Source organism: Astyanax mexicanus, chromosome 16, assembly GCF_023375975.1.
Source record: "Astyanax mexicanus isolate ESR-SI-001 chromosome 16, AstMex3_surface, whole genome shotgun sequence".
Classification (NCBI taxonomy): domain Eukaryota; kingdom Metazoa; phylum Chordata; class Actinopteri; order Characiformes; family Acestrorhamphidae; genus Astyanax; species Astyanax mexicanus.
Genome location: NC_064423.1, coordinates 25,611,145 through 25,752,955, shown reverse-complemented (window position 1 = coordinate 25,752,955; position 141,811 = coordinate 25,611,145). Strand labels below are relative to the sequence as shown.

The following is a 141,811-nucleotide window of genomic DNA, read 5'->3' as shown; positions in this document are numbered from 1 at the left end:
GATTCAGTATCAAATCCTTTAGAAAATTTCCAGCAACAAAACAGGATTTATTCTGATATGAAAATACACTTTTAGAGGATTAAAATCTTGCAATTGTACAAGGAACACTCAACCTGTGTTTTTAAAAAATATACTATTATTATTATTAAAAAAGTCAAACATTAAATAAACTCCAGCATGTTTTGAAACGGCTGGCCAGTGAATGTAAGTGTAATGGATGTATGTAATGGAACAGAAACTTTGGGAAAATGCTAATGCTAATTTGTTAGCTAAATGTGAGTGAGATATACTGTACATTTACTAAAAACAATACTGACCTTTATGAAAACTTTGGGGAAATGCTAATGCTAATTTGTTAGCTAAATGTGAGTGAGATATACTGTACATTTACTAAAAACAATACTGACCTTTATGAAAACTTTGGGAAAATGCTAATGCTAATTTGTTAGCAAAACACGAGTGAGATATCCTGTACATTTACTAAAAACAAGACAGACCTTGTTTAACTACTCTAGCAGGCTCTAGTAACACTGAGTGAGAGAAAAATAAAACTAGTCACTGATATTAGCTTCTGTATACCTGTGGCATGCTTTGAAACTGCTGGTGGAACCTTTTATGAAAACTTTAAGAAAATGCTAATGCTAACTTGTTAGCTAAACGCGAGTGAGATATATGTTTACTAAAAATGATGCCGATCTTGTTTAACTACTCTAGCAGGCTCTAGTAACACTGAGTGAGAAAAAAAAATAATAAAAAAAAATAGTTGCACGACATCTAGCGAGATTAAAACGTGTCGATATTTCTCGTCAAGCTTAAACCTGTCGAGCGGGGAAAAAAAACAGTTTAGTGTGGACTTTTAAAAAGGGGTCTGGCAACCCAGTAGCAATAGCAGCGAGTGTGGTGGCTGAGCAGTGAGAGCAGCTCTCAGCTGAAGAGGAAAATCTGGGTATGTCTGGCTGCATTTTGGCTCCAGTGGAAACAATAAATGGTAACAGAGTGACCAACAAGACACAAAACATATATAAATACTGTAAGTAAATCCTACACGTGACTGTTTCATAGGAAGTTGTACTAATCCCTTAGCTCTGTACTGTATTTAAAAACATGTTCTGTCTCTGTTTACACTTCAAGCAAAGGCTTAATATGACTGGTTATGGTTATGCATAGTTAAATTACAAGAGATTTAGGAGAAAAAAACACAAACCATATGCTTAATATGACTGATTGTGGTTTGCACTTATTGTTTGCACTATATAAGACCTAGATTATTCTTATTCTTATTTCTATTTCTTATAAAATCAATGTGTGAAAGAAACTAGTCTGTTAAGTTTGCGTTATGCGTATATGATTTTGTCAAATAAAACTCTCGTTCTCGTGAACCCAGTGTCGTGTCTCATCTCGTGATCTCGTGATATTAGTGTCTCGTCACACCCACACTAGTCACTGATGTTAGCTTCTGCATACCTGTGGCATGCTTCAAACTCGTAGTAGTGGTGGAATGGAGGATTTTACTGTAAACTTTGGTAAAATGCTAATGCTAACTTGGTTCCTAAACACGAGTGAGATTTCGAAACAGATCTTATTTAACTGGTCTGAGAAAAAAACAAACAGTGTTGCTAACATTAGCATCTCTGCTGCTGGTTGCAGCTGGCTCTCTGACTCTGCAGCTGGACGATGTTGACACACAGGAAAAATAGGCAAATTTTATGGATCAGTGTCCGGTTTATATTATTCAATATTGTGCCTTATTTAAATGAAGAGTGATTTGAATTATAATGATTTTATTTTTATTATTGGCCCTGCTACAGGCCCTTCATGGTTTAAATGACTGACAACACTTCTCCATACACTTTGTTTTTATTTTAGCCTAATCTTGTAATCTAACCTACATTAATATTTGCAAATATTCTGAAATATTTAATTTGCAGTTGGTGGATGTGTGTGAAAAACCTGATCCATACAAAACAACACTACTCCATTTGTTAAATGTATCTTTCCGAAAAGAGGATGTGCAAAAAAGTCTCTGTTATTTAAATATTCACTCTCTAGCCCATAGTATAAAGAGTATAAAGACTGTTTGGAGCTGCAGTGTCACAGAAATCAACACATTTATATACAGTGTGTAAGACCGGTGGAGGAGAACGTGCCGAGATGCATGAAAACTGTGATTAAAAAAAACAGGGTTATTCCACCAAATATTAATTTCTGTTTTCTCTAAAAACTTTATGAATATGAACTTGTTTTTTTCATTGCATTATTTGAGGTCTGACAGCTCTCCATCTTTTTTTGTTATTTTATCCCTTTCTCATTTTCTGCAAATAAATGCTCTAAATGACTGAACTGGTCTCTTATTTTTTTCCCAGAGCTGTATGTGAGTATGATTTAACATACACAGAAACTTTGCCCGTGTTAAATCAACACTGTTCTCTCAGTATTAATTTAACACTAACAGTGTTGATTTACCACTGATGAATTTACTTTGTAGTCTTTCAGTTTTTAAACAAAATTAAATCAAATATATTTATATAGCACCTTTCAAAAATGATGTTTAGTATGAATACAATTAATTAAATAAAACACAACATTTAGAACCCCCAGTGAAGAACAGGAAAAAAAATTCCCTCAGTGCTGTATTTGAATATTAGGAAATGATGTTGGTTTGGCTGATGTCACACCCCCGAGTCACATTTGTCTTCCTGAGAAGAGAAGCTGTTTATTTATTTTATAATGCTTTGAATGTTCAACAGCTACGTGACCCCGTGCACTAGTGCACATCATAATACGATACGGTATACACTTTATTATACCGTATCGGTACTGCACTGTCCTGTCTTTAAATTGTCTCGTCTTTTGTATTTATTGTATTTATTGTTATTTAGTGTTATAATTTTATAATTTTATGTTGCACTGTCGTCACTCCTGCACTTTATGTTGTCTATTGCTTGTTGTTCTATGTTGCACCATGGTTCCGGAGGAACGTAATTTCATCACACTGTGTACCTGTACTCAGATGTAATGACAATAAAAGCCTCTTGACTCTTGACTTGACTCTTGAACAGTATTTTAGCCAGTCATACTTCAATAACTGTGACTTCATACACACAGTGTGGACTAAATTAGGTAAAGAGATAAGTATATAATTCCCAAACTAATTATAATAAAAGATTATTAACATTTTTGCTGTCTTTAAAAAGTGTACAGTCACTTTTTTATGCTATTCTGTTATCATTACATCAGTGGCATTTAATAGTCTTAAAATTACAAAAATATTGTGTATCGCAATAATTTCTGGGACAATATATCGTCTACAAAAAAAATATTATCGTGACAGGCCTAATTGCAAGAAGATTTTGTGTTCCAGCGCATATATCTGTGCAGTGTTAAGCTGCTTTAACACAGAACGCTGGAAAATTGCTACTGCGCTTTTGGGATGTGCAGCGCGGCTGCGAGTAGTAAACGCAGCACAGACTGTGCGTGTAAACAGCATGGAGCTGCAGAGACAACGTTTGTTCATAGCAGTATATTATCTGGCTAATATATTGAATTAAACTGCATCTTAATTGTGATTGCTGATTGCAAATGAATTGTGTGCATTAATGCTTTTACATTTACAGCCCTATTTTTTACCAATTACACGTTCTTGGTGAGGTTTGGTGGCTCCTGATTGGCTATGGCACTTCATTGCAAGAAGTCACAGAGAGCATAAATGGCACAGTTCGGCACGCAATGAAACAAAACAAAATGAAACTGGGCTTGATGTGTTTATTTCAGCACAGTTAGTTAAGATTAATTAACCGCACTCTTAAGCGCTGACACTATGAGCGGGAGGTTGCGGGTTCGAACCCCCGCTCATGAAGCTTTGCCATCAAGCTGTCGGCGCTCAGAGGGAGCACATTTGGCCCTGCTCCCTCTGGGTGGGTAGATGGTGCTCTCTCCCCACATCACTCCTAGGGTGATGTCTGCGGTAGCAGGGCGTCTGTGAGCTGATGTATCGGAACCGAGTCGCTGCGCTTTTCTCCGAGCACGCTGGCTGCTCGGCAGCAGCTCGAAAAGCTCGAAGCAGGGGCTGACTTCACATGTACCCCAGAAAGCATGTGCTAGTCTTCACCCTCCTGGAGTGTTGGGGCATTACTAGTGATATGGGGAGTCCTAATGAGTGGGAGAGTGCGTTCAGTGGGAGGGTTTAAAGATTAAAAGATGTGCCTATTGGCTGGCCAGACCAGTGCCATTGGATGAGCACAGTCCTCAGCACGCTAACAGCGCATTAGTGACATTGGACGCACCTGATCGCCAGCATGCTAATGCTGCATTAGCATTGTTGGAGAAGCACAGATGCCACCATGCTGACGGCACATTAGCAATGTTGGGAGAGGCCAAAAGTAATGTGAGACAAAGCTGGTAGCTGGCTTTGCATTTAGTTTACATGTAGTTAGGTATTATATTCTCTGTTTTGCAGGTTAACATACTAAACATGTAAATGGTAATAGGAACTGTAACCGTGCTGACAGGGCCACACTGGTGAGAGTCTATGTGGGCATCTGTAACAGAATTAGCACATTAGCAGATACCAGTCTCTTCCAAGTAAATTCAGCTGTGTAATGATACTATGATACAATGGAAGTTTGAAATTTGAGCATGTTAGCCTTCACTTTCCCAGCAGATGAAGCCCAGTAGAATTCTATTGCTTAAATGTTGATCTTTGATCAATATTGAATTGATTTTTATTTGTGATCGTATTTCTAATGTTTCATTTAGAGATCAACTTTGTCATCCATTTGTCTCCTAAAATTGCCTAAAGTTGCCAAGAAATAGCATTAGACAAAAACAAGACATGAAATCCTTTTCTTTTCTTGATTTAATCTCTTGCGAGTCTCCATATTTATCTTAAAAACAGAATTTAGAAATAAAGGACTAAACACTGATTACAGTCACTGAATTCAGTTCTGTTAATATAAAGAATCATCCAATCCAGATGACCTAATATCACAGCAACCTTCATTTATTTCTTCAACAGAAAAAATGATTGCCTATTAAAACATGTTGTTAGATAAACAGTGTTTCTTTAGAACCGTCTGTCTTCTATTGTACCTTCAGGTTTATTAATAGCTGATTCATAACACATCTTTCTTATTTCCTTCTTCCTGTTGCTGTTCATCCCTCTCATGTGTTGTGTCCAAAATAAGAAGGCTTTAGTTTTGGTTTCCAGTGAGAGGTGATGATTGATTTAATAAAAGGTCAGGAATATGGAAATAACACTTGTTTATTAAAAATAAAATGTGATTTGTTGTGAGAAGCACATGGAATAAAAATTTACAGCAACAGAATGATCAAAATCTTCATTTGGGGTTAGTTAAAGAGGATTAATGTTGACTTTGTTGTTATATGCAATCCCTGGTGAAAAAAAAGTACGGTACTGAACTTAAAACATATTGAGAAATGTGTATATATGCTGTAAATAAACTAACTAATTTATGTACTTACTTAAAATATATTAAAAGTTGATTAATATTATGCTTTCACCAAATGTTTGAATAGCGTATTTAAAAAAAACTACACAACTATGAAGTACACTTTTAGTTTAATGTAATTCAAAATACTTCTAAAATACTTATTTCCAAATATACTTTTGTACATTTTTAGCAAAGTGTGTTAAAAACAACTGTTACAGTAGTTCACTTAAAGTACAATATATCATGTAGCTTTTTAGAAATTAATTTAAATGACTACATTTATAAATTTTAAAGTAAATTTGTAATACGCTAAAAATTGTAGTACAGTATATTAAAATATATTTTTATTCCCAATGAAGTATACTAGAAGTGAGCTACTTACAAAAGACAGGAACAAGAAGCATATTTGAACTCTAATGTAAATAGATCACATATATTTAACATCAATTCCTAGTATATTTCTAATATACGCTGTGTAAAATATTGATACAGTTGTAAAATACTCATTAAATGTATTATAATTTTACTGTAAGCATATTTAAAGTATGGGTTTACATACATGAAGTAGTATGCTTAAATGTTACTTAAGTATATTTAAAATAGTTCCATTTTAGTAGAGTTAAGAACACTTAGCACAATTTAAATAAAACGTTTGTACTATTTTTATACAACTAAAGTATAATAATTAGTAAAAATGGTTGTTCCATTTTAGCACTCCTTAAATATATACTGATTAATAATAACTGATTAAAAATGCGCTACAAGAACACTTTAGTGAACTATAGCATAATAATGCTTAGTATACTTTACTTTAATCACCATTTTTTTGTTCACTTTTTTTTCAGGGATATACTGTAACTGCAATGCTAGCTGATGTCCAGCAGCACAATGCTAACTCCAGGCGTTTTAAAGGGTTTAAAGCTAATTCAGCTCAGATCAAGGTGTTGAATGATGAGTGTAAACACAGGGACTGTGCTGACTAAGCTGGAGCAGGAAGTCTCGTAAGCTTCAGAACAGTCTGGAAAAGAAAAGCGCTGAAAAACAGGAATTATTCAATCTTTAGACTTCATCCCGTCTTCCTTTCCTTCTCCGTCCATTTCCTGACGCACTCTAGCCATCCTCCTCCGGCCATGTGCATCCTGCTTTATGGGGCAACGTTCCCCTTCCCCCGACATCAGTGCATGTTTTTAGCCTCAGCGTGGACCAGATTTCCCCAAAACACACACACGCACACACACACATTCAAAAACAGGACCTGTCTCCAAAAGAATACTTCCCCCACTTCATCCAAAACATGTTTGTGTCTGAAACTGGCTTCTTTAGTTCGACACTGACAGTAAGAGGCTATTGTAGCGATAGCTAACAAGGAAGCTTGAAAGCTTTTATCCCACCCAAACTATTTGAAAACTATTTGTTGCCATTGACCGCTTTTTTTCTATTGGCTTTTGGCCCAACCTATTTGAGTAGATTATATGTAATGTGATTATTTTTTTGGTCTCCTTGTTGTATCCAGCTAGCTAGTTGGATGGATGGATAGATAGCTAGATAGATAGATAAAACTAAAACACCTGGTTTTATACCAGTTCTAGTGGAAACAGGAGAGTTGAGGTGCACATTGAATTCTGCCGTGATTTGGGCAGCCGTGGTTTTATGTTTTTTGTATACAATCCGGGTTAGCACCCGAACATCCCTTTCAGACAGCTTCTTCTTACAGCGTCCACAGTTAATCCTTTTGGATGTGGTTCTTCCTTCTTGGTGGTATGCTGACTACCCCCTGGATACCGTGGCTCTTGATGCATCACAAAGACTTGCCGCCTTGGTCACAGATGCGCCAGCAAGACGTGCACCAACATTTTGTCCTCTTTTGAACTCTGGTATGTCACCCATAATGTTGTGTGCATTGCAAGAGCAGACCTTCATAGATCCCGATTCTGTGGAACCGCTAGTAGAACAGTGTTCTGCCCGACCCACCCCACTGCCATCTATATAAACTCTACACCCTGCACTTTATTTTATACTGCAGCAATCAGACTTTCCCATATTATCCTATATACAGTATTCTGCACCCTGTACTTCCCACACAACTCATTCTGTACCTGCACTTTAATCACAGCTATTCTGTCACCTATTGGACTATTTCCTCATTTCCACACACACACACACACACACACACACACACACACACACACACACACACACACACTCTAGATACCTGCACATCTGTATCTTACTTAGCATATTTCTGTGCAATACCATTGTCAGTATGTATAAAGTGTAAGTTATTGTGTGTACTGTTATTGTGTGTATTGTGTATATTGTTTATACTGTAAAGATATCTGTATATTCTATTTTATTTCACTATTCTACGTGTTGTAAATACTTTTCTTTGCACAACCGTAGGAACCTGCACCCAAGTTTTTCACTCATGTACACCTTAAACATGAAATTTTTAAATAAATAAAAAAATAATATTTTGAAATAAAACAGGCTCTGCCCGCTCACACCTGATTTTCATACTGATTAAAACACACCTGACCCTAATTTCATCTTCAAACTAACTAGGATCACATACTTTTTTGCAACTCACGAACACTCACGTAATATTGTTGGATCATTAACCGTATTATATTTTTGTCTCATTTGTTTAACTGGGTTCCCTTTATCTACTTTTAGGACCTGTGTGAAAATCTGATGATGTTTTAGGTCATATTTATGCATATTTATGCTTTCAAGCACCACTGTATGTGTTATGTATGGAAGAATGGAACCAGATTACACCTGAAACACTTCATTGCTTGGTATTATAAAGTAAACAGAAAACAGATTTTATATAAAGGAGGAAATTCGTTAAGGTTGGGCTCTGTAATTGCCAAGAACTTGCCAAAAAGAAATTTAGCACACCTGTGGTCACTAAATGTCGTACATAAAGAGAAAGTGGCAAAAACAACCGTGGTTAATAATAAATGAAGCTGGATTTGTTTTTTGTTTTTCTTAAGATGTTTAAGGTATTTACAGTTAGCAGACTGATAAATCCAGACTGTTTTCAGTTCAGTTAAAGTATCTGGTTTTGGCACATGATGCTGTTTTCAGAGGAATCATGAGTTGTGCTGCTGCATTGTTTAAATATCTTAAACTTGAGAATGCTCAGAAAAGGAATTTCCCGCTAAGCATACAGTATATGCTTGATATAATATTGTAAGGTTTGTAAGGTAAGGTGGTTGCTATGGTGTTGTTAAGTAGGGTTGTGTGTTGTTAATCTTAGGTAAGTGGTGTAGGAGTTTTTAAGGTTTTTCTAGTAATGTGGTGGTTAGGAAGATGCTATCTTGGGTGATTAATGTGGTGTTGTTACTGTATATCAGGGATCGGCTATATAGGCGGTTTGAGGGCCAGATGTGGCCCACAAAACATAAAACATCTGGCCCATGAGGTTGTTTGAACTATAATAAACGATAATGGGAAAAAAAAAAAAGCTTCTCTTGTGAGCTTTTGTTTACATCCCTTCCCTGTCTCTCTGTTGCACTTTACCGCCCGTTCCTGGGCTCCCTATCTCCTTATAAGAGCATTTTTTTTCTGGCCGTGTCCCAATTCACAAGCCGGGGCAGCGGTACTATATCGGTCTGCGACCCTGACGACACGGGTTCGATCCTGCGTGAGAAGCGGTGTGTTTATTTACGTATTTTTTTTTCCTTTCTTCTTGGGATTTACCTGCTTTGAATTCAACTTTTCTGCAATTGGGTTCAACAACCCTCTGGGCTGGAGAGCTACTAGTCTGTAGCATCCTATTACATTCATCACTTCATTTTCCAAAACACGTAATGGCTTGAAAAATATTTGGCCCGTGGCCAAACTTAATTGCCGACCCCTGGTGTATATGATTTCTGTGGTATTGGAGGGCAATGCTAGGTTATCAATGAATTTGGCTATGAGCTAGGGAGTTTCTAGTGTGTATTGGCTTGACGGTGCCCCCTGTTATGGAAACCCCCCAGGTGGTTTCTATGGTATTAAATGGTATTGGTGGTCATTTCTAGGTTGTCATTGATGCAGTCACCTAGCTAGGGGGTGTGTTGTGAGTCAGTAGATAGGATATTTTAAGTGGTTAGTACTGGTTTTTGCTAGGAAATCGAAGTTGGTACCTATGGTGTTGACCAAAAAAGGGGTGTTCCCCTTTTTTTTGCCAATTGTTTACCATTAGAAATGCTCTGATAATGCAGAATAAACTCTACTTTTACATTAATTTCCATTTAAATGAAATTAAATTTTTATTATTTTATTTTATTTTATTTTATGCACAATACATCAAAAACCTAATAAAGACAAAAAGTAGTAATAATAATAATAACAGTGGAGGGGAAAGTACAAAAAAGCCAGCAGTGCTTGTAATAGGTACTTTCCCATTGTACTTAAATTAATTATGTTTAAAGTTAATACACAAACATTTAAAGTAAAGGAAATGAAGAAGTAAAAGGGGAAAAATGTAGTGCAAGTTTAGCATTTTTCATTAGATTAGGGATGATTCACTGTTTATAATTTTTTAATTACTCAATTTAAATCCTTTTATAATTTTAAATCTACCACATATACACCTATATAAGGTCAAAGTCATGTTTCCCATTAGTGAATTAGCTTGTACTCCACATAACAGGAAACTGAATCATAACTATTTAACACATTTCATATTTACCCTGAATTTATGAGACTTTTTGCGATTGTCGGAAACAGCAATCAGCCTCAAAATCAGCCTGATTATTCATATTAAAAATTAAAATTAAATACCATCGCGGACCCTATTGTACACCATGCGCAAGGGGCATCACAATGCTCATTGCTATCCTTCACCCCGCCAACAGTCTATTATATACACATTGCTCCTGCACCGTTAAAATCAGAGCATCAGAGTTTAGGAATAAATCTACACTAAAATTTGAGGTGTGTTCAGGTAAATATCTGGCGTGTTCAGAAATCTTGATGGCTGGAAATACAGGTGTGCCACTGACTGATTAAAACCCTGACAACAGTCAACAGTCAGCCACCCAATCCTATCTTAGCCATGCGCGTAGGGCCCCACGACTTCGATATCACCTGCGATCAGATTGATGCTGAATCAGGAGATCTCTGCGTGTGTGTGTGTGTGTGTGTATGTGTGTTTATCTGTAATCCAGCTGAGATTTTAAGTGTGTGCGCTTAATGGACTGACGCACATCTGACAGCTGTGTATAAACACCTTCACCATCCAGTGAGCCTGGTGTGCTTTAAATAAAAACACACACACACCGGACAGCTGAGTCCCTGATTAACCTTCTGCACTGGACAATAACACACACTACATAGTGTTACATCACATTAATCTCACATTCAAAATATACAGCTCTGAAAAAATTAAGAGACCCCTTCAGTTTCTGAATCAGTTTCTCTGATTTTGCTATTGTTAGGTATATGTTTGAGTAAAATAAATATTATTATTTTATTCTATAAACTACAGACAACATTTCTCCTAAATTCGAAATTAAAATATTGTCATTTTGAGCATGTATTTGCAGAAAATGAGAAATGGCTGAAATAACAAAAAAAAGATGCAGAGCTTTCAGACCTCAAATAATGCAAAGAAAACAAGTTCATATTCATAAAGTTTTAAAAGTTCAGAAATTAATATTTGGTGGAATAACCCTGGTTTTTATTCACAGTTTTCATGCATGTTGGCATGTTCTCCTCCACCAGTCTTACACACTGCTTTTGGATAACTTTATGCCAAGCAGTTCAGCTTGGTTTCATGGCTTGTGATCATCCATCTTTCTCTTTATTATATTCTAGAGGTTTTCAATTAGGTAAAATAAAAGAAACTCATCATTTTTAAGTGAACTCTTATTTTTTTTCCCAGAGCTGTATCAGTAATATTTTCACTTTGAGTCATTTATATGATTTTATCCATTACAGTCTGTCTATATATATTACATTACATTACATTATATTACATTTTGCAGACGCTTTTGTCCAAAGCGACTTACAATAGTCAAGTACAATGTAAAATAAGTTTAAAGGTAAAACATCTTTGGATAGGGATAAAAGGAGGTCAAAGGGGAATAATAGGATAGAGGAGTGAAGGAGGGGAAGAAGGAAATGAGGTTAGAAGTAGTTAGTTTGTTAGAGGTGTTAAGAGAGTAAGTGCTCTTTGAACAGCTCTGTCTTCAGGAGTTTCTTAAAGATAGTGAGAGATTCTCCTGATCTGGTAGTGGAAGGTAGTTTGTTCCACCATTGGGGAACTCTGTATGAGAACAGTCTGGATTGCTTTGTGTGAGTGTTTGGCAAAGCGAGGCGACGTTCATTGGAGGAGCGCAGCGGCCGGGAGGTAGCGTAAGCCTTCAGGAGCGAGTGCAGGTAGGAAGGAGCCTGTTCTGTCATCACCTTGTAGGCGATAGTAAGAGCTTTGAATTTGATGCGAGCATCAACTGGTAGCCAGTGGAGCTCAATGAGCAGCGGGGTGACATGTGCCCGTTTTGGCTGGTTGAAGACCAGACGTGCTGCTGCGTTCTGGATCATCTGGAGTGGTTTTACTACACAGGCCGGGAGGCCATTTAGCAGGGCATTGCAGTAGTCGAGGCGTGAGATGACGACCGCTTGCACCAGGAGTTGGGTGGCCTGTTGCGTCAAGAACGGTCTAATTTTTCGGATGTTATAGAGCGCAAAGCGGCAGGACCGAGCAACTGAGGCGACATGGTGCGTGAGGCCACATATGTGTGTGTGTGTTTTACCTATGCTTGCGTCAGCCTGAGACCGCTCAGGAAGCATCACAGGAAGATGCCCCACGCTGCACACTTTTGAATTTATCCAAAGGTCAAACCCTCTCTTTATCTTCTTCCTGTATGAAGCGCAGGCCAGACGCAGGCCCAGTGTGATAAACGCTGCCAGGCAAGTGCTATGAGCACCAGCCACACAAAAAAAATCATAAATTCATACTACAGGATACAGAAGTTAAACAAACCAGAATATGTTTCATATTTTAGCACCGCTTGCATAGATCACATCTTTATGAGCTTTCTGAGTCACCTGGAATGTTAAGCTTTCAGTTAACATCTGTGCTGAACATATCAGGAGTTAATTACTTGAATTTCTTGTCATTTTAATGTTTTTGAGAGTATCAGATGTAAAGTTGTGAAGAGGTAGAGTTGGTATACAGTGAATAACTCTATTTGAGTAATAATCTAATCCATACTATGGCAAGAACTACCTAACTAAATACATAAAAAATTGAAGACAGTCAATCTGAACAATTTTTAGAACTTTAAAAGTATCCTCAAGTGCAGTCGCGAAGACCATCAGAAACTTTTTGATGAAACTGGCACCACCCTAGGAAAGGAAGAGCAAGATTTCAGTGGCATAAAGTTATCCAAAAGCAGTGTGTAAGGCTGGTGGAGGAGAACATGCCAAGATGCATGAAAACTGGGATTAAAAACCAGGGTTATTCCACCAAATATTGATTTCTGAACTCTTAAAACTTTATGAACAGGTTTTCTTTGCATTATTTGATGTCCTTTTTTTGAAAAACTGAGGTAGTCTCTTATTTTTTTCCAGAGCTGTATATGGTTTCACCAGTAACAGGTACACACTCACTGTGGGCAGAAAGAAACAGAGAGACGAGGAAAGAATAAAAGAAAGAATTTCCCTGCTTTAGGGCATTTTTTTAGACTCTCAGATGGTTTCAGTGTCTCTCAGGCTGCTGAGTCATGGTAATTCAAAGGAATAGACCCATTTAAATGAACCTATAGATGAAGTGAACTTGGACCACCTCCTGAGTTGATTGATTGTGGTTTTTGTTTTGTGGTTCAACTGATTGTAGACAATGTGAAAGGAACGCGAAGAAGTCCACTTTGGGCATTAATGCAACCCTACACCATTAGAGATAAAGGCTTTTGGAAACAAGCTAGATAGTCATAGTCTTCTTAAATTCTTCGGGACACTGCAAATCATAGTTTCCAGGAAGAATTTCAAGAATCATGAACCACAAGAATTCGGCTTCCTCTTCGCACGATACGGCTTTACCTGGCATTTGTGGATTGCATGGCGAAGACACAGACAAGACGATGATGTGCATGCAGTGATTTCCAGTACAGAATCAGTACACCTCTGAAGTCGTGTGTCATTCTGTGGTACATAAATCTGTTCAGACCCCTATACGTTTTTATTCTGTGTGCATTTTACTCCTGAACAACACTGGATCCTCTGAATTCCGAGATTGTTTAAGAGTCGTAATGAGAAAAATGCTAACTTTAAGCTAATGCTACAGCGGAGTGAACTGACCTCCTAGCCTAGCTGCAGAGATTAGCAGGGGACTGTTTACGACGCAACACCGGCGAAAACTCCGGCCGTAACTTTACAGCATATTAAACACAGCTGAGCCAACTAATGACTAACTGCCCTTACTGAGGAGAGCTGAGAGTGATACAGCATAAAATCACGAAAACAGGTCAGTGATACTCCAGAACCAGCTGTAACACGTTTTAATGTTTACCCTCTTTATTATGCAGTGAAATAAATTGGTGTTTCTGGTTGGTTGTCGCCTCAGTGAGGGCAGGTAGTTAGTTAATTAGTTGATTAGTTAGAAGTTAGTTGATTATTTGGGTCAGGTGTTGTAATTAGTATAAACTAATTACCGTAATGAAATACTAAACCCTTCTGGGAAGCGCTGCTGAACTGAGAGCCACTTTCTCTTATTATCTGCCTTTTAAAGCTCTAACACAGACTACACTGCTCAACCTCACACTGCTCAACATTACTGAAAGAGTTTCACCTGTTTAAATGCTTTAATGATCATCTGTAAAGAAGCATAATAATCCAAACCGCGATCTGACCAGAGTTCGCTGTTGTTGTCCGGTGTCATTTCCAGACGCTGTACTGTGACGTCAGTTAAGCATTAGCTTAACATTAGCATTTTTCTAATTACTTCCCTTAAACAATCTCGAAATCTTGAAAGAGGATCCAGTGATATTAAGGAGGTAAATGTACACAGAATAAAACGTACAGGGTTCTGAACATATTTATTTACCACAGAATGTGACAGAGGCCAGTTTTTGAAAAGCCTATTCAAATTCCCCATTCACATAAACCGCTTAGACACGGAACTCCAAATATGGGCATAAACAACATGGCATCGACTATAACATGACAACACAACTTCAGTTTTCTATTGGTTTTGTCCCAATTAATGTTTGCAACCAGCAGGAATCAGGAACCCACTCCACTATTGTCATGCGATGCATTATGCCTCCTAATTTTAGTGCACAGTAATTTGTGAAAATGCAACATGAATACATTGATTGTTTTTTTTTCTTTTTTCAATGTGTATCAAACTAAATTTCAAACTGCAAACCGATTATCATGAGCTGAGTCATGGACTGAGTGCGTCATTTTACTACTAATGCCAAGATAAAGCCTCTAGGAGATGTTTTTTTTAAATAATAAAAACTGGTATAGCTGCACCCATGCAGTGACTGGAATGCTTCTGCTTGGCATAATATCCTGATAGAAGATTAAATAATTCATCTTATTCATTATGGCAATGTTGAGCAACCAACCAAACCGCTTTAGTACATCCTACACAAAACGCATGATGAGATTAATCTAGGAATTCAGGCTTCTGAACACATGATAATGTTGTTTTTTTAAGGTTTAGTTCCTCTTAACATTACAAAATACTATCTGAAAGACTCTGAGAAAATACTGAATACACTGGTAGAGTTAATACAGTATTCAGTTGCATGGACTCACTGAACTTTATAATTAAATCATATTTCTATACAAACTGAACCCAAAATCACCATATTTTACACACTAATTTACACAAACCAGATTTTACAGACATGATTCCAGATTAAAAAAGATAATTTATACCTTTTTTATACTTTTTAAGTTAGAATAAGAATATAGGTTAAACAAAATATGTTCTTAACACTAAATCACTCTCACATACAGAGATCAGCTAGCTCTGTCACATCCAGAACCTAGTGGTATAAAAAAAAAAAAAAATATATATATATATATATATATATATATATATATATATATATATATGTATGTATGTATGTATGTATGTACTTAAAACGTATTGAAAAATGTCTCAGTTTGCTGTAAATATACTAACTGCTGTATAAACTTTATATATATATATATATATATATATATATATATATATATATATATATATATATATATATATATATATTGTTATAGCTGTGCCTGTTTTTTCCTGTGCTTTCTTTGTTTTCTCTTTCTCTTTCTCTGTCTCTGTACCTCCATGTCCCTAGGTGGTGCTGTTCTAGATGCTGTCTCCAGCCCTTCCTGGAAGTGAATAAAAAAGGCGGGAAATCCACCATCCCGAGGACTTTTTGACTGGCTGTTTGAGAGAGAGAGAACTAGAGCTGTGTGTTTTAGTGTGTGGGCTGGTTTGGAGCTATATCTGTGTGCTTTTCTGTGTGTTGCTAGTTTAGTGCTCTTTGTTGGCCTGTGTGTGAGGCCTAACTTTGTGTTCACTGTGTTTGTGCCGGAAGGGGGTAAGTGCCATTTGTGTTGTACATATATCTTCTCCTGTTTATGGTTAGTTAGGGAGTTAGGGTTAGTTTCTGTATTTTCTTTGCTTTTCATTTGGTTAGATTAGTTAGAATTGTGGGTAGAGTTAGAGTGGGTTTTGTTTATTATTTTGGCCTTGCTTACCCCTGGAGAGATGGCTTATTTGTTTGTAAATACACTTTTGATATTTGAAACGTTTTTGGAGCCTTGTCTTGTGTGTTTCTTTTTGTTAATTCTTCTTTTTACACTCCTCATTTACCCACTATAACATTTCTGGCCTATATCCCTAGACCAGTCGTAACTATATATATATATATATATATATATAGTACATTAATATTATGCTTTCATCAAATGTAATTTAATATACTTCTAAAATACTTATTTCCAAATATACTTTTGTACATTCTTAGCAAAGTGTGTTAAACACACCTGTTACAATAGTTCACTTAAAGTACAATGTATCATGTAACTTTTTAGAAATTAATTTAAATAAATTACTAATAATGGCCGTGCCACTATTACATGTTATAGCACTCCCTCTTTTGTATTATTGCTTAAGAATATACTCAATAATTTATAGTAGATGCTGAATAAGTCATAGTAGATAGACAGTACATTTTGGTAGTTGCTAAATAATTCATAGTAGATACTAAATAATTTATAGTAGATACTTAAGCAATAATACACAATAGGGAGTGCTATCATGTGCATTATGAGCTCTGATCATAATGCAATATTAGCTGTGGGTTTATAACAGGTTATACATTAATACCAAGAAACCCAGTGCCAGCTAGCAGAATTATGCATCATGACAAAAAAAAAATCTTCCAACTTATAAACACATCCTGTATAATGCTCTTTAACCACTCATGAATTATTCTTGTCTTGAATACAATATTAGTTACAGTCAACTATAATGTATTATAACAGGTCCTTCAGCACAGCAGTGCCAATATTACACTTTATAGCAGGAACTTTGAGTGTATTATTGCTGTTTAGAGGTTTATTATTGCTGTAAAGAGAGTTAAAGGGGACAAGAAAATATGTTCTGTTTAGTTATAAAATCTCAGCGAGTTAAAATAGTTCCATTGCTGCTCTGTTTGGCTTGTAAGCGCTGCATCGTTGCTATGCTAACTGTATGTGGCGGAGTAATGCGTTAGGTGGAGAGCTTCGGTTACAGTGCATTACCGGCTGATAATGTCACTCATAAAACGTCTCTCAGCCAATCACATTGCAGGGTCGGAACTAACTGTGGTATAATGAATAATTCATAGTAGATACACAACAATTGCTGTAATTCATCCTGCATTGTTTCTCTCCATCATTATATGAATCTAAACAGTTTTCCACAAGAGTTATCTTTCAGTTTAGTGATTCTGCGTTTCTCTTACTGTCTGTCTGTTTTCATACGGATTGTTCCTCTTCCTCTGTGTGTGAGAAAGAGAGAAAGAGAAAGAGAGAGAGTTGCTGATCTGGAGCCAAAGGCAGCAGATCCTCAGCCACCTGCGCTCTGCCTCATGATCTCATGTGTTTCCTCATATTGTCCTGCGTTAATATCCGCGGCTACAAACCTACAGAGAATATTATCAACAGTTACAATGGTTAAAGCTGAGTCAGAAAAAAAAACCCAAATAAAGTGTAAACAGTGTCACCATACATGTAGTTTTTAAGTACTGTCCTTATTACTGAAATTACTGATTAATTAAGCCTTTCGGATACATGTTTCCTGATACATGTTTCCTGATACATGTTTCCTGATACATGTTTCCTGATACATGTTTCCTGATACATGTTTCCTGATACATGTTTCCTGATACATGTTTCCTGATACATGTTTCCTGATACATGTTTCCTGATACATGTTTCCTGATATATGTTTCCTGATATATGTTCCAGTGAGGGGAAAATTAATATGAATATTAATAAATATGAATGCTGGTTAATCTTTTCTAATAATGTTAACTCTATAAGACACTGCAAACACATCATAATGCTTTCATAGGCTATACATATTTATAAAACTATACAACCCATCATAGCCATGTTTATAACAGGTTACACATGTCAATACCAAGAAACTCAGTCCCAGCTTGCAGAATTATGACTAAAAAAACTTTCAATTTATAATCACACCCTGTATAATACTCTACAAATATCTTTAACCACTCATAAATGATACTAGTCTTGAACATAATATTAGTTATATTCACTTATAATGTATTATAACAGGTCTTTGTGCACTCCAAGCAAAATGACAGACTTTCATTGTGGGTCTCAATTTTTAATAATAGATATATATACTATTATAACATACACAAGTCATAATCCATAATAAACATGACTAAACTAGGTTTTTCAAAATGCTTATAGCCATGTTTATAATGCAATATGGAGGCGTTATAAATGTTATGAATGTATTTATAGAAATAGAAAGAGTCTTATAGAAATAAAATGTATAGAAAGTCTGTCTGTAAGGCACGCAAAACAAAACTCTCACAATAATTCTAATCTGAAACCTGTGTTTTTATTTAACCTTTTTTTTTATTTCACAAACTATCACCGAACATTAAAATAAAAATTTAAATAAAAAAATTAAAAATGCCCTAATGCCTGAGTTGCTGTTTTATCCATTGCAGTGTGAGGGGCTAAGCTACTGTGTATTCTGATGGACAAGAGGTATCAATAAGTGAGATGTGCAATAAAAAAACATTAAAAAAAGAAGAAAATATGTGATGTCTATTGTAATGGAAGGGTTAATAATGGTGTGCCCTGTTAATTATTGTGTGCATGTCAAAATAAATAATAATAAATATTAATACATGTGTTTTGTTCATAGACTGGGCCTAAATACAGTTGTACATTATACTGCAAAAAGTATTTACTTAGGTTTTAACCATTTCTTGGCTAAAGGTGTATAAAAACAAGCACCTAGACAAGCAGACTGTTTCTACAATCATTAGTGAAAGAATTGGTCACTTTCAGGAGCTCAGTGTATTCCAGCGCTGTACTGTGATTGGATGCAGCGCCTGTGCAAAAAAGTCCAGTCGTGAACTTTTCTCACTACTAAATATTCCACAGCCAACTGTCAGTGATATTGCTATTACACTGTGGAACTTTCAATAATATAGTTAATAACTTTAATATTATAACTTTATATCATGTTATAATCTCATTTAAACATCAAACCAATGATAAAATTAATGTTGTGTGTTTGTTTCTAATCACTCTTTCCACTCTGACACACATGAAGCCCCCCTGAGCTCTGTGCCCCGCCGGCTGGTGTTTATTGTACACCCTGTCCCGGTGCAGATGTGCAGCTGCAGAGGCCAGCGGACCCCGAGCCGTGGCACAACAGGACACACACTCTCTGACTGCTCTGAGAGAGGACACACACAGCGCAGGTCTGAGGAACCTGTGCTGAACTCCACACACTCCTGAACGCTGACCAATAGGGGACGGTTTCATGAGTTCATTGCCTTATCAGCTCAAGAGCTGTGGAGTAGTGAGAGAGTGCACTGTTGTGTTAACAGCTTATTCAAGAGCACTGGAATGGCCTTATTGCCTAATAGAGAAGTAAAACTGCCTTAGTGGTATTAGCCTGATATAGAGCATTACAACTGCTGTAGTGTTATTAGTCTGTTATAGAGAAGTAAATCTGCCTTAGTGTAAATAACCCTTTATAGAGAGGTCAAATTGTTGGTGTTATTAGACGGTTATAGAGCAGTAAACTTGCTGAAGAGGTACTATTCTGTCATGCAGCAGCAAAACTGATTTCATGATTTCATGTTATAAGACTGTTATAAAGCGGTTAAAGTACCTCAGTGTTATTAGTCTGTTAAAGAGCGGTGAAACTTATTTCTTGTTATAAGTCTGTCATAGAGCAGTAAAACTGCACTTAGTGTTATAAGCTTAGTGATATTAGCCTGTTATAGAGCAGCAAAAGTGTTGTAGTGTAATTAACCTGGTATAGAGCAGTAGATTTGCCTTAGTCTTATTAGCTTGTTATAGAGTGGTAAAAGAGTCGTAGTGTTATTAACTTGTTGTAGAGAAGTAAAACTGAATTACTGTTATTAGCCTGTTATAGAGGAGGAAATCTGCCTTAGTGTTATTAGCCTGTTATAGAGCAGCAAAAGTGTTGTAGTGTAATTAACCTGGTATAGAGCAGTAAATCTGCCTTAGTCTTATTAGCTTGTTATAGAGTGGTAAAAGAGTCGTAGTGTTATTAACTTGTTGTAGAGAAGTAAAACTGACTTACTGTTATTAGCCTATTATAGAGCAGTAAATCTGCCTTACTGTTATTAGCCTGTTATATAGAGGAGGAAATCTGCCTTAGTGTTATTAACCTGTTATAGACCGGTTAAAGTGTCGTAATGTTAATAACCACTTATAATGCGGTAAAAGTGGCGTAGTTTTATTAACCTGCTGTAGAGCAGTAAAACTGCCTCGGTGTTATTAATCTGGTGTAGAGCAGTTAAACTGACTTAGTGTTATTAGCATGTTATAGAGCGGTAAAAGTGTCGTAATGTTAATAACCTGTTATAATGCGGTAAAAGTGGCGTAGTGTTATTAACCTGGTGTAGAGCAGTAAAACTGCCTTAATGTTCTTAGATTGTTATAGAGGAGGAAATCTGTCTTAGTGTTACTAGCCTGTTATAGAGCGGTAAAACTGCTGTAGATTTATTAGCCTGTTTTAGAGGAGTAAATCTGTCTTAATGTTTCTTAGATTGTTATAGAGCAGCAAATGTGCCTAATGTTATTAATCTGTTACAGAGCAGTAAATCTGCCTTACTGTTATTAACCTGTTATAGAGGATGTAAAACCGCCTTACTTTTTAGAAGAATGTTCTAGAGCAGCTATGGTTGTTCTGAAGCTTTTAGCTCTCCTCACTTAAATCTAAAGAGAATGAATAAGAATTTGGATGAATATGAGTTTATTCATATCAAATTCATTACAATTAAAGTACAAAAATATCACAGTTCATATCCAGCAAAATTATTTACACACAGCAAAGCAAAAAAACAAACAAAAAAAAAAACCCACAAGCATTAAATGGTAATTTCTTTCTAATGATGCTTTAAGGCTGCTTGATTCTGCTCCAGTTTAATGGGGATGTTCGTCACTTTACTACACTTGCTGTGTTGTGCCGTGAGACTTCAAACTATTATTTACAAGCAACAGAGCTGTAAGACATATCGTTAGCAATATTAGCATACGCTAATTTAGCGTTATTATCGCTAACTGATTAACTGAGATTTTAAAGCATTCACACAGTAATAGATTTCAGTAATCTTACATAAAGACACAGATAGAGCAGCTTTTCAGATAAATGCTTAGCCTTAAGGCATATTTACACTTCTGTATAGCTGTAGTCTACATATACAACATAGCCTGATATGTACCTTGCCAGAAATGTACATACACATCACTCAACAGAGACAGTTGCAGCTGTGACTGGTCTGCTGAGGCTTGTGTTCCTGCCTACAGGACACATTCCCACCTTAGTTGCAGAAAATGCAGAGCAGCGCAAACACAAGAACGTACAAGTATAAACGCTGACAACAGCATAGGCTGCTCATAAGTCTATGCTATAGACTCTGTTTTGTATAAACAGGCTTTTTCTGAACTTTAACATCTCAGTTCAAGCTATCTGAATAAAAACTGGACAATTACATCTTCTTTACTGTAGAATTAAAGACGTTTTAGAGTTTCTGCAGATATTATCAATTCTAGAGCTGCTCATTAATAGTGTTATCGGATACAGGCAATTTAGAATAGAGACGGTTATGAGACAATGTGAGATATGTTTACACTTATTCTCCTCACGTTCTTATTCTTTACAAAATGACAATTCACTCATCCTGTGCTAGCGCACCTGAATTTTCTCAGTATCTAATTACCCAGCCTTTCATGACCTGGGTCAGGTGAGAACACATGTCCGCATTGTCTCAGGACCCTGGGGTTGAAACTCAAGCCGACAGGAATTAAAGAGATACTACAGAATTCTGCCCCACTTTATTCAGACAGCTCCACATAGCTAACCTGCTGATGATCAGGTTATACACAAATCTGATGTAGCTGATCTCAGTCGAGTGATTGACTGATTAAATGTTTGTTCGCTGAGAACCGTCCAGATAAAGTGTTTAAAATAAAATAATGAATCAAATAATGTTCAGGTGGCCATCATTTCCAAAATATAAAGGCAACAGGCATAACCAGCATGAACCAGCATTAAAAACTATAACTAAAAAATAATAGAAAACAATAAAAACATTAAAAACAAAACAATGCAGAACTTCAGCAATGGATTTTGTATCACAAATGAAGGTACTAGATATGTATACAAGTACAAAGTCAAGTCAGAATATCATGAAACGTCCATGTTTCTACATTCGCTGTCTATTTTATCAGCTTCAATGAGCATGTGATGGAGCATTTTTATTATATAGTCTGCAGTTCAACTGCAGACTACCTTATTATATATTATCCACCTTTCACCCTGTTCTTCAAAGAACAGGACCCAAAATGGGTCATTCTCACCACATGTGAGTAAATTATTCACAGCGGTGCTGCTGGAGTTTTTAAACAACTCAGCAACTGAGAATAGTCCACCACCCAGAACAAGTGTCCTGTGGGCAAAGTCATCCTGTGACCACTCATGAAGGACTAGAGGACTTGACTAACGCAAACTGTGAAGCAAAATCAGAGTTTCGGTTCTTAGACTTTACATCTAAAAAGTGAAGCAGCTATAGGTAGGAGTGTCTAATATAGTGAAGGACAGTTAGTGAACAGTTAGTGTTTAAGAACTCCAGCAGCACTGCTTTCTCTGATCCACTCATACCAACATTCCAACACTCCTAGAGTCACCGCAGTGCTGAGAATGACACACCACCCAAATAATACCTGCTTTGTGGTGGTTCTGAGGGGTCCTGAGCATTGGAGAACAGGGAGAAAAGCATATTATAAAGTACGTACAGAAACAGATTGACAACAAATGTGATTATATAACAACAATGCTCCTTTATGCTGAGTGAAGCTGATATAATGGTTAATAAGTGCAGACATAATGAAGGTAATCATAATATTCTGACTTTACTGTGTATCTATCTTTTGTAAAGTGCAACAGTAAGAGAAAGTGAGAGAGAGAGAGAGAGAGAGAGATGATTTGAAACAGAGGGGGAAAAAAGAGGGAGGCGAAAGAGTGAAAGAGACACAGAAAGAAAGAGGGGAATAAAAGGAATTAAATAGCAAAGACAAAAGAGTGAAAGAAGAGAGAGACAAGGAGGTAGACAGAGAGAAAAAGAATTCAAGAGCAAAATAAGCTCACAAAAGGAGCTTAAAAGACAGGGGAGGGAGAGAGGGAAGGAGAGAGAGAGAGATGACGAGCGAGAGCAGGAAGAAAGGAGTAAGGTGGACAGACTGGGGGCTGTGGATAGTACGGGAGAGAGACAGAGAGAAAATAACAAGAAGAACTTAAAAGACAGGAGAGAAAAAACAGGGGAGAGAGAAATAGTGAGAGAAAGAGAGACAACTGGGAGAGAGAGAGTGAAAAAGAAAGTTAGAGTTATACAGCAAAAAAAGAGCCCAAAAGACAAAAAGATGAAATAGAGTGAATGAGAATGAGAGAGACAATGGGATAGACAGAGATAAAGAGACAATGGGCAGAGAGAGCAAAAAAAGAAAGTAAGAAAAAAAGAAAAAAAATGGCCCAAAGGCTGAAGAGAGAGATAGAGAGATAGAGAGAGACAATTGGGAAGACAGAGACAACAGATATAGTGAGAAAAAAAAAAGAAATAATGAGGAAAAGAAAAAAGAGCCTAAAAGATGAAGAGAGACATAGACAGAGGGAGATGATATGGATAGAGAGTAAGGAAGAAAGTAGGGAATGAAAAGCATAGGAAAAAAAGGAGCCTAAAAGACAGAAAGAGAGGGAAAGAGAGAGAAAAAGAGAGCGAGAGATGAAGAGCGAGAGCAGGAAGAAAGGAGTGAGGTGGACAGACTGGGGGCTGTGGATAATACGGGTGCTTGTTGTGATTATTGGTGGAGCGTGTTGGGTTACGGTGTGGGGTGAAAGGCAGCTTTGTTCCTGCTGCCCCCGGCCGTGCGGCGCTGACCCTGATAAGGTGGCTGGATGGCATTACAGGAAGCTGGACGCTCCTCAGGAGACTCGCATTCTCCTCTTTACTTCCTGCTGGACTGGCTGCCTACAGGGAACAGGGAAAAAGACACCGTTCCATCAGAGCGGGAGTTACAAGGGCTTCCCGGAACCCCAGCACACACCAACATACACCCAACCGGACTACTTTAACCAGGAGCAGAACAATAGTCGTTAGGATTAAAGACCTAGAATTCTAAATAAAGAAGGTGAATGTCTGAAGTATCAGCTTTTATTCAAGTCAAGCTCTTGAGATGGCAGCAGTAATGTGGACAAGCATTGTCCTGTTGAAAAGGAAAGGGACATTAAGCAGGTCAAAGTACCTATTTGAAGACGAAGGTGATCTGCCATTGCTCCAAACAACCATGGCACCAGACCTGTGATTTGCATTTTTTATTTTCATTAAAAGCTGATGCCCGTAAGTTTTGAGATTTGGGGGATTTAGGGCCCTCTCTGGTGAGAATAGGTAATTGCACCGAGCATGTGTATAATTCGTTTTAAACTGGGCGGGTGTGATGCGGCCTCCTTTCAGAGCAAATGAACCTGATTCAAGGTTATTTTCAGTGAGAGAGAGAAAGAGAGAGCGCTCAGTCAGAAACTTCTGATGAAAATGTCTTCAGAGGATGTAAGAGAGTTATTATATACGGTTGTCAGTTTTGTCAGTGTAAATGAATGAGCTCCTGAGGTCTGAGTTTCCTCTTCTGAAGTCTCCCTCGCTCAACCAGCTTAGTAAAACTCGGAGTCGGATCCTCTTTTAGAGGCTTTACATGTGATATAAGTACGTAAAGACACGCGACGTGGCCAGAAGAACTCCCACGAAAACCGAAAAACCTGAAACCCCAGTTTTTAGAATTAATATATATTTTGTCCCTTCTCCACTCAGAAATGCAAAATAATACGGACTGACACTTTAAATATAAAAATGAATGTAGTTTTGAAAATGAGTGAATGAGTCCTACACAAGTCCAAACATTGGCCAGATTGTTGCCATGCCTGTGTAAGATTTGTTTAAATAAAAAAAATAAATAAAAATATATTTTTTATCCTACAGTGTTTAGGTGTAGCCAGGACCTCATTAGCATAATAGTTTAAGGTAGTTTAAGGCAACTAAGGTCCTGTTCGTATTTATAACATTTTCTTTGCATAACAAGGGCGCCGTGTTTAAAGTGACTGAAAATATAGTTTTTTGAAAATGCTCTACTGGGTGATGATGATTTACGAAAGTTGTCCATGTTTTGTGATTGGACAGGTAATTTAGCAGCTTTGTAAAAAGTATGACTTATAAAACAATGGAGAAAAAAAGCAATAAGCTGGATACATGTTTAAAAGTTTTTAAAAGTTTTCATATGTTTCATAAACCCTCCAGTAGACATAAACACTTTCTGTACTGCAAAACAGAAGCTTTTTTGTTGGAACTCTGCTTTGCCCCAAACTGAAATATGATCCAGTGTCTACACTACTGTTTGGATAGAACTGTTGCTAATGCAAATGTTGTTATATTACAACAAACAAAACTTCATGGTAGAAACTACTGTCTGCATGCGGAAGAGTTTTTACTAAAAAAAAGAGCAGTGTAAAGATTTAATTACAGATGACTCCCAGGGGAGTAGCAGACATGGTAAACCAAATAAACAAACCAAGCGACACTAACTCGAGGAGAAAGAGAAACAATGCTTGGTATGTTATGGTTAAGTTGGCAATACTTCACAATGAGAAGGGAATGCAAACAGGTTTATACAGCCCATGATCATGAGGCACAGGTGCAACTAATCAGTATTGAGGGGAAAATGTGTGAGAACAGTTCCTGGGTGGCTGGTAGAAAATATGATCTTAACACAACTCATTTCCAAACCACCAAACCTATCGGCATAGATACATTCACATAAGTCTTTGCTATTTAAACGATGCAGCTGCAAGGCATTTCAATAATTTAGCTTTGGGTGTAATATAGCAATGATCATTGCGATGCACCTTGTGCAGGGCTCTTCATCTTTATCAAACTGACTTTCTTGACAGGTGGTAAACTGTTGTTAAAAAACAGGGAAAACTTCTAAAACAGAAGCTCTTTTTATCCCAAAGATTTAAAGTTTAAAGTGCTAATGAGCACTGATATCAAAAAAAGGAGAGATTGGTGTGGCCTTTTGCTGAATTTCCAAGCTCAGCTATAATGTATAAAGCTAAAAGTTTGTTGTGCTCGGATCAGACTACACGATTTTAGCCCGATTTTGACCCGATTTTGTTGGTGCCGACAAATTGCATGCGTCGGATCCCAATTTCAGTGTCGCGAGCGACAAACCTTATTGTAGTGTGACACAGTCAAAGATCAGTAATTTGACATGATTGAAGCCATCTGAGCGTCCGACGGAAAGACAAGCATGTTAGAATTTTTTGTATTTTATCGCCTAGTTTGACATGCTCCGCGACCTGCTCCCTGACGCTGACCAATAGAAAGAGAGAGCGTTCTGTGGTGCACAGATTTAAACATGGTAAAAAGGAAGAGGTACGGTGCTAGTGCAGTTTCTCTGGACCAGCGAAACAGAAGAATAATCTAATAATCATCTAATAATCTACTTCATCCATGAGATATTCTGTTTACAGGCACTGAACCCTAAGTAGCTACATCTTTGCCATACCTCAAGTTCTCTCTGGAGTACACAAAGCATGTAATGTCCATTTGGGTCACTCAGGAACCCAACAGCCCACAGTCGCTTTTTCCTCTTTTTTTTTGTTTTTCTGAGCACAAAAGTGCTACCATCACCCAAAGGCTTCTGTAGCCATGATTTTTAGATTCTATGCTTCCCCCCATGATGACCTACGAACTCACGCGAGGACGTGGACGATGATTGCTCAGTGACTAACGTGTACGACACAAAACGAAGATAACTGCTTCTGCTTCTGACATAGTGAACATCACGAGAGACAAAATTGTTTTGTAGTCTGAGCTTGGCATTAGTGTTGAGAACATTTCGAGAAGCCATGCTGCTAAACCATTGTTGGACAGTTCAATTTATTAAAAGAAACAAATAAATGAAACATTATGAGACCTTCCTGACAGATGTACTGTGATTGCTCAGCATACTGATAATCAGCTCTGTATGATAAATGTAATGGCTCTGTATTGTACTCTCTGCTCTGGACACTAAAAACAGGATAACAGGCCATCCAGTAAGAGATCAAGTGTCAGGGGCAGCACTCTTTAAATGCAATAGAGAAAACACAAATTGGTTCAAAATGACAAGCAGACACAGATCACCACAGCCTGGAGCTAAAGCTGCCCATTTCCCACACTCTAGTATTTTATTTCTCCCCCGAGGGCCGCTTTTATTATTTGTGAGTTTCACTCTCTTTCTTTCATTACTAACTGTAGCTGTCTCTATTGTCCAGGGCAGGCTTCTACTCACGTCTGACATTAGGATTGGTGCCACTATAGGTTCATGTTTATTAACCTGCTCTATAGAGTCCTATTCTTTTGGCAATACTTCTCTGCAGGGACTACATGTGTGTGAGTGCAACGTCAAGTAGTCAGATGCATTCATTAGAAAAGAGTTTTCACAAACATTTGGACATATAGTGTACCTTAAAGCATTAACCTGTTAAAGTTCCACCTTAAAATAGCACTGGAGTTACAGTTTGATGCATATAAGTAAAGCACCACTTAAGGTGGAAAGGAAATGAAAAAAATGAAAGGAAAAGAAGCTGGTGAATAACTTTAGCTTTGAGTTTCGTTATAGTTTTACAGGGTGGTTAAATTACAAAAGCATGGTTCACGAGAGTTCTCATCGTTTTTGATTGGACAGACTTGTAAAACGATGGCAAAGAAAAGGCATTACACTGAATACAATTTTAAAAGTATATATTTTTTTGGAATATCCTGTACTTTAACAGCACAACTTTTGGTAACTTTTATTAATAGTAATTCTTCTAGATATTTTAGATATCCAACTTTAACAGGAAGGAGCCATTTGACGGAAATTCAAACCAAGCAAGTCATTTGAATGACGTTAGCTTTGAGTTTCTTTATGATTTCACAGGGTGGTTAAATTACAAAAGCATGGCAGACAAAGCCATATCTTTCTACTATGTTTTATACAATAAAGATTAAAAGACATTTAATCAAAACCCTTGAAACACACAAAGCTTCGCCGGTCTAACAGGAAAACTAATGCTGATTTATACAGATTGTAGGTATTAAATAGTTTTAAATAACTGATTTGCCATGAGAAAAAACTCAGTGTTCAAAAAGCTACAGGCCATCATTGGCTAGAACAAAGCAAAAATCCAGAAATAATAATAGTAACACTTTATTTTAAGGAACACAAATTAGGCGCTTATGAATGTCTTATTATTTGCTTAATAAAGCCTTAATTACACATTTCTAAATGATTTATTCACTCTTTATTAGGCTTCATTATGTGTAAGTGTTATTGGTGCTTAATTAGGGGTCTGTGATTAATTAAATATTTATTCAGTTCTTTTTTTTTTGTGTCTAATTAATGATGAACCAAACCTGACGTTAGAATATGGTACACATCTTAGTCTATTAGTGGCTTATTAACCCCTTATTAACTCAATAAACTCCAGCACAGCCATAACCTTGCCAGACTCACATAGATCAAACTGCTGCCAATTATAGGCTTCACTAATAACATGTAGAATTAGCTAATAGTTAATGCTTAATAATCTGTGTAGTTAACAGGGTGCTAACATAACTGTTTATTGTGCACTATAAGAACTAATACAGCTATTATTAATCATTTACACATAACAGACCGCTAATTAAGCACCAATAACACTTACACAGAATAAAGCCAAATAAGTAGTGAATAAATCATTTACAAATGTGTTATTAAGGCTTTATTAAGCAAATAATAAGACATTAATAAGCGCCTAATTTTTGTTCCTTAAAATAAAGTGTTACCATAATGAACAGTAGTTGTGCGGCGATACGTACAAATACTTGAGTGATTCTGCACGTTCTGTTACCCGAACCCTGCCTTCACAATCCCACTTCTCAGAAACTACAGAAATGCGACACTCATTACTGATACCAGCAGCTTAACACGCATATTCATGGGTGTGTATTCTAACAGAACACAAATGAATGAATACCTTATTCATCAAAGAGATCGAGAACAAACACAACCCGTGATTAGCGAGCCACTCTGTATTTATGGGCTGAAACCCAATAAGGAAGCTCTAGTTCATAAAAAATAGTCCAAAATGGTGCATAACCTGACTAAACCAGTTCAGAGTCGAGTTTGAATTCCTTTACCAACCAAAACTACACTGAAACAGTGACCCAGGCTTCAGTCAAGGTTCTCATAACAGTGGAATGGAATTTAGGTTGCCCTTTTCTCACCTTCGCACCAGGACTTTTCAATTCGGTTTGAATCAAAAGAGCAGATGGGAAAGGTACCGCAAACCATGGTCTGGACTAATCCTGATCCTGAGTCCCAATGGACTCAAAAGTTATGTGTTTTATGTGTTATGTGTTTGCGTGAAACCTGAAAGCCCTTTTTTTTAGATGATACTTTTTTAAAAGCCCTATCCGGACAGGATAAATTTCTCATAAATATAAAAATATCTTACACTTCTATTCAGTGATAAAACTATTACATCCGGTCTGCAATTGAAAAAAAAAAAAACAGCAGAACCAGTGAGTTTTTAGTCTTTCTTGGTCACATGACATTGTGTTCATAGCTCCTCCATTTCCACTCGCTGTTGTGTATACGTGGATCTCTGTGGAAACGCGTGCCCAAAGCGCAATTTCGGTGCGTAGCAGTGGACAAATAGCTATTTTATTAAACGCAAGGTAAAGAAACTCAGAGATGTCCGTCTTGAAGAGATTACTGCAATTCTGAGTCACCCCGTGACATTCTGGCACCACTACCCACCAAGTTTAATTCCTGTCAGTAGTTGATTCCTTCTGGGTGCAACTATTTTTGATGATGAATGTAAAGCTAAAACAAATTATAATGTGACCTGTGATTTCATACTTCTGATATGTACTGCATCTTCTATATTAAGCTCATATTGGTTTGCATGTCTGAGACCAATCACTCCTGTAGACAGGTCTTTATATACTGTATAAATATTGTGTGCAAATATAAACAGATGGAAGCATTAATCCTTACACAAAGTTAACATAAGCCACACAAATAAATGCACATGCACGGTTAAATGTGGCAAAACAAATACACTTGCACAAAAAGGACAATGTGATCCTTTATCATTGCTTCCCAGCACAGTATAAATAACTCATCGGTAAATAAAAAGAAGAAAAGCCAAATGGCGGATCATCATGGATGCTCTCAGAAGTTTTGAAGGGCTGATGTGAATGAGTATAGATGTGAAGGTATACTGCATATAGATGAGTATGTATTGGGATTTGGGACTTAAGTGTCAAGACTTGATTTGGGACATGGCCGCCTTGACTTGGGACTTCAGGAGTATCAAGAGTTAAAAATTCACTTGGGACTTGAATATAAAGACTTGAATCTGGATTAATTTTTATCGACTTAGGACTTGACTCTGGATTCACTTGTATTGACTTGGGACTTGACTCTGGATTTATTTGTATTGACCATAGACTGTGTATAGCTGGACAGAGCATCGTCTCTCTAAAGGTCGGGCGCCCCCTGCTGTTCAGTTTCAGAAAGCTGTGTAACCCCACCTATCCCCATAGGGTTCAATGGCAAAACAGACAACTTTCAATCACGTTTTTTTTTTTTTTCAATATACTGTAATTCTACCTTCATGATTTAAACGCAACAGCTAGTGTAACCTCTGCTTATACCGTCAAAGTTTTATATCCCCACAGAATTCGTTTTTTAAAACTTTATTCAGCTCTATTCAAAAAGGTGTGGTTATTGTAAAAGGGCTGGGTTACACCTAGCATGGGGTGGGACCAATGACTGTATGGGTGGGACCAATAACAGACCGTCGGCCTGTGACCTACTGTGATAGCTCTGTCAAGGCAGCCCTCTGGGGCGGGTTTATTCAAATGAGTAGGCTGTCTCTCCACAGTCTTTCTCCCTCCTCTGGTCTCTACTGCGCAGACTCGGGTATCAGGATCGCCAACATGGCGGAAGATTTTTGCTTTATTTTCATTGAATGAATGGGAACAGCAACACGGCGTCCATCTTTTTTAGTCTCTGGTATTGACTTGGGACTTGACACTGGATTCACTTGTATCGACCTCGAACCTGACTCTGCATTTGTTTGTATTGACTCGGGACTTGACTCTGTATTTGTTTGTATCGCCTTGGGACTTGACTCTGGATCTGCTGGTATCGCCTTGGGACTTGACTTGGATTTCTTGCATTGACTTGAAATTAGACTCAGTATTTAAGTGTCAAGGCTTGACAATTCAGTGACTTGGTCCCACCTATGGTATGGAAGATGTTGATAGGGTTAATAGGCAGTGTGAGTGAGTGTGTGTATATGGTAATACTTACTGTGAGCACTATGTGTGGCGCTGTTGGGTCTGCTGCTCTGCTGCGGCTCGCACTGGGAAAATTTGGGGCCAAGCAGGGGCAGTCTGGGTCGCCCTGCATCACTGTCGGGAGAGCGAGGAATCTTGGGTCGGGTTGCCAAGCCAGGGGCGAGGTCACTGCAGGGTGAGAACAGATGATTAGGCTTGCAAATCGGAAGATACGTACAGTACGTTTCACTGGGTTTTATTCAATTCTGTGTCCCTGTTTAATTTGAGATGATAGTGTTGGATATGGACAATATTTAATCAATGGAAAAAAAAGAGTTCTGAGACATTATTCCATGTTTACTGGTAACAGTCAGGGTACAAGGATGCATTGCATAATAGCGATGTTAACCTTCAAGCTCCAGTATAAAACAATAGAAGCAAACTTCAGACAAAACCATTTTTTAAATAAAAGAGTGAGGGAATGAGTATAAACACAATCACATAAAAAGCCCTCATCTCAGCAGAAATCCATCACATTATGAAGCAGTTCATTGGGAGCTAAGTGTCAGATTACAGGCTTACTAAGTCTGAATTAAGCTCCTCTGTTGGGAAAACTTTGTCTCAGTGAACAACAATACCACAGACTACAAAAGCCCACAAAGAATTGAGATCCGTCCAACCTGTTTTAACATCCGTGTTAGGAATAAGAATGGATACCAGTGGACAATGTAGCAAAAACAATAGTGTCACAATAATGGGAAAAAAAAGAATAGAAAAAAAGAAAAAAGAATTTCCTGATTATCTGGCACTAAATGTGTCATCAAATTTTGTTACACAAGCTAGCTAGTAGGGTACATTCATATAGAGCTTTTTACAACTGATTTTACCATGTAGCTTTACAGAAAGCTCCATGGTACCATAACAAAGAGTTAAATACAACATAAAATACATGACTGCTAGTAAGTGTCAATAGCAAGGAAAAAGTCTCTCAGAGCTGAAGGAGAAACCCTGGCAGGGACCAAGGCTCACAAGGGGGACCTATCCTCCTTTGGTCACAATACTTAACAATAAATAATGATAGAGTCTCTATACACTCACATAGGTCTAATATATTCAGCTGTTCTGATACAACTGTATCAGTTATGATTATTACAATAAGTAAACAAAAATGGCAGCAGGTCAGTAATGATGGTCTGCATGATTAAGATGACCATACGTGCTATTTTCCCAAAACGTGTCCTCTTTTTGGGCTCTAAAATTTGGTAAAATATCGGGTATTTCAAGTTCAGATTTTTTTTTTTCAAATACAGTGGTTTAAAAAAAACATTCATACCCCTTAAACTATTTAATTGTGTCAGCCTAAAACCACAAACATTTATGTGAATGTATTTTACTGAGAGGCCATTTTCTTGCCTCCAAGGTGAATCTCTTTCTTAGTCTCAGATCTTTTGTAACCACCAACAGATTTTCTTCCAGGATTGCCCTGTATTTAGCTTTATCCATCTTCCCATCAACACTGACCATCTTATCTGTCCCTGCTGAAGAAAAGCATCCCCACAGCATGATGCTGCCACCACCATGTTTCACAGTAGGGATGGTGTGTTCAGGCTGATGAGCAGTACTACTTTTTTGCCACACAAAACACTTTGCATTTAGGCCAAAATGTTCAGTTTTCGTCTCATCTGACCACAGAACCTTCTTCCACATGTTTGCTGTGTCCCCTACATGGGCAAGACTTACAACTGTTCTGTCCTGTTGACAGAATACTCTTGCAAGCCACTGTAGACTTGTTTAGACCCGCATTCTCACCATCCCAACTGATCTGGATCAGAGAAGTTATGAACGAGGAAAATAATTGGGATTTCTCAAAATACTCAACGTGATTTCTTGTTTCTGTATCAGCAGCTACATGCTTACATAGTAAGATACTCTATTTAGGCTGTGTGTGTATATATACATATACTAAACTTCTAATTCAGTACCCTAATCAAATTCAATGTACTTACTTTTTAAGGTCATAATAAGATAGGAACTGATCAATAATTGTGAATTGGCCTCCATGTATGTCTTTTTCATTTTGACTATTGTCTTGTTGATCTGAGACTGGTGTATCTATCCCTAACAGGATGGATGCTGGTCTTTAAAAAGAGGGATGCGATTCCAGTACATTTCTACTGGCTGACTTTGCATAATGTTATTTCCTTATGATATGATAAATCAAAAACAATGTAAATACCTATGAAAAAAATGAATGAATCGCATTTTATAGCTCTGCTAGCTATAAAGATGGTTATGGTGAACGGAAAGTCATCTGCATAAATAAGTAACTAAGTAACAACTCAGAAACCGAGTGTCTGATAACCTTTACCCACATGAAGACAAATCTTCATAAATTATGAAAAAAGTAGAAATAATTATACGTAAAAAGTATAATTAAGTATAATTTTTCCCCATTATTCCGTCATCATTATTAATATACTTATGAACCTGTAGAGGTGAGTGATATAATAATATGTTATTGTTTTAGTAAAATATTTAGGTACAGTTAGGTCTCTCAGAGTATTTTATGCCTGGATTTATTGTGATAAATGATATAATAGTCATTGTAAGAGCATTTTGAGAACTGTATGCCACTGATATAATGATAAATAATTAGAAATGCACTGAAACGAACATTTGTGGCCAAAACTAAAACCAAACAAATATGGAAAGCTTTATTATATCAGAAATGTTATATATGTATATATATATATACGTATATATATATATATATATATATATATATATATATATATATATATATATATATATATATATATACACATTGCATTAAAAAATAGCAAAACATTTTTAAAAATGCTGTTTTTATTATCGAACACAAAAAATGTTGAGCACTGAACTTGCAAATTGATCTCATCTTTAAAAATGTCATTCTATGGTATATGTTTTTGGCTGTTTCACTTATTTGCCCAAAAACGATGAATTGAATCTTTTTTTGTCAAACAATTTTAGTTGCTGAATATCTGGTGCACATGTAATAACAATGCAGTTACTTCCTTATAAAGATCAATGAAATTCTAATTATCAAAAAATATATATATTGTTAAAATAAAACAATTCAAGTTAATGACTTCTCCTCACTAAGTAAACACACTGGACAATACTAAGGCAAGCAAAAATGATTGACGTTACCTGCATATATTGTATAATAACTCCATAGGGGAATTATAGGGGCAGGTCTAATGACTATATATCTTTCTAAATAACATTTGAAGATCCCTTCTTTTAAGAGAGAATAGCCAGGTGTCACGTCTTTGCCCTGTTTCCTGTCTGTTCCCATGTTTCCTGTCTGTTTTCCCAGTGTTTCTCGTCTCCCTGTGCGTCCCCCAGTACTTTTCCATTCACCAGTGTCTATTTGTAGCTCCGCCCCCTCATTACCTGTTTCACAAGGTGTTCGTAGTTTCGTGTGTATGTTTCCTGTGTATATATAGCCCTAGTGTTTGTCGGTCTTTATACTAACCCCTGTTGTTCTGTACTTCCTGTGTTTGCATTCTCGTTTTCACAGTAATAGCCCGTGTTTATTTCTTCTTGTTTATTTCTTGTTTATTCCTTTATGTTCATGTTCCTTGCCCTGTTAGATTATTCTGTCATGTTTTACTTCCTCATTTATTAGCCTCCCTGTTTGTTCATCATTATCTCTCGGGCAAAGACGTGACACCAGGCCCCTAAACAGTTTCATTTGAAATGTTACATCATTTTCAAGCGTATTTATGTGTTTTCTGCCGGTATACACGCGGCACCCCTGCTCAGGACCTCGGCGGCGTGTTTGAAGAGGGCGAGTTTATTACAGCAGGAGGATTCAGGTTTTCTTCAGCTCAATCAGCCCTTTGTTCTGTGCTGGTTGAAAGGCATGTCACAGATGCACCGGAGCCACTGCTTACTCAAAGCTCCAATACTATAGCCTGCAGCCATTAACCATTTAAATGTTGTGGCTTAAACTTATGTGCCATTGAGTCTGCCCTGTCTTTTTTAGTAATGTGATTTCTCAGTGCTGTGGTCATATTCAGATAATGGGTCAAAAACATTATCTTAAAATCTAACAAAGCTGTAGGTAATTTTTTTCTTTTATTTTTTTCTTTTTATTTATAGCATTACAAACAGAATGCAAAACAAACAGAATGAAGACTTTAAATTTAATTATTTAACATGAATATGTAATTATTATTTGGTGGTTACACTTAAAACCACGAGGAAAATCAGTAAAAAGTAAAAAAAAATAAAAATAAAAACTTAAAGAAATGGTTAATGATCAGCTCCTCTTTCAGAGTATTCAGGCTAGAGGGGGTGAACAATTTTACAGCCCCCCAGTCTGACCAAGCAAAGCAGGATAACACAAAAAGTGTGTATGTGTGTGTGTGTGTGTGTGTGTGTTTGTGAGAGAGCATCATAAACAATCAGGGCATAAATACAGCTGAAATGAATCTTCTGAAACAATAAGGGTTTGTATTCGGGTTCAAACCCGAGCTCCTCATCTGTCTGTAATTACTGAATTATTCAGCAATTCACTAACAGTTATCAGGATCCACTAAGAATTAATAAATAAGTGTATTAGTTTGTATTTACTTTGGGGTTTTTAATAAGAACTATGATGTTTTTTAGTATCCATTATGAATTGATCTGTGTCTATTATGGGTTAGTCAGTAATTACTTTGATTTTGTAGTGTCCATTATGAATTATTTAGAGTCTGATATGGGTTAGTGGATAAAAAAAATCTGAGTAATTATTAACTAACCCATACCAGACTCTAAATAATTCGTATTGGATAAAAAACATCAGAGTAATTATTGACTATGAATTATTTAGTGTCTGCTATGATTAGTAACTTTTATAACTTTTTAAGGTTCATAGTGAGTTATTCAGTATTTACTATAAATTGTATGCAGCATCTACTAAGAGTGATCCTGTATTTACTAAAAAGTATTCAGTGTCTACACAGGCCATTCTGTAACTACTATATATTGTCAGTATCAATTATAATTGATTCAAGACCTACTTTTAATTGTTTAGTATTTATTACGAATTATTCTGTATCTACTATGATGCATTTTAAATTATTTGGTATTTACTGTGAATCTACTAAGAGTTATTCAGTATTGACAATTAATTATTTATAATCTATTATGCACTTTTCAGTATCTACTATGAATTATTCAGCATGCATTATCCATTATTTAATATTTCATGTGGATTATTCAGTATCTAAACTTTTCAGTTACTACATTAAATAATTAGGGCTGCAAGATAATGGACACTTGGTGTTTTTTCTGCAAATGATTTTAAAATATAAAAACCAATAAACCATAAAACAGATTTCACCAGACAACGATCCAATTAATATTCCACTCTGTGTATCCAATATTGGAATAAAATAAACAATTGGGGCAGATATAATCACAAAAGAAAGTACACACCTCACAGTTCCACATATATTTGATTATATATTTTTATGAGAAAATACCACAGAAATGAAACTTTGAAAAACCTTGGAGTACAGAACAGTGGGAACTTCATTGCAATAACAATGAAGAGAAGTTTTGCGATGCAACTCTAGTCTATAATATTTAGAATCCATTTGAATTATTCACTAATCCTTCCAGTTTCAAGCACACCAATCTAACCACCAATATATTATACATTTATTTATTTTTATTAGTAAAAAACACATGATTTGCCAATATCATTTACTGTATGATACTTGTGTGTCTGTGTTTACAGAGGGACACTGACTGACCTCTGTGAGTGTCCGTTGATGCTGTGTGTGTCAGGCGGCCCCAAAGACTCCTGTGACGAGCGCCAGCACTCAGAGTCTACAGAGGAGAAAACACAACCATTTAAACATGCAGAGACACACACACACGCACACACACACACACACACACACACTTCTCACTCCATTGACATCATTAACACACACACTGCACCGTAAGGAGCTGCTTTGGTGAGGGGGTGTGAAGCACAATGCAGCAGAACTGTTACAGCAGGGTCAGTAAGGCCAGAATACACAGATTATTATTACCTTAGTAAAACACACTGAGATACTCATTAATTACAGTACATACACCATTTTATCAGACACACCAGCTTTTTTCAGTTTTTTTGTTAATTTGTTTTCCTTAACGGCACTCGTAGTTTACTATAAAATTTGTACACTGTATTTTGTAAAATTTTTGTCAACTGGCCTGACCTGGAGAGTTTAAATGGCACAAATAAAGGGGATTAAAAAGGGGTGTTCTAAAACGGTGACTGGTAGTGTATATACAGCTCTTAGACCTCTTACAAATTATGAGTTTCTTTGATTTTACCAAATTGAAAACCTCTGGAATATAATCAAGAGGAAGATGGATGATCACAAGCCATCAAACCAAGCTGAACTGCTTGACTTTTTGCACCAGGAGTAAAGGCATTATCCAAAAGCAGTGTGTAAGACTGGTGGAGGAGAACACGCCAAGATGCACGAAAACTATTAAATACTAGTGTTATTCCACCAAATACTGATTTATAAACTCTTAAAACTTTATGAATGTGAACTTGTGTTCTTTGCATCATTGTCTGCAAATAAGTGCTCTATCTTTATTCTACACATTTTAACGTGGAATGGAAGATTCTGTTTAAACTCCTAAGTAAGTCTGTAATTAGTTATGTAAAAAAAGGCAGAAATTGTCACCAGCAAGATGAAAAAAATATTGATGAGACTGTGTTAAAATATTGTGTTAAAACTGGTCTGCTGCAGAAGCATGAAGTGTTAACCACATTTAGCAAGTCCCTGTTGGAGGAGGGGGACGGTCGAGTTCCAATTAAGTGAGAATGTAATTCACTAGAGCTCCTTGTGAATCTTAAATTAGCACCACTGCAGCCCTGGGGTTTCCTGTACTGAGAGGAGCATTATACTTAATGAGCCACTGGAGTGGACAAGGCTGTGGTCATTACAATGAAAAAAAAGACAAAAAAAAAAAAACACTGCTGCTGTGAATGTACTGCTTCAGATGTCTACAGCAGTTCAGGATGAAGAACATGAAATAATTAGGGTTGTCAATTTTAAAGCGTTATCGCACACAATTAGTTTGGAATCAGTAATGTGATATATTATTTTTATTTTTTTAACAAATTAACTACGCCATCAAGTTTGACCTCAAATTTCGCTCTAATCTGCCCCACCCAGCGTTGCTGGTCAACCTGACGCTGGCGGACCTGCCCATATATAAGACTGGCTCATATGCGCATGGCGTAGGGGTGTGCGCGCGTCCAAACACCACACCTGCCACTCATTTGGTCAGTAGGTCTTGCTGCCCGCATGGTGCATGTGCTTAAAATGTAAAACTCCTTACAACCTGAGAGCTCAGATGTTTACAATAAAGTAAAAAAAAGTATATTAAATTTGTCATGCATTCTTTATTCCAGCATCCCACGTTGGTTTTTATCTCCCTTTAAACATACAAGTATATACTAGTATTTTAATCGACACCACTAATATAAATATAATTGCATTTTATGTTTCTTACATTTATTATTTTATTTACATTTTAAATACCCACTATGAAAACTTGCAACTTTAGAAGAACAAGTACGAATAATCACAGTTAATCACAATAAATTTTTAATCGATTGACACCACTAGTAATAATATTTAGTGCTTTAAAGCAATGTAATATGATACTCAAACTTTCAGTACTGTCATTTTAAAATGCAGTTTAATATGAAGCAACAAACTGCCATATTTGCACTCTAAGTGCCTTTAGTGTCAGTAACTTTTTTATTTAAAGAGCTTATAATACACATTGCCTCTCTTTTCAAATAAAAATAAAGTGATGTGGTGTGTTAACACCAGAGGTGGAAAGTAATGAATTACATTTACTCAATTTACTGTAATTAAGTTTTTAAAATACGTAATTTTACTTTTACTCAAGTACATTTTGACACAAGTAATTTACTTCGCTACATTGAAAAACTCCCAATTACTGAGTAAAAAAATAAAATGCTGGGGCAAAAAAAAAAATCAATTGTCTGAATTACAAAATAAAAACATGTAACTAGCAGTTAAAGCATAGCAATGGCCAGTTAAAAAACAATAATGACCTGTAAAACTAGAAAATTACAGTTTATAGTCACATATATAACCATAACTTTTGGATCATAGAAACCTATACCACTTGTTCTTGAAATTGTTTTGTGGGGTGGTCTGAACAAATACTGCCTGAAAGATCCAAATTATTATGTGGAATAATAGTTCATTAAAAACAATTTAATTCACGATTTGTTGTACTTTTTTACATCAAATAATTAAAAGTAACTATGTAACTTTTACTCAAAGCACATTTTAAATTGAGAACTTTTTTACTTTTATTCAAGTAGATTTTTTTTATTTTTACATTACATTACATTACATTACATTACATTTGGCAGACACTTTTGTCCAAAGCGACTTACAATAGTCAAGTACAATGTAAAATAAGTTTAAAGGTAAAACATCTTTGGATAGGGATAAAAGGAGGTCAAAGGGGAATAATAGGATAGAGGAGTGAAGGAGGGGAAGAAGGAAATGAGGTTAGAAGTAGTTAGTGTGTTAGAGGTGTTAAGAGAGTAAGTGCTCTTTGAAGAGCTCTGTCTTCAGGAGTTTCTTAAAGATAGCGAGAGATTCTCCTGATCTGGTAGTGGAGGTAGTTTGTTCCACCATTGGGGAACTCTGTATGAGAACAGTCTGGATTGCTGAGTGTTTGGCAAAGCGAGGCGACGTTCATTGGAGGAGCGCAGCGGCCGGGAGGTAGCGTAAGCCTTCAGGAGCGAGTGCAGGCAGGAAGGAGCCTGTTCTGTCATCACCTTGTAGGCGATTGTAAGAGTTTTGAATTTGATGCGAGCATCAACTGGTAGCCAATGGAGCTCAATGAGCAGCGGGGTGACATGTGCCCATTTTGGCTGGTTGAAGACCAGACGTGCTGCTGCGTTCTGGATCATCTGGAGTGGTTTTACTACACAGGCCGGGAGGCCAGTTAGCAGGGCATTGCAGTAGTCGAGGCGTGAGATGACGACCGCTTGCACCAGGAGTTGGGTGGCCTGTTGCGTCAAGAACGGTCTAATTTTTCGGATGTTATAGAGCGCAAAGCGGCAGGATCGAGCAACTGAGGCCACATGGTGCGTGAAGGAGAGTTGGTCATCAACTAGAACACCCAGGTTCCTAGCAACCTTTGTCGGTGAGAGAGAGAGAGAGTCGATGCTTATAGAGAGGTTGTGTTGAAAAGATGGTTTTGCTGGTATAACCAGAAGTTCAGTCTTTGAGAGATTTAATTGAAGGTGATGCTCCTTCATCCATGAGGATATGTCAGAGAGACACTGCGATATCCGTGCAGAGATTGAGTGATCTTTAGGTGAGAACGACAGGTATAGCTGGGTGTCATCAGCAAAGCGGACAACGTGTGAGCGGACAACCTGACCAAGAGAGGTGGTGTATATGGAGAAGAGAAGGGGTCCCAGTACCGAACCTTGGGGAACCCCAGTGGATAAGGAGCGGGCTGAGGACAGCTGTCCTTGCCACGACACCTTGAACGAGCGCCCAGTGAGGTACGATCTGAACCATGACAGCACATTGTCTGCGATCCCCATGTTTGAGAGTATAGTTAGGAGGAAATCATGGTTGACTGTGTCAAATGCGGCCGAGAGGTCCAGCAGAATGAGCACTGAGGACTGACCTGCAGCTCTGGCAGTTTTCAACGCTTCAGTCACAGACAACAGAGCCGTCTCGGTAGATTGTCCTTTTTTGAACCCAGATTGGTTCTGGTCCAGAAGGTCATTCTGGGAGAGGAAGCCAGAGACCTGATTTAAAACAGCTCTTTCTAGTGTTTTAGAGAGAAAGGGTAGTAGTGAGACCGGTCTGTAGTTGTCAACCTGGGCGGGGTTGAGAGAAGGCTTTTTAAGCAGTGGTGTCACATGTGCTTGTTTGAAAGCAGTCGGGAATACACCAGAAGTTAAAGAGGCATTGATCGTGTGAGTGATAGCCGGAATGATTGCAGGTGCGATAGTTTGCAGTAGGTTTGAAGGAATTGGGTCAAGCGGACACGTAGTAGGACGGCTACGTGTTAGGAGAGCCAGTGTCTCGTTCTCAGTGAGAGGAGTGAACGAGGAGAAAGCAACGCCTTCGGTGGAGGGACACCGGGCAGTAGAGGATGTAGTAGGACTGCTACATTGTGCATCAGTAAACTGGTTGCTGATGGCCGCCACTTTGCCAGTAAAGAATGAGGCAAGTGTTTCAGCCGTAAGGCATGTAGCCGGAGGAGGAGGCGGAGGGTTGAGTAGTGATTTAAATGTATCAAATAGTTTCCGGGAGTCTGTGAGAGAGCAGAATTTATTGTGATAAAATTCAGCTTTAGCAATAGTGAGGTTGGCTGAAAAAGAAGCCAGGAACAGTTGGTAATTTTTTAGGTCTGCTTGTTTTTTGTTTTTTGTTTTTTTGCCATTTTCTTTCGGCAGCTCGGAGTTTGGAGCGTAGTTCCCTGAGTGTGTCATTTTTAAGCCATGGCTGCGGTTTGTTTGAGCTAATGGCTCGAGATGTAAGAGGACAGAGGTTGTCCAAACAGGAGCTTAGTGTGGAGCAGAGAGTGTCAGTGGCATCATTTACATTGAGTGATGAAAATGAGCCTGGTGGAGGCATATTGTCAGTCACCAGCGAGGAGTACTGGTCTGCTGAGAGATCTCGAAGATTTCGGCGGAACGAGACCATAGTAGGAGTAGCTGTGGGTTTATTTGAAATATGAACATTGAGTTTCATAAAGTAGTGATCTGAGACGTGCAAAGGAGTGACAGTTAGAGAGTCGGTGTCACAGTTACGAGTGAAGATCAGGTCTAGATGTTTGCCAGCTTTATGTGTTGGAGGGCTGGGGACCTGCTCCAGTTCGAAAGACTGCATGAGGGATAAGAAGTCTGTGAAGCTGGTACTGTCATGGTGGATGTTCATATCCCCTAGAATGAGCATGGGACAATCTTGCTCGGGGATAGAAGACAGTAGCATGTCAAGTTCATGCGTGAATTCGCCCATTTGTCCAGGAGGACGGTAGAGAACAATAATGGCAAGTTTTGCTGGAGTATTAACCAGTGTGGCATGATACTCAAATGTACTGAATGTGTTTGCAGGTAATAGTGGAGTATGTTTTAAGCCATTAGCGATTAATAGGCCCGTTCCACCTCCTCGTCCAGAGAGACGAGAAGTGTGGGAGAAGGAATAATAATTGGAAAGAGCCGCCGGAGTAGCAGTATTTTCAGGTTTGATCCAAGTTTCAGTCAGTGCCAGCAGTTGTAATGACTGATGATTCGCATAAGAGGCGATAAAGTCTGCTTTATTAACAGCCGACTGGCAGTTCCATAGCCCAACAGAGCCCAACAGAGCTTTTACTTAATTACAATTTTTCAGTACTTTTTCCACCTCTGGTAAACACTATTTTAAAGCATACTATACATTTATCAGCTTATATATAAAAATACTAAGCTGTAAACATTATGAAAAGTGACAGTCTCTATGTTTTGGGGATTTGGAGATTAGAGGAGATTTAGAGACCTCTCTGGTGAGAAAGTGTAATTGTAAAACAGAGCATGTGGAAGGTTTTTAATGCAGGTTTATGTAAATAAATTGCGGTGTAAAAGTATTATTATTTTTTTTATTTTTTTTATTCAAAAACTTCTGTTCATTCATTTATGAAAAACGGTCGAAATGCAGAGAACACCTACCAGACCACCTGCATTTAACTAAGCAAAAAGGTAAGAATCTCCTATAGGAAAATTATTGCATGGGTGATGATGTTTTAGCTGATAACACATTATATAACTCTAACTGATGCAGTGAGTAGCTTCTCATTTGTTAAACAACCATGTGGAACTCATCTCTTTCAATAGGGTCACATTATTGGCATGCATCATGCAGAATAAAGCATCTAAGGAGATTACTAAAACTACTAAAATCGTGTTAAGAAGTGTCTAATGCATTACTAAAAAGTGAAAGGACAGTGGGGAAACATCATGGTCATCATGGTGACCTGTGAACATCAAATCCAATAATAAAACAACAACAGAAGGGCACACAAACACAGAAGGGAAATTTAATTTGAGACACTTATTTAAATATATGCAAATACATTCTAATAAAATTTTACACCACATATCCTTCATGACCGATATATTATTAAGGAAATGGTGAACTCATTTGAATCCAGAAAATTCAATGCTTTCTTTCTGTGCGTTGGTCTCCGACCATGCCCTGCCCACGGGCGCTGGAGAATCAAAGTGAATCATGTCGAGAAAGGCATCTGGACAGGAAGCCTCTGTACAGAGCCAGCCTGACTTAAAGAACAAGGAAATTAAATCGCCTCAGCAAAAATGGGGACTTTATCAAAAAGCAAGCAGTGACCTCATCCCCCTCAGACGTTATTCAATCCCAACACTGAGACGCTTGGAGAGCGAGAGCAGGCATGCTTTATGTTCTGGATACAGCCACGACAGCCAATGTTTTATATCTCAGAGGGATGCTTGTCTAACATTGCAAACAAACAGTGGACTTAAGGCCTTTTCACACAGAGTACAACATTTTTTGGACATAGAAACATAGCTATATTTAATTTAATTTAAATAAATTTAATTCAATTTAACAGATACACAGCTCTTGAAAAAAAATTCCCAAATTAAAAACCTCTGAAATATAATCAAGAGGAAAAGATGGATGATCACAAGCCATGAATTGCTTGATTTTTTGCACCAGTAGTGGCATAAAGTTATCCAAAAGCAGTGTGTAAGACTGGTGGAGGAGAACCTGTGATTAAAAACCAGGGTTATTCCACCAAATATTGATTTTTGTTATTTTAGCCATTACTCATTTTCTGAAAATAATTATTAAATAATTAAATATAATAATTATATAATAAATATATATTTTGTTTGGGGGCAAGACACTAAACAGCTCTCATGAATGCTCTTGTAAGTGTCTATTCTTTTAGTTTCTCTGCTCATTGTACTTTCTGCTCCATTTGTCCTTTTTCTCTTCTGCTGCTGCTTTCAGACTTATTTGTTTGGTCTACAACCATGAAGATGGTTGCTCTGTTGCTCAACAGAGCTCAGTTCTGATTGGTCAGCCTGGTTTTAACAAATCTCACAACACAGTACATCAAAGAGGTAAAGATTACAAAATTTCAGCAGCATTGCAGTCAGTCAGTTTCAGACTCATCATGTTTGAAAATCATGATTAATACACGTTTGGTTTTGAAACCTGACGAAAATTAGTCTGCAAAAATCAGACAAAGTATCAAAGGGCTAGACTGTCAGTTTCAACAGGTATGTGACTAAACTAATACTTTCTTCAAAAAGCTAAATAAACCACTTTAGAAATATGATTTAGCATGAACTGGAGCTGGGCGATATGGCCTAAAAAAAATGGTAGTTTTTTTTTTTTTTTTTTTAATCCGATTTTCGATTTAAATCGATTTTTTTCCCTACTAAAATTTCCTAAAAGTCGCTAGAAGTCGCTAAATGACGTCATCGCCTAATTTGCATAATACATGTTTTTGAAGCTGTAAAGGATTAACATTGTGAGTGAGAAATAAGTAAGTAAAAAACACTCTAAATATGTTATAAACAACAAATGAACAACTTCTGTTGCTTTTTAAATAGGCAGTCACGTCTCAAAATAACTTTATTTTTACGTAAATTACATTAATCAGTTTTTTGCTGTGTTGGGGATTGGGGATGGGCGCGAGGGAGGGAGAGAGGGGTGGGGCTGTGCCCGGGAGAGAGGGGCGGGGCTAAGCTCAGGGGAGCATCAGTGGTGAAAATTAAAACTCAGAGAAAATTGATTTTCATAAAAACACATCGTCCTTAACTGTAAATTCAAATTAATCGATAAAATCGATTAATCGCCCAGCTCTAGCATTAACAGACCTTGGTTCCATATCAAAGCTGCTACTCTGACTATAACATCATTCATATAAAACTCTGCTATGTAGTGTTATTCTGCTTTTAAACTGGGCTGCACTACATGGACTTTATTCTGTCCACAAACTGTCCTGAGGTAAAAGTGGTTTTGGTTACTTTGAAATACACACTATCAACATGGAAGTCATAAGTTAAATCGCATCAGTGTTCAACACAAATGGTAAAAAATATAAAAAGTGTGTGCTTACCCAGTGCACGATGGGTGGAGTCACTGGTGCTTGGCCGGCTGCCGCTGCGAGTTGGGGGGCGGGAGGGGAAGGGGGAGTGAAATGGACTAGAGAGGTCTGTCCCATCACGACCAGCTCGGGAACCCCTGTGTGCGATATACAAAAATACAACATTTTTAAAGTTGATGTTTTTATTTTAATGCATTTCACTTCCAACCAATGTGAAATGCACTTGGGATGTACTGAAACATGATAAACAGTATGAACTTTTTTCAAACAGCCCACATCAGTCCACCCCCAGCAATACTAAATACAAGACTTTTAGCCAATGCTTCCAACAGGCTTACAATGCTAGCATTAGCATTAAGTGGCTTTAAACTTTATTGGTAGAGTTCTGAGGGGCCTGACATTTAAAACGAGGAACTGAGAACTTTAAATGTGCACAGTTTATTAAAAAAGACTGTTTATACACAGTTGCTGAAAATATCTCTCTAATTTTCCTGCATTTCTACCGAATTAATTTTGAAATCTGTTTCCCTATCCTACCTATTCGTTTGTGCTCATCAGCTGACTAAATGTACTATGTGTATAAAGGTGTGTTTAATAAACAACATGTGCACTTTTAAAGTTCTCAGTGCCTCGTTTTTAATATCAGATTCCCTCAGAATTCTACCACTTAAGTGTAAAGCTAGTTTGAGCTTGTTAATGGTTTAAAATAGTGATTTCTTTGCATGGCAAATGCTATGCCCCTATCACTAGCATTGCAAACCTGTTGAGAACATTGGCTAAAAGTGCTGTATTTCGGAATGCTGGGGGGTAAATGAAGGTAAAGTCCACTTCACCTTTAAAGGGATTTCCCTTTAAAGGTAGGGAACTTAATATTGATTCGATTTAAAGGTTCTTCACACACTTACAGCTTGGATCTCTATTACAAACAGGATTTTGTACTGAAATAAAAATGTTTGGCCAAAACAATCCCAAACAAAATTGAATTGAATGCGACAATAAGGCATAAATGTACCACATACTGCAATTACATTGTAATACCTCTTTTTCACCAACAAAGTGCTGGTGCCGGAGCCGGTTCCTGAGAACCTGCGAACCTTTTAAGAACCGGCCCTTGTTTCCACTGCTCTAAGGAATCACTCACTACGTATGTGAATGTGGGCGTAAACAGAAATCGGGGGACTGTTTGAAAACAACACAGCGGAACCAGAGCTCCTCTTGAAACTTGTGCTGCTCTCCTCGGTGGACCACTGTTGATTCATTTGCATTCATTTAGCTGCTTCTGCTGCTCTTAGCTGTGAATGGAAGTGAGGTTTGTAAACAACTTTGCCCCGAACGCCCCGCCCTTTGGCCGCTCGCGTCACAGGTTCGCTGGTTCCAGACCAGCAAGATTGTGGGGCCAGAACGGAACCAGCTTTTCTGGCCCAGAACCTGTGATTTTGCGGTGGAAATGCAAAGAACCGTTTGCGAACCGGGCACCAGGTTCTCCAATGAACGTCGCCTCGCTTTGCCAAACATTAACACAAAGCAATCCAGACTGTTCTCATAGAGAGTTCCCCAATGGTGAAACAAACTACCTTCCACTACCAGATCAGGAGAATCTCTCACTATCTTTAATAAACTCCTGAAGACAGAGCTCTTCAAAGAGCACTTACTCTCCTAACACCTCTAACACACTAACTACTTCTAACCTCATTTCCTTCTTCCCCTCCTTCACTCCTCTATTCCTTTATTTCCCTTTGACCTCCTTTAAGCCCTATCTAAAAATGGTTTATCTTAACTTCTTTTCTTCTTAACTTCTTTTTTTTTAATTACTTTTGTACTTGACTATTGTAAGTCGCTTTGGACAAAAGCATCTGCCAAATGTAATGTAATGTAATGTAATGTAACGTAAAAAAGCGCCCTGAGTGAAATTAACACATAAAAAGGAAGCTTGTATTTTGGTAATAAAAAAAAAGGCTAATTTAGCTCAGTTAACATTACTATTCTAGCCCTGTGCAGCTAATAGTTTTTAAACATACACAACAGACTACACAACTGAATAAACTGATACCAAGCATGATAAGTGATGCTGAACTATTTGTTTAATTGAATAACTAACTTTAGCCTGGTGTTTCTCGGCTCTCCCTGACTGCTCTCTCCCACAGTCTCTGCCATTTACATAGCACTGGTCTGATTCACAGCTCTGATCCTTTATCCTTCGAGAGGAAACTTTGCACAATGACTCATTGTTTTATTTTAAATTATTCTGTCGTTTTTTACGTATTTAAACAAACACAGAATGTGAATTTAATTTTCGGTTGCATCTCTAACGATCAGACCGCGGTGTGAAAAGACATGTGGAGTGACTCAGTGAATGAGGGAATGAACTAGTGAGCTAGTGAGTGAGCATCCTGTATGCTCTCTGACGTGCTGTTTGATTTGCGGGCCGGTCTATTGACATGGTCGTGCTGCAGACGAGCTGTCTGATGAAGTCAGAGTGGATGTGGATGCACTGAAGGGTGGAAAGTGACGGGTGGAGTCGACACATGAATGAGCTCTGTACTTCAGCTGCTTATCAATTTATCCAGAGTCAACACTCGGACCGAGCCCAACTATGAGCAGAGCACATAGAAACTGAGCACAGACCTCAAATAAACAGAGACATGATTGACAGGAGGAGCTAATCTGAGTACAAAGACTAAATCTACTGGTTTAAAACTGAAAGGGACAGTGACCGTTTCTGCTGTTTAATATGCTCTTCTCCTTGAACAACAGTTCCTTTTTGTTTACTTTCATTACATTGTAGGAGTTTTATTAAATTGGGGTCGACAATGACGAGTCATTTAGTGACACTAAAATATAACAATATAAATTGGGTTCTGATGTAAGACCACACATCTGGACACTGTTCCTCTCCCACACCCTTACTTGCATGCATGTACATCCTGTTTGTGGTGTGGATGGAGGTGAATCCAATCCGGAAGAAGGATAAGTACTTATCCTTATGATACTGCCACAATTTTAGCTCCAACTAAATGCAAGATTTTATAGATTTTCCTTCTCCACTGGAATGAATGGTGCAGAAGACACATATACAACTGTAACACTTAACCAACCGAATGGGGGACCACAGCAACTACTTAGCAACACCTTGACAACCACCACTGCTTAATTTATTTATTTTTTTGCTTTTATTTTATGTGTTTGACAATTATGATTTTTAAATATAACTTAGGCGAGTTTTAAACTTTTAACATGACATTGAATGGCTTTATCACAAAATATTCTTGTTCAACTTTAAAAAAGTTTAAAGTAGTCTGTGATAAATAGGACAATATGTTCCATTTGTTTTTGTTAGACAAATAAAAAACTTTATGTTTAAAAACATGGGTACCACTTTAAAATAAGACTACCTTTATAAAGGGTTTATAAATGGTTTACAATTAGTTTATTAATGGTTACTAATTAGGTTGTAATTGCCTTAAAAGTTAATTATCATTAATTATCAGTTATAACACATATGTAGAAAGGGCAACAATGACCTGTTATTTGCCAAATAGCGAACCCACAGCCATCTATATTGTTGCCCTTTCTACGTATGTGTTACAATGGATTATTAATGATTTATAAGGCATTTACAACCTAATTAGTAACCATTCATAAAGTAATTGTAAACCATTTATAAACCCTTTATAAAGATAGTATTATTGTAAGTGGTACCAAAACATGTAATGTTAAAAAAAACACAATCAAACAAAAAGCTATATTATTACAGTTATTATGGATTTTTTAATTGCACTGTAATGGATTTTTTTTTTTTCAAGTGGGAACATGGAACTAGTATCATGAAATAGACATAACAGTAAAGGTAAAATGTTAATTAAATAATTAAGTAAAATTATTGATTTTATGCAGTAGCATTTTTGGGGCATATTGTAATGTACATATGTTTAATGATTTCTAGTCTTTATATTTAAAATGTAGAAATAACCAATAACACAAAACAGAGTCAGACCAAATGTGTTGTGAGAAATTTGACTGTTTAACTGTGTAAACTAGGTGTCCCATATCTTATATACTGAAGTACTAAAGTAAATCAATTATTAACATTTAATTTTTTTCTGTTGCAATAGAATGTTTTTGAAATCAATTAAATATTTTTCAGTGGTTTGTCATATCGGCAAGAATATTAATATCGCAAAATACCTTGAAATATTGTGATATTGTTTTAGGGCCATATTGCCCACCCGTCATGCAAACCCACACAAACTGGATTAACTGAATTGAGTATTATACAACTTTATACAGTCTTCATACCAATTAACCAAGAAAATTTTAACCTAGATAACGACCTGTTTCTAAGCCATCCACAATTACTGTTTCTCCATCGCTATTAAACTATAAAACTATAAAATCATTAAACACTGAATAAATGCCAGCTTTTATGTGAGACCAGGAGGGCAGAAATGAGATTATAAAGCAATAAACATGCAGATAAGATGACCATTCACAGCCACTGTGTTAAGTTTATTATTTTATCTATATGGCATCTTATATCTAGTGATGCTGACCACTGCAGACCCCGTTGTGACTTAACAGTTAACACTAAAGTTCTGATTCAAAACTGCAAAATACAGAAAGTATGGATACTATATTATAATCTAACTCAATTAAAAGATCATAAACTATACTATAGTGAAATTACAGGTACTGTCTCACAATCTAACTTAAGTAAAATAGCAGCAACTGTAGCACAGACTTAGGGTCAACTTAGGGTGCTTTCATACCTGAAAGTCCGGACCGTGGTCTGAAAATAAAATATACTAAAAAGTGGTCTGAACCAAGGTTCATGTGTTTACTACATTGTATATATTTGGTCTGCCTATTTTTGTTTTCACACTGCAGTTTAGGAAGCGCACCAAAGACCTTTGTGTGATACTCCTACATCCTTACATCATCACTTATGTATCGATGCGTTTTCCCTAACTTGATGCTGATTTTTTTGGTTTTAGAAGGACATGCGTCTGATGTTGCCGTGTTGACAATTCAGCGGGTGGTTCATTCGGTGGGAAGCCTTTGACTGGTGCAAATATCAGGATGTCTAGGTTCAAGACTTTAGAAATAATTTATATTGGTTGGGATGCTCTGTATCAGAAGGTACTTGAGGATCAGTATTAGAAAGGTAGAAATGGTATGGGTTCATCCCTAATACTTGAGTATAGTGGTGGTGGGAAGTGCTATTACCCCACAGTTGTAAATAAAGAACTATATGTGGGTGGTCTTGCGTGTATTACTGTGCTCGTAATGCAGTACGACACTTACATGGTGTTTCGGTGTGAACTGGGTGTGACGGGTCTCTGGAGCGGTTCGTCTGAGCTCTGAGCCGAAAGACCTTTCCACCTCTGCTTCCCCTTCACCATGTTCGTCATGATCTGGAAACCATACAACACACACATTCATCCTATGCACGGTTATGCATGTTAGCATTAGCCAGAACCTGGCAAACTTCTAACAAAAGTTTCCTTCATAGAATTAAGCCCCAATCACCACTAAAGCAGTCAACTGCATCACTGAGTCAGGATTATAAGGGCCTGGAGGAAAAAAATAAAAAAACAAGCAAACTTAAAGGTACATGAAAAGACATGAGGGCTTTGTGTATGTAGATTCTGGGTTTAACACTTTTTAACCAATAAAATTCCATGATTTCCATGAATTCCACTTTTCCATGACTTCATGGCAAATTTTCAACACCATACAATTTTTAAAATATCAGTGAAGAAATGGACAATAAAACCAAAATGTAACTAAAACTATAATCAAAATGAATTACAGTAGGCCTAAAATTATTTTTTAATAATAAAATGTGTGTCAGATCCTGAGAGCTCCATTGTGTAGGGCTAAATTACTGAATTAACTCAGTAATGAGCTGACGTATTTGTTAGCTCAAAATAGATTTCCTCTGTCGATAAATGGAAACACAAAGATTTGTAGTCCAAATTTCCATTACTTTTTCAATTTTTTGGGGCTATTTTTATTTTTCCAAAACTTATCCAGGCCTGGGAATTGCTATTTTCAAATTCCATGAACCCTGTAGATCTAATTATTTTGGATTTGTATGGTTTTGGGTTATTTTATTTTCCTGAGATTTGCAAACAAGTTGGAAAGAATGGGAACACTTTATTTGAAGGCTATTTATATAGAGGCTTAATAACACATTTATAAGCATTAGAAAAACTTATATATAAAGCAGTATTTAGACATTTATAAATTTATAAATTTGAACAATTAATAAACACTGCTTCATTACTAGGCTACTAGTGTTGGTCCGTAGGCAATGGGACCAGGGTAATTTGATAGCAGCGGAGCGCTAAAGTTCAGCAACCTAGCTTCTGGTTAACTTGTCAACTTGACATCGAATATCTTAAAAAAGTGGGCAGGTGTTGCAGTAATAAATTATTATTGTCCATTGCTTAATTCCTCTGTAAATGCTGCTGTCTCTGAGTCTGAGGAAGTTAGCTAGCTCTCTAGCTTTTGAGACAAACTACTAGCAATTTTTTGTCTTTGGTCGCATGTATTGCTATCTTGTCAATGATGATCATACTGAGCCTATGAAAAATCTCAGTTTTAAGGACCATACTTCCCTTACCCCTCAAGCCTAATAGGAATCGGGACACCATACTCCTAGAAGTGAATGCACAAAACGGAGGGGTGGAGTTAAGTGATAGGGCCAAGGGGTGAAATGGGATTAGTCCTAGGTCTTTTTTAGCAATGTAACCAGGACAGTGCATGCCTGATTCATGAAGAAAGTTGATGCCCCTAACTAAATTAATTTATAACACTGTTATGAAACATCATTCCCAAATATGTACAGTTTATAAAACAGATGCCCCTTTATGAACAATGTGTATCAATTCTATGTATGATATTGAGGCCTTAGACTTAATTGGTAACACATTTTCCATTCATAAGACCTTATTTATGTAGAATACATGACTAAATATGGTACATACTCTTTTAAAGCATATTTAAGCATACGTACAATACATTATTCAACACTTATGAATGTGTTATGAATCCCCTGTGTAGATACACTTTAAAAAAAGTATCCCAAACTACGCAAACACCCTTTTTTAATGAGTTTAGCTGCTTTAGAGTTCACCCACAGCTGACACAGGTGTTCAAACATACATTTTATATACCAATACAACAATTGTATATTGACCAATACAACAGGGCTCTTTGTAGCAGCTGTTACCACATAAACCTAAGGTCACCATGCCAGTTCTTTTCCATCCAGTACCTTTGGGATGAGCTGGAGTGGCAGAACTAATCACCCAACCTCACAATGATCCAACATCTAGTAGAAAGTCTTCCCAGCAGACTTTTGGACTTATGGCAGGTTTTATTCATGTAACATTGCCCATCCCAATTTGATAAATAAGCACTGAAATAGTAGTAGCAAATGAGAATTAGAAGACTTACTCCCAGGTACTCTGTGGTTAGCAGGTTCTCTCCAGACAGTTCTTTAGGTTGGGGCTGGAGAACCTCCTCTTTATCCAAATCTGCCTCCATTACATCCTCCTGTTGATTAGACATGATTAGAAAACATTGTGGATGTTCATAAACACATTTAAAAATCATGGTTAATAAATTAATGTGGAAATATTTAAATTCCTACAGGCTGTAGATTCATAAAATAGCTTTATTTTCACACTGTTCAAGTGTTAAAACTGTGGAGGTGCCTCTTAAGGTGCTTTGGGGAACCTTCAAGAAAGCATAAGGTGCTTCAAGGAACATTTTCTTCTAAAAAAAAAAGAAATCTTGACAATTCCTCAAAGCAATTCCTCATAGTTTCAAATTTAAGGAACTTAAGGAAGGTATCCTTTTAGCAGTGCAATAATTAAAAAGAGTTTTCACATTGTTTCACAATGTGTAGAGAAAAGTGGGGAAATTATTAATTGTATGTCTAGTAAAACAATAGTTTGAATTGGAATTTGGACTGTCACCAATCTCATTTATATGAATACTAATTATTTATTTGCTTCAAAAAACTGTCAAAAACTTACTACACACATTATCATAGAGACTCCTCAACAACACTACCCAAAATACCTGCATGATTAACATGCAAAAAGAGATCTATGCATACAGAATGCAGCCTACCTCATCATCGTCCTCATCATCCTCATCATCCTCTGAATCGGGCTCATCTTGGGGTTCCTCCACTGTGTGAGTGATTGTGTTCGGGAGAGAGATTCAGTCAATTAATAAATCAAACATTCACAGCTAATATTAACCCCCTCTTAATCCCATAGAAACCACAAAAAATCCCTAGCTATTTTACCCGCTGGCAGAGAGGCTCTGGCACCATTTTGAAAGTCAAATTTAATTATTTTTAAGACCTCAATAAATATGATTTAAGACTCAAAAATATAGTCATAATTCTTTTAGTTCTCTCCCCGGAGACGTTAGCTTACTTTCTGCTAACGTTAGTATGTTATCTAACTCGTCGCTAATGTTAGCTAGCTCTCTGCTAATCTTAGTTCTATCCCTGGCAACTTTAGGTAGCTCACTTAAAGCTAGGTTAAGTTAGTATGTTAGCTAGCATGCTGCTAATGTTATTATGTTAGCTAACTTGCCTCTAATGTTAGCTAGCTTTCCGATAACCTTAGTTTTATCCCTGGTAACTTTAACTAGTTCACTTTAGCTAGCTAAAGTTAGTATGTTAGATACTCGCCGCTGAAGTTAGCTAGCTCTTCGTTAATCTAAGCTGTCTCCCCAGATTAGATGTTTATGTTTATGATAGGTGTTTGTGATTTCCAATCTGCATTAAATTCACCATCTAAAGCAAATTTACAGTAAATTTAATACAACTTTAGACCTTGATTACCCAGATTTTAATTTAAGACATTTTAAGATTTTTTTAAGGACCTGCGGGAACCCTGAGTTAAATTTAATACAAACAATGTATAACAATACATTTTTCTAAATTACACTGAATTAACACACTTTTACAAATAAAGATGAATGTTAGCCTTCACCTTAAAGTCCTTTCTTTACATTTCGCCAGGGTGGTTCTATGCAAGTTTCCTTCTTGTTATGTAACATAAGGGAGCCATTCAAACAGCTCATAGACATATACGATTCCTGATACCAAACCCTTACAGATGAATTACAGAAAACCAATGGATGGATTTTTTTTGCACTTGAAGTGTTTATAGGGACAGACGAGACCCAAGTTACTGACTATAAAATCCACAGAGCACATATTGGTCAAAGTTCTAATAGTTTTAATATCTACTAAACGATATGAATATTGGTTAATCTTTATTTTTATGAACAAAGTAGGTTTAGATAAAGTTGATCCATTAAAATAACTTTGTCAACTCAAAAGGATCTGGCCTAAAACCCATCCACCAATATGACACCCATCTCACCCTCATACCTGAATTGAGCTCATCGATAATAAACTGGATCTGTCTGTTCAGCTCAGGGTTCTCCTCCTTAGTGTAGCAGCGCAGGATCTCCTCCATACTCTTCAAAACAACAGCACCTGTATTAGCACTAGAAACACATCTTAACAAAGCTTTTAAAAGTGTCCTTCCACTAAAATCCACTTTTTTTGTTCTTTGTGAAATACAATTGGTCTCTCTGATTTGTTTTTGCATGCAACTGTTGTTCAGCACCTCTAGGAACTCGTTTTACCTTTATTAGGTAACTTTACCTCATTAAGAAACTGAAAAAATATCAAGTGTGCACAAATCTGTCATCAGTATAAAAGTATAAAACATATTCTGCTTTTTTAACACTTTATTCACAGAATATATTAGCATGTGTTGCTTTATAGCTTTAAAATAGTCTTCAGTTATAAATTTAAAATCTAAAATAAAAAATCATAAAAAGAAAGAAAACAGGTGTGTCCAAACTAGAACTGTATTTACTTTGTAAATGTCAAAGTAGTCTTAACTTGGTGGCAGCAATTCTACACAAATGTCACATTTCACATTTCACATTTCAAGTGTTACTCTGATGTTGTGTTTACTTGCTTCATGGCAAATATGATCAAGGGAAATTTAAGAAGAGACATTTGAGAATATATAATTTAACACTCTCCTTCAAATCTCGTTAATGGAAAATCTATTCATCAAACTATTTCCTTCTCTAACACCAGGTAACAGAGGCAGCAATGTTCCAGAGTGTTTGTATGTATGTGTGTGTGTGTGTGATTGTAAAAAGGGTTTGTGTGTATAACGCCTGCTTTACAAGGTTAAACACTCACCATGGCTCTGGCCTCCTGTCGCACAGACGGAACACTCAGAATGCTATACAGAGTTCCATTCACATAGGGCCGGACCTGTACACACACACACAAATATATACATAAATATCACAGGAGAAGGGAAAAAAGTTTCAATAAAACCAGTGTACAATGTTTTTTTTATTCATTTATTTTGAAGTATTTTCTATTAGTTGATTTATCATGAAAAAAAGTCAAAAGTCAAAAATAGCTAAATTATTTTCCACTTTAGTTTCTAAATCTTTAGTTTCTCTGATTTTGCTATTTATAGGTAGGTATATGTTTGAGTAAAATGAACATTGTTGTTTTATTCTATAAACTACAGACATTTCTCCCAAATTCCAAATAAAAATATTATGATTTAGAGCATTTATTTGCAGAAAATGAAAAATGGCTGAAATAACAAACAAGATGCAGAGCTTTCAGACCTCAAATAATGCAAAAAAAAATGTATAATTCATAAAGTTTTAAGAGGGAAGAAATCAATATTTAGTGGAATAACCCTGGTTTTTAATTACAGTTTTCATGCATCTCAGCATGTTCTCCTCCACCAGTCTTACACACTGCTTTTGTATAACTTTATCCCTTTATTCTTGGTGCAAAAATTCAAGCAGTTCAGCTTGGTTTGATGGTTTGTGATCATCCATCTTCCTCTTGATTATATTCAAGAGGTTTTTTAATTTGGTAACATCAAAGAAACTCATCATTTTTAAGTAGGCCCCTAACAATTTACATAAATGTTACTTAAATAATTCAGGATTTAACTAAAAATACAAAATTGTAGCAGATTACTGATAAAAAATGTTTCAATACTGAACTTGGTATTATAAAAACATAATCAAAATACCTTTTTTGTATGTTTTATTATATGGTCAGTACACTGTAAAATAAAGTGTTCTTTAGAACTTACATATTTTATAACCACAAAAATAAGTTAACTGAATTTAAGTGAAAATAGTATGTTTTATGAGTTATATAATAAAATCATATAATAATTATAAAATAATGTTCTGATTCAACTTAACTCAACTAAAAGTAAATAAACTAATCCATTAGGTTTTGTTATTGAAAATGGATTAGGTAGTGAAAAACACATTTTGATACCTGAGGAGAGTTTATATTCCATGATGCTGCCCAACATTTACATTTGTATATTTTTACTATGTGTTTGACTGTTTTACTGTGTGTTTGTGCTGCTTTATCAATGAATAATAAAGAAAAAAAAAACAGCTCACAGTGACTTTTGTCATTGTTTAAAATGTTGAATGTGCCCCAGGCTGGTCAATTTTCCAGTTACAATAAGCTGCGTCATTATCTATTGTTCTGTCTGAAATCTTCTTCTTCCTGTTATTATTAAATAAGCCTGCATTCATTAACTTATTTGCATTAGTAAAGTCTGCTAGATCCCCTCAGACGTCTCTCTCAGGAGAGTGGGTTGAGTGTGCTGGTGCATGCTTGGATGATTGCAGATGAAAAACTAGGATGTCAATATTCAGAGAGGGAGTGACCTGGAGGGTGGTACAACAATGCAAGTCAATAATGCACAGTTACAGAGGCCCCACTTCAGTGAGGAGTCTGACGCAAAATAAACTGAGTGAGTTTTAGCAAATGAAGGCTGTATTTTTTTTTATTATCAGTGAAGGGAAGACGGTGACGTTTGGAGCAGATGTTCAAATCAAATTGATTTAAGTATATTAGTAGTGTGGTTTGATTAGAAGGCGTCATCAAAAAGCAGCTTTATGGAAATCAGGGTCTGAACCAAAAAGCAAGAATAGATAGGGGGAATCTTCCTCCTGGATTTCAACAGCACAAAAATAGCAATTCAGTCAGAAATGTAACAGTGAATACTTAATTAAAGATTATGGGTTCATGTACTTCTAAAGCTATTAGGGCTGGGTATCATTTAAAAAAAAAATCGGTACCAATACAATTCTATGAATTGTAACCAAAAAAATATCAGGGGGACGTCTGTGAAAAATATTTTACGCTTCTACTCAGTGAGAAAACTCTTGCATCCGGACTGCAATTGAAAAAACAGGAGGACCAGTGAGTTTTTTGGCTTTCTCAGTCACATGACATCGCGTTCAGTAGCTCCTCCATTTTCGACTCGCTGTTGTGTTTACGTGGATCTCTGTGGAAACGTGTGCCCAAAGTGTAATTCAGAGTTCAGTGAAAAACAGTAGGTAATTCAGCCTGTAATTTTCTCAGAGGACGTCTGAGAAAAACACATATATAGTCGATCCAGACAGGGAAAAAAAAATCACAGAGATGCAGAGCTTTCAGACAAATACTGCAAAGAAAAAAAGTTCATATTCATGATGATAATACCATTTATCACAATATTTCTGGGATGATATATTTATTGTGACAGGCCTGCGCATAGGGGTTATGTAACACCATGGCGTGTGTATTTGATAAAACTGTACTGTACTGACGCAACTCAGGCTGTATTGGGGATTAAATGCAATTGTTCTGCCACTGTCTCTCTGGACTTACGTAATGCAAATGCTATCTAAATCTTTTAAAGTGAATATTCCTTTATGTCCAGGTTTACTTTTCCAAAATAGCCCTCAGGAACCTTCAGCAAATAACTGTACCAGCTTTACCAAGATTTGTGGACAGATGTTCAGTGTAGCAGAAATTTATTCTAAAATGATCTAAAATGATAACATGATTTTTGTGGGGAAGTAAAAAACAAACTATGTTATAGAGATAAATCATGTTAATGACTATATATAGAAAGGCTCCACAAGAACCAAAAAGTGGTTTTGTATGTTATTGTTCCATGACAGATTTTGTAGCAGCTGTATTTAAATAGCATTGCAGTGGTTATGGAATAGACTTAGTGATTACCTCATGATTCTCGTGACCCAGGAGGTCTGATAGAACCTTCAGGACATGCTTGGTATTTTCTGTGCATTTCTTCTTTCCTGGAACACAAATCACCATTAAAACACACAGACACACATGATGCCACCCTGCAATTTTATTGGTTTTAGACCACAATATTTCCATTCTGAACAACTGGCAAAATTGCATGGAGTAGATCAGGCTCTACACTAAAAATGAGTGTCAGAAGATATATAAAACCCTTGTCTACTGTTGAGCATGCTTTGGTCATCACTGGAGGACCAGAGATCATTTTCCAACCCTATTGCTTATACTTTAACAGAACTGGCCATTAAGATTGATTGGTGTGGAGAAAAGTATTAAATGCATTCAATTAAATATATTCTGTTTAAATGTAATTTTCAAAAGAGGATAATTTTGAGACTGTACAGCTTTACATATAGAATCTGCCAAAAGGAATCTTAGAGGATTCTTTGAAGAAACCTGTAAAGCACTCTGATATGTGGCAGTGATTTTCATATTTTGCAATTGTCCTTAAATTAAATATCAAGAATATATTTTGCCACTTGTTTAATATATAAGCTCCTTAGGGACCTGCTTGCTGTTCTTAAAAATAGCTAAATTTAATTTCTGTTTTAATATTGATTTAATTCAAGTTTTACTGTAATGACACGTTTTGACTCCTTGAAAAATAAATGTAAAATATAGATTAAATATATCTAATAATGATATATGGTGAAGAATATAAAGATTTTGTATTTAAACAAAAATGCTTATCCCTAAGACTGATCTATCTGTCTTTTTTTTAGATTTTCAAATTCAGTGTATTTCCATGTGTTTTTATTCCTCAATTTCACAATTTCATGTTTTTTCCCTATCGTGGAAAACATAGAGACCAAGAATAAGAATGAGTGTGGCTAAACTGCTGTAGGATGAACAGGTGGAAATATGAATATGTTTTTTTAGACATTATAGCAACGATGCCAAGATTGTCTATTTATTCAGTTTCCTAAATACTAAATATTCTTTTTTATATAATTTTTTTTTTCTCAATTTTCCCATCCATTCCGCTGCTTGTCAGCTGTATATCCCGCATCACTAGTGATGCCACAACACAAGGTGGGTGAATATTGTGCTCTCTCAGTGCTCTGGCAGCTGATGACAAGCTGCATGACAGGGATTTAAACCAGCGAACTTCCGATCAAAGTGGCAGCTCTTTATACCGCAGGAGCACTCGGCGCCCCAGTTTCTTAAATATCTACAGTGAGTCCAAGAAGTATTTGATCCCTTGCTGATTTTCTTCGTTGGCCCACTAATAAAGACATGATCATTCTATACTTTTAATGGTAGATGTATTCTTACATGGAGAGACAGAATATTAAAATGAAAATCCAGAAAATAAATCTAAGGAATATATATTAATTGATTTGTATTTCATGGAGTGAAATAAGTATTTGATCCCTTAGTATTCATTAGCAGTTCTGGCTTTTACAGACCAGTTAGACACTCCCAATCAACTTGTTACCTGACCTGAAGCCACCTGTTCTCACTAATCACTTGTGTGAAAAACACCTGTCCACAGAATCAGACAGATCACACAGATTTCAAGTCTCCAACATGGGTAAAACCAAAGAGCTGTCACAGGACCTCAGAGTCAGAATTGTTGACCTTCACAAAGCTGGAATGGGCTACAAAAAGATTAGTAAGGTGTTGGATGTGAAAGTAACAACTATTGGTGCAATTATCAGAAAGTTTAAAGAGTATAACATGACAATCAACAGACCTCGGCCCGGTGCTCCAAAGAAGATTTCGTCTCGTGGGGTGGCAATGATGCTGAGAACTGTCAGAAATCGTCCTGCAACCACTCGGCAGGAGTTAGCAAATGACCTGAAGGCAGCTGGGACCACAGTTTGCAAGGAAACAATTGGCAACACTTTGCGCAACAATGGATTCACATCCTGCAGTGCCCGAAAGGTACCCCTGCTGAAGAGAGCACATGTGGAGGCGCGCCTCAAGTATGCCAATGATCATTTGAAAGATGAACCAAGTTATTGGGAGAAGGTTTTGTGGTCAGACAAGACCAAAATTGAACTTTTTGGCCTCAACTCCACCCGCCATGTGTGGAGGAAGAAAAATGCTGCCTATGACCCCAAGAACACTGTGCCCACCGTCAAGCATGGAGGTGGAAGCATAATGTTTTGGGGGTGTTTCTCTGCCAAGGGTACAGGGCTACTTCACCGCATCACTGGGAAGATGGATGGAGCCATGTACCGCACAATCCTGAGGGACAACCTCCTCCCCTCTGCCAGGGATCTGAAAATGGGCCGTGGTTGGGTCTTCCAACATGATAACGACCCTAAACATACAGCAAAGGCAACAAAGGATTGGCTCAAGAAAAATCACATTAAGGTCATGGAGTGGCCCAGCCAGTCGCCAGACCTCAATCCAATCGAAAATCTATGGAGGGAGCTGAAGGTCAGAGTTGCCAGCGACAGCCCACCAACCTTCATGATTTAGAGAGGATCTGCAAAGAAGAGTGGGCCAAAATTCCCCCTGGTGTGTGTGCTAAACTTGTGGTTAACTACAACAAACGTCTCACCGCTGTGCTTGCAAACAAAGGCTTTGCCACTAAGTATTGAGTGTGTTTGGCAAGAGGGATCAAATACTTATTTTCCTCATTGAAATACAAATTAATTAAAATATATTCTTTAAAATTATATTCTGGATTTTTGTCTTGATATTCTGTCTCTGCATGTTAGAATATATCTACCATTAAAAGTGCAGAAGGATAGTGTCTTTATTAGTGGGCCAACGAAGAAAATCAGCAAGGGATCAAATACTTCTTGGACTCACTGTATATCTATATATATCATTATTTCCCAAAAAAAAGAACCCAAAAAAACATGAAAAATGTTATTTTAAATTATATAGATACTTTACAGCTTAATAAATGAATGAATAGTACCCTGAGTGCGGAGGCAGAGGTTCATGAGCAGGGCCACGGCGTACTCCAGCGTGTAATCAGATAAACAGTCTGAATCCTGCAGCTCATCCACCAGCCAACCAATCATTCCATTTCTGATCAGAGCTGACTGATGGACCCTCCTGGATACAAACAATTATAGAGGTTGGCAATAAGATGATATTTTATCATTAGTGATATATTACATATTATATGGCAAATGTAATGGGACAGGAACTAGTACTGTGTCCCATGACTTTGCCATGCCGTCCTCTGAGGCTCTAACAGCTAATGATTTTTTGGGATGTTAACAACAACCAACGCTAGCAACACCCAGCTCCTGCAGCATAATCTGCACATCAATAGGACATCAATATTAAGAACATCTGTACATTCATTTTTACACCACTCTGAATGTGGTCATGGAACAGGTTTACCTTTAAGACTCAAGTTTTACCTGAGGCTGAGTTTCTGCATCGCCCCCAGTACATTCTCTCTGGCCACAGAGTCTTTCTCCTCCGTCTGCAGACAGTCCACCAGCAGCTTCAGCAACGAGGGGAACCGAGACAGATACGTACGACCTGTGGAGATTAAACCGACAAGCTCTTCAGCCCTGAATCTTATTCATTTGAGATTGTATTCATTCTGCCTTAGCTTTTATTACAGTTCGATTTAATAGAACAGCTACAATGTGGTGACAGTAAATAAGTAAAGTAAAAATAAAAGTAAATAAGTAATGAGAATTAGAGATTTTAGGAGAATTATACTTTAATCATTTTACCAATTTTAAGAAACCAACTTGCTGAAATTCACTCTTTACACTCTTCAGCGTTTTATTAGTGATGGTCTTTCTTTTTCATATTTTGCATTGAAGTTGTTGACATTTTTAAAATTCAGCTTGTACATGAATATACTATACAAAGTATATTAATATATATAAATAATTTCCCATTGTGCATTGATTTTACATTTATTATTTTATATTATATACAAAAATCCATTTGAACAATTGTTTTTAATGTTAAGAAGAAAATATGCAATTAATTGTGCTTAAACACAGTTATTATGCAATTAATATATTAAACGACAACATATGCAGTATACTAGTGCATCTCAAAAATAGAATATCATTAAAAAAGTTACTTTATTATAGTAATTCAGTTTAAAATGTGAAACTCATATTATGGTATATAGAGTGATCTTTTTCAAGCGTTTATTACTTTAATTGTTGATTTCTCAGAAAAATTAATATTATATAAGACCAATGGGTACTTTTGGCAGTGTGGCCAGTGTGCCAAGTCCTGCTAGAAAATGAGATCCGCATCTTCATAAAAGTTGTCAGCAGAGGGAAGCATGAAGTGCTGTAAGATTTTCTGGGAAAACACTGCACTGACTTTAGACTTGATATAACATGTCTCTCCAAACCATCATTGACCAGCAGTAAATTTTGCATTTTATTTAGATAGATAGATAGATTTGAAAACATTTCAAAACATTTGGAAACAAAGAGACAAGAGTTTGAAGGAAGAGTGGAGAGACACACAGTCAAAGCTGCTTGAGGTCTAGTGTGATGTTTCCACAATCAGTGATGTTTTTTTAGATTCACTATTATACATGTTTGAAGCTGAAGTTACACATAAATAATATGTAGATTGTAAAGTGTCCTTGAGTTTCTTGAAAGGAACTTGATATATCTACAGAACCACAATCATTCATCATATTCATTATTCTACACACAAGCTATTCTGGAGTTGAACGTATTCTCATTTTTCACCATAAACATTCCTACTTACCCTCTGACACTGAGGCGAAGGCATTGATGAGTCGAGCCGTGTACTGCCGGACGATTTCATTATTAGATCTGATAAGCTGAAGAACAGATTTCTGCAGAGTAAAGAAAACATACCGTATTCAGTGTCAATCAAACGGCTTTTATCCATTTCAGCACTTTTGTCTCCCTCTTTTTTTCTCACGCTACTTCAGTTACAGGAGGTTGCTGTTACAGCAGATAAGAGGTTTGGTTTTGTTTGAACTGGCACAAGCCAGTGCAAAGAGCTGACCAAGAACTGATATGTTGGTAAACCTAAAAATCATCAAACAGTTGTAAAAATAAATTATTCAGAGTGATAATTCAGAGAGGTTTTTGTGTAAACCTTTGCATGAATTGCTGTAAGAGTTTCCAAGAAAACACTGCACTGCACTTTAGACTTGATAAAACACAGTGGATCAACACCATCAGATGACTTGTCTCTCCAAGCCATCACTGATCATCAGTAAATTTTGCATTTAATTTGGAAATGAAGGGAGCAGAGTCTGGAGGAAGAGTGGAGAGACACAGAGTTCAAACTGCTTGAGGTCTAGTGTGAAGTTTCCACAGTCAGTGATGGTTTGAAGAGACATGTCATCTGCTGGTGTTGGTCCACTGTGTTATATCTTATATCAAGTCTTAAAGTCAGTGCAGTTTTGTTTTCCCAGAAACTCTTACAGCATTTCATGCTTCTCTCTGCTAACAAGCTTTATGGAGATGCAGATTTCATTTTCCAGCAGGACTTGGCACACTGCCAAAAGTACCAGTTGGTCTTATTTAATATTTATATTTTCTGAGATACTGATTTTTGGGTTTTCATTAGCTAAAAGCCATAAACATCATAAATAAAATAAACATTTTGAACTGAATTACATTAATAAAGTAACGTTTAATGATATTCTGTATTTTTTTTTTAATTGCACCTGTATATCATTTTGTATGTATAATAACGTTTGCCGTTTATATGCATGCACTACATATTCTGCAGTTTAGTATTGTGGAAAATTTTGGATTTATTATCTAAAATTTTTCAAGTTTTTATTCTACTGAATTTCAGATTTTTTTTTATTATAACTTTAACATTTATTTTGTTGGAGTAGTACCATATCGTACACCCCTTACATTTACTACAGAAGAAATGCTGCAGAATTACCTAAATACTGTATAGTTAGTGCCTATTATAGTAAGCACTTTAACACTACCACTATAGTGGTAGTAATGTATACTTTCTACCCTGCAGTACTGTTTATTTATGCACATTTTCTACTCCCTGTCTGTGTGTACAATGTCTTGTCTTATCTGCTGTGTTTACTCTAGAGATTACGTTTATTTTTCTTCACTCATAGTCATAGCCAATAGGTACTTTGTCACACTGTACAACTAGTTGTCACAATAAGTATGACAATAAAGCAGAACTGACTTAAATCAAGAACATGGTGTACAAACACAACCGCAGAAAACCTGAGAAAAAGCTCCTAAACCATGAAAGTAATAAGAGGATCCTGAAATCTGATAGTTCTGTGTAGATTCTCTGAATTCCTGGCTGAACTTCAGGCTGTTTGACTTTCCTTCAGCCACCAGGCTCCAGAGCCTGAAAGCTGTCACCTACACACACCGGCAGCAGGGTGTGTGGAACCTGTGGAAAGGTGTGTGGCTCTGTACTTGGCCATGAATAGAAGGTCTTTGTGTCTGCCGTACAAGACAGTACAGAAGAAACATTGACTAATGTTTAAGTCAATGATTCTCCTGGAAGAAAGCCAGTATTCTCATGTCCACACCAAACATCTGTAGTTATCTGTAGTTATCTAACTAGTCCAGTAAGTCAGTAATTAAGGTTAGTAAGTAAGGTGATCTTTGGGTGGAACTGAAAGAATCCATAGAATGGCTGGAGGTGAAAAAAAAAAAAAAAGATCAGCACCCAAACCTGTGATTTAAAAGCCACTGACTCTAAGCTTATTTGGTTTTAGTCTAATGCAATATAAAGTTATAATAGAGATAAACACACTCAAATTATTATTTTTTTCCCCTTTTCATCCAATTAATAAATGAATAATCCAAAAAAATAAACGACAGATTAATTGATTATCAAAATATTATATATAATACCTATATAAAAAGACTTTTATTAAGAAAGCTGTGCAGCATAAATAAAGTAAAACAAAAACAACAATAAAAAATTAGCACTGATTTTCTAAAAAGAAAAGCAGTAATAAACATCCATAACCAAGTTCTAATAAAATAAATATCCAGTATGACTTTCTTATAATAACATTAATATCCTGAAAGCAGCTCACTGACATCCAACGACAACAAATGGTAATGATTAAAATGTGTACAGTTATTTTAATATCTAATATTAATATTAATATCTAGATATTAAAATAACTGTTTCATCATTACCATTACCAATCATTACCAATCATTACCATCTAAAATATATGTTACCTATTTAATTGCATACTTTTTTTTACAGTTTTTCAAACTATACTATACACAATACTGTTGTTTCTAAAACAACTATATGCACAACAATAAATGTTTTTTGCAATTTAACACATTTGCTGTTAAAAAATGTGTTTTATATAAAAATAGACTTACATGGGTGGAGTGCAAGTGATGTAAAAAAATAAAAAAATAAAAAAAAATAAAAAAAAAATAAAAATAGCCACACCTCACCTGTTTGGGTTTACAGCAGTTCAGCAGGTCATTGCTGATGTAAGCCTGCAGAACCGTGTCCCTCTGCTCTCCCTGAACAGTGCGAGTCAATCTCTGGAACCAAAGAAATAAAAGAAAAAAAAAAGAAAAAGACTATTTTTTACAATTATACAATGTTATAAATGTCATGTTATTATAAAAAAAAAACATTGCTGATTTAAAAGACTTGACACTTTCTATTATAAAAGATCTGCCATGTAAAACAAGCAATCCAGAAAAAAAAAAACATATATGGATGTTGATGATCAGATATTATTGCTAATGTCAAATATAATAATGATTTAATAATAAACAACTGTGACAATCTGAGAAATGAAACCTATTATGAAACCTGTTTTTTTACAACATGACATTGCTTTAAAATATGAAATTATACCTAAATAATTGCTACAATAATTAACCTTAATAGAAAAATGAGTAATGCTGATGACACTCTATACTCAGATCTTTGGACGCTAGCCTATTCACATTGGCTAATGTTGTTTACAATATTTTCTGAGTGGACAGCTCAGCTAAGCACTTTTTGATAAGAGTATATGCTAAATGCCATAAATGTAAATATAAAATGTAAATACTCAAAAACACATTTGTATGAGTATTAGCACACTTCTTAGAGGTTGGGGTTTAGCTTACCCAGCGCAGGGCCTGAAGCAGCAGGGCCTTCAGTCTATCCGAGCCGGTCATTAGGTCATTTTTAAGCTTGTCGTAGTCCAATGATGGCAGCAATGGCACATCTTTGGGCCTCCTAAGAGCAACAGGGATAGTCATTGTCGTAAAGAAATCAGGAAAATACACTGGAGCACATTTTGTATTGGTTGCTTGCTGCTGTATCACTGTGAAATGTACCCCCACAACTAGTTAATTACTTTGTTGACTACTTGACTGTAAAGACTTTTTACTAACTAAAGGCCAATTCATACTTCTGTGTTGAGTAAATCGCACTTGTTCTTTTTAAGACGCACATTTATTTTTTGTGGTTTTTAAATGTAACAAAAACAATGAATGTTAAAAATGTAAAACACAATTATTATTAAATTAGTGGTGTCATTTAATATACTAGTATACACTTGCATGTTTGATGAGGGATAAACCCAACACGAGGAGCTGAAATAAAGAATGTATGAAAAATTGGATAGAGAAAACATTTTTACTTTATTGTAAACATCTCAGCTTGGTTGTAAGGATTTCTGAATTAAAACCTAATTTGCTGAGTATAAAAGGGCATTTCCACACCTGTAGTTTGTTTCTATGGTACGGATCAGTAGATCTGTTTGGTTTGGTTTCACACTGGCATAAATCTAAACGCACCAAAATGCTCATCAATAAACCACGCAAGCAAGTTTCTCCTCTGATTGGTCAGAGCTGTCTGGCATGGGAAGACAATAAAGTAAACATAGCGAGTATATTCTGTGTTCCAGCGCGTATATATGTGCACTATAAAGCAGCTTTTACACAGAACGCAGAAAATGTGCCAATACGCTTTCAAACACAGTGCTTTCAATAGAACGTGCAGTGCACATGTCCGAGTACTATACAGAGTCATGCGGCTGCGAGCAGTGAGCGCTGAACATACCTCGCTCAGTGTGTAAACAGCATGTGTTGTCCGTATTGGAGCTTTTCAGTCATTCGGCCGAAAAAAAAAATCGCATTGGCAGGAGGGTGGGGCTGATTATGGCGGAAGTTGGGGTCAAACTTAGTGATGTAATTAATTTGCGTTAAAATAGTAAAATTGTGCGCATTAACCCTTTAACCTTGACTGACCTAGTGGTTACATTTCTGGGGAGGTGCATGTCGGGTTACGATTACAATGTAGGTTTGACTCAGGCCTTAAAACCCAAATTTGGTCCAAACCTAACTGATCTAATCTTTCTAAAACTGGCCTGCATTCTGTTCTTGGCTGACAGAAGTAAAAAAAAAAAAAGTATTGTATGTGGCTCAATTTGTTTGTTAATCTGTAAAAGCGTACAGGAATGGAACCTAATGTTGAAAAATGTGTTAATGGGTATGAAATGTTTAAATTTGAATACAGCCCAATACATTTCAGTCCAAGCCTGTCTAACCAGCCAGATCTGTCTGAAATCTCATGCAAATCTGTGTCAGTACCCAAATGAGTCAGAAATAAAACCAGAAAATGGTAATGACAGTGCAAGCTCATCCGGTTTCATCACTCAAACATGATTCAAAGTGCGCTAGTATCGACACATAGTGTATAGCTATAGCTTGCACATGCTCTCACACGCTGTCTTTGTCAAGAGTAAAAGAAAAAAAAATCTACATATCTTGTTCACCTGTAATGTATAAGACAGCCTAAGGCCATGACAGCAAATGTGTGCCATGTGAGTAAATGTGTGTTGTTATGATTAGTCATTGTGTGAAGCAGCCAGAGTGTAAACTGAGCCCTCCTCATTCTTTAAACACTGCTACTGAAGATGATACTTACTGTGCTGCAATAGATGCTCGTAGCATGGAGGAGGCCTAGATACACACAGACACACACACACACACACACACACACATACACGTGCACTGTATTATGGAACAGTTCTGCAAACAGCCAGACACAACACTATATTTCAGTTTGTATCATAAAGCAACAGTTAATTGACTAAAAATCCTGTCACATTATCTTAAATGCAGCTGATTAGCCAATACGTGTTTATTTAGTTTAGTACTGGACCTACAAGGCTAATACAACTAACTATGTAACAGAAGATTAGAACCCTTTAATTAGCATCGTATCATCACCATACTGCCTCCACCAACCTTGACTGTTTACACAAGGCAGGTTGGATCCTGAATTCACGCTGTTGTTACAAAATTCAAATGCCTATTGTCTGTATACCTCCGTAAAAAATTAAATTAATCTAAACATGCTACATTTTCCCTGTCTTTGGGTGTCCAGTTTTGGTGAGCCTGTGCCTACTGCAGCCTCAGCTTTCTGTTCTTGGCTTACTTACTTACTTACAATTCCGCTTATATATCGCCTTTCTGCCACTCAAGGCACTCATGGATACTAACAATTACATTCCCACACACGTATTGGTTGAGAAGAGGCAGCCAATCGCACACAGCATAATCTCAACCGGAACAACTATCCGCCTGGAGGACTGCATTGAGCACTGAGGAGTTGACCCAGCACAACAGTGCCAATCTACTGTATATATGGACATACAGTCACATACATTCACACACCAGAGCAATTTTTTGGGTATCTAAATTTCTGGGCAATTTACTATCCAATTTACCTTGAACCAAGGACCCCAGCACTGGGTGGCGAACATAATGAGGTCTACTGCTGTTGCAGTCCATTTACATTAAGTTTGGACGTGTAGTTTATTCTGAGATGCTTTTCTGCTTAAGACAATTTCATAAAGTGAGCTACCGCAGCCTTTCTGTCAGCTCCAACCAGTCTGCCAATTCTCTACTGACTACTATCAACTGCAGAAGTAACTCTCACTGGCTGTATATAAAAGCCTTTAGAGAGTTTTGTAGGGAAATATCAGGAGATCATCAGTTAAAGAGAGTTTTAGATATTTTTCCCCCCAATTCTGACCACTGATGTTAAAAAAAAAATGACCTAAAGCTGTTGGTCTGTATGTAAACAATTTATAATTACACTAATATTATAACTGCACAAATATTTGGCATATTGACTAAGCTGACAATAACCCTTTTTTATTAATACTAAGAAAGCAAGGTGTGAGTTATCTCACAAGTACTTACCGTGTTTCCCTTCTACACTGTATAAACACTAGTATAAATCTAGTAGATGTTAGACTGCGTGCTTGTATGGTTAGCTTTCATGCAAGTGATGCAGGTTTTGGACATTGGACAATACATTTACAGCACATGCGATGAGTGACCTAAAGAAAGCTGTCGATGGAACAGGTAACTCTTCGAAGAGCAGGGATGAGGGTGTTAATGGTGTAAATAAATGAGCTTCTGGGTTTGTGTTTGGTTCCTGACCCCAGCAAGCATGCCATTCTGACCACACCGGACAATGTAACTGCTTTTAAATATGTTTTTTCTTTAGCTGATGTTGTAAGATGAAAGGTTATTAAACACTACTGTATATCAACATACCTACATTTAGAGTGTGTTTTTTAATCATTATTCACCCTAATGAGAGTATACTGTAGCTCCACCTTTAAGTATATCGTAAGGTCCAATCCAATTTCACACCATGGCCCTACCACCTGGATTTTTATCAGTGTGCTGTTAAACTTCCATTATCAAAGAAAAGTGCATTTAAGTATATACTTTGAAAGTATACTTAACATTTAAAAAGTACATACTTTTAGCACTAAAATTATTAAATTATGTATGGAAACTAGGTATATTTAAGTATTTAAGGTACATTTAAATACAACAAAAAAGCCTTAGATTGTGCTATTGAATGTCTTTTTGTATATTTTTTTCAAACATAAGTACATTTAAGTATGTGTTTTCTAAACATTATTTTTAATACACATGAAGTATATTTGTCTACATATTGATGCACACATGGATAAAAAAAATATACTAATGTGGACTTTAAGTATGTTTAACATGTATTTTCATTGAGTATATTAATAGAAAACTCATTTTTAGTATTATTTACTTAATTGGCATACTTTTAATGCTCTTAAGAATACTTCCTTTTCACAAGAATTGTCCAACTGGGCAATATTAGCCACAAACAAATACATTTGTGGGCGGAGCTTTAAAAAAAATCAATTTAGAGCTTTTCTTTTGTGCTGTCTTATGTTGAGAGCTTACACAAACACTCCAACCTATAAAAAAAATGTAAGATTAGAGTCATAGGTCAAGGGAACTAGCTGATGTGTTTGGGAGAGTGACGCCGTAATGGCAAAATCTTTAATTAATTTTTATAATTCACTCTCATGTTGAGTGTTTATTCGGGTTATAAATGACAGGCGTGAGCTGTGTTTCAGACACGCAAATCCAGGCACTCAAACACGCTTGAATGGAGCAAGTCTAGAGTGTTTGCCCTCAATATTTGCTGTCCTTGTGCGTAAGTGCTTGCCTCACAGCGAAAGGTTTACACACAAGGCTTATATCCTGAATCCTTCTGGAGAATTCTTATTCCTTAATGAGGTCTGAACACACATGTACCAGAAAGAGGACTCTGTGATATGGGGTATAGGTTTACTGCCTGTCAAATGTTTGGGAACACCCAGATTTTTAATATATATATATATTTTTTATTTTTTTTAAATAAGGCCAATAAAAAAAATGATATTACCAACAAAAAAATAAAAAGTCCACATTTTAAATATTTAACTACGAAAAATAGAACTACAGATATAAAACAATATACAGTATATAAATGTGTCTCCTTTAGGTCCAGTATTTTGTACTCAACTCATGAGTACTTAACTCATTCTCCTAACTCACTTATTCCCTCACTCATTCCTTAACCCATTCTCCTAACTCACTTATTCCCTCATTCACTCCTTAACTCATTCTCCTAACTTACTTATTCCCTCATTCACTCCTTAACTCATTCCCCTAACTTACTTATTCCCTGCTTCACATCTTAACTCATTCTCCTAACTCGTTTCCTTAACTCACTCTCTAACACCCTCTTTCCCTTTTCTTAACTCACTATTTATTACCTCAATGCATGAATTACACCTGTTGCTTAAAGCGCTGTATTTCAGAATGCTTGGGGGTAAGGTGGTGGGCTATTCGCCAAAAAAGTGTGTACTTATTATCTTATTGTCTTTCTGTGTGGAGTTTGCACGTTCTCCCCGTGTCTGCGTGGGTTTCCTCCGGGTGCTCCGGTTTCCTCCCACAGTCCAAAGACGGCACGTTAGGCTGATTGGATGTCAGATACAAATTGCCCCCTAGGTGTGAGAGTGTGTGAGTGCATGTGTCTGTTTGTCTGTCTGTGTCTGTCTGCCCTGCGATGGATTGGCGGCCTGTCCAGGGTGTATCCTGCCTTCTGCCCGATGCCTGCTGGGATAGGCTCCAGCACCCCCCCGCAACCCTTAATGGATAAAGCGGTTGATAATGACTTGACTGACTACACGCAGTTTACACTCGGTTTCTCCTTTAAGTCATGCTTTATTGCTCCATGATACAAGAGAAAAATTTAGGGGAATATATTGGAATATTCTGATTTTTTTTTTAAGGTGTAGCTCACGCTACGGTTTGTGCAGCTAAAGCTAGGAGGCTATTCCTCAAGTAATACATGGAAAAAAAGGGAGGTTTCAGTATAATAGCAGGTCTGAGCGCAGATCACCTGTCTCCTGTGGCGCAGAATAGAAGAAAGGGGCTGTTAGAAAGTGTTAAATAATGAGTGTCCCACGGGATTCAACAAACTATCTGCATCCCTACGGGACAAAGACAGGCATTCTTACAGTGAAGAAGGGCATTCATCTCATAGAACGAGGGAAAACTAATGAAACTGGAGAAATACATGAAGTTTTGGCACACGCACAAAAGGACACATGTAAAGGAGTGTGGGGGGGAACGAGCAGGAGAGGGGGCATTGAGGCAAGACAAAAGAACGAGGAAGAGAGAAAAAGATGCACCAGAGACTTACATATCCATCATCATAAGGGGTCATAGAGTAATATCCCTTCACACACAGATAGGCAGATAGATAGACAGACACACAAACACACACACAAACGCATAAGAAAAGTGGGTTGAGGACATACACACTCCAGAACAACACTGGCATAACCTGAAATGGGGCAGACATTGTGTGTACAAATTATGCTTTGTATTGCAATTTTGGCAACAGAGTACATTTATTTAATGTAATTGCTTTAAAAATGCATTTAATTGATTTAATCTAAGTACCAAATCTAAGTGACCAAATGCACCTGCACAACTGTCCATATAAGGCAGCTCAAAGCCTGATTTGTATGTACAACATTGGTGTAAAAGTGAACTACACCCCCCACCCCCCCCACCCCCTCTGTAGGGGGAGTTTAACAGCAAAACACTGGGATGCATACCTAATAACTCTTTAAAGTTCAGGCTAGGACCTGGGCCAACCACTTTATTAAGACCACCTCCTTGTTTCTACATTCACTCTCCATTTCATCAGCTCCACTGATCATATAGTAGCGCTTTTCCACCAAAATAGCTCTTGTTCTGGTTCTTAAACCAGTTCTGTTCTGGCCTATAAGTAGTGGAACCGTCAAAACATCACATCATATGTTATGAACAGAGGGCGATGCACAGCGTCTGTGCTCCTGTGGAAACAGACACGCCCACAGATGTGGTCACGGTTTGCGCTGAAATAGTATTCTTCAGTTCCCACTGCAAACGAACGTTCCTGGATTCTGAACCTACTTTTGTTGGTGTAAACAAAAAAAAAAATCAGTTCAAAAACCAGAATGGTGCTGGTTCCACGTAACTGGAAAAGCACAAAAAAAAGCACTTTCTAGTTCTTATATTCTTATATATATATATATATTAATTACAGTTATACTAGGGGTGTGCCATATCGTATCATACGCTATAATATCGCCAACATTTTTAAATATCGTGTTCACGATATTATACCCTGAAACACTGTGCCAGATCAACCACCCCTAATTATGACTGTTTTTAGCCAAATAAAAAATTCACACTGTTCTCATTCCCCATTATATATCTACTAGAGACAGATTATATCTGTCCAGTATCATTTATTTTATCTTAGTACTTTATATATGGAGATATGTGGAGTGGATTATCAGTATCATCACATTCTGGATTGTTGACCAATTTGAAAAAAAAAAAAATAAATAAAATAATAATAATAATAATAACTATATCTCAGTAAGGTGCCATATCATATTGTATGGAATACTAAAATTTAATTGTCATTTTGTTGCAGTAGTGTATTCTTGAAATATATATATATATATATATATATATATATATATATATATATATATATATATATATATATATATATATATATATGTGGTTTTTTTTTTTTTCAGTGTTTTGTCATATCGCTAAGATTATTGTTATCGCGAAAATACCATGAAATATCGCAATATTATTTTAGGGCCATATCGCACACCCCTAAAACATACTATATTCCATTAGTTTCTCTGCATACTTCAATAGCCTCCTTTCCAAAACTGTTCTGGAATGATTGGGACCCCATAGGACCACCACAGTGTGTTTGCTGGCATGACTGGATCAGTCACAGACGTGCTGCTGGAGTTTTTAAACACATCAGTGTCACTGCTGGGCTCTGAGTAGTCTACCAACCAGAAATATCTAGTCAACAGCATTCTGTAGGCAGCGTCCTGTGGGCAGCGTTCTGTGGGCAGCGTTCTGTGGGCAGCGTCCTGTGGGCAGCGTCCTGTGGGCAGCGTCCTGTGGGCAGCGTCCTGTGGGCAGCGCTCTGTGGGCAGCGTTCTGTGGGCAGCGCTCTGTGGGCAGCGCTCTGTGGGCAGCGCTCTGTGGGCAGCGCTCTGTGGGCAGCGTTCTGTGGGCAGCGTTCTGTGGGCAGCGCTCTGTGGGCAGCGCTCTGTGGGCAGCGCTCTGTGGGCAGCGCTCTGTGGGCAGCGTTCTGTGGGCAGCGTTCTGTGACTACTGATAAAGAACCAAAGGATGACCAAACCAACCTCTGCAACAACAGATGAGCTGTTGCCTCACTACAAATAAAACAGATAGGTTGGAGTGTAAAATAGAATGAAGTGAGTGTTTAAAAACTCCAGAAGCACCACTGTGGTTCTGTGGGGTCTTGATCACTGAGAAACAGGGTTAAAGGAGGTTAAAAAAGTGTGTAGCAGAAAAGTAGGAATAAAGTCTGTAATAATAGAACTACAAAGAGCTTCTGTATGCTTAGTGAAACTGATAAATCGACACTGAGTGTAGATGGAAGGAGGTGGTTTTAATAAAGTGACCGGCAATGTATAATCCATACGGATGTGCCATAAGTGCAGCAATTGCAACAAGTACTTTTAACTGCAATCTGATGATGATGATGATGATGATGATGCTAGGCTAACAGAACATCAAAGCAGCATTGAGAAAATCTATGTCATCATAAGTGATGACCAGTCCTTTATCAAACAGTCCAGTCCGCACATGCTGTAGGCGTATAATGAAATTTGGGTGTGTATACATACGTATAACACTTATATGTGTGTGTGCATTATGACTCACTGTTCCAGGCCTCGTGAAGTCGATGCTCTGCACCATGCTCTGTCCCATCTGCCCGCTGAATAGACGCGTACACACATTCTGAAGGTATTCAGGGGAAATCTGTGGAACACATGAAATCCTGTTAGCTTACTGCTAGCTGATGTCTGTCGCCTGCAGATTTGTGCATGTTCTACATTAAAAACTAGGGTTGTCACGATTCTCTAAATCCTCGATCCGATTTTATTATTATATTTTAGGGTCACAATTCAATTCGATTCTGGATTATGTTTTTCTTTTTTTTTTTTACAGCAGAGAGGCCTATGCCACTTTTAGATTAGTCTATGGTCAGTCATTGGTTTGATTCATCAAATTTACAATATCTTATTTCAAAAGGCGGGCTTGATTTAAGTGATGCAATGTGATACAAGTGATCTGTAATACGCCACATTAGGCACTAATGGTCAAATGTAAATAATTTAATTAAGCTATATATGTAATGCCATCTAGTGTTTTTTTTTTGTAGCAGCAGTGCACACTATTAAAACAGTAATGTTCAACAAAATAAACTATAAAAAAAATACAGGAACAGTCATGTACAAAATAATAGAACAATTAGAGCCTTAACAAACTGAACTCTGTCCTACTATAACAGTTAAACATGAAAAATAAGACTTTAGGACTTTTTCGCTCCCTAAGAATGACGAGTTTTTTTCTTTAACAAAGATATATTATTAACTTTATCTGAGAGAAAGATGCTCCTTAAGGTACCAAAACTATTAACATATTTGAGGCTAGACAAAACAACTGTTATTTTTATAATTTCAAGTTTTTCTTTAAGGAGATTGTCCACATACTCTGGAGAAAAAAAGGGCTGCTCTTTGAGCAGTCACAATGTCAGAGGCGTCGGCTACAGTGTGCTGCACCATTTGCGTAGCTTGCGTGTGCTTGCGTAGCTTCAAAATCATGACACCCCTATTAAAAACTGTGAAATTATTTAAAGAAATACAATTTTAAACATATTTTAAGTGTAAAAGTAATTTAATGGCCCCACTCATGCTCAACCACTGATATATCTATAGACTGGGCAAGCCAAAAGTCTGTTTATGTGTGGACAAGCATTATCCTGCTAAAAATTGCCAGTTGGAAGCCCTGTGTTTTTTTTTTAGATATAACTAATGGGCCTGCAGAATGTCCTGCATAAATCTCTGAGCTGTTGGTGTCCCCTATATCACTACTAGGGCTGACTGACTGCTGTATACTGTGACTTACCAGATCCTCACACCAGCACAGGTTGTGTGTGGTCCATATGTAGTCAGTATATTCTGTATGTTTACTTTTCTTCCTTTATAGTGATTAATTTGATTATTTTATAATGTTTAATGCTTTATTTAATGCTTTATATATATTTTTTTTATTTTTTACTGTATCTATTTTGTTTTTTTATGTCTTTGTATTTATCGTTGTAAGTACTTTGAATCTGCCAATGTCCATGAAAGATGCTATACAAATAAACATTGTCTTGCTTTGCCTAAGAGGCTTCCTCAACATTTAAACATAGCAATGAAAGTATTTCACTCACAATATATTGATATTGTAATATATTTTATCATTTTGATTGTATCATATTGTATATAATGTAGTGTCTAATATTTGATCCCATTTGACCTACTGCTTCATTACTCATTATGTGTGGAGGCGCTAATTAAATGAATAGGGTAAACCTGCGGTCAATATTGGAATATTGGTTGTCAAATTCCGTGAAACTAACCCCAAAAAAATCCATAATTCCTAGTAGGGCTACACCAAATTTGCAAATTGGATTTTGTTTTCCAATATCGTGCAGCCCTAATTCCTGGTTTCTGCTTTTTAGGAGTATTTAATTCTCTTCAGGAACACTGATGCCACAACGAATCACAGATAACTGTATTGCAATATATCTGGGTGCTCATCTAAGCATAGATTTAATTGTTTGTGTGTGTGTTTGTGTAATTCAGGGGTAGAAGAGTATATTTTCTTGCCATTTTCCCGCTGACCGTTGCCTCGAGCGAGTCGACCAGTTCGGCAGTCACTCCAATGAGGTTGTGGTAGTCCGCCTGCATCTTACCATGCCTCTGCATGTAGCTGGAAGCTTTCTTCTCTGCCTCAGCCAGCTGTGCCTGCATCTGCTTAAGGCTCTCTGTGTAGACACAGACACCGTTTAGCCACTCATTCATGGGCGTCATCAAATAAACTGAAAAGCTAATATAATAAATAATGCACATACGGTTACAGTTATACAGAAACCCTCCCATTTTTATGAGTCTTTAATTTAAATGCCCGTTTATCAGTACCAGCTGCTCTCTGTATCATGTACTACTTACAAAGAATGCAGCAACAGATGTCTGAACATTTTCTTGCAACAAAGCTGCCTTATATTAGATTGTAATATTTTTTTAATCCACTCCAATTTTTATTATAATTATTAAATGTTTCTGTAAAGTATTGAACAGGTTATTGTGCATTTTATAGACAGTTTAAATGTAGTTATTTGGACTTTGTTATGTGTGGTATATTGTATGTCCTCTGAGTTCCCAAACCAACATTTTACAAGGGGTATCCCTAGATTTCCCACAGATCAGCTGCTTATCATTCATCTTACTTTCCACTACAGAATACATCCAAGCCATTAGTGGCGCTATTATACTCCTGAATATATAAAACCTATGTGGATGTATAAAAGACGTTTTAAATTTTAATTTAAAAGCCGTTTGACCAGTGGTAGGATGGTCCCCCCTTAAATGTGATTCTTGGTCCTCCCAAGGTTTCTTCCTCCTCCTGCAGCTCTGAGGGAGTTTTTCCTTGCCTCCGCGCTCACTGGGGGTTCTGTATTCTGTATTTTCTATGTTTAATGTTTTGCCTTATTCTTTGTCCTGTAATCATGTCTCTGTAAAGCTGCTTTGTGCCAACACCAGTTGTAAAAAGCGCTATACAAATAAATTTGATTTGATTTGATTTAGATTTGCATCAAATATTTTTCCAGCTTTTTTAACTTTTCCCAACTTGTATCTATTAAATTGTATATATTTTTAAAAGGAACATTTTACATGAATTTACTTACAATTACATATATTTAAAAGTTAACTTTTCTAACTTGTACCTACTTAAAATGACTACAATTTGAAAGGTTAAGAAACTCCATGTTGGAAAACTTATATACACTTAAAATGAAAGAATAAAAATAACTTTCTTAATATTTTCCATCTTGTATCTATTAAAACTGGCATTCATTTGTACAATAAAGCAACATACTTAACACTTCATCCTACATAAAATGATCTAAATATAAAATGTTTTATATATTTTTATATCAGGTTTCTCAACATTTTCTCTTTTTTTGAATTAAATTGGCCTTAAAAAATTGAAGACAACAAAACTTTTTTAAAAACTTGTATCTCCTTACATTGACCCAAATTAAGAGATAAGACAACTTTCCTCAACTTGAATCTACTTGAATCTACTTGAATTTACCTAAATTTAAAAGATTATGAAACTTTCTCAACTTAATCCAACTTGTTTTTATTTACATTAGTCTGGATTTGAAAGATCAGGTAATGTTCTCAACTTTGTTAACCTAAATGTAAGCAATAAAGCAACTTTTTCAAATCTACCTACGTTGTATCTACTTAAATAAATCTACATTTAAAAATAATGAGTTGTCTCAAAGTATGAAGAGTGTGTGGACTGATGGGATGAAAATCCAGTTTCTCTTTCATGGGAAAATAATGAAATAGGTTACTATAAGTTAAAATAACTCATTATTTGCTTTTACATAACGTTCATGCCATTCATTTTAGAAGTATGTGAAACTTATAAACTGTTATTATTCCTAATATAAATCAGAATGCTGTTGAATCATCAACACAGGTGTGGTGACAGATTATGTGTTATTTTTTTTTCTAAGCTTAGAACTGGGGATGCTGGTATATATGTACGGTAAGTGTTTGTTTGAATTATTCTGCCATAAATTGGCTATTGTACATTTGCCTGTAGCTTCAGATCAGATTTACCATTTCAATAATACAGTACTAAACAGACAACAGTAACCAGACGCTACTCAAAGAAGTGGAATTCTACAAAACATAAACAGCAAATAACATCAAAATAGTAAATAATGATGAGAGATGGTCACCTTTGCTGCTTTTTGTGCTCTCTCTCTGTTGAGCTATTGTTAAGGAAATGCTACAAGAGTTTACAGCAGTTCATAGAGTAAATAAAAACATCTCAATCATCACGATCAGATAATTCACTCATCTGGAATCACTTTACATCCATTTACTCTGACACATAATACAAATGAATACAGTAGAAATAACTAGCAGCAATAGATCTAATAGAGAAATGCAGGTTTTAAATGCACTGAGATGTCTAGTTTTTACACTGTTTTTACACTAGAGCAGATAAGTGGAACTGCTAAGAAACTTGTGAAGTAAAAGGATACGTATAAACTGAGCAGCCTGGGTGAAGATAAGGAAGTCAGTATCGTAGTCAAGAACTTCTCAAGCTTTTTCCTTAAATCTGGAGCCCAGGAGTCCTGAAATCAACAGAGACAACAATTCAAATTAAAACCCTAGACAGGTGCACAAATCTCCAAATCAACACATCTCAGGTTATGTTATTTTTGTTATGTATGGAATCCAGTTCGGAGCTCCAAAAGAATTTGGATTTTAAATGATCTTTTTGATAATAATGGTATGTGTAGTTTCCAAGATTGTAGATTATATATTTATACAGGAAATAATACTACTCCGGAAATAATTAAGAGACCACTTTAGTTTCTGAATTAGTTTCTCTGATTTTGCTATTTATAGATATATGTTTGAGTAAAATGAACATTGTTGTTTTATTCTATAAACTACAGACAACATTTCTCTTAAATTCGAACAAAAAAATATTGTCATTGCCAAAGAAACAGGCTCATATTCATTAAGTTTTAAGAGTTCAGAAATCATTATTTGGTGGAATAAGTTTTTAATCACAGTGAGTTTTCAAGCATCTTGGCATGTTCTCCTCCACCAGTCTTACACACTGCTTTTGGATAACTTTATGCCTTTACTCCTGGTGCAAAAATTCAAGCAGTTCAGCTTGGTTTGATGGCTTGTTATCATCCATCTTCTTCTTGAATATATTACAGAGTTTTTCAATTTGGTAAATTCAAAGAAACTCATTTTTAAGTAGTGTTTTATTTTTTTCCAGTGCTGTATGGAAAATAAGCGCTAATGTAGCTCCATATTTCAGCTACAAAAGCGCTTAAAAAGAGAGAAAGAAAAAAAAGAGAGAGAGAGAGAACATAAACCATACACTTCAGCATAAATAAAAGGTAATCTATCTTCTGTTAGACAGTAAGCGTTGCTGTATTATATCGCTACATAAAAATGCTAATACGTCACCATTTACTATCTTTTTACCTCACAAGGCCTCGGAATCAGGAAGGTCAGTGTATATACAGTCATGGGTTTTTCCTCCTTATCTTAGTGCTGTGAGGAGAACATGACCCTGCGTGGCACTGAAGCTTTACTGATGTTCTGCTGTCCTGGGACCAACGCATATGAACTAGGAAACAAATAGCTTTCTGAGCCAAGTGATGGAAACATGTCCTCAGATAGGCATAGCATGCCTGTTCTACACGGCGTGAAAGGTCATACACATGCCAGAAGAGCTTTCCATTTAACCTAGTCTTCTCTTTCTCCTTCTCAGAGACTTATCTTAGATATAGCTTTAAATGTTCGGCCGAAGACTGAACGAAGGCTGTGTTAGAATAGAGGAGGAAACACTTAAGGAAACTCTAACTCCCTCACTTAGCTTTTGTCTTCGTTAACTCTGTCCCTCTCTCTTTATCAGAGTTGTGAATCTGTTGAGATATAATCGTACTTAGTATTAACCAGTTGGAAGTCCTTCTACTCTTTTCTAATGTACCTCTTTATTTATGTTTTCTCTGAAGAATTTTTCAAGTGAAATTTAATTTCTTTTTAAATTCTGAACTTTCAGATATATACTGTAAACCCACAACTTGTTTATGTGTTTGTTTAAGTTGGATGTTTCCAAACATTACTCTTAGTCAAACCCATTAGTTAGATGAACATTTGTGGCCAAATATACATACAAACAGATATCAGACAGGCCTCTGGCACAATCTATTTACATTCTAAATGTATCTACCTGTTTCTGACACTCACCATCAATGTATTGTGTTTGGTAACCATTTAGCTCTATCATATATCATAATCAACTGCCTGACCTTATGTTGTAGGCTGTAAGAGCATTTTTATTCTCCAAAATGACTAAATAAAAATATATTTTATTCACCTTTCCATAAAACTTAAAGTAGAATCTTAAGCCCTATCCGGATGGGACTCGTTTCTCAGGAGGTTTTGGGGTCCTCTGTGATTTTATTCCTGTCCAGAATGACCATGTACATGTTTTCTCAGACGTACTCAGAGAAAACTACAAGCTAAATTACAGTATATTAGGGGCGATATGGCCCTAAAATAATTCAATATTTCATGGTATTTTCACGATAACAATATTTTTGGCAATAGGACAAAACACTGAATTAGAAAAATTATTTCGAATTGTATTATTGCATGCAATATGATATGGCTAACTGTTAAAATAATTTTATCAGATTTGTAACAGAAGTCAATTATTCACAATGCCATGATACTAGTAATGCACTCCAAATATCTCAATATATACAGGATTAAAGTTATATAATCTGTCTCTAGTAGATATATAATGGGAAATGAGAACAGTGTGAATTTTCCTTTTGCTAAAAACAGCAAAAAAGTACTATTCTGATGCAATAATTAGGGGTGGGTGATATGGCACGTTATTTCAGGGTATAATATCGTTCACGATATTAAAAAGTTTTGGCGATATTATCACGTACGATGCGATATGGCACACCCATACAGTATATATTGTTTTTTGCTGAATTCCGTGGTCTTCCGGTAATTTTAGTCCCATCCGGATGCACATCTCTGAGTTTTGGCTCCTCACATTTAATAAAATAGCTTTTTGTCCACTGCCACGCACCGTAATTACACTTTGAGTGTGCGTTTTCACTGAGATCCACGTAAAAACAACAGAGCGTGCTATTGAACGTGATGTCATGTGACCGAGAAAGCCGACCAAAACTCACTAGTCATCCTGTTTTTTCAATTGCAGTCCGGATGCAAGAGTTTTATCATTAAGTAGAAGTGTGAAATATTTATCACAGACGTCCCCCTGAGAAACTAGTCCCGTCCGGATAGGGCTTTAGTTTGAAGTTTTCAGTAAACATTACTTTTAAAACATGAGGCAATGAATAACCTCTTTAACATTTAAGTAAATTCAACTTACTATAAATTAGGCTTACAGTGTTGAACTACTGCATACTGAACTAGAGAAAAGGTCAACAGGTCGATGGAAAAAAAAATGTTTGTGTGTTTGAATATATTTAGCATGATTTACAATCATACTGATAAAAACAAACTTTCCTCGTGGCTTTTCCACTACAGTACAGTAGTGTGTTTTGCATCAAAAGGGGTTTTCCAGAAAAAAGGAAGTTCCAAAAAAATGTGAGTGTGTGAGAACTGTCTGCGAGAACTGTCTGCCAGCAGATAGATTAAAGAGGATGATGAGAGGATGATAAGAGGTCTGTACTAGTAAGAAACTCTGGGCACCTGGAAGAGTTCCTGAAAGGACGGGTGAACTGCAGGATTGGGTACGAAGGGCAGAGCGTAAAAGGGCAGAAACTCTGTGGTCTGGCTCAGTGCTGCCCCCCGGGTCTCCAGGTAGTGCTTAAAGTGGCTAATCCGCTCATCAAAGTCAGCTTTATCCTGCAGACAAACGTCAAACAAAAGTACATCATATCAGAAATCTTCTCATGTTCATTTCGGCAAATAAATAAACTGATTTGTGCATGCGTAGACAAATTAATTATAACATGTAACAAATCAACAACATATTTGAAGATATAAGGTTATAATGGCTAGATGACAGAGCAGAGTACAGAGCATGTCCAAAACATTATGCAGGTCTTATGAAGTGGTACTTATATAAACTAGTCAGGAAAGACAACATAGAGAACCAGTGACAGGGTTATGGAAGCTCATGGCTCACTGATGTTCATGGACCTCCTACCTAATATCAAACAAGCCTTAAAGGGGGTACACAATTGGCCTGCACAATATTAGGCTGGTGGTTTTAATGTTGTGGCTGATCAGTGTGAATGTATGCTATATAGTAGGTAGTCACAGCTGAAAAATGTTTTATTGTGCAGTGGGGACACCTGCTGGCTAGAGAAGGCTAATATCATGATACCAAAGCTAGTAAATCCTGATCAGGATGGATTAGCTTAAACTGGACACATCATCCTTGCCTATAACACAGTTGAACCTGAGCCGGTGCCGCAGAGGCAGAAATGACCACAATAAAAGTGTTTTTTAAAGATTAGGAAAAGCAGGACGGGTATGTTTCACAATTTCAAAGTACCACATTTCAGATGTTAAAGAACAAAAAAATTGGTTTAGGTTTTAGTGCCTCTTTAATCCCTATCTGGAAAACCAAGCCTTAAATTTATTTTTAATTTTTCTCACCTGTCTTCCAACATTGTTCTTCAGTGGGTAGATTACAAAATGAATGTGTAGATAGAATTCCAGTTTCTGGACATTCGGATCACTGTCCCGAATATCCACAGGGACGTTTTCTGCCCACAGTTCAAAAAACACCTTCATATCACCATCATCGAATGAGCTGATCAGATCCTTCTGCAGACAAAACACATTTTAAGAAGTTAATTTATTGTATTTTACTGCAACAATGAAACTCTGTGTTACTAACAAAACGTGATCTGGTCATTATCAAGTCATAAGGATAGACAAATACTATCTAAAACTATACTGAAAACCCATATAGCTCTATGGTACATGTTTCTTTAATTCAGCACATTGATTGAACATTCATGTTAGAAGGCTAGAAAAAGTGACCACCAAACCCAGCAAATCCACCAAATGTTTAATTCAGCTCTAAATAACTTTTACGGAATTTCAAACCATTCCTCCCTGTAAATGTGTTTTAGATCATCAATATTTCATGGACATCTTGCTTTTCAAATGTACTGACATTTCACACTATGAAACACTCTCCCAGCACTCTAGCAATGTTTCAGAATTAGCCTTACCTGGATGATTAGGATTTTGGAGTCTACAGGAGGGCTGCTTGGTGTTTTTGGCACAGGTTTTCCTTTGCTCTTGCATTCCTTCTCAAAGATCTTCACCGTATCCTCAAACTCAGAGAACTTCAGGTACTGAAAATAATCAATTTTACATTGAGCATATGCTTTTGCTTATGAAATGGCTATGAAAATCATCAACATACAGAGCATGCAATCAGAATTCATATGTGTCAAGCTTAATATAAAAGAAATGTGAAGTCCAATGCTGCAAACTAAAGGGGTTATAGGGTCAAATAAATTTAAAAATGTGAATCAAATGCAGACATTTTAGTGTGGTAGCCCATCAAAAACCTCTGCATTGGTAAGTGACCATCCAGTCATCCATTTGAACAATCTAACATGCAGACAGACTGACCTCTTTTATCATTAAAAGGAGATCTGCTTCATTTGCCAGAATGTCCCCCATCTCTTGAGCCTTTCTGGAAGTCATGTATCCTCAACCTGCAAAAGAAGAGACAGTGATCAATCATTTAGCTCACTTATCAGTTAAATACATAACTGTCCTACTTCAACACACCATTGTATGAAGAGTATGCTGATAAACTGCATGAAACTATTTGGGAGATTTTTATTGTTTGGCAACTTTTTTCAGACTCTTGTTTATTGTTTTGATAACAAGCTGATTTTTTGAATCACCCATGCGTTATCAAGAGGGCCCTTACAAATGTGACATAGTTTTGCCCAAAATCAACAAATAGTAGTGCATTTCAAAAAAATAGAATCATTAAAAAGTTGCTTTATTTCAGTAATTCAGTTTGAAATGTGAACCTCATATATTATATAGATGTGATACACACACAGTGATCTGTTTATTTTACTGTTGATGATTATGGCTTACAGCCAATGAACACCCAAAAGTCAGTGTCAGTTTTGGCAGTGTGCCAGGTCCTGCTGAAAAATGAATCCGCATCTTTATAAAAGTTGTCAGCAGAGGGAAGAAGCATGAAGTGCTGTAATATTTTCTGGGAAAACAACTGCACTTTAGACTTGATGAAAAAAAAAAAAAATGGTTTCCAACACTAGCAGATGACATAGCTCCCCAAACCATCACTAATTGTGGAAACTTCACACTAGACCTCAAGCTGTTTGAACTGTGTGCCTCTCCACTCTTTCTACAGACTTTGGTCTCTTTATTTCCAAATGAAATGGGTTGGAGAGGACTTGGCACATGGATGGATGGATGGATGGATATTGTGTCTTTAGGAAAACTGATGTCAGCCACACAGAAAGTGCAAATACACAGTTATATAATAATTTAAATTTAGCAGTGCAAAAGATACGTAAACAGTAGATGAGTGAACTAGTGAATGAACTACTAGTGCAAAATAGGGTAGAACTATAAAAATATTATTATAGGCATTAGTAAGTCTAAAAGTGTGTCCATAGCTGAGTGTGTGTCCATAGCTGAGAGTGTGTCCATAGCTGAGAGTGTGTCCATAGCTGAGAGTGTGTCCATAGCTGAGGGTGTGGCCATGGTGTGGCCAGAGTTACCAGAATGAAAAGAAAAAAATACAAATTTCCTGAGACATCGATTTTCTTTTTCTGAAAGCCATAATCATCAAAAGTAAAAGACAAACGTTTAAAATAGACCACTCTGTGTGTAATACATTTCTATATAAGCTTAACATTTTGAACTGAACTACTGAAATAAAGTACATTTTCAATGATATTCTGATTTTCTAGGTGCACTAAAATACTAAGAACATAAAAAGGCACATGTATGTCTTTATTTCTTCACATATACATATTTTTATTTATGGTCCACTTCTATGACTCACTGTGTTGGAAGATTGTATATAAAAACAAAAGTGATAAATAAATACATAAAAATATAAGAATTTAATGAAATGGTGTAATAACCAAAATATGTTTTTTTGCCTGAGGATAACACTGCCATAGAGAGATAAACTGCTCTGTGTCTGCAAACGAGAGATATAAGCTGTATTACCTCAGCTTTTAAGGTTTAGGTTCTCCACTTTCTTGGAAATAGGAGGATAAACCCTTGCCTCCATGAATTTTTAACAACCACGTGGATACAATCCAAATGCAGCAAGATAAGATTAAAAGAGCATCCTCACATTTTAGGCACAGTTTGATGGTAAGTCTCGAAAATGTAGTCTTGCATTTTATTTTTCAGCATAAGAACAGAAAAAGAACCAAAACCAACAATACTAGCTTGTGTTAACTACCAAACTACAGCCATCGACATAAATACTAGTGAGTTTAAGTAACCCAGCTGGCCAGTTTAACCAGTTTAAACAGTTTAGCAGCGCCTTCTTAGATAGCTTATGTTGTTTTTGAAATAGATAACATGCTAGCAAATTAGTGTAATATAACGTTTAGAGCTCAGTAAAGCGTGTAACAAACTCCACACTCTGAAAGAAAGCATTAAAAGCATTAGCTGCACTGTTAGCTTAGCCCCTATGCTCATAGGTAAATAAACACCGCGCGGCACTCACCTCAGTCAAAAACACCCTTAAATGCAATAAAAATATCACTACTCATTTCTCAAAGTGAAAAATGTCCTTATATTATAAAACGGAAGGGTTAAAAAGCCAGAAAATGTTTGCGCAGGTCCGTAAAAGCAGCGAGTGGAGTTTAGCTTAGCCTAGCCTCACAGGCGCTGGTGCTGTTAGTCACTATAGTAACAGCTTTTGGGACGCTCTACACCTGGCAACACCATCCGGCAAGAGGATGTAAGTGTCGTGAGGATTTGTAGTTTTTGTCCGAGGTGATGTAGTCCAAGCCAGAGTTCGGAGACAGCATTATTATTATTGTTTTGTGTTAAATTACACAAAGATTAAATTTTATTGGAGCTGCAATAATAATAACGATAATAAGTAAATAAATAATAATTAAAAAATATATACAAATATTTAAAATGTATGTGTAAATAAAAAATGCTTTCGGCGCCACCGGAAGTACACGTGAAGCCGTAAAGAATCAACAGTAAGGCGCGTGTTCCGCTGGAGTTCAGTAATAAATGAATGAAACCTGTTATCAGAGGTTTAATTTAGTAGAAATTCACGCGGATTATCGCCGTGTCTGAACGCGTTTCAACATATTTGGTGACTAAAGCGCATCAGCTTAAAAGTAAGTGACTTTTAAAGACTATTTTTTTTTTACCTAAACCAAGCAGAACTGAAGGGAAATACCGGCGAAGCTAGCTTAGCTAGCTTGCTAGGGTGCTAACTAACGTGTTTAGAGGAACCAGTGTTTAGCTAACGTTACATTCATCCATAAACCAAGAGTCCCCGTGTGTTTCAGACTGAATCAAACAGCGTTAATTAACACATAAAACGAGTGGGTAAATATAACCTATGTAGTAATTTAAATAAAAGTCTGGGGTTAAGTTCATGTCCAGGGTTTTATATCTAGCTAGGTTTGTTAACCTGGGCAGCCAACTATCTGGCTATCTATTTACCTGTTTTCTTCTTTGGAGTTAGTGGTAAAGTGAACGACTTATAAAGAGTTTTTTTATCCATCCAAAACAAGCTGAACTACAGTAAAATGTTGGCTAAGCTAGGTTAGCTAGCTAAGATTCTAGCTAACTTGTTTAGAGTAACGTTACAGGAACCAGTGTTTACTTTTATCCATAAACCAAGAGCCTAAGTATTGATTTAGCCTGAATCAACAACCATTAATTGATATATGAATAAGACTAGGCAAATATAACCCATATAGTGATTTAATTGAAGGTCTGGGATTAAATGGCTAAATTCATGTCCATAGTTACATATCTAGTTAGGCTAGCTAACCACGGCAGCCAGCCAGCTAGCTACTAACATGTTTTCCTCTTTGGCGATAGTGTTAAAGTAAGTGACTTATAATAAGCAGTTTGTAGATATCGAAAAACAAGCAGAACTGCAGGGAAATGTTGGCTAAGCTAGGTTAGCTATCTAAGATTGTAGTTAATGTGTTTCCTAGTTACTTTTGTGTCCAAAATTTCCCCTCGGGGATCAATAAAGTATATAGCTATCTAGCTATCTATCTAGCTAGCTAGCTACAGTACATGACATGTTTACATTCATCCATAAACCAAGAGCCTGATTGTGTTTCAGACTGAAACAAATAATCAGTTAATAAATTAATAAGAGTGGGTAGATGTATAGGGGGCTGTATATGGTGGTTTAAATAAAGTGCTGGGGTTGAATGGTGAAGTTCCTTTCCGTGAAGTTTACTAGTTATATAGTTAGCTAACTATACTGAGCAGTCAACTGGCTAGCTTCCTGCTTTCTCGTTTACCTCTTTGTAGATGATCTTATGTGTCTTAAAGTTGGTTAGATGTTGATTTATATGTTAACTAACCAGTACAGCTGTGTGTGTGTTTTTTTTTATCAGAGTGAGCTTCCTGGGCAGATCAGCAGTGGTCTGTAGAGATGGCTGGAATTCTGTTTGAAGATATTTTTGATGTGAAAGATATCGACCCAGATGGGAAGAAGTTTGACAGAGGTGAGACCAACCTGCAGCAAATCCTAATTTTAACCCATTTATCGTTTGTTAGTGATGCTCCAGTATGGGAATTGTGACAAAACAAACAGTTCTTGTAGAAACTGTGAGTTAATCCATCTGGATCACAAACACACAGAGATAATGCTAATTTTATCTGTTCTCTTCCAGTGTCTCGGCTTCACTGTGAGAGTGAGTCTTTTAAAATGGACCTCATCCTGGATGTGAATACTCAGATCTATCCTGTTGATCTTGGTAAGGGAGACGTGTTGTTGTTGTGGCCCAAAATGTGACTAGATGTGTTGAATGACATTTTCATTTCCTAAATGGGCCACGTCAATTTGTGGTATTAAATTGCTATACATATCTAATGCATGGCAATGTGGCACTATATAAACATATAGACTGAAATTAATGTGACTTTTACAGCAATGTATAGGAAAAAGGACTGAGAGTAATGGCTGTGAGTAGATTAAAATAAAATGGAATGCAGCAGTGATTTAAGGGCTTAATTGGCAGATAAACTAGGTAACAGATCTAGTATCTGAACTTATGTTTGTAATAATATTGGAAGACCCAGGTAGCAGCCACACCGTGTTCCTAATGAATTGGCCAAACATGGCTGCAGAAAGCAGCTGCAGCGTAGAAGGAAAAAAAATCTAAATAAATTAAAATTTAACCGTCCTTTTTTTAGGAAGGCTCCAGTGAATTTTCAGCTATAAACCAACAGCCTGAACTATAGCTCCTGAAATACTGACTGGGATTAAAGTGAAACTTAACATGAAGCATTGCTCTGTGGTGCATGCGTGTCTCTTATAAAACGCAAACCGTTTAGACAGAGTCGGATATGGGTAACATAAATAAATAAATAAATAAATAATTAAATGAAAGTAGTGTGTGAACATTTACACACCTGTTCTGTGGGAGTAAAGGAACATGTTTAATAATCTTAAATAAGTTAAATAATATATTGTATCTTTATTTCAGGGGACAAATTCAGATTGGTAATAGCTAGCACACTGTACGAAGATGGCACTCCAGATGATGGAGAATACAACCCTCAAGACGACAGACCATCCAGGTAAAACCTGTTTACATATTAGTATCATTTTACTGTACATAACAATATATGGTATTTGTTTTATTAAATTAGTCTTCTGCAAAAAAAAAAAAAATAATAATAAGTTGGCAGAAAGAAATGTTTAATAAATGATTACCAATAAATGCATACTCTGTGCTGAAATGATTACTTTTTAAATGTTAAGTCTGTGTTCTTTTTCTCCAGGGCGGATCAGTTTGATTATGTGATGTATGGCAAAGTATATAAAATTGAAGGTGATGAGACTTCAACAGAAGCAGCTACACGACTGTAAGTGTCAAGTGTCATTATTGTCATCTTTCTGTTTCCTATAAAGTTACACATACTTAAGAATATATTTACAATCATACAAATGTTTGGCACCCCAAAATGCGACATATAGTTGATTTCTTAAGTGTTCATTAGTTTACATATCAAGAAACCATCCTGCACATTTTAATGCATTTTAAGTTCTGTGTAAAAATATTTTCTTTCATGTTATTTTGAAACTTTTTCATTTATCACATTCACACAGCAGCTGCATGCATAACACACAGATATGCAATATTTTGCTGTTATAGCAAAACCTATCTACAAAAAAAACTATCTACCTGCAAGGTCCTATTAGGAAAATAAATGTTTATGCATCAAAAACACCACAATTGTCCAAACTCTCTATATAAAAATTAAGCAGACTATGCATTTAAGAGTCAGATACGTTTGGCTGCCTTGTGTTCTTTGTCTACAGCAGTCTTTTTGAATGTAAAAAAAAGCAGGGAAAACGTTCTACGCTGAATTCATTAATATAAATGTATATCCAATTGCCTTTGTGACATCACAAAAACTGAATTTAGAACAGGCTTAGTTTACCGACTTGGAAACTAGCAACTAGCTATTTTTACACACTAAATCCATACTATTGCTCTTTTATTTCAGAAAATGAGAGAAACATTCAAATTCCATTATATGGCCAAATAAATATATGTATTTGTAATATGTTTTATTTTAAGTCTCATTGGCCCCGTTCTATTGGTCTATTCTTGAAATACTCTCACAATTTGAAAGGCAGCTGATCTTTTTAACTATTGTGAGTTAAGCAGTATGAATGGTAGTGGTGACATGAAAATCTTCTAATCCTCCTTCTTTACCTTTCTTTATTCTGTTTTCCACAGCTCAGCTTATGTATCATATGGTGGTCTACTCATGCGACTACAGGGGGATGCCAACAATCTGCATGGATTCGAGGTGGACTCAAGGGTCTATTTACTCATGAAAAAGCTTGCATTCTAACAAAATTTGCCTTATGCTGCCCTGAGGAACGATATTGCTCTCTAGTGGAAGAACGATGGACACTCAACACTTAGGATTTTTTTTAAGCTGGTGAAAAATAACATCAAAATTATGTAAATAAAACGTTTTATATGTATTTGTTTGACTTGTGTTTATTGAATGTTGGATTATTGGATACATTATGTTTTAGAAGAACAGTGATATGTAATTGAAACTGCTACTATTACTACTAAATTTTATACATTATATTATAATTTAATGTAATTATTATTTACTGATATTATTTTGGTGATCAGACATATATTCATTTACACATAAATAAAAATATAAACATAATTCTAAAAATAAACACATTCAATAATTTGTAAAAGCATTGTTAGCTGATATGTTATCCATTTACAAGTAAAACCAGAAGACTACTAGATGTGACCTTATTGTGCATAGTAACATGAATTAAATGGTTTATCCCTTCTCTGTCCCTGCTGACTAAAACTATGGGACAGTTTGCTTGAGCACAGATATAAATTGAATTTAAATCCAGTCTCAAAGTAGCAGCGTGTGCAGCTTTGCCTACAATGTCCGTGCTGTGGCTTAATGGGAGTCACAGGACAGAGAGCTCATCCGTGATTCAGACATTTACTGGGATAGTTTCAGTATTTAACCTCTGAGTGGGTGAATATCAGAGGCTGTACAAAATAAATAATTTTGTGCTTCATTCAGTTGTAATAGAATTTGAAGGGAAACATAAAATATTTCTCAAATTCTCTGCATAAACAATCAAGTCACTTTGGGTTTGATGTGAATTTTGTATTGATCATTATTTTACCATCACCAGTATTACATATTAAATGTCATGTACTGTGTAAGAGTGAATGTATAGGAGAGATAAGTAAGAGATTGTGAGGGTGAGAGAAAAAGTGAAAATAAATTATAGAAAGCAAAGGTGAGAGAAAAAGGGATAAGTAAGAATGAGAGAAGGTGTAAGAGTGAGAAATAGAGAGGACGAGAGATAAGTGTAGAAAACAGTGAGTGAGTGAGATAAACAGATGAGAAGGGGTGAGAGATAAGTAAGTGTGAGAAAACTAGTTGAAAGTGTGAGAGACAAGTTAGTGTGAGAAAAAGTGAAACTGAGAAACAGGTACAAAAAACAGAGAGAAAAAGAGTGAGATAAACAGGTGATAAATAGAGAGGGTGAGAGAAAAAGAGTGAGAGAAAAAAGAATATGGAAAGATAGAGTGAGAAGTGTAAGTGAGAGAGCAAGACTAAGAGATTGGGATATATATATAGAGAGAGAGAGAGAGAGAGAGAGAGTGTGTGTATCTGTGTGTATGTGTGGCATAGTGACAGATTGAGCGCGCGTGTGAGTGAGTGCGCGAGAGAGATTCACCGGAAGTGCTTCCCGGTACCTGCGGAGCTCCGTGTTTACAGAGCCTGTACAGCTCCCGGAGGAACTTCAGCGGTTCTTATTCTCCTCTTTTACTCTCTTTATTTCTCCCTCTGCTCTCTGAGACCGCGGTCCTCCGGCTCCGCTGTGTGTGAGTGAGAGGTGGTGAGCGGTGTTGTGAAGGTCGGCGGCGCTGCGGGCTGATTTGAGTAAATCACTGCACGCACTCCGCTCTGACCAGCTGTACGTGTTATAGAGAATCTGCCGAGAGCTCTGTGAGGACTGTGTGTTTATAATGGGTTGGTAGGTGTAACGTTAGTGATCGTAGTGTGCTGCAGTATGGATGATCAGCGCCGGAGGAAACTCACCTTCTTCACCATCGGACTGATTTTCCTGCTCAGCGGAATAGAATACGGTCAGTTTAACATTTACTATCCAACCATTTAAGTTAACTACACCCCCACCAGTCAACACCTTTCACTCTATTATACACATCTGTCTGTCTGTCTGTTTGTCTGTCTATCTATCTATCTAGTCAGAAACAACACTCTCTTTATTACAACATCTCTAAAGCTCTCCTGCTGGGAGTCTAGTGTTATTTATAAGCAGTGCTTGTTAATGTTGAATCAGATAAGCTGGTGATGAACGAACCATATATATTTGTACATTTACCTCACTTTCAAGAATGCTTACTTTAACCCTTTAACAGGCCAGGATTTTTGTCAATTCTCTGCCTGATATTACACACCTACACTCTTTCCTAAACTTCATTTTAAAGTCAGTATTTTCCTAAATACAAATCAAACAGTTCATGTCCTCCAAACCTTTTGTTTCGTTACGTTTGTCTAGTTTTTGTCTATTTTCAAACTTGCAGAATTTCGGGTTATTTCTGTTACTGATCTGTTATTATTAAGTGCAGTAGACAGAGAACAGACATCTTCTGCAAGAAAAAGGGTTTTGTGCATTTACCCTCATAGTACGGTGGCCGAGAAAGCCCAACGCAGTGCAAATTGAAAAGCGCTGCAAAAGCACAAAACACATCCATCAAAATTACAACACAGGCGCAGCAAATAGAAAAACGCGCTGCAAATAGAAAAACGCGCTGCAAATAGAACCACAACACAACGGAAGTGAGTCACAACACAACGGAATTTTCCCGGGGGACCTTAAAAGATACTGTACCAGCTAAGCTGCGTCTTCAGTAACGTCTCGGACTTCACTATGTGTACAAAGGACAATAAGTGGCAAACAAGGCGTTTTGTGAAGCAGAACTTTTAATAATATGCACACAACCGTGGTAATCACAGGTAATAAACATAACTTACTTTTCAGAAGCTTGTTTGCCACTTATTGTCCTTTGTATACAGCTGGTACAGCATCTTTTAAGGTCCCCCGGGAAAATTCCGTTGTGTTGTGACTCACTTCCGTTGTGTTGTGGTTCTATTTGCAGCGCGTTTTTCTATTTGCAGCGCGTTTTTCTATTTGCAGCGCGTTTTTCTATTTGCAGCGCGTTTTTCTTTTTGCAGCGCGTTTTTCTATTTGCTGCGCCTGTGTTGTAATTTTGATGGATGTGTTTTGTGCTTTTGCAGCGCTTTTCAATTTGCACTGCGTTGGGCTTTCTCGGCCACCGTATCATAGCCTGTATATGTAAGGAGTTAAATAAACTCCCTTTGATTCATTTAAAGTTTTCCTAAAGTTCATTGGGCGGAGCCTTTTTTTGGACACACCCCTACATTGTAAATCGGAATCTGAGAGTGCATACATTTCTTATTACCAACACATGTTTTTGCACTTAAGTAAACCGGTTTGGTCAGTTTCCCAGAGAGGGACTAAACCTAGGCATATACTAGGTTTTTAAAATGCCGTGTGTTGTTTAAGACTAGGCCTAATCTCTGTCTGGGTTAATGTCCCCTAAATTCCTCCTAAATTGAATTATTAAAAATATCTGCCCTCAGTTCTTTACTGCTGTGCTGTTCATTCACTCTGCTTGTTCTGTGTTTCAGTGTGTAATAAGAATGAACCCATCTGTAAAGCTAACACTGCATTTGTCTCTTTCTCGTTTTCTCCATAGCTGTGATTTTACCCACAATATGGCGTTATCTGCAGACTCTGGACGCTCCGCCGTATTTCCTGGGGCTCGGCCTCTCTGCCTTCAGCTTCAGCGGCCTGCTGACTGGGCCTCTGTTTGGTCTCATCTCCGATAAAACACGCACTACCAAAAAGATCATATTGTTCGCCAACTGCTTCGAAATAGTCGGTGAGACCGAACTGGACTTTACATTTTAAACTGCAGGCTTAGTATTCAGTTGTAAATTTTAAGTATTATGTTCCAGATTTAGCCTAGTATACACTATACATTACTTACTTTTTTAATACTGTATACCTGTTATTTAATATTGACCATCTGTTATGAAATGGTTAGTCTCTTTTTTTAGTGTCATCAATCTTCTTTACAGTATTTTTCAGTATGCTGTTTGAACTGTCAATTATCCAGGGTATATTATGAAGTGTTCAGTACCTACCAATGAATTATTAAGTGTCTAGTAAAAAAAAACATTTAGTATATACCATGAAATATTTAATACCCACTATGAATTATTCATATCTACTATGATTTTCTTTCAGTGTACACTATGAATTATTCAGTATTCACAATGGCTTATTCAGTATCTACTTTGAGTTATTTCATGTCCACTATTACTAAATGTCCATAATAAAATAAATAGTATCAACTAAAGTGCCATATCGTATTGTATGCAATATTTTAGCCCAACATTTTTTATAAGATAAAAAAAAAAAAACTCCATATCATAATATCACAATAGTCTTGGAAGCAGTCTATTTTGTTATTTGTTTGCTATTTATTGTATTTATTTTAAATTGGTTTGAAATTAATATGCATTTCTTTAATTTCTGGTGAATGTACACAACTCTTATATTTATAGTAAAAAAACCTTATATATATAAATATAATTTTTTTGTAGTATAATATCCTAAAAATTAATAAAAAAAATGTCAATGTTTTGTCATGTCTGCTGAAATATTGTGATATTATTTTAGATCCATATCACCCACTCCTAGTATCTACCATGAAATATTCAGTATCTGCTATCGATTGCTCAGTATTCACTATAAATAATTCAGGATCTATTATGAATTGTTCAGAATCTACTATGAATTATTTTTTAGTGATAATAAATTATTCATTATCCACATAAATTACTTAGTACCTACTATGAGTTATTCAGTATCTACTTTGAGTTATTTTCAAGATCCATTATGAATTACATCATGTCCATTATAGAATTTCCAGTATCTACTATTAATAAATGATTTGTATTCACTATGAAGTAGTTAGTGTCTTTTAATTTTTTTAGTAATGGCAAGCGAATAAATTACAGTGGTAACTTATTTTTTTTTTGTGCATAGTTCTAATTTAATCTCCTTGATCTCTCTGTTTTATGTAATTTAATCCAGTTAGATTTTTTCAGTTATCACTATAACTGTGTAAAAAATACCGGTGTAACTTAATCACAAAATAAAATGAATTATTGTGGCTATGTCTAACTTAATCACCTTGATCTCTCTGTTTCAGGTAATTTTATGTATTTTATGGGATACTCTAAATGGCTTTTGCTCAGCAGTCGATTAGTTGCAGGTAAACCTCAAATCCATCCACTCTGTATTGTGTTCATAATTGTTACATTTAATGTGTTTGATTAGCTGTTATTATTTTCACAGTATTAATGTAAGAATATCTAAAAATGTTTCAACATTATTAAACGGTATTAAAATGCCATTTTAATAATTACTGGCTTTATGCAATAGAAAATCTAAAATTCTATGCCATTAATATTATTATCACTGGTTTTATGCAGTAGAACATCATTACAAAACAGTACCCAGCTCATGCATAGTAGCAGTAGCAGCTGATGTAACAGTTTTGTGCTGTTGCAGGCATCGGGACGGGTGCTGGCTCATCTATCTTCAGCTTCCTGACTAGAAATACTGTCCCTGAGGATCGCTCTACTGTTTTTGCTGCTGTGATGGCTTGCCGTCAAGCTGGCCTGTTGATCGGTCAGTATAATATGCATTAAAGAAATTGTTCAAATACAAATAAATTGAATGCACACAGTCATGCACATGCTAGTTTGGTTCTGTGGTAAAGCTACAATACTAACAAGTAATGACAATGCATGTATACCTATCAGCATGATGCTAACTGCATGCCTAAATCATCACACTCTCCTTAAACTGTGAGGAGCTGTTCAGCAATAATTGCTTACGTTAGAGGAGAGTGTGGGATGGTTGTGAAATGCAGTTAACACCATGCTGACATTGTCTGTCATGTCACTTGTAGTGCTTGAATACGTGAATACCTATTAAAATGCATTTCTATATATCTTTCTCTATATTATTACCTGTTATTTTTATGTATATTAATTGTTAAATATGATTCTCCTTGTGATCTGCTGCAGGTCCAGCATTTAATATCTTCCTGAGGCTGTGTGACTTCCAGCTCGGGCCTTTTATAGTGAACAAGTTCACAGCACCTGGGGTAACTAAATGAGTCACATATACTGAACATACCCAACTGTTCAAAAGTTTAGAATCACTTTCATATTCACATCATATTAAAAATTGCAAAATCATAGTCTTCATGAATGCATACATACAGGCTTAGCCCCTTATCAGGCAGGCATTTTTAAACATTTTCTGCCTGATATTACATGTCTATATCTAAAGGGTTTGTATTATATATGAAGGTTTCATGTTTGATAAGAAACCTTACTGAAAATCCTAGTTGAGATTGTGATAGAAAATATGTAAAAAATCTGCAACGGTCAAAATATAATGAATAAAAATCATAAAATTCATTTTAAAATCAATATTTTGCTGAATACAAATCTAACGTGTTCTCCAAACCTTTCCTAGTGTTTTGTTACAGTTGTCTAGTTGTCTATGTCTATATTAAAATTTAAGAATTTAGGGTTGATTCCTTTGATATTAATCTGTAATTATTAAGTGGAGAAGACAGTGGACAGGCAAATTGTCCTGTATAGGGCTGGGTATTGAAATTGGATTCCTAAAAAAGGCACAGAACGAAATGTCTCGCTACTACCTCGTACCGAAAGGTCTAAAACAATTTGATGCCTGTTTTTGATATGAAGTTTGAGCGAGGTAAAAACAACCGCACACAAGCACACGCAGAAACACGGAGAGCATTTTTGCAGTGGTAATAATTTAAATTGTCACACTGCCGCTGTGCTAAGATCTCAGGCGTTTGCTGGCTCTCATTCTATCTCACTCTGAAAAATGGTTTGTATCACCTGAACTTGTGGCCTGTAAAAAGGCCGGGGAGAGGTAGAGGTATTTGTGTGTAAAGTAGGGGTGGGCCATATGGCCCTAAAACAATATCAAGATATTTCATGGTATTTTCGCGATACCAGTACTCTTGGCAATATGACGAAATACTGAACTAAATTTTTGTTTTGAAGAAAACACTACTGCAACAAAATGAATTTTTTTTTTTTTTTTTTTTTTTGCATACGATATGGTATGGCACACCCTTAACTGAGATTTAAGAAAATACAAGAAATAATCAGATTTGTAACAGAAGTCAATGGTCCAGAATGTCATGGTACTAATAATGCACTCCAAATATCTCCATATATCCAGGATTAAAGTAAAATAAATAATACTGGACAGATATATACTGTCTCTAGTAGATATAAAATGTGAAATGAGAACAGTGTGATTTTTTTTTCTTTTGCTAAAAACAGCAAAACAGTAGAACCCTGATGTGATAATTAGAGGTAGGTAATATGACACGATATTTCAGGGTATAATATCGTACACGATATTGAAAAATTTTGCCGATATTATCGTATACGATACGATATGGCGCACCCCTAATGTAAAGTCACAAATAGTTCTATTTTTGTGTGCTTTTTTAAATACTTAAATTGTGTGCTCTAACTGAGTGTTTTATGGGACTGACACTTCCTCTTGGATAATATCCACACATTTCTATTATGTAGGGTTCAGAGGTTCATCAACGGCCACAGTAACCAAGTTGTTAGATGTCAGGTCTTAATTTTTGGGATAAATGTTGCTGATCAGATCATGAACGGCCACAAAAACCTAGCTGTTAGGTGTTGGGTCTTCATGTTTGGGTTAAATGTTGCTGATCAGATCAAAAATAAACACACTGTAAACCTATACGTTGTTTGAACTCAAATGATTTAAGTCTGTTTTACATAAAATTGAATATTTCTAAACAATACTCAACTAGTTTGAGTTAGTTGAACATTTGTGGGCACATATATAAATTCAAACTAAGATCTTTAAGTTGAACCAACTTATAATAACTGAGTTCAGTCTGTTGCCATTGGCAGCTTCTTTTCCATTGGCTTCTGTCACAATCTATTTGCATACTGGGTGTGTTCTACAGTTTCTGACTAACACTCACCATCAGTGTGTAGTACTTTCCCCTGGGCTACCTTAGAAATAAATCAACTTCCCCTTTAGTGATAATAACTTGATGTTCTAAGTTATGCTAACTTAAGTTTTCATTACCCATTACTTCAAAATTCTCCAAAATATCAAGTAAATTCTAAATACTTATCTGGGCTTACATTGCACAGCAACCTAGCTGTCGAGTGGAGAAGGCTACTAATTTTTTATGTAGGTAATAGCGAGTGAGTAAGTGGGAGAGTAAAGTATAGGAGATGGGAATGGATCCTATGTTTAACCCCTGATGTTAGGTACAAGATTTATCATGTGAAGAAATGTACTGGTGCTTATGCTAACAATTGCTTAATAATTACTTTATCAATATTTAGTTAACTCTTAAATAATCAGAATAATGTGTGTGCAGCGTCTTACAAAACAGCCAGTAAACTCAACATTGCAACATTGTCATGTATAATTAAATGTTCTGTACTTGTGACAGAGAAGTGAGTAAGGGAGGGAGTCATGGGTATAACATTGAATTGCATTAATAAAATGTGTGCTGAATATTTTCTAATAACACTATAAGAGATACGCCGTGACTTAAAGTAGCAGTTGCAGAAGTTTTCTAACTTTCCAGTAAATAGGCTAATTGTGTTCGTGTAAGGGGTACTGAGTGTTCTACAGATGTAAGAGGTCGCAGGTTCGAACCCACGCTCATGCAGCTTTGCCATCAGCTGCCGGTGCTTAGAGGGAGCACAATTGGCTCTGCTCCCTCTGGGGTGGGTAGATGGCGCTCTCTCCCCATCACACTTAAGGTGGCGCTGGGCGGCACGAGGCGTCTGTGAGCGGATGAATCGGAACCTAGCCGCTGTGCTTTCCTCCGAGCGTGCTAGCTGCTCAGGCAATGATTCATCAGCAGCAACTCGAAAAAAGGGGTGATTGACTTCACACGTGTCGGAGGAGGCGTGTGCTCGTCCGCATCCTCTTAAAAATCTTAAAAATTGGAAGTTGTATCCAGGGATCCCTGCTTTAATAAATAAAATAAATAGCTATATTGCTGAAGATCAAGAATCCTGTCTCTCTATACATTACTCTATTTCGGGCTTCCATCAAAAAAATCCAGGGGGAACGCACAGAAGGGGGGAGTGCGGTTTTCCCAACAATTATCTTCCTGTTTTATGATACTGTTGATGCTGAATAATGTATATTATACCTGTTAAATTATCATCCACCCAGAGCATACATTCAGTTTAGGTATGGAACTCCCTGTATACTTTTTTTTGAGTAATGTTAAAAAAACATATGTGTTTATATGTATTTGTGCAGATTTTTATGTGCGGGCTGTGGCTGCTGCTCCAGTTGGTGGTCCTGCTGATGTACTGGGACTTCCCCGAGCCAGCCAGCAGGGGGTCGAGGGAGGATAAGCAGCAGCAGGAGGATGGAGAGGATGAGGAGGATGAGAATGATGAGAATGATGAAGTTCGGCCACTGGTCCACCCTCACGAACTCACTGGCTCGTACGGAACGGTCTCCATCCCTCCTCCCAGAATACCTACGGTTGCTAACGGCAACTTGCCCCGGCGCTCACCATCCCCACCTGAACAGAGTCACTCCAGCCCGTTCAAGCGGTTCAGCGCACGCCGCGGTGAGAAATAGGGTGCTAACCAGTTAAAAATATACAGTTCAGGCCAGAAGTTTAAACACCTTCTCTCTTTTAATGCATTCTCACTGAAGGCATCAAAACTATGAATGAACACGTGGAGTTTTATGTACTTAACAAAGTTGTTTATATTCTAGTTTCTTTAAAATAGCCACCCTTTGCCCTGATTACTGCTTTGCACACTCTTGGCGTTCTTTCAATGAGCTTCAAGAGGTGGTCACTTGAAATGGTTTTCCAACAGTCTTGAAGGAAGGAGTTCCCAGAGGTGTTTAGCACTTGTTGCCCCTTTGCCTCCTTCACTCTGTGCTCCAGCTCACCCCAAACCATCTGGATTGGGTTCAGGTCCGGTGACCGTGGAGGTCAGGTCATTTTTTGTTAAGTACATAAAACTCCACATGTGTTCATTCATAGTTTTGATGACTTCAGTGAGAATCTACAATGAAAATAATCTTGAAAATAAAGAAAACACATTGAATGAGAAGGTGTGTCCAAACATTTGGCCTGTACTGTAGATGGCAACGTAACTTATGTGTGGGAAGACGGTATTGAGTAATGTCAATGTGCTGTTTACTTATTTCTGTACTTATTTATCTATAGAGTTTCTAAGAGAGGAGGTGGTGGTGCTGCTCACAGCGCAGTTTATTACACTGTTCAACCAGACGGCACTAGAGGTGAACACACACACACACATGTAAAACTTGTTGTTCTTTACACAGAGTCAAAATTCATGATGAATGGGTCAATAGAATCAATAGAATGCTCCAAAATTACGTGAGATAAAATCTTTTTGCATTGAATGTCATTTAAAGATTTTATTTTCCTTTTTCTTTAACATCAACACTAAACTTATGGTTGGGTGCTATCCACTTTCATTCTTGTCAATAGGGCTGCAACGATTAGTCCATATAATCGACAATGTTGATTATTTAAATTTGTCGACCATAAATTTTATTGTCGACTAATCGTTCATTTGTAACAGTACCGCATTACACAAAGTGCTGGGGACAGAAGCTTAATGGGAGATGGGTAAATGTTTTGCTCACACAGTTTACAATCAACTTAGTTTGTGTCTCCAGAAGTCTCCAGATTACATATTTGATCACTAAATATCAGTACTCTCCATGTTTAAATAACATTCAGATATTTAAATGCCATTTAAATCTCATGTTCTGCTGTTTCTATCGTTTTTAGTGATGGCAGAAATAATTGTTGACTAATCGAAAAAAGAATCGTCATTGATTTGTGTAAGCTGCGCTGGAGAAAAAAAAAGATTAAATACAAATTTCACTTTGTTTACAGACTAGGTGAACACTGCATATACGTTTAAGTGTTTTTAAATGTTTTCATTGATCTAATTGAGGCTCAAATCACACATGTTTAAGAGATAAATCTCTAAGTCTGTGCACACAGTTGTTTGAATGATCTCAGGAAGGTTTTGAGGCACACCTTGCAGACTTCTAGATTCAGGTTTAGTGGCTTTTTGCCTTTGATTTGAACAGAGAACATCGCTAAACTAACAACTATGATGGCCCTAAAAACTATGTTTTTCCCCCCTACATGAGAATGATATCAAATTTAGTGAGCACTCTTACACTGTGAATGAACGAGCTGCTGTATTTTTATTTGTATTAATTAGATACAGAGCAGAAATTTGGCACATCAGACATGTCATATATATAAAATATATCTGCTCTCATTTGGAAATACTATTAAAATATTTAATATGGATACCATTATACCTTCCAACTTTAAATAAGCTAATACTATTCTGTAATACTGTAGTATGTTACTATACTATGGTACTAGTACTAGTATATAACTATACTATACTTTTGTCATTTTAGAAACATTCAATACAGTGCAAAATACACACATACTCATTTTATTTTATTTTATTTTTTCGCCATACAGTAGAACAGACAATATAAGCACCACAACACTGAACTAGATTTCAATCACATCTACAGTATGTTTCCCATCAGCCTGTGTCTAAACATGTCTAAGCTGTTGTGAATGTACCGTATGTGGTACTTGCGTATTGTTTTCTTTGGAGATCTAAATTGTTACAGTATGTGATGCTACCTCCACCATGTTTGGCAGCTGTACTTTAGCCTGGCATGCTATAAGAGACTGATGTAAAGGCATGTTCTGCTGGAAATGTTCATTGTCTTTTCTCTCTCCGCTAACAGACGATGGTGACTCCACTGACTCAGAAGTTCTTTAACTTTGGCGAGCTGGAGAACAGTATAATGTACTGTGTGTGCGGAGTGGAGGTGATCGCAGGGTTCGTGTTTGTGCGCTGGCTGAGCCGCAGGGTGGCAGAGAGGGTGGTGCTGGCCATCGGTTTAATCCTCTGCAATATCTCCTGCGTGTGGTGCCTCATCTTCCTCGCAAACCCCCAGGGTGCAGTACACACTTATTACTGACCAGCTTTCATTTGTTTAATGTCCATTCGTTACGGGCATGGTCAAAAAATGGATTATATGAAAGTGGTGGGAGAGGAATGATGATTTAGAGTTAAGAGAACTGTGCTGTGCTGTTTTTCTGCTGTAGGTGGATTCCCGTGGCAGTTAGCGGAGTTCATTATTGGAGTTTTCCTGCAGGTTTTGGGTCTCCCTTTTGTAGCTGTGGCCCAAGTTTCCCTCTTCTCTAAAATCACAGCAGAGAAGACTCAAGGTAATATAAAAGAATTAGGTACATTTAATGCAGGGGTGTCCAAACTACGGCCCGCAGGCCATTTGCGGCCCGTTTCCTTTTTTGGAGCGGCCCGCGAGGTATTTTAGAAATAAAATGAAAGTTGGCCCGCTGTTAAGCAGGTTTTTACAATGTGAGATTCAAAGTTTGAACACTAGGTGTCAGAAACGGGCCAAAGAGTCTAAAAGCAGAGAGTGTGCACACTTCTAGCGCAGAAAAACGGGGCAAAAGAGTCTAAAAGCGGAGAGGGTGCGCATTTCTAGCACAGAAAAACGGGGCAAAAGAGTCTAAAAGCGGAGAGGGTGCGCATTTCTAGCACAGAAAAACGGGGCAAAAGAGTCTAAAAGCGGAGAGGGTGCGCAGTTGTAGCACAGAAAAACGGGGCAAAAGAGTCTAAAAGCGGAGAGGGTGCGCATTTCTAGCGCAGAAAAACGGGGCCAAAGAGTATAAAAGCAGAGAAGGTGTGCATTTCTAGCGCAGAAAAACGGGGCAAAAGAGTCTAAAAGCGGAGAGGGTGCGCAGTTGTAGCGCAGAAAAACGGGCCAAAGAGTCTAAAAGCGGAGAGAGTGCGCATTTCTAGCGCAGAAAAAAAAAAGTTGCCGTAATTAAGGAGTTTAATATTAAGAGACATCATGAAATTAAACATCAATTTGAAAAATCTTAGTTTACACAACACTGTCAAAGATAAAGATAGTTAGTCATGTAAAATGGTGTGTAAATGAAATAATCAGGAAAAAAAGTATTATTTAAAGTGGTATATTTCATTATTTGTTTTATTACAGAGTCTGTGGCCCGTGACTTCAAATATATTTCTCCTTCTGGCCCCCGACAAAAAGGTTTAGACACCCCTGATTTAATGCATAAGGTTCTCTAACTATAGAGTTATACCTTTTAATATTGGGCAAAATACTAGGATGATAGGATAAAGAAAACACACTGCACTGTGCAGAGGTGTAAGACCCCTAAATGTATTTTTTTTTAAACTAGGGCTGAGTGATACCATGATATTTAAATAAATTTGTATCATGACATTTAAAGAAATATGCATTATTAGCATTCTAATTAAATGCTGCAGTTACTTATATCTATGATAATTTAAATATTAAGTTAATATGTTACAATATTTTCAGGATAATCTTCCCACGATAACGATGATATTATGGTACTGTAATTCTGCAACATATCACAAGGCAATTATCTAAGATGCTTCACGACATCTGTGTTGATAAAAAGGATAAAATACTCCTAAAAAAAAAAACTACAAGAATTATTTCAGATTTATTTATCATATTTTTCGATTTATCTAAAATCCTTGAATTTTTCCAATTTCAGTGCACTTTTTAATTCAGTGCCCAATGTATGAATTCTACCAGTCAGGTTATAAGGAGCAGGAGTTAAAGTAAATTCAGTAAAGTTTCTCCAGCACCCAGGCAGCATCGTTATTAACAGTATTGTGGCTAATTGCAGCTAGCGCTGCTGCTAACCACAGCTAGCGATGCTGCTGCTAATTATGCTAAAATATAAAAAATTAAAGCTTACTGTAAGTAAATGGAAGTGCTTTATTGACCCAAATAAATCGTTTTCAGGAAAGAAATCTGTGTAGATTAACACCCAGCGCTCGTTTGACTTTGAAAGAAAATGTTAATAATATTAGTAGTGCACCATATAGTATTGTGCGCCTTGTAGTCTTTAAAATACGGTATATAGCGCTTTTTACAACAAATGTTGTCACAAAGCAGCTTAATAGGAATACAGGTCCAAGCCTCTTATGAGTAGCACCAAAGTGATAATGCCAACAGTAGCAAAGGAAATACTCCCTCATGCTAAGAGGAAATAAACTGAGAGGAAACAAGACTCAGTATGAGGATCCCATCCTCCTCTGAGCTTAACTGTTTTAATTTTATTACACGCTGATTTATCAAACTTTCATTTGATTTGTAAAATGTTTTTTCTCAGAAATATTAATAATTTTCTTTTCTTACTGTAGCTTGCAAATAGCATCTAATAACTGTATAATTATATACTATATGACTATATTTATTTCTTATTCTTTATTTTAAGAGCATGTTTGTGTTTATGTGTGTTTGTGTGTGTTTTCAGGCTTTAGTCAGGGGGTTCGGAGGTCCATTGGTGGGTTGGCCACAATTCTGGGTCCACTCTGGGCTGGAGGTTTGACCTCTAACCTCTACGTCATGCTGGGGGTGATGATGGCTCTGCTGGCACTGCTCACTGTAAGTGTGTGTGAGGAACGTGTAAGAAACTCTGTTTATTCTCGTTATTAAAAGATTGTGTTGCCAGAATTGTGTGTGTGGCATGTATGTTTATGGTGTGGGTTTGGGAACAGAATGAATAAACAGATTTAAATGTCAGTTTGATCTTCACACACTGTGATTTTAGAGCAACACTGATCTCTGCTGGTGATTTTCTGAATATCTCCTAGATTATGATGGCCTTTTCCTACGAGCGTCTGGTGGAGCGGCCCATTGTGGAGCATGCAGACGACTCAGAGGAATGAGTTACACACAGGTACGACTTCTACTGGCAGAAACTATAAACATGAACTAAACTCAATACCATGACTGTACCAATCGAAATGAGGAAAGTAATAAATGCAAAAGTAACTAATAGTAATAGTAATATTAGGTTTATGTTTTAGGTATTTTTATTTTAAAAACGTATCAAAGACAGCATGAATAAAATATTTGTTTCTGACATTCTTTGTGGATACATTTTTGAAATTGTATTATTAATGCTTATGAATTACAAAATATTTTTTTACATTACATTACTTTGCATTTGGAGTATGCTTTTATCCAAATAATGATTTACATTAACATTAGAGGACAAAAAAAATCCAAGACAAAACATATTTTTTTGACATCGCCTAAAGGAAGCCAAAGGAGAAATAGTGACATAAAGCAGGAAAGTGGAGGGGAAGAAGGAAATGAGGTTAGAAGTAGTTAGTGTGTTAGGGGTGTTAAGAGAGTAAGTGCTCTTTAAAGAGCTCCGTCTTCAAGAGATTCTTAAAGATAGCGAGGGACGCTCCTGATCTGGTAGTGGAAGGTAATTTGTTCCACCATTGGGAACAGGTAGAAGGTAGAAGATATAAATATAAAATCAAAATCAGTATATAAATAAATCTAAATATTTTTTTTTTACTAATTAATTACTAATGAAAATAAAGAATGAATAATAGGTTATTTGTTATTTGATTTTATGTTTTTGGGTGTTGTTGATTCTTTGTCCATTTGGCTGCTATTTCTGTAAAGCTGCTTTGTGGCAGTATCCGTTTTAATTTTACTTCATTAAATTATTCTTGTTTCCAATTCTTAAAAAAAAGAATTTAGCAAAATATTTTGAATTTTTGACCTCAGTCTGTATATTAAGTATTTTAGTACAAAACGTTGTATTACTTTTTATTTTGTGCATGTTTATATAAAGAAAAAATATGCCATAATTTTTGGAATTAAATCAATAATTAAATTAAAATAATCAAAATATTTATGCTAAGAATATAAAATGTATCAAATATTAAAAATAAAATAATTAATATAGTTTATATAAAGCAAAGTTATTTAAAGGCTATTTTACACTCTTTGTGGTTCAGATTTGTATCATAACTGCTTCTTTCTCTTCTCTTTAAATTAAATTGAATTAAAATAAAAAAAATATTCAACAGTATTTTAGTTGATATTGTTTATGTGCAGTAAACATTTTAAATGTAAAGGTTACTTTTTGTTTTTTTCTATTCATATTTATTGATTTGTGGCATTGCTGTTGAAAGTGCCTTCTCTAGAACTATCTCTTTAAATAAAATAAATGTAATAAATTATGCTGAAATAATTTAAGCAGAATTAATTTAAAGATAAACTTACACTCTTTTGAATTAGGTCAGTTAGGATTAACGGACTTTTAATAAAACTGCCTATCTTTTTTAATTAAATGTAATCATAAATTATACAGTAATATTTGTGGTTTATTGCTTACATAAAATAGAAAAGTTATTTTAGTTTACATTATATTGCGTTTATATGCATTCACTTTGTCACTGTTGGAACAAAACGTTGTGTTTTATTTAAATAAATTGAATGAATAAATTATGCAACAGTTTTTATTGTGAATTTTGTTTCAATTAAGCAAAATAAATGTAAAGTTTATTTCCACTTTTATCAAATTATGCCATTATTGTTGGAACTAAAATTTATGTTTCTTTAAATGAAATTAGATGAAATTTAATGAAGTAAAAAACTAATTAATTAATTAATATTGTAAGGATGATTTGTGGCATCACTGTTGAATTACAATTTGTATGTATTTGTATGTATCTGAAATTAATAAATTAATGTATTAATATTTTAAATATTAAAATATATTACAAAATATTTTTGTATTGATTATACAGAGCAAAATAGACTTTGAATTACCTTGTCTTCTGTTGCATTAAATAATATCAGGATTTTTAATCATTAAAGTCATTTTTAAGTAAATGTGTGTATATATATATATATATATATATATATATATATATATATATATATATATATATATTATTATTTTTTTTTTATTAGGAAAGATTAAATAGATTTTGCTTTTGATATTTTCTCAAGTCTGTGCTGCTGTCCTGCTGCTGACACAGAAACACAGTGGTAAAAGAAGCACCACACTTAACACGGATGGAGGGGCAGACGGACGGACGGACGTGTCTGACAGGGAAGGCTGTGTTAAATGAATGTATTTCTGCTGTATTTCCCGTGGAAATGTAACGAGTTGAGATGAATGTCTGAATTAAGCTGACCGTCCACTATGGGATAAACTACAGTCACACTGTTAACCTCATTTAAATGCACTGAATTCAGAATTAAGGAATGTGTCATCAGCTCTGCTGTTATTTACTTTATTTACAGTAGAGTTTCAGCTCGTATTTATGTGCATAGATGTGTTTAAAATGACAGAAACCCTTAGTTCTCAGCAGAATCTTAGTTAGTTGTGTGTGCATGGTACCATCATTTATTTTGCATCTTGGCAATACTAATAAAATCTGTTCATATAAAAAGTAATAAAAAATATTTTTTAATACACGTATAAAACATCACATTTCACTTAAGATCCAAATGTGAGGAGTTTCATTAATAATCATGATCTGATTCAGAAGTGTGATCAGTATCCTCAGTTCAGCTGTGGTGCTCTAGGGGGCGCTCTTATCCTTCATGTGAAAGGATGGATTTATGAACACATAAGAAAAACACAGAGGACAGTCCATAAACAAGCCCTTTATAAAATCCACTGAAAATCATAATGCCATAGCTTATCACTGACAATGGGATTGTTACATTTTATTTATTATTTCATTTTTATATTTTAATGAGTTGTTTTGGGTTTTTTTTAGGTTGTTTCCTTTGTAGTTTAATGTTCTGTTTGTTTTGTGTTTAAATTAAGTTAATCTTAAATTCTTACTGAACTGCTACACTATATTGCTGAAATGTCACCCCAAAAAAACATCTTTATAATTGTACAGTTGCAAGTTTTATAATAAAAATCTTACATTCTAACAACAGCATCTGAATTACTTTGATTATTTTGGAACAGTAATAAATGCCTTATTGTAGTAGTATTGATTGTTGAATAATAATAATAATAATAATATTAATAATAATAATAATAATAATAATAATAATAATAATAATAATAATAATAATAATAATAATAAATAGTATTTGTTGTTGTTATATTATTATATTATAAATATAAGTACTTTTACAGAACCTAAAAAATAATAATTCCAAACATTAAAAAATATATGTGTTCCCCAGCATGTTCAATTAATTAAAAATATATATTTAATATTAATTTTATAAATAAATGGGTGAAATTGTTTTTTTCTTTTCAAAGACAATAATAGAAAAATCAATTAGAATAAATGTAGAACACAGATATAAAAACAATATTTTTTTCTCAAATAATGAGGATTGTAAGATAACCATAGGTAATAAGAAAATAGTTTAAAGAATCACTACCTATATGATGCAATATGTATCATTTTATTACTATTATTAGTAACAAAATGAATACTAAGTTTCTTATTGAAACCAAGAAATTAATATAAATAATGTTTTTTGTACAATAATCAAGATTCATTTAATATAAAAGAATCAGTAGTAATTCAGTACATTATTTTTACAAGTATGGCAAATTCGTTTTAAAAGTAATACTATTATATTGTATTAAATTATTTATAGAATGCAACTCAATATAAAATAAAGTTTGCTTAACCGATAATAATAATAATAATAATAATAATAATAATAATAATATAATTAATTCAAAATTTATAAACCCTGCCAAACATAGAAAATGTGCTTCCACCAGCATGTTTGTTTAGTAAATTCACAATATTCCTAAATGATGTGCAGAAGAGCGTTTTTTGTTAGACAATAATATAAAAGGACAAAAGAAAAAATACAAAAAAGCACCGCAGTGATTTTTTTTCTCTAATAATGTGTATAGTGAAATAAATGATAAGAAAATATGAAAAAGAATCATTACTAATATAAAGCCTTGCATTGATTGACGAAAGTAATATTTTTATATTACAATAACAAGTTATTTATAGAATGTAATTGAACGTACCATAAAATTAAATAGTTTGCTAAATCAAGCAAGACAAACAATTACTGATAATAATAAACTGAAAATAATATTAATAATAATATTAATTAAAGCTAATATTAAGGTTTTACTGAAACCGACAAATCATAATAAAGGAAATTACAAAACATTCATAAAATAAATGTGCAGAAATATGTTTATACTGGAGGATGTGACTTATGTACAGTTTTTACATGATCTGTATATACAGTACGTCATTTGAATAGTTCAATAACACCCAATGACATATTTTTAATGAACAGTATATACAGATCAGATCTGTTAAAAGCACAGTGTGCTAAACATCATTTAATGATTTCAATTATTATTGTAATTGTACTGCATAATATTAATTACCAATTCAGTGTAGTAAGCAGAAGATGCTTTTATAACTTTATTTCAGATGTTGTAAGTTTGAGAGAAGTTTTGATAAAGTGTTGCTTGCGCTGTACCGCCGCTGACAGGCAGAGGTCGCTGTTTGTCCACGCAACACTTCGTAAATCGGCGATGGTAATCCGTGGCGTGTCGGGGGGCTCAGACTGAGGGTGGGCGACAGGGACGTTTCTGAAAGTCTGACTGGAGAGTGACGTTTCCCTTTTACGGGGGCGGAGCCAGCCGTGCGGTGGCCTTTCGGTGAACCCTGCAAATCTGGGCTGGGGGAGGGGGAGGGGGGGTGGCAGGGGAATGGAAGTGTGGCACGGAGCCAATGTTGGGGGCATTGTGGGTACACTTTAGCGGACCAGGCTGTGGCCTGCAGGAGGTATCTGACCGAACATTGACCCGCCGATCAGGGTCAGAAATTTAGAAAGAGTCACGTGACCGAGCTGGAACGATTGTCGTCGGATTGAATTCGTCCAAAAAAAAAAAAATCAGGTTACGAGACAAATAACGCTAGCAGACGCGTGAACTCTGCGTGAACTCTGGAATTACTTTTCGGGAGGGTGTCATTTATTTATTTATTTCATTTTGGAGGCGGCGTTTGTTCGGAAATCTGAAAATCTACTAAGCGAAGAACGACGACGTTACTATTTTTTTTTTTGCTAGCTCATCCGCACTGTGACCGGCGTTTGACCCCATGATGGCGGCTGCTCTGAGGATTCGATGACGACGGTGTTTGTTCTACAACCGAAAGTCGGGAGCTTATCGCGGCAACACTGACTGGCAACCGCCACCATTTTACTATATGGCCACAGAGCGTGACATGGGCTCGGACTTATTGTTCTACAGGAGAATGGCAGTACGTCGCTTTATATTTTATTTCATTATAAATTTCGATTTGTTTTTTGTTTTTGCTCACTATTTAAAAACCGACACAATCAAAAGGCTCGATTACAGTTTAATATTAGGTTAAAAAATTGACTTCATCTCATTAAAGGACAATTCTAACAATTTTTTGAGCATTCCAAGTTAATTCAGTTGAGTTAAAACATTCAGAGTGGTTAAACAATTCATTGTTGAGTCTCGAATTTCTTTACACTTTACAGTGAAGACAGATATACAAATATATCCATTTTATTTGCTGCCTAAAATCCACCAGTGACCTTGTGTTTGAAAATCCACCATTATATCAATATGCAATTTTTTGAAATATATTTTAGACCAAAAATAATTTATTATTATTATTCTGGTAAAACAGTGTGTCAGCCACTAGGCAGTGTATTAAATACTTTTCTTTTTTTATCAAGGTAGGTAGTGATATAGTGCCTGTAATTTCACTGTAGTACTGTTTCTGCTTTTTTATTAGTTATATTGTGACACAGTACTCATATTTTTACTATAGTATAGTTTCAACTGTGAGTTAGATTTGAGATGCACTACCTATATATTCTTTATAGTACAAATATAGTACAATAATAGTACAAGTAAAATATTTTAATTGGGTTAGATTGTGATAAAGCTCCCGTACTTTAACTTAAGTATAGTTTATAGTCTTTGTATTACAGTTTTTCTCCATTGGTTTGGCTCATTTCTTGAAACTGAGATGACATTCTCAAAATAACATGGACAAATTCCCAAACTAACTTGCAGTTTCTCATAACAGAATGGCATTTCTCATTGCTTTCATCACATTTCAAATGCTTTGTACATGTCTCAAGCACTTAGTACATCTTTGCAAATGGTTTTGTACAAGTAGCCTACACTTAACACAATCATCCTACATTTAGTACATTTTCCAAAAGAATGCATCTTGTTGATCTATCTTAATTGGTTAGTTCTCAGTGTAATGGTTGTTCTCTTCAAAACATGTCAGCACAATTTCATCATATAAGTCATCATCTGCAGAATAGTCTGCTCAATTCTCAAAATGAGTTAAGAAATTGTAATACAATACAGAACACATATTTTGGAACATTTCATAAATTCATTACAATCAGGTGAGTAGGTAACAGGTGAAAGCAGGTTTTGACGAAAATGAGTGTCCCACATTACTGGTGACCAATCCATCAGTTTGTTGTCTATTATTTTGAATGCTGGCATTGCTCTATATACAGTGGATATAAAAAGTCTACACACCCCTGTTCAAATGCCAGGTTTTTGTGTTGTAAAAAAATTAAAGCAAGACAAATAATTTCATAAATTTTTTCACATTTAATGTGACCTATAACCTGTACAATGCAATTGAAAAACAAACATAAATCTTTACAGCGAAAAAATATAAAACAAAAAACTTAAAATCACCTGGTTAAATACATATAACTAATACTTTGTTGCAACATCTTTTGCATTTATTACAGCACTCAGTCTTTTTGGGTAGGAACCTATCAGCGTGACACATCTTGATGTGGCAAAATTTGCCCACTCTTCTTTGCATAACTGCTCAAAATCTGACAAAATGTGAGGGCATCTCCTGTGCCCAGCCCTCTTCAGATTACCCCACAGATGTTCAATGGGATTCAGGTCTGGATTCAGGCTGGGCCATTCCAAAGCCTTAATCTTATACCGCTGAAGCCATTCTTTTGTTGATTTAGATGTGTCCTTTGTGTCATTGTTGTGCTGAAAGATGAAGTTCTTTTTCATCTTCAGTTTTCTACCAGAGGCCGAAGGTTTTTGCCAATACTGACTGGTATTTGGAACTGTTCAAAATTCCGTCCACCCTGAATAAAGCCCCATGCTGCCACCACCATGCTTCACTGTAGGTATGCTGTTCTTTTGGTGACGAGCAGTGTTGCTTTTGCGCCTAATATACCTTTTGGAATTATGTCCAAAACGTTTAACCTTGGTTTCATTAAACCATAACACATTTTCCCACATGCGTTTGGTAGATATCAGATGAATTTTTGGAAAATTAAGTAGAGCTTAGATGTTTTCTGGATGTTTGTTTTGCACAGACATATGAAGAAGTCGGCAGATTGTTGTCACATGTACTACACAGCCAGTACTTGCCAGAAATTCTTGCAGCTCCTTCAGTGCTGCTGTCGGCCTCTTGGCAGCCTCCTTGACCAATTTTCTTCTTGTCTTATCATCAATTTTTGTCAAATGTCTTGTTCTTGGTAATGTCTTGTTGTGCCATGTTTTCTCCACTTGATGATGACAGTCTTCAAAGTGTTCCATGGTATATTTAATGACTTTTGTAGCCTTCACCTGACTGATATCTATGAATAATGAGATACCTCTGATGCTCTGGCATCTCTTTGTGGACCATGGCTTGTGCTGAAAGATGTGGCTACAAAAATATCAGGACAAGCCTACTAGAACAGTTAAACTTTATTTGGAGTTGATCAGAGGCACTTTAATTGTTGACAGGTGTGTGCTGACTCCAATTTAAAGTGAGTTTGAAGGTTATTGGTTAAATTTGAACACAGCAACACCCCTAGTTATAAAAGGGTGTGCATACTTATGCAACCTCAATATCTCAGTTGTTTATTTTTACTTCACCTCCCTGAAAGATTTCTGTTTGTTTTTCAATTGCATTGTACAGGTTATAGGTCACATTATAGGTAGAAATTATTTGTCTTATTGTAATTTTTTTTACATCACAAAAACCTACCATTTGAACAGGGGTGTGTAGACTTTTTCTATCCACTGTATACATCTTGGCCTGGTGCTAGTTCTTGGTGCTAGTCCTGTGATTATATAACGATGATATAGTCCTGTGATGATATAATGATCATATAGTCCTGTGGCGATCAGTGTAGAGGATGGCTCAGGCATTCTTCCCACAGTGCATTGCTAAAGAACATATCAGATGCAATGTTGATGAGAATTTATGGCCAAACAGACTGCAGCGGATGGATGGCCAGGAAGGTGATGGAGAGAGGGGAGTGACACAGAGTAGTCAGAATGTTACTGTATTGCATTTGTGATGCTTGACTATTTTTTTACCTACTGTAATGTATTTTGTTTTGTTTTTGCAGGTTTTTGTAATTTGTATACATAGTATATTTGATACATTTTCCTTAGTATTTTCTTTTCTTTCTACCTACAGTAATGTGTAAAGATGTACTTGTAAATAAAAATAGTTACAATTTCCTCAGCAGAAAGAGTGCAGTGTGTGTGGTGTGAACATTGTATTCCTTTAGCTAGACCTCTGCCATAAAGACAAAACATCTAAGCATTTTGACTTGCAGTACTTACACAATGCCAAAGGGACAATGCATTTTGGGGGCACTGATGATTTGTGTGAGAAAGGAAATCAGTTTTGACACATGGGTAAACTGTTTTTGGAGCGATATGAGCAGTGATGAGGATCCATGTAGTTGTGCTGCACCGTCCAGTTTATTTTGACAGATGGACAAAATTAATGAAAATGTGCCAAAGCAATTGAGAAGGATCTATGCCATTTTTATGGTACTGACTATTTATATGGGAGAAAGACTTCATTTTGAAGCAAGAATGAACGTTTTGGGAGACATATGACATTTTGCTGGTTATCTGAAGTGTTGTGAAGAACTGTAAGTCTGTTTGGCCAATTTACCTTTTAGTTATAGGAATGTCATCTCAGTTTCAAGAAATGAGCCAAACCAATTGAGAAAAACTGTAAGATAGATAGATAGATAGATAGATAGATAGATAGATAGATAGATAGATAGATAGATAGATAGATAGATAGATAGATAGATAGATAGATAGATAGATAGATAGATAGATAGATAGATAGATAGATAGATAGATAGATAGATAGATAGATAGATAGATAGATAGATAGATACTTTATTGATCCCCGAGGGGAAATTCTAGAGGATATAAATAAGATGCACACTAGATGTGTGTAGTAGCACAGAGACGATAAATAAATGTAAAAAAAAAAAAAATCGAAAAACACACAAAGAGACGAAGCTACTGGAACTGGCAGCCACTCACGTCGGCGCCGAGTACAAGTGAAAGATTGCAATAGAGTATCCATACTTTCACTATAGTACACTTTCTGCTCTTTTAATTGAGTTAGATTATGATACAGTACCCATACTTTCACTATAGTACACTTTCTGCTCTTTTAATTGAGTTAGATTATGATACGGTACCCAAACTTTCACTAAAGCACAGTTTATCTATTGCAGTCTATTGGAGTTTCACTTTAGTTCAATTCCTGCTCTTTAAATCAATATTGATTGTGATACAATACCCATACCTTTACTATTGTACAGTTTCTTTGAGTTAATTGACTTAACATTTCCAATACTGTTGTTATATTTTATTTTCTGCTCTTTTGTTCGAGATAAATTGTGAAAAAGCACCCATACTTTAGCTTTAGTTTAGTTAATAGTCTTGTAATTGAGTTAAATTGAGAAGAAATTCCTGTACTTTCACTATAGGTCAGTTTCTATGCCCTGTTAATTGAGTTAGACTGCAAGACAGTATCCATAATTGCACGATTGTAGTTTATCTGCTCTTCTAATTGAGATAAATTGCAATAGAGCATCCAAACTTTTACTTTATTATAGTTATAGTTTTCTAATTTAGTTAGATTGCAATAGAGTATCCATACTTTCACTGTAGTATAGTTTAAATCTTCGGATTGAGTTAGACTGCAATATAGTACCCATACTTTTATTATATTATAGGCTATAGTCTTCTAATTGAGTTATACTGCAATAAAATACCTATACTTTTACTATAGTATAGTTTGTTGTCTTCTAATTGAGTTATACTGCAATAAAATACCTATACTTTTACTATAGTATAGTTTGTTGTCTTCTAATTGAGTTAGACTGCATTAAAGTACCCACACTTTCACTATAGTATAGTTTTTAGTCTTTTATTTAAGCTAGATTGCAAAAGATAGTTAAGTTTATCATCTTCTAATTAGATTATATTGAGATAAAATACCCATACTTTGACTATATAGATTCTAGGCTCTGTTAATTGAGTTAAATTGAGTAATACATTATTTATACTTTCAATATTGTAGTTTCTGTGCTCTTATTATTAAGCTTAATTGTCAAACAGTTTTCATAACAGTCTCTGCCCTTTAAATTGAGTTAGATTGTTAGACTGCACCCGTATTTTACTGTAGTACAGTTTCTCTGCAGTGTTTTATACTGAAATGTACGCGTGAACACTCTAATCTGGCTGTTCGTGTGGTGCTGGTATGAAATATTCAGGTCGTACAGTGGTGTGAGGAAATCACAGTAATCTCTTAGCAAAAGCGCTCAGATATAAATGGCCTTGAGCTTGAAAATTGTGAAGTGGACGAGTGTCAGAACCTCAGGAACACTCTGGAGAGTGTTTAATAATACACACGTCCCTGCCCTGAGTGTGAGGTGTAAGATTCAGTGAAAGGCCGTGCGAGAAGGTGTGCGTGCGTGTTCGAGGGGGGGCTTCGAGTAATGGAAGTGATAATGGCTCTGCAGGGTCCAGCCGAGCGACAGGAAGCCAGCGAGTGTCGCTAAGAACAGAAAGTCTGAAAGCGAGGGGACGGAGAGTGGCGTTTTAGAAGATCCTCTTTGATGCTGCTAAAGGTTAACGTCCGCTTTCGGTTGTTTGTGTGCGATGTTGTTTGGGTCGGTTCTGTGCTGACTGAGTGCCTGACATTTGAAGAACTTTTTTCGTGGTTGTCCGGGAGACTGGTCTTTTATTCACTAATGTCAGGTGGACACCACGCAACTTTCAGTATCTCAGATTCGCAGTACTGCTCATGACGTTAGTCATCTGTGATCTGTTATCTGGATGTAGCGAAGTTTGCATTGTACAAGAGATCACAGAAAAGCCTCACATTCACCACCATACTTCATCCATCTAAACAAAATAATAAAAGCCTTTTTTTTGTTTCTAAGCTTCATTAGCCTAATATATTGGGTGGCACGGTGACAGTTTATCATGTTCGCCTCCCGGTGCTGAGGTACTCGATTCAATTCCCTCTCTGGTTGAGGTTTTTTATATTTAAAGTGTTTTCTCTAGTTACTCATCAGGTAAATTGGATTGTGTAAATTACCCAGAAAAATGATACTGTTAAAACATACTGTTATTTGTATACATGAACAGATAAAAGCTTGTAAAATTACAGTAATTCACTGTGGAGAAAGATTACAGCATATTACTGTATAATAACAATAGTATAACAGCTTTTTTTTGTATGTTTTGGCAAAAATAAATACATTATACAACTTTAATTATTCTTCAAAAATATCCATATATATACTTTACATATTTGGGGATTTAGTTGCAAATAAAGTACTGTAAAATTATAGCTATCCATTCACTGTTAAGAATTTCTTTCTAAATTAAAAGTAAAATTCTGGTGAAAGAGACACTGCAGTTCTCATCCAGCATAAAGTCATGCTTTGCAGTAAAGAACATGGCAACTTGCACTTACAACCTACAACACTGTGGCTAGGTGCTCAACTATCACATAACATATACCTGCCCAAGGAAAGGAAGCCTGGTATAGGCAAGAGTGCACAATAATGGTAAGTTTGGGGTGGGGGACACACCCATTATGCAAATAAAGAATGTCTGAGGCCAATAGGATTTTAGATGTAAGGTTATATTAAGATAATATTTACTCAAAATATGGAGTAAACTCTGTCCAAACAAATCGAGTGCAAATTGTTGCTTCTATGTAAAAAAAAAAAAAAAAAAAAAAATCAAAAACCAAAAAAACATTTTGATGAAACTGGCTCTCATCAGGACTGCCCCCAAGAAAGGAAGAGCAAGAGTAGTGTAGTAGTAGCTTCACTCATTGGCCATTTCTTTTAGGAACATCTACATTGTGCTTTCACTAACTGGCCTCTTTAATAGAAACACCTACTTAGTAGCTTCACTTACTGGCAGCTTTATTAGAAACATCTACCTTGTAGCTCCAATAACTGGCCACTTTTAGAGTATTAGAAACACCAATTAATAGCTACAATTATTGGCCAATTTCTTTCATCAGAATGAACTATTTATTAGATTATTTATTAATTAATCTTGTTGCTTCATTTATTTGCCACTTTATTAGAAACATCTACCTTCTAGCTACACTTAAAGTTTGAAAAATGGGAAGTAAACTCTGTCCAAGCAAAGTGAGTGCAAATTGTTGCTTCTATGTAAAAAAAAAAATCAAGAACTTTGAAAGTATCCTCAAGTGCTGTCTCAAAGACCACCAAACAAACATTTTGATGAAACTGGCTCTCATCAGGACTGCCCCCAAGAAAGAAAGAGCAACAGTCTTAGTATCTCCACATATTAGCCATTGTATTAGAAACATCTAGCTTGTGCTTCCACTAACTGGCCTCTTTAATAGAAACACCTACTTAGTAGCTACCCTTATTGGCCCGTTTCTTTATCATTTATTTATTATCTTGTTGCTTCACTTATTTGCCACTTTATTGGAAACACCTACTTTCTGGCTACACTTATTGGTAACTTTGAAGAACTTTGAAAGTATCCTCAAGTGCAGTCTCAAAAACCACCAAAACATTTTGATGAAACTGGCTCTCATCAGGACTGCCCCCAAGAAAGAAAAAAAAACAAAAACAAGAGTTACCTCTGTTGCACAGGATAAGTTCATTTACATGATTTATTGTGTACACGGAGTGTACATTTGACTGGTACTGTATTCTGTACTTGGCTGTGTAAACTGTATAGGACTATAAAATAAAGCAGTTTTTTTTTACTCTGATTGTACTGGATCGTCACTGTTTATTTTTTAATGAGTTTCAGCGTGCCTGGACCACCCTGTTACACCACATAATTATCTAATTATGAGATTTCAATATGTTAATTATCTGAACAATGTTTCAGACCTGTTGGGCTGTGGCAGCACGCTCCAGTTAGCTCTGTGTGTTAGTTGTTGGGGTTAAGTGGGGGGGGGTTAAATCGGGTGGACACGGCCGCCGCATCCTCTGGCGTGAGAGAGGCTCTCTGTAAATAGACTGACCTCTTGTTTTGTGTTGTGTTCTTTTATTTGTCTCGCGCATTTCCAGCAGGATGCCCCGTTTCCTGCCCGCACTGCCGGGCCTCTTTCATCACTACCTGCCCAGTGGGCATGACAACAGGTGGCAGCTGCGAAGGCCTTGACACTGGAGCACATTAGCAAACCAGCTTCCTCCAACTACGCCAGCAAAGCTGTCTGAAGGCCAGGAGCAGAAGATACACTCTCCCAACCCCCCCCCCTTATCCCTCCCTCGCTGTACCTCCCTCTTCCACCCACCGATTGGCCCGTAGGTTGGGGGATTAGCGCTCCATCTGTGTGAGCGGCGGCGGCGGCGGTAAGCCTGAGGGGTGGGGGGTGTTGGGGGGCACGCTCTGCGCCGCTCAGTTTGTTAACCCTGATTAAACTGATGTGGCGCTGCTCTAAGAAACAGTGTGAAAATCAAACGCCCCCCACGACCTACTGACCCGCTACTGAACCCAGCATAACACGCTCAGAGACAGAGGAGGAGGAGGAGAGAGAGAGAGAGAGAGAGAGAGAGAGAGAGAGAGAGAGAGCGAAAGAATGACAGAGAAAAAATAGAAAAGAAAGAGATAGAGATACAGAAGAATGAAGGATAGAGAGATAGGGAGGAGAGAGTGAGAGAGCGAGCAAAAGAATTATGAAAATAGTAAGAGAGTGAGAGAAAAAAGAATAGAAAGAATATAAAAGAGATAGATAGAAGCAAGTAAAGACTGACAAAAGAAAGAAACAGAGAGGGCAAATAGGCGACTAGAAAGAGCGAGAGAGTAAAAGAGGAAAAAAGAAAAGAGAACAAGAAAATGTGATAACGTGAGCAAACAAGTACAGAAAACAGAGAAAAATAAGGGATAGAGGTACAGAAGAATGAGGGATAGAGAGATAGGGAGAAAACAGGGAAAGAGTGAGCAAAAGATAAAAATAAAAATAGGAAGAGAGTGAGACAGAAAAGGATGAGAGGCTGAGTGACAGAAGAAGGCAGGATAGAAAGAAGAGAGGAAAGAGGAACAAATGAATGACATAAATAGAAAGCAAAGAGATAGATAGAAGCGTGTAGAGACTGAGAAAAGAAAGAAATATAGAGAGGGGAAATAAGCAACCTAGAAAGAGCGAGAGAGAAACAGAGGTAAAAAAAAAGAAGAGAACAAGAAAATGTGGTAGAGTGAGAAGTAAATTATAGAAAACAAAGAAAAATAGGAGAGACAGGGAGAGAGAGGTACAGAAGAATGAGGGATAGAGAGATAGGGAGAAAAGAGGGAGATAGTAAGCAAAAGATACAAATAAAAAATAGGAAGAGAGTGAGACAGAAAAGGATGAGAGGCTGAGTGACAGAAGAAGGCAGAATAGGACGAAGAGAGGAAAAAGAAGGAACAAACAGAAAGAGAAAAAAGATATATAGAAGCAAGTGAGGAGTGTGAAGAAACATGAAGAAACATAAAAACAGCAAATATGTGACCTAGAAAGAGTAACAAAGAAAAAAAGAAAAAAGAACAAACACATGTGATAGAGTGAGCAACAAATTAGAAATAAAACAGAAATGAAAACAGGAAAAAAGGACAAAGGGAGAGAAGGAGGAAAGAGAGGAGAGGGTAAGAAAGAGATAGAAGGAAATGGGAAAAGAATGTGACAGAAAGAGATGATGATGTTAACGACAGAAGAGGGAGTGTCCAAGCAAAAGAAAGAGTATGGCAAAACACAGAATAGTGATTGACAAAGTGAGGGAAGAATGGATGGATGGATGAAAAAAGAGAGCAGGAGACTAAAAATAGATAGAAAAAAAGGAGGGAACAAGGTAAGAAAAAGAAAATAATTTGATTATAGGGAGAAAAAAGGGAGTTAGAGAAAGAATGTTAGACGGATAATAAATGAGAGAAAGAAGAAGTTTAGAGAGGGAAGAAATAGGGAAAGGGTTGAAAGAGAAAGCAACAGAAGAAAGTAAAGATAGAAGAAAAAGACAGGAAGAGAGAGAGAAAGAAAGCACAGATACACTGCACAGACAAAACTGAAGACACACACCTGAGAAGAGGGCGGGGCTACAGGATACACACAGGTGGGCAGGATAAAGTGTGTGTAGCAAGTAAGAGATGATGTGCATCGACCCTTTTTAGGCCTTGTGTCCACTGTAGAGGTTACCCCTGCATGTGAGGGACTGAGCATGTGTGTGTGTGTGTGTGTATGTAAGAGACCTGCAGTGTGTGGGTAATGCGTGTAATAAGTCGCTGTGGCTAATGGCGTTAAGCCGCTGTGATTAAGCACTGCTGGGCTGATCTGTAGGATAAAGCGCTGGTCAGAACCTGGCCTTCCCTCACGCCTTTCTTCTCTGACCCCGTCATTAATCTGCTTTCAGTCTTTACAGTCTTTACTGACCTGCACCTGAAAATCTCCCATAATCCACCTGCTCTTTCTCTTTCTTCTCCTCTCTCCTCTAATCCTGATCTGAGTGTGGAGGACACTGAAGGCCTGGGATATTGGTTTACTCACCTGTGATACAATTTATCATAAACATTCCTTCATTCATCTTATTCATGTCATCCAGGAGAAGGTTGTGTTAGATCTGGGGCCACTCAGAAAACACTGAGTAGAATGACGAGGTGTGGTGGGTAGTCTGATGAGCAGACAATGCAATGATAGTGGACAGTAGAAGTCAGTGGTGTGATGGTAGTGGACAGTAGGAGTCAGAGGGGTGATGGAAGTGGACAGTATAAGTCAATAGTGTGATGGTAGCGGAAAGAAGAAGTCAGTGTTGGGATGTAGAGGGCAGTAGGAGTCAGTAGTGTGATAGTAGTGGACAGTAGATGTCAGTGGTGTGATGGTAGTGGCCAGTAAATTGCAGTAGCGTGATAGTAGTGGACAGTGGAGATCAGTGGTGTGATAGTAGAGGACAGAAGAAGTCAGTGTTGGGATGTAGTAGACAGTAGAAGTCAGTGGGGTGATGGTAGTGGACAGTAGATGTCAGTGATATGATAGTAGTGACAGTAGAAGTCAGTGGGGTGATAGTAGTGGACAGTAGAAGTCAGTGGTGTGATGGTAGTGAAAGTAGAAGTTAGTGGGGTGATGGTAGTGGACAGTAGATGTCAGTGGCATGATGGTAGTGAAAGTAGATGCCAGTTAGGTGATGGTGGTGGACAGTAGATGTCAGTGGCGTGATGGTAGTGAAAGAAGATGTCAGTTAGGTGATGGTAGTGGAAAGTAGAAGTCAGTGGTGTGATGGTAGTGGACAGTAGATGTCAGTGGTGTGATGGTAGTGACAGTAGAAGTCAGTGGTGTGATGGTAGTGGACAGTAGATGTCAGTGGTGTGATGGTAGTGGACAGTATATGTCAGTGGTGTGATGGTAGTGGACAGTAGATGTCAGTGGTGTGAGGGTAGTGGACAGTAGATGTCAGTGGTGTGATGGTAGTGGACATTATATGTCAGTGGTGTGATGGTATTGGACAGTAGAAGTCAGTGGTGTGATGGTAGTGGGCAGTAGTTGTCAGTGGTGTGATGGTAGTGAAAGTAGAAGTCAGTGGTGTGATGGTAGTGGACAGTAGATGTCAGTGGTGTGATGGTAGTGGACAGTATATGTCAGTGGTGTGATGGTAGTGGACAGTAGATGTCAGTGGTGTGATGGTAGTGGACAGTAGATGTCAGTGGTGTGATGGTAGTGGAAAGTAGATGTCAGTGGTGTGATGGTAGTGGACAGTAGATGTCAGTGGTGTGATGGTAGTGGACAGTAGAAGTCAGTGGTGTGATGGTAGTGGACAGTAGAAGTCAGTGTGTTTTAGTCTCAGCAGTGACGGTTCAGAGCCTGAGGTGCAGTGAGGAGAGCAGGGCTGGGGTCTGGATGGTAGCAGTGTGTTTTGGTGGGCAGCGCTCTGCTGTTCAATTGCTCATTAAATCCAATTAGTGTAGCGGCTCTAATCGGCCCCCCGCTGCTTCAGCGCTGACCCCCTAACCTCACTGAGGGGCCGAGAGAGAGAAAAGAATCACTGCTATTCTTTCCTCTCTTTCATCAGTTCAGCCTTTTTATTTATTTATACACTGAGTTTCCAGCTTTCCCATCTGCCTTGTAGCTTCCCTTATTGGACAGTTTATTGGAAACACAAAGTGTTTATTTACAGACTGAAGCTTATTGTTATTGATGGACATAAACTCTGTAAATAAAAAAAAATTAGTTAAATTTAGTTTACATAATTTTACTATACATACTTTTATAGTTCCTTATTTTAATCAAATGCAACAATAGTTTTGGTCTTTATAATATGTGTCTCTAATAACAATGATGTAACAGCGGTGTAATTACACATTGTTACAGATGATACAGGTTATGTAATTACACATGGTAATTACAGTGATATAGGTTATGTAATTACACACAACATTAAACATTTTTTGATTAAATAGTTCTTTGATAAAGGGTTCTATGATTAAATGGTTCTTTTATTAAAGGGTTCTTTGATTAAATGGTTCTTTCATTTTAATAATTGTTTGATAAAATTGTTCTTTGTTTAAAGGGTTATTTAATTAAATATTTCTTTGTTAAATTGTTCTTCGGTTAAAGAGTTCTTCGGTTAAAGGGTTTGTTGTTTAAATTTGTTCTTTGATTCCTTCATTAAAGGGCTGTTTGATTAAAAAGTTATTTGATTAAAGAATTATTTCATTAAATTAGTTTTTTTTAAGTAAGTATTTATTTGATTAAAGTTGTTCTTTGCATAATTAGTTTTTATTAAATGGTTAATTTACTAAATAGTATAATATTTATAGTAATAGTATTTAAGAGATTCCAACTTTCCCATCTGCCTATGCTTCACTTATTTGCCACTTTATTGGAAACACCCAATCCACAGTTACAGACTAAACCCCAGAGTGATTGATGGACATAATATCTGTGAATATACATATATATATATATTTTGAATGAAATCAGTAAAATATAAAAATATACTTTTACTATAGATCATTTTATATAGCATTATTTTAATCAAATCCAACAATAGTTTGATCCCACTTTATAATAACAATTATTTAATAACAGTAAGCATGCATTGTTGCACATTAATTATAGAATATGTAATTAAACATGTGTATAAAGGTCAGTTAGACAAAGTAGAATATTTGTTTTCCATCTTTTCATAATAAAAACCTAAATAAAAGTTTTTGGAGAAAGAAAAATGTATATACAACTTATTCACACACACTATTCCCTATTAAACACAAGTCAAAAAATTATACTGACCTGTGTAATTAAGTTAAGTGTACAACTGTAATTAATCTGTTACAATGCATACTCCACCAGTAGTTACACTGTTATTATATAAATTGTTAATGTGTCACTAGATAGTTATTAGAGGCACTTATAGTTTTAATTTAAAATAGAATTTTACTGCTAAGATACAAATGAATTGGGGTTTGTTTCTCAATAAAGAAAACACCTGTGATCAGTAATAACTGGAATGTGTTTTAGTCTATTTAAAATGTATAAACTATTGTGTTAAATACTATTTTTTTATTTAATTCACACATAGTTTTCTTTGCTATAAAAGTGCACAGAAAGCTGTTTCAGGAGTTCAGAGTGGTCTAAATGAAGCCTGTTCTGTGGAGGAAACCCACAATGTGAGCTGATAAAATGTGCACTGAATATTTGATGATCATTTTTAACATTCAGAGATGAAGATGAGTCAGGTCAGCTTTTCATTTAGAAAATCTTTGCTTTTTAAGCTAAAAGTCCAACAAAATAAATAAAGAGACCAAATGCTTTCTCTCCATTATATATATACTTTTACTCTTTTCTCATTTTATTCCTGCTTTCTGTATTTTCATATGAAATAATAATTAGTTTGTATATTTTATGCTGGAAAACTACTAAAAATAGAACAGGAGCAGCAGGATGAAGATTATGCACAAGGTATTGCAAAATATATGAATATGCATTATGTAGATTGGACAGACACCATGCTGTTATAGTGTCTAAACTGACAGGACTAGACCTCTCTTATTCTAAACATCACACACTTCAGACGCGTACTTTAACTAAAATATTATTACAGTGTTTTATTAAAGTTAGACAGGAAAGGTTATAAACTTTACCTATTTAAAATTACATTAAATAAAATGAATTACACTAAGAAGTTCTTCTAATGGTTCTTTGGTTAAATGATCCTTTAATTAAAGTTTTTTTTATTAAATAGTTATTTGTTCAAGTAATTATTTGGTTAAAGGGTTCTATTAATAAAGGGTTCTTTAATTAATGAGTTATTTGATAAATGTTTTTTTTTGGTTAAAATGTTCTTTGATTAAAGGGTTCTTTAATTAAGATGCTGTTTAATTAAATAATTATTGCATTCAATGTTTTTTTTTTAAAGGTTTTATGGTTAAATGTTTTTTTTTTTCTTAAATGATTCTTGACTAAATATTTTTTGGTGAAGGGTTTGTTAGTTAAAGGGCTCTTTAATTAAAAGGTTCTTTGATTAAATAGTTCTCCGTTAATAAAAGGGCCCTTTTTTGGTTGTTTGGTTAAATGGTTCTTTGGTTAAAGATTTCTTTGGTTAAATGATTTTTTGGCTTAGGTTTTTTTTGGTTAATGGTTGTTTGGTAAAAGGGTTCTTTGGTTAAGGGTTCCTTAGTCAAATTATTGTTTGGTTAAAGAGTTATTTGGTTTTAGTTATTGTTTGGTTAAAGGGTTCTTTGGTTAAAGGTTCTTTGGTTAGATTATTTTTTGCTTAAAAGGTTCAATGGTTATAGGTTCTTTAGTTAAATTATTGTTTGGTTAAAGGGTTCTTTGGTTAAAGGGTTCTTTGGTTAAATGGTTATTTGATTAAAAGGATCTTTGTTTAAAGGTTCTTTGGTTAAATTATTTTTGATTAAAAGGTTCTTTGGTTAAAAGGTTCTTTGGTTAAAAGATCTTTGGTTAAATTATTTTTTGATTAAAAGGTTCGTTGGTTAAACGGTTCGTTGGTTAAACGGTTCGTTGGTTAAATTATTGTTTGGTTAAAAGGTTCAATGGTTAAAGGTTCTTTAGTTAAATTAATGTTTGGTTTAAGGGTTTTTTGGTTAAAGGATTTGTATTGAATGAAACATTTTATGCGTGGTTCTGTGCTTCTCTAAAGTTTTAGTTTTTTGAGTTCTATTACATATGATATAGGGAAGCCTGTGAGTGCACACAAAGTTCAGCATGGTAATTCTAAAGTGATGGAAATGTTCATAATGGTAAGTGACCCAGAGCAGCAGTGTCAGTGCTACAACCTGCTTTCCTGTGTGTGTGTGTGTGTGTGTGTGTGTGTGTGTTGAAGTGTATTACTACTCTGACAGTGAGAGTTGCATCATTAATTAAAAATCGAGCAGCAGTGGGAGAACAGTGGTGTGTGTGTGTGTGTGTGATGGTGTAACGGTGTCACACACTCACGCTGCTTTGTTCTGCACGCATCACACTACTGGCCTGGATTACTTTATATTACGCATTACAGCAGAGGAACAGCGTTAAAGAGCCCGTAGCACACGCTATATACTGTATATTATTGTGACTTTCAGTTTATATGTATTTAAGCTAAATTATTCTATGCAATATAATCCAAAATATATAGTCAATGTAAAAGATGAATGTCTTGGATTATGTGACTGTGTCATGTGAACTGTGTACTTTTGGTTATAAAGTATAATTTAAGAAGGAGCCAAGCTATGAACATGCCACTGCACCAACTACAGTTGAGTATTACTACTACTAATGATATTTAAATACTTATACTGCAATTAATAAGGCGAATAATGATAATGCAAATAATAATAGTAACAAACTACTTCTGCTACTACTACTATCATAATAAAATAATAATTATTATATAATTCTAAATATATGATTCTGATTCTCACTTTGACTCTGATTCTGACTGTGACTCTGACTCTAATTCTCAGATTTACTCAAATCTGATTTTAATTCGAACTTTGACTGTAAGTCAGAAATTGACGTTGACTCTCATCTTGATTCTAACTCTGATTTGTATTCACATCTTATTCTGTTTCTTGCATTGACTGTAACTCTTATTCTGATTTTGATATCGACTGTTTTTTTGTTATATTACACTGAATCTCACATTAACTCAAACTGTACCTCTGATTCTGATTATCACGTTGACTCTAACTTTGACTTTAATGCTGATTATTATGTTGACTTTTGACTCTTATTTTCACATGGATTAACCTATTAAAATGCCCTGTTAATTCCAGATCCGTAACAGGAATCAAACCCGAATTCTGCATGTTATATAATATAGACATAGAAACTAGACAAACATAAAGAAACTAAAGGTTTGGAGGATAAGAACTATTTAATTTGTATTCAGGAAAATATTGATTTTAAAATGAAGTTCAGGAAAGAGGCAATTTTATGATATTATTCATAATATTTTGACATTCGTTTATTTTTTTGACATTTTTTATATTTTCTATAACAATTACAATTACGCTTTTCAGTAATGTTTCTTATCAAACATGAAAGCTTTTTTTATGTAATGGTTGAAGAGAAATCTTCAAAATTGTCAGGCAGACAATTGCCTGTTAAGGGATTCACTCTGACTCTGAATCTTATTCTGAATCTCATGGTGATTCTGAATCTGATTCACTTTGACTTTCACTCTCATGGTGACTCTGTCCATTTTTTATATCTTTCCAGAGGTGAATTTCTCCTCCTTTTCTTTTGCCTTGCATTGAATTATGGCAAAATATTACCCATCAATACTGTATTGGATATATAGTGGATTTTAAAGTATACTTAAATAATGCAATGGGACAAATCTATGGTCGAGCTATGGTGAAATTTCACACACCTGTTACTAAATAACTGTTTAACAGCAGATCTGAGGTCTTAATGGTTATATATAAAGCAATAAACATAATAAACAGAAATTAAACAGTAATATCTGAGCATTTCACTGAATCCCAGCTGTCCTGCTGCTGCTGGGTGAATGGGTGACTGTCCATATTTTATAATAGCAGTGTATATTTCTTGCAGTCTGTGTGTGTGTGTGTATGAGTGTTTTATTGAGCGTGCATCCCTCAACCTCGCCCTCGCCCATATCCGTGCATGCTGCAGGACGTGTGTGTGTCGCTGTGTGTGGGAACACAACTACAAACATTGATAAACACTGACATACAGCCCTGCCTGTTACAATGCCCAGCCAAGCATGAGTAATACAGACAAGCTGCGTAATAAGACAGTGTGTGTGTGTGTGTGTGTGTGTGTGTGTGTGTGTGTGTGTGTGTGTGTGTGTGTGTGCGTGCGTGCGTGCGTGCGTGCGTGCGTGTGTGTGTGTGTGTACAGGCTGCAGTAATGCACTGAGCGTGTTTCCTGAAGCACATTGTCCACATGCATGTATCACAGTTATGCAGGCTGAAAGGTCAACCGCAGGTCAGTTCATACGCTGAGGGAAACACGCAACAACAGCATGCCCGTGTGTGTGTGTGTGTGTGTGTGTGTGTGTGTGTGTGTGAAAGAATGAGAGAGAGAGAGAGAGAACATGCTGTACTGACCCAGTAACTCTAGTTTACAGCTAAACCACTGAAAAAAACACTTAATCTCCCAACATTCATTAAAAATAATGTTTATGATTAAATAAAGATTCAATTAATCCAATGTTGTTTTTAGTCTTTCTTCATAATTCTGTCCCTAATATATTTTTCTTCTTCAGTGTACAGTAAATGATTTCTGTTGGTCCATATGCATTATGATATTTTACACAGAGTTAAAAGGAGATGCTTTTGTTCCAGCAGGGATGATACTGTCTAAATGTACTGATCATTTCTGATTAATAACAACACATAACTGCTGTGGCTTAGTCTTATCATTCATAGATTTACAGATTTCACTCCTGTATGTTTGTTAAAAGTTAAGAAATAATAATGTGGCTAGTAAGTGTGTAGTAGTAGTAGTAGTAGTAGTAATAGTGATAGTAGCAGTTGTAATATACTACTATCCCTATTGCTGCTATTACTGCTAATTACACTGTTATCACTATTATAATTCTAAGTTATCACATTATTATTATTATTATTATTATTATTATTATTGTAAATGATTATAATCATATTAAATAATATAATTTAATAAACATCACTGTTAGTATTTTTGTGATCAATTAATTATTGTTTGTTGTGAAAATAGTTGAATACTAGTGATACTTTTTTAAATGTTATAGTAATTATTTATGCAAAATATAAAAACAAAATACTACTTCTACTTAAATATTACTGCATATAGTGATAATAATAGTCGTTATTAATAGTACTAATTAGTACTAATAGTACTAATGTACTAATTAGGAAAATAATAATAATAATAATAATAATAATAATAATGTTTATTATTATTATTATTATTATTATTATTATTATTATTTTATTTATTTTTAGTAGTAGTATAAATACTACTGTTAGTAGGAAATAAAATAAAATAATAATATGATCATATTTTATTGCTAATATTATTATTGTTTGTTGCATAAGTAGTAGTTTTATTGTAGTTATTTATAATAAAATAATACAATTACTACTTAAAATATTAATTATATACTGCCTTATTGTGACAATAATAGTATTTTTTTATTGTTTATTAACTTAATGTATAAATTCAATTAATTGTGCTTACAATGTATATTACTGTGATTTTTTACTAATATTCTATTTCCATTCACAATTATTTTTCGTCTTCCTCTTATTATTATTATTATTATTATTATTATTATTATTATTATTATTATTATTACTATTATTGAATATTAATAATATTATTATTGAGTATTTGTTTAGGACTGAGGGAGTAAAGCAGTGTGTTCAGCTCCTCTGTCTCCTGATTTTAAGCTCTTTCAGCAAACAGCAGAACATCAGAGTCAAGCTGACTGGTGTAAATGTGTGTATGTGTGTGTGTGTTTGTGTGTGTGTGTGTGTCTGCCTAAAGCTGTTTACTCTGACAGTTGAAATGTGAATAATTTCTGCAGCAGGTCTTGAAGATCTTCAGAGCTTCTTATTCCTCCCCTCCTCTTCCTCTCTTCCACTGCTCTGTTTTATCCCCACTTTAATCTGTATTCTCTTCTTTTTGTCTTTTTATTATGTCTGGCTAAACATGTATACAAAAACTGCAGTATACTCATGACACATTTTTAAAATAGTAAAGTGTAAAGTGGTGTGAAAATGGTGTGTATAGTGATTTGAAAATGGTGTGTATAGTGATTTGAATATGGTGTGTATAGTTGCATAATTCATTTTTCTAGTGAGGGTGTGATGTCAGAGTAATTAGAATAGTTTGGATTTAAATTAAATTGTGTTAGATTAAAATGTGTCAAATTACACACATGGCAGGTGTATTATTTTTATTTTAAACATCCTCAACGGGTAAGAAGAAATGGTACCACTTTAAAATAAGACTACCTTTATTAAGGGTTTATAAATGGTTTACAGTCAGTTTATAAACGGTTACTAATTAGGTTGTAAATGCCTTAAAACCATTAATAATCAGTTATGTGGCTGTAGGTTCACTATTTGGCAAACAACAGGTCTACGTACATTTCTATGTATGTGTTATAACTGATTATTAATGCTTTTTAAGGCATTTACAACCTAATTAGTAACTATTAATAAACTAAACCCTTTATAAACCCTTTATACACACATTTTTGTATTTTTTGTGGTTAAAACACTATATTTAATTATGCACTTTCTTTTATTTTTACCTTTTTTCATCTTAAAAATGGCTTGAAAATGACCTCTAACAGTCTTGACACACCTATGCCAACAGCGCATTCCCACCACTTTTTCAGTTCTCAGTTCTCATGCCAAATAATAATAAGAGTAAATAAAACCTAGAGCATTATGGAATATTTGTATTTTTTTCAGCCAGTAAGTGCAAGAGTGTAAAAGAGTGTGGGATCAGAGAACGGTCAGCGCTGGATTATCAGTTGTTGGCCAGCTGTCATCATCACTAAACTGCCCATCTGGATATGAACAATATCTACTCTCTATAAACTTATTTACAGTTCATGACCCCGGTTTATTAGAAACACTTTCCTTCATGCTCCACATACTGGCCAGTTTATTAGATCTATCTATCTTGTAACTTTACTTATTGACCACTGTTCTTATTGGCCACTTTATTAGAAACACCTACTTTGAAGCTACACTTATTGGCCACACCTGTTTAGCTTCACTAACTGGCCATTTTATTAGAAACACCTACCTTAAAACTACCCTTATTGGCCACTTTACTAAAAACACCTACCTTTCGGGTATCCTTATTGGCCTCTTTATTACAAACACCTACATTGAAACTACACTTACCGGCCACTTTATTAGAAACCTTTACCTAGTAGCTCTACAAACTGGCCACTTTATTAGAAACACCTACTAAGTAGCTCCACTTATTGGCCACTTTATTAGAAACGTCTACCTAGTAGCTCCAATTAGTGGGGCTCGTCTAACTGGCCACTTCATTAGAAACACCTATTAGTAGCTTCTTTAATTGGCTCATTTCTTTATCAGAATTAACTATTTCTTAGATAATTTATCAATTAATCCTTTTGCTTCACTTATTGTCCACTTTATTAGAAACATCTACCTTCTAGCTACACTTATTGGTAACTTTATAAAAAAAAAACTAGCTTGCATCTACCCCTATTTACCATTTTTTTAGAAACTTACTGGCCATTTTTCCCATTATATTGGAAACACCTATAAGCAGCCATATCAAAATGCATTTAAACATTCAAACATCTCTTGAGCTGTCATGCTGTGTGTGAAACAGTGGAGCTTAACACACTTGAAGGAGAACACTAACCCTCATTCTATTGTTATCAGCTGACAGACTAATTGATTAGCATCCCACAGTTAAGTGATGAGGAGGGGGATACCTTGATATTGATAATGTTTAGATGCATAGATGACAGTTTTGCACATCTTGGCTGCATTTTCTCAGTCAGCTTTATGAAGTAGAGTCACCTGGAATTATCAGCTTTCAGTTAACAGCTGTGCAGAACTTGTCAAGAGTTAATGACTCAAATTTATTGGTCTCTTAATATGTTTGAGAGAATCAGTTGTAAAGTTGTGAAGAGGTAGAGATGATATACAGTGAATAGCTCTATTTGAATAATGATCTAATCCATATTATGCCAAGAACTACTCAACTAAGCAAATAAAAATACTTTAAGATATGAAGGACAGTGAATCTGAAACATATGTAAAGAACTTTGAAAGTATCCTCAAGAGCAGTCACAAAGACCATCAAAAACACTATGATGGAACTGGCTCTCATCAGGACCGCCACAGGAAAGAAAGAGTTCAAGAGTTCCCTCTGTTGCACATATTAAGATAAGTTCAGCCTAAGAGACCACAAGTTAACAGCAGCACCTTAGATAAGAGCACCTAAATACCCAAAGTATTTTGGTTTGTTTAACACTTCATAGACTAAATGTCTTCAGTGTTAATTTACAATGTATCATATTAAATAAGAATCTAGAATCTTCCATCACAGAACAATGAAGCTGGAGCTTAAGGTATTTGTCTAGAAAGAACAGACCTGAATTTAAAGTAATCTTTTTTTTTTTAAAAGTCTAATTGAACTCAAAGCTAGAAAGAGAGTTTATAATCACTCCCCTGTCTCTCTCTTTCTCTCTCTCTCTCTCTCTCTCTCTCTCTCTCTCTCTCTCTCTCTCTCTCGTGAAAAGACTCTGCTCTTTAATCTCCGCTGGCCGGAGTGTGTTTCTCTGAGCTGGACTCTGCTGACCGCTGGTGCGAATCATTGCGGGATCAGTGCAGTGTGTCCTGCCGAAATGACCTTTCACTCCATCCTGCTTTAGTTTCTGCTCAGGTGCCTCCGGCCCCCTCGTCCTTCAGAGGGGTACGGACACGGCCGTGCTGGAAGAAAAGCAGATTTATGGGAGAAAGTGTTTGAAGGAGATACTCTCCTCTCCTCCATACAGATATCTGACTGATGAACACTGATACACACAAACTGAACTGAGATAGATACACATCACAACCTGAATAAAATACGTTTAACCTTTACAGGAGAAGCAAAACATCTAATACGAGTCAATCTAATTGATTAGTTCATTACATTTTGGATCATTTTTACTCAGTGATTTATTATTACAATTTGACACAATATTAAAAGATTACCATATATCAACTATTTCCCCCTTTAACTAATTAATTCTTTGGGATGCACATTACATTACAGCACATTTTATTAATTACATTTACATTTATGGCTGACTCTCTTATGCAGAGCGACTTACAGAGTTATTCCTGTAGCACAGCATAGTCACCCAGATCACCCAGATCAGGAATTGAACCCCAGTCTCATACATGATGTGGTAGCTCACTGGCAGGTAGTGGTGTTATCCTCTGCACCTCACCAAAAAAAGAATTAGTTAAATCATAAAAATAGGAAGGGCAAAAGTGACCTATTACTTGCCAATAGCAATACCGTCAAACAACACCAAACCTGGCATTTTATCATATTTGCTAATAATTACACATAAATGTTATTAAATCATTTGAAAACACTTGTGATCCATTTTTGATGGCAAAAATGAACAAAAAAAAAAAAAAAACAGAAAATAAAAAAAATCTGTGAATCAACATGTGCCAATCACTAATAGTTGGACTTTTATGAACTTATTCTTATGCAGGATCACTATTTGACAATGTATTTTTTCATTTTTTCACTGGCAGGTAGTGATATTATCCACTACACCTCACCAAAAATATATATTTAAGCAGCTAATCATAAGAATAGGAAGGGCAAAGGTGATCTATCATTTGCCAATAGTGATACCATCAGGCAACATTATCCAACCTGGCATGTTATCATATTTGGTAATAATTATACATGAACGCTATTAATTCATTTGAAAACACTTTTAACAAAACAGAAAAGATCTGAAATCTGAAATCTGTGAATCATCATGTGCAGATCACTAATAGTTGGACTTTTTTATTAACTTATTCTTATGCAGGATCGCTTTTTGACAGTGTCTGGTAAATATTTGCCTTTTCTATTTGCATGATTTTACTGCTCATTAATGAATATAAAGCGTGTATAACCTAATTAATAAACATTAATCAACATTAATCTCTTTATAAAAAATAATCTCTGAACTCTTTATAATAGTGGTCTTATTTTAAATTGCTAACCAAAATGTTATTAATCATGTTTACTCTTATTCTTTTTTATGTTATGAGCAATTTGTTGCTTTTTCAGTATTTGACAAAATATTAAACATGAATGAATCAAGCAATACATACATACATAAACCAACAAAAAATTATTACAAATTAAACCAGCAATATGAAAGTGCGTAGCTATAAAAAAATAAAAAATACTCAAGTACCTAAGTCCCATAATTGAAATTCTACTCCAAAGCATACTGTTACAGGAAGAAATTACTCGAGTGCTCGTTCTGCCTCTGCTTCGTCCAGGTTCGTCTCGAGCATCCAGCCGTAGCAGTGCTGAAAACCAAAGAGCAGCATGAATATTTATCCGAAGGAAACCAGCAGATCAAGGCCTGTGTGAGTGACAGGGAAGCTGAATAAATGTGAACCGCTCTAGACTGTTTTTCTTTTCTTTTTTTGGGGTAGATCATGTTTTGCACCGCTCTCCACTCTTTCACTCAGACGCATCTGAGCTTTGGCCGCTTTCACCGAAGGCCACTTACGTCCAGAGCGGACCTGGAAGGCAGTCGAGCGGTTTCGCTTTGCGAACCTCTACTGGATTACCAAGCCCCAGACTTTCCCCGGGGTTTGCCAAAAGCCGAGTGCCAAAAAAACGACTCGGCTGCCAAGAACGAGCGCCGCCGCTATTTTAGTCAGAGAGACCGAGAAAAAAAAATATCATAATGAACTGCAAGTAGTACAAACAAGCCATGACCAGAACTTTAAACTATATTAACTCAGCAACATTACACTCTACTGACACCCAGAGCCGACGCAGTTACGCCACCGGCCAGACGGGGGCAGTGTGTGACCTTGTTTTAACAGAGGAGCGAGCAGGAGAGAGAGAAAGAGAGCGCTCATTCAGGTTCAATTGCTGTTGGATGGAGGATGGAGAGAAAAAATCAAGAGTGAGAGAAAAAAGAGCAAAAAAAAGAGAGAGCGGAATGGAGGGAGGGGGGAGGAGCTGTAGTGAGTGATGACCTCATGATGAACTGCAAATCTGGAGTGATCCCAGCAGAGCAACTCGGAGTGCCTGAATGCCATCATAAAGCTGATAATTGGAAAAAGAAATTGCATATTTCTTTGTGTGTGTGTGTGGCTGTGTGTGAGAGAGAGATTGTATGATTGTGTGTAAAGAGAGACACAATGCCCGTGGATCTCGGTCAGCATGTTTTGACAGCAGTTTGTGTCTGTCAAGCCCTCACGCTAGCCCTCAGGCTGGTGCCTCCATTCACGGCGTGCTAGACGACGGTGGTCCGTCCCGAGAAGGAACCTCCAGCATTTTCATAGCAGATTCAATTAGAGCTCATTTGAAGTTCACAAGCCAGATTGCCTCACAGAAACAATCCTTTGGCCCGGGTGTCTGTTTAACTTTCCCTTCGCTTCTTTTTCTTCTTTTTCCTCTCTCCTCCTTTTCTTTGTCTCGCTCGCCAGCGCTGGAAGGCACATGATTAGGCGGCGGCTAATTGGGTGCAGATCCGTTTTTTGGAACCGCGGCCCGCAGAAAAGTGCCGGAGCCAAAACGTGCTCACATCTGCATACACGTCTTTGACAAGGAGGCTTGTTCTGCTGTAGGACAACATTTTTTTAGACTTTTTATAGAACCACTGAAGAAAACCCCCCAAATTATATATATATATATATATAAATAAATAAAGCTAACTCAACTCAAGCCGAGCATCTGGAACAATTAGTGTAGCTAAAGTGACTGACACTGACTTTCCAGTCTTTCGGGACACTGATGAGTCTTGAAGGCTGACCAGGCCTGTTCAGTGCAAAGCGAGCGCGAGTGTGCGATGTTGTGATCCCGGTCCGTGAGGTCGTCAGGACACAAGCGAACCCGCCTGCTGGCCCGCTGCCGCTGTTAGCATGTCAGCACTAACACGTTTTGACAGCTAGCCTCCTGTTTTTTGTGTTCCCGAGACTTTTTCGATTGGCCTCAAGGCGGCGGCTTGTTTTGGCACGGGGTTCCGACTTCGCCGGGATGTGATCCGTCACGTTTCTAGCTTGTGATGCTGTGCTAACGCCGTGGTGAAAGCAAAGAAAGAAGGGACAGAGAAAGAAAAGAAAAAAAAAAAAGAAGCGTCTGGACACCTGCGCTCTTGCGAAATGCAGCCCCCCGGACATCTCGGAGAGTACGTATTCCTTCTCAACCACCATCAGATAACAAAACCCGAGTGAGTTAGTGAGTGTGTATGAATCAGAGCGACTGATTTAGGGGGTGAAATTGTCTGGCGCCTTCCCCAAAACACACTTGCACGAGGAGGGGGAAAAAGGAAAAGAATGCCCTTCAAAACGGATAAACATTCCCTCCCGATCCGGACGGAGGATAAGAAGCAAGGTTCGGGCTCGCTAATTAAAGGCCTGAGACTTTAGTGCTTTTAAAAAGTTCCAAAGCAATGCAGGCTAGTGACAGTTTGATACCCCTCCAACCGCCCCCCACTGAAATTCTGCAGCCTTTCACCCACCGGCCCACCGGAGCCGGCCAAGCACAACATCCACCCGGTCCCTGAAAGAGAACGGCCCAATATCGTAATTGTTGTTTTACCCCCTTCTTTCTTGCTGGCACATCTAATCAAAAAGGGAAGACTTGGGTTTTACCCAATTGTTTGAAAAAAAGAAAACGCAAAACAAAACTTATATTTCTAGTCCATATACTGTCTACAGTATATGTATACATGCACAGATCAGCCATAAGACCTCTAAAGATATATGGAATCTGGAAACTTTTTTTTTTTTTTTTTAACTTTTGTAGTTAAATTTTGTAGCCCAATCCCATTTCTCATTACTACCCATAGCCCTTGTTTTCAAGTTTCACCCTTCCCTTTGGAACTTACAGGGAGAGTTTAAAATATCAATTTCTTGAAAAGGGACGACCCTACAAGAACCTATAAAACTGAACCTAAAAATAAACAAATTAATACATTGAAAAAAGCATAGCTGCTTCCTTAAAGCAGGCTTCCTTAAAAGGCTACTTGTGGTTGACTAAAGACCTGACTATCCTGTCATTCTGTTGTGATATCAGAGGACAAGAACCCCACTACTGGATTTTAGTTCTTAGGAAATGAAGATAATGTATCCTTTCAAATGTGGATGGGGTAAAACAAAAACTATGTATTATTATCCACTCTTAATACCTCTTTAAATAGGAGGTTGAAGTTAGCTATTCGTTAGCTTCTTGTTCAAATTTTCCCCTTCCAACTTGCAGCCTTGGGCACCAGAATGGGACTATTGTACCATTTGAATTGGAACAGCAAATCCAGCTAGCTACAGAGATGTACCACTAACAATTTCTTTTGCTTGTTATGAAGATTTTATCACATTTTTAACAAAGGAAACAAGACATTTGTGTTTTTTTTTTCTCTGAATCATGACACCCTACTGCTAGCCATGAACATGCAAAATAGACGAGTAGGTCCAAGTGGTTGGGTTAATGACTGGAATGGAATCAAGCCCAAGTTTTGAGATGAGGCCTCCATGATTCTTGTCAACACTTTAAACTCTGTCATGTTCCTCAAGCCATTATCCTGCTGGAAAACACCATAGCTATTAGAGAATATTGTTGCTGTGAAATGATGTGCTTGGTCTGCAGCAATGTTCAGACAGGTGTTTTGTGTCAAAGTAACATCCAGTTGAATTCCAAAAAAAAGTTTTCAAGCAGAACATTCCTAACCCAGATCATCAGACTGGGAGTCTGGAAGTTGGTCATGTTCCTCGAGTCATTGTCCTGCTGGAAGAGTCCACTGCAGTTAAGGAATGTTGTCGCCATTCAGGGATGGGCTTCATCCATGACCCTGTTATCAATGTATCTGTTGTTCATTGGAACCTATTGGAACCTTTGGTAAGTACTGACCACTAAATATCAGAAACGTGCCAATAGACCATCACAATTAGGTTCGTGTCAAACTCTCCTCATATTTGTGAAAAATCCTTCTAATAAATGCATTCAGCTCTTTTTTAAAGTTTTACTAAAGCTAAATACACATATATAGCTTGTCAAGTCCATGTAGATACTTATTGACAATAGTATAGGAGTATCTAGAGCAGAAGAATCATCATGCATCTATTGGCACCATGCCTAATGCTCCAAAGTCCATATATAACGCCCTCAAAATTGATTTGTAGAGCAGTGGAACTGTGTCCTCTGGAATGATGGTGCTCCATCCAGTGCTGCTGAAATGAGTTTGGGAGTTGAGCATGAGGAGGATTGGTGATCATCCAACATCCTGTCCTCACTGCTCCTGTCACTGAAGGCAATCAAATTCTAATATCAGTGCTTCAAGATATGGTAGAATGTTTTTTTCTTTTTTTTTTCTGGACACTAAAGACAGTTAATACAAAACATACTGGATAAACTATTTGTTTCTGTAAATATGCACTACTGCTCAAATGTTCAGAACACCACCATAGTTTTTTCCCTTTTCCTTCCTATCTTGGCCAAAATCCAGTGTACAAAATGTTGCAGTGAAAGTTTAAAGCCTTTAAGGCAACTGAAAAAGGTAATTTTAGTATTGTAAAAAAAGTATATTGTAAAAGTAAATTGTAACAAAGTGAGAATAGACAGTGTTTTTTAAACAAACAGATAATTTGGAAATGTATTTAAAAAATCCAACATCCCACCACCCAACTCCTCCAACTTCACCACACAAAAGGAGAGAGACACAAAGAAAAACAAAGAAGAAAAACATAAAATAAAATCTCAGTTTTCAAAGCTTTTGTCAATAGTTAAGTTGTCACACCTTAGCCTGTGTCTGTCCAGTGTCTTTCCTTTTTTGGTTCCTTCCTGCTCCTGTCCTCTTGTTTGGTTTACCTGTCATGTTTCCCAGCTATGTGCTACTGTGTTTTGGTCCTGTCTCCACCTTAGCCCCGCCTTGTCATCTGTAACCCCTCCTGTCTCATTTGTAACTCCACCCCCCTTATAACCTCCACAGGTGTCCCTAGTGTGTGCCTGTGTACAAATACCCCATGTGCTCCTTTGTTGTTTGTTGTGCTTTTTGTTTGAACTCGTCTTGTTACTCTGTTTGGATCTGCCGTGTTTTTTTGTCTACAGTGTTCTGGTTTGTTTTCTTGAGTTTGTTTCTTTGTTTGCTTATTTTGCTTGTTTAAGTCTTTTAGTTTATCCTTTGTTTTTCAGTGTTTGTTTCAGTAACCTTTTTTCTTTATAGTTCTTCCTTGTTTTGTTGTTTGTTTATTTTGTTATAATGGTAAATAAACCTGACTTGCGTTCACATCCTGCCTCCTCCGTGTTACATAAGTAGTACTGAAAAATATTGTTTTACTGCTCTCTCTTAACTGCAGCATTTACACACTTACACACAGCACATTCACGCTTTCATTATAATAACTACAAAAAAAAACCCACAGAAACACAGAGAACTCTGCGACTATTAAAAGTGTAAGTCTTTCCTTTAGAGAAATTAAACCAGAGACAGGTGAGTACTATGTTTCCTATGCATTCAAAAGACTCTTGAAAACTGGAGAAAACTGTTGCAGGAAGCAGTCTGGCTGTTATGGCAATGCCTTAAGCATGGCTTACCATTGGACTAAGTCTTAGTTTTAGTAGTGAAGAGAAGAATTAGAGGTCTGACAGGTGATGAAATGCAGTAAAAAGTCATTGCCAGAATGAGAAAATTAAAAAGCAGCTTGTCTGGGCCATGTAGCATTGCTACAGGACAACTACAAAATAGAGGGGTTCTAAAAATGTGTCCAGTGGTGTATATTTCCTTTTTTTTTTGGAAATACATTTGGAAAATGTGAATGTTAGTCCTTTACAAAAGAAATAAAAACTCAATGTGTGTATATAGGTGTATTTTTTCCATATGGGCATAGTTTGAGTAGTTTAAAGAGAAACAGAGAAAGAAAGAGAGAGAGAAAGAGAGAAAGCGAGAAAGGCGAGAGCTGCTGATGAACTCTAGAACTTTGGAGAGATGTGCTGATAGCAGGCGGAGAGAGAAACACGCACTGGCTCTAATCCTGCCAGGAAACTGGAGAGAAGAAGAAAGGGACCGTCCTATAGCCCCCGAAAAGCTACAATAATAAGTGCTGTGGGCTAATGCTAGGCTAATCCACTACAGGCCTCGCACCCCGCTGGACCAATCGACAGGCCTGGTCTGGATCCAGTTACGAAAGCCCGCTGGAGGTAAGCGAGCAGATGGGACCTTATCTTCGGCTGGGATCGCCACTCGGCGCACATTCTTAGACATCTCGGTAATGCCCGTGTCGTTAGCTGATGCTAACTTAATACTAAATTACACAGCGAATTTACAATTAAAGAGTGCTTGTTATTCGGGCTATTTGATTTCAGCGAGAGTACCTGCCCACTGCTTCCGTTTACCTGCTGCTCGCCGGCGGGAGGCCGTCCGAGCCGGCTGCCGAGACGCGACCGTGAAGGCATCTGAGCGGCTTTTGTGAATATTCACCAGGTCATTACTCATCTACTTGACAAGGGCCTTAAACAAAAAAAAAAGAGGGTCTAAGACAAAGGAGCCGCTGGCTTGGCTGGAGCTCGCCTTCTTGACAGGGACCCAAGAAATTTGTTAGCAGGCCTTTAATAACAGAGAATTATTTTTACTTGTTATTAAATCCTGTCACTCAGGGAAGCAGCAGGAATGCATGGTGCGCTGGAGGCCTCGCTGAGTGACACAGGGTGGAGGGTGAAGCGGGCCGGGGCTGGACCAGCGCCAGGCGCCTCCAGGGTAAGGTCAGGAGTTCACTGGGCACCACCAGGAACACTGGCACAGATTAGGGTGCTGCCAGCTGCCAACTGCGGTAACTGACTCTCAATCGATTCAGTGCTGTGAGAGTTTCACTAGTTACAACACTCAAAAAAAAAAGACCTGCCATGCTCTTAGACCATGGCTCTTAGGAGATTTTTTGTGAATGGGATATGTGAGCTTTAAAGAAGGTTCTGTGAG

At 36.4% G+C, this 141,811-nt stretch overlaps 3 protein-coding genes across 4 annotated transcripts; 2 read left to right on the top strand and 1 right to left on the bottom strand.

Moving 5' to 3' along the window:
* Positions 1-20,923: 20,923 nt before the first annotated feature.
* LOC103047634 (lisH domain-containing protein ARMC9) lies at positions 20,924-87,412 on the bottom strand. Of its 2 annotated transcripts, XM_007256796.4 has the most exons (26): positions 87,212-87,412; positions 85,108-85,193; positions 84,699-84,824; positions 84,115-84,285; positions 83,200-83,355; positions 79,977-80,069; positions 79,668-79,692; positions 77,518-77,675; positions 75,521-75,619; positions 72,942-72,977; positions 68,832-68,866; positions 67,025-67,136; positions 66,353-66,445; positions 63,663-63,753; positions 62,327-62,450; positions 61,873-62,012; positions 58,911-58,987; positions 56,040-56,114; positions 55,206-55,296; positions 53,924-53,985; positions 53,243-53,341; positions 51,083-51,192; positions 45,794-45,918; positions 37,378-37,453; positions 31,620-31,774; positions 20,924-24,211 (listed from the first exon to the last, which is right to left on the bottom strand). In XM_007256796.4, the coding sequence occupies exons 2-26, from the start codon at positions 85,180-85,182 to the stop codon at positions 24,189-24,191; spliced, it is 2,427 nt and encodes an 808-aa protein (XP_007256858.3). In that variant the 5' UTR covers positions 85,183-85,193; positions 87,212-87,412; the 3' UTR covers positions 20,924-24,188. The 2 variants fall into 2 exon arrangements, with proteins under 2 accessions (XP_007256858.3, XP_007256859.3); XM_007256797.4 differs by lacking the exon at positions 72,942-72,977.
* Positions 87,413-87,661: 249 nt separating this feature from the next.
* polr2h (RNA polymerase II, I and III subunit H) lies at positions 87,662-91,705 on the top strand. The gene is made up of 6 exons (XM_007256793.3): positions 87,662-87,845; positions 89,094-89,204; positions 89,373-89,456; positions 90,189-90,282; positions 90,487-90,570; positions 91,452-91,705. Exons 2-6 carry the CDS (start codon positions 89,132-89,134, stop codon positions 91,567-91,569), a joined length of 453 nt encoding a protein of 150 aa, XP_007256855.1. The 5' UTR covers positions 87,662-87,845; positions 89,094-89,131; the 3' UTR covers positions 91,570-91,705.
* Positions 91,706-92,926: 1,221 nt separating this feature from the next.
* On the top strand, positions 92,927-109,317 carry mfsd8l1 (major facilitator superfamily domain containing 8-like 1). The gene is made up of 12 exons (XM_049465915.1): positions 92,927-93,368; positions 95,025-95,210; positions 96,549-96,611; positions 96,911-97,030; positions 97,432-97,511; positions 100,736-101,054; positions 101,667-101,740; positions 103,259-103,472; positions 103,623-103,745; positions 105,864-105,994; positions 106,204-106,289; positions 108,371-109,317. Exons 1-11 carry the CDS (start codon positions 93,293-93,295, stop codon positions 106,276-106,278), a joined length of 1,461 nt encoding a protein of 486 aa, XP_049321872.1. The 5' UTR covers positions 92,927-93,292; the 3' UTR covers positions 106,279-106,289; positions 108,371-109,317.
* Positions 109,318-141,811: the final 32,494 nt, after the last annotated feature.

What these genes read in the sequence shown, in the direction of transcription:
- mfsd8l1 (XM_049465915.1), top strand. Translation starts at nt 93,293, where the DNA reads ATGGATGATCAGCGCCGGAGGAAACTCACCTTCTTCACCATCGGACTG. An exon ending in GCTCAGCGGAATAGAATACG is followed by an intron (nt 93,369 to 95,024) that starts GTCAGTTTAACA and finishes TTTTCTCCATAG; the next exon opens with CTGTGATTTTACCCACAATA. An exon ending in CTTCCTCGCAAACCCCCAGG is followed by an intron (nt 103,473 to 103,622) that starts GTGCAGTACACA and finishes TTTCTGCTGTAG; the next exon opens with GTGGATTCCCGTGGCAGTTA.
- LOC103047634 (XM_007256796.4), bottom strand. Translation starts at nt 85,182, where the DNA reads ATGACTTCCAGAAAGGCTCAAGAGATGGGGGACATTCTGGCAAATGAA. An exon ending in AGAACAATGTTGGAAGACAG is followed by an intron (nt 83,356 to 84,114) that starts GTGAGAAAAATT and finishes GTTTGTCTGCAG; the next exon opens with GATAAAGCTGACTTTGATGA. An exon ending in CTTCGCCTCAGTGTCAGAGG is followed by an intron (nt 62,451 to 63,662) that starts GTAAGTAGGAAT and finishes TAATCTCCACAG; the next exon opens with GTCGTACGTATCTGTCTCGG.
- polr2h (XM_007256793.3), top strand. Translation starts at nt 89,132, where the DNA reads ATGGCTGGAATTCTGTTTGAAGATATTTTTGATGTGAAAGATATCGAC. An exon ending in TGGGAAGAAGTTTGACAGAG is followed by an intron (nt 89,205 to 89,372) that starts GTGAGACCAACC and finishes GTTCTCTTCCAG; the next exon opens with TGTCTCGGCTTCACTGTGAG. An exon ending in GATCTATCCTGTTGATCTTG is followed by an intron (nt 89,457 to 90,188) that starts GTAAGGGAGACG and finishes TCTTTATTTCAG; the next exon opens with GGGACAAATTCAGATTGGTA.